This window comes from Alligator mississippiensis, chromosome 7, assembly GCF_030867095.1.
Source record: "Alligator mississippiensis isolate rAllMis1 chromosome 7, rAllMis1, whole genome shotgun sequence".
NCBI lineage: Eukaryota > Metazoa > Chordata > Crocodylia > Alligatoridae > Alligator > Alligator mississippiensis.
The window spans coordinates 1,901,431-2,020,660 of NC_081830.1; the positions used below are offsets into that span (position 1 = coordinate 1,901,431).

Consider the following 119,230-nt stretch of genomic DNA (forward strand, 5'->3'; position numbering starts at 1 on the left):
GCGCCGGGGCAAAATTTGCTGCTGGGATTTGTCGTGGAAACACACGCAGCATACTTTTGGGTCAGGTCAGCAGAAGCTTTTATTCAAATGAAACTACAGCTGTAATGGGGACCCCAAAGTGACATGGATTGCCCAAGCACTTGGAAGGGGTTCCCTCCAAGAGCAAAATCAGGAGGCTTATATACTTTTTAACAGTCGCTTATACCTCATGTGATCATATAGTGGAGTTTGCTAGGAAAAGCAGCTACAAACACTAGCTCATTACTGCTTTGCTGTTATCAGGATGGGAATTATGGGGGAGACAAGGTTACTTTACAAAGCGAAACACAAACACTCCCTTCTTGCCCCTGGAAATCACAGTTTGTACATACTGTGGAGTCAGAAAAAAAAATGCCTTAAACTTTGATCATACGAGTTATAAGATGACGTAACCGCTGGCCCTGTGTAGTAGAGCAGATAAGGGAAAGTGTTTGTTCTTTGTAACTCCTCTGCAACTGCTTCGCTCACCGCGGCCTTGAAGATACTTTTTTTTCTGCTATGTACAACTCTGATTTCCAGGTGCAAGAATTGTTATAATCCAACATGGGCTGACATTAATCAGCTCATGCGATCCATTTTGCCCAAGGAAACTATGCTGCGTCTGTACGCTGCCTGTACTTGGCCAGATCAAAACCCAGGGACTGGCCAAGACTTTATTGACAAGAGAAATGCTTTGGTTCGGGCAGTTCTCACAATTTGCCCGAAAAAGGCAGACTGGACCAAAATTAATACCTGTAAACAAAACAAAAATGAACACCCCAGTGATTATTTGGAACACCTCAAACAGGCATTCGAACGATATTTAGGAATGGATGACCCAGTCGGAAATGCTAAACAAGCAATAGTGGCAGCATTCGTCCAGGGACTTAACCCTAAAATTGCTGAGAAAATTAAAACAGTAATTATTGGCTGGGAAACTAAAGATTTGACTGAAGTCCTTGCTGCCGCTAACCATTTTCATAACAAACTGGAACGGTCCAAAGACAGTGCCGAGTTTAAGTTAATGGCTTTACAGATTTCTCAGTTGCAGGGTCCAGGTAGAGGAAGGGGACGAGGACGGGGAAGGGGAGGCCCGGGTAGATCCAGGGGAAGAGATAAATCCTCGGCCCCACAAAACCCAGGCTATGGGAACCAATGTCATTACTGCAAGCAAGAAGGACATTGGAAATGAGAATGCCCCAATCGCCCCGGCCAAGGACCCAGCCCCCAGCCCCCACCTCCTCTTCCTGTTGAATAGGACAGCCTGAGGGACAGTGACATCATCGCTCCTTTGCTTGCTACTGACCAATCTGGTCCCTTTGTTGAATGCCTTATTTCTGGTAAACCTGTCTCCTGTCTTGTCGATACCGGAGCGTCCCGCTCCACGCTAAATGCCACTGAATTTCCTTTCCTACCTCATTCTCCTGAAACTGTAAATGCTGTCAGTATAGGCGGGCACCCTATGCCACATCCTGTCTCTGAACCTGTCTCCATCTCTATTGGCCCTTTGTCTGAAAATCATGCCTTTCTTCTTAGCCCCTGTGCACCTGTCAACCTTCTTGGTAAGGATTTGCTGTGTAAACTGGGATGCGTGATTTATTGTAGCCCAGAGGGTGTTTACCTTGAGGGACCGGCACATAGGGAAACCGAGCTTGTGGCTTTGCTAACCCAGGAGTACTCTGATCCTGACACTTCCTACTTGCAAGAGGAACTGTTGGCACGGGTACCTCCACAGTTGTGGTCCACCCATGCAAATGAAGTGGGGCACGTGCTGAACCAGTGCGTATCACCCTGAACCCTGCCAAGCCACTTCCTCGTGTCCCACAGTACCCCATCTCAAAGGAAGCTAAGGAAGGGATCAAGCCTGCCGTTTCCTCACTCCTTGAGCAAGGGATTATTGTCCCAATACACTCCCCTTGCAACACACCTATCCTACCTGTCAAAAAACCTGGTAAAGATACGTATCGCTTTGTGCAAGATCTTCGAGCTGTAAATGCCGCTGTTTTACCCGCTTTCCCCGTGGTCCCTAACCCTGCCACTATTCTTTCCCGTACCCCTTCAGATGCTACATATTTCACAGTAGTGGACCTTTGTTCTGCTTTTTTCTCTATCCCCGTTCATGAGCATAGCCAGTATCTGTTTGCATTTACTTATCAAAGACTCCAATATACCTGAACAAGACTCCCTTAGGGATATACAGAGTCCCCCACCCTGTTTTCCCAGATCCTGAAGAAGGATTTGAATCCTATCATGTTCAAAGGGGGGTCCACCCTTGTTCAGTATATTGATGATCTGCTGTTAGCCTCACCCACTTTGGAGGCCTGCAAGCAAGATACTTTGACACTCCTCACAGCTTTAGCTCAGAAAGGCCACAAGGCCTCAAAATCTAAATTGCAGCTCTGTAAGTCTAAGGTACACTATTTAGGGCATGATATCTCAGCAGGAGAACACCACCTTTCCCCTAGTAGAGTTGAAGCTATCCTTGGCATTCCCAAACCTATGACTAGAAAACAGATAAGGGGATTCTTAGGTGCAACGGGTTATTGTAGACAGTGGATCCTGGGTTATGCTACTTTTGCAAAACCCTTGCAAGCATTTACTCATGATACCACCCCAAACCCCCACCTTGGACTCCTGAAGCTGAACAAGCGTTTGTGGCCCTTAAGCACGCCCTCACTGTTGCTCCCAGTCTTGGACTCCCTAATTATAAGAAACCCTTTACCTTGTTTTGTCATGAATGGGAAAGAATCGCTTTAGAGGAACTCACTCAGCTGCATGGTGAAAAGCATCGCCCAATTGCGTCTGACAGCTCTGCCTTTGATCCCGTGGCTGCGGGACTTCCTCTTTGCCTCCGTTCAGTTGCAGCTGCTGCCTTGTTGGTTAAAAAGTTTTGGGACACTCTTTAACCATTGCACTTCCACATGCTGTGATGGCCCTTCTTCTCAAGGGCAAAACTCAGCACATTTCCAATTCCTGTCTTACTAAATATGAGAAAGTTCTACTGTCAGCTGCAAATGTAACCTTAAATCGCTATTCAATTCTGAATCCTGCGTCACTTCTGCCTATTGCCTCTGATGGTGAGCCTCATGATTGCTGTCTGTCACAGCTCAATTGTTAACCCCTTGAACTGACCTCAAGGACATTCCTATCCCGAACTCTGACCTTGTTTTGTTTGTTAATGGTTCCTGTCTTAGAAATAATGCAGGCAAATTAGTTGCGGGATATGCAGTATGCACTCAGTATGCTGTTTTGGAAGCCTGTTCTTTACCCCAAGCTCGTTCTGCTCAAGTTGCTGAACTCATTGCTTTAACACGTGCTTGCATTCTTGCAAAAAATCAAACCACAACCATTTATACTGACTCTAAGTATGCTTTTGGTGTTGTTCATGATTTTGGACAAATCTGGAAACAAAGAGGGTTCCTCACTTCATCAGGGACCCAAATCAGTCATGGTTGTTATGTAAAAGCGCTCTTAGAAGCTGTTCAATTGCCTTCTGCTATTGCTATTGTTAAATGCAAAGCTCATGAGAAACCCTTTAATGATGTCACACGAAGAAATGATCTGGCAGACCGTTCTGCCAGAAACGTGGCCCTTTCTGGCCCACAGGCTCCTAACTGTGTTCTTGTTTGTTTTTCAGCAGACCATTCTCCTTTGGCTAGCCGTTCAAGTCTGGCCCTTCTTCAAAATCAGGCCCTAAAAAAAAAGGAAAAGGATGACTGGCTGCATGCAGGCTGTTCACTGCACCCTGACTCTCTCTGGCGCTCCCCGGACGGACGCCTGGTAGCACCTAGAGAGCTTTTGCCATATCTTGCTCATCTGACTCATTCAGTAGCCCATATGAGCATGAGGGGCATGGTTGCTGCAGTACAAAGAGATTGGTTTGCCCCAAATTTTCCTTCCATGGCACAACAGTACTGTAACTCCTGTCCCATCTGTTTAGCTCACAACATTGGGCAACGGGTAAAAACGATACCCGCAGCCCATTCCCCTTCATGGGGACCGTTTGTGAATCTGCAAATTGATTTCATGCAGAAGTGCTGTTCTTATCAGTACATTCTTGCTATTATTGATGTGTTCTCTGGATGGGTAGAAGCCTACCCATGCGTACATGCTGAATCCATCACTGTAGCAAAGAAATTGCTCAAAGAATTCACCCCTAGATTTGGATTGCCCCTCACAAAAGATAGCGACCGAGGCACCCATTTCACAGGACAGATAGTAAAAAACATCTGCCAAGCACTCAACATACAGCAACACCTACACTGTAGTTATCATCCACAATCAAGTGGTGCTGTAGAACATAAAAACTCTGATTTGAAAACTCGCATTTCAAAAATTTGCACTGAAACAGGCCTCAAATGGCCTGATGTGCTGCCCATTGCTCTTATGCACATTAGGAACACTGTTAACAGAAAACATGGCCTAACCCCTTATGAAATACTCATGGCACAACCCATGAGGATGCCAGCTACACCACCTGTTGCCCCTCACCAAACAGACTTACAATTGACTGATGAAACTGTACTAAATTATTGCAAGGCATTAATGAAGTATGCCAGGTCTGTCCATTCACAGGTCCAAGAAGCCTACCTCAACCACTGGATGTTCCCTGTCACAACCTCGAACCAGGAGATTGGATCTACGTAAAGGTCCATCAACGGAAAAACGCACTTCAACCCAGATGGAAGGGACCTTTCCAGGTACTTCTGACCACTAATACTGCTGTTTGATGCCAAGGTCACCAAACGTGGACTCACGCCTTGCACTGCAAGGTGTCACCTCCATCGGACCCCGAAGCAGCTGAACTCTAACCAAGGTTGGGACCTTTCCCTGAGGCCAAGGACAAAGACCCTCAGGACCTCACTCAGGCAAGTGAGGAGCATCAGGGTGCAAGTGCTAGTAACCTCTCCCTTGAACCCATCACCTCAGCCCAGCTGGATTCATCAGTTGAAGAATGAAGATATCATCTCCTGCCTCGAAGAAAGTGAATGCTCCCATTCAGAAGACCACCACCTCGATCAAGACCAAGAGCCGACATTATCAGTCCTTTAGGCAACCTGAGCCCAAGGATGAAGAAAGACTGGGTTTGGCTGGATAGCAGCCAAACGTGGTCCGTCCTATACGATGCATGTCAACCGAAAGTGCCGGATAAGGCACAACACCTGTCCAGATTTGAGTACCCTTTCCGCCCCAGGCCTTTACTGGCTCTGCAGAAACAGGGCTCATAAAATCTTGCTCTGGAATTAGGTGGGAGCATGCACTCTTGGACGTGTTATCTCTGGTTTCGAAATGCGTAGTGCAATATATCTGGAACAAGTAAAAAATGTCAACCTTCGCGTGAAAAGGGCGGTTAACCCCTTAGCTACCAGAAACACAGGGCTCCATTGATTTGTGAGAACCTTCATACCGTGAGCAGATTGAAAGGAAACATGAAAGGCTGCATGATAAAATAGAGGGACTCATGAGAATAAAAGTTTAAGGCTAAAGTGAGACTAAATAGTCTCAAAGGCAGGACTGTGGAATCAGAAAAAAATAAATGCCTTAAACTTTGATCATATGCGTTATAAAATGACATAACCGCTTTGTGGGGAATTGCTGGCCCTGCATGGTACAGGAGATATGGGAAAGTATTTGTTCTTTGTGACTCCCTGCAACTGCTTCGCTCACCGCGGCCTTGAACATAGCAGAAAAAAAGTATGAACAACTCTGATTTCTAGGTGCAAAAAGGGAGTTATTTCTTGCTTTGTGAACTAACCTCGTCTCCCCCATGGTTCTCATCCTGATAACAGCAAAGCAGTATGAGCTAATGTTTGTTTGTAGCTGCTTTTTTCTAGCAAACTCCACTATATGATCACGTGAGTTGTAAGCGACTGTTAAAAAGTATATAAGCCTCCTGATTTTGCTCTTGGGGGGGAACCCCTTCCAAGTGCTTGGGAAATCCATGTCACTTTGGGGTCCCCCCTACAGCTGTAGTTTCTTTTGAATAAAAACTTCTGCTGACCTGACCCAAAAGTATGCTGCGTGCGTTTCCAGGACAATTCTTTTTTCTGCTATCTTCAAGGCCACTGTGAGCAAAGCAGTTGCAGGGGAGTTACAGCGAACAAAAACTTTCCCTTATCTGCTATACCATGCAGGGCCAGCAATTCCCCACAAAGCGGTTATGTCATCTTATAAACTTGTATGATCAAAGTTTAAGGCATTTATTTTTTTTCTGTCTATTTCGCAAAGTTATTTGTCTCATTTTTTTTCATTTCTTTACTTATTTCACGGCACCCAATGGTAGTGGCATTGGCTATTTTTTCTAAGGATACTGCAACCTTCTGTATTTCACACAGCTAAGCCTGCCCTATAACTGGGGAATATTATACCCCCAAATCTTTGGTTTTCAGTAATTTTGCGAACATTGCAAATTTTTCCTTTTGGCAAATGTGATCTAATTGTGAAAGCGGGGTATGCGGCAGAAACATAGCATGTTCCTTCTCACCCGGAAGGAAGATTTTTATAAGCCTTGTTTCTGCATACAAAATAATGACCAGCCAGTGCAGTGAAGGTGGTGATACACTGAGGTTTCATCATGCATTGTGAATAGTACCCGGGAAATTTACTCTGGGGGGAGTAATTAGATATCTAGGAACCATTAGAAAGCCAAACACCATTTTTAATTTCTACTTTTTAAATTCTAAATTTTTAAATTCTACTTTGCATTTGCTAATTCCTACTGCCACACGTGATCCATTACTACAGGTTCAACAAAACTTTCCAGGAGTAGCATAGGCTAGTTGTATATAGTCAGACTGATTGCAGTTTATGTCTTGCCAAGTCTCATTTCCATGGACATCTGAATAATAAGAGGCCAGCATCTGAGTTGTATTCAAGGGTACAGGTATCATGGGTATTCCTCCGGTGGCATGGATAGGAACATGACTACATATCGAACAACTGGAGAATTTTAAATCTATTCTTATTTGATTAACTAAAAGGCAAAAATACATTTCCACAGGCTAAGCTCAAAAGTTCGGCATTAACAATCAAGATAGAAAAAAGCTTCATGTCCGAATATTATTCGACGGGGTCGGAGATGATATCTTTGTTCCACAACTGGTGAATCTGGCCGGGCTGAGGTGTTGAGTTCAAGGGAAAGGTTACTAGCATTTGCACCCTGATGCTCCTCACTTGCCTGAGTGAGGTCCTGAGGGTCTTTGTCCTTAGCCTCAGGGAAAGGTCCCAACCTTGGTTAGAGTTCAGCTGCTTCGGGGTCCGATGGAGGTGACACCTTGCATTGTGAGGCGTGAGTCCACGTTTGGTGACCTTGGCATCAAACAGCAGTATTAGTGGTCAGAAGTACCTGGAAAGGTCCCTTCCATCTGGGTTGAAGTGCGTTTTTCCGTTGATGGACCTTTATGTAGACCCAATCTCCTGGTTCAAGGTTGTGACAGGGAACATCCGGTGGATGAGGTAAGGCTTCTTGGACCATCAGAGGCGATTGGCAGAAGTGACGCCGGATTCAGAATTGAACAGCGATTTCAGGTTACATTTGCAGCTGACAGTAGAAGTTTCTCATATTTAGTAAGACGGGAATTGGAAACGTGCTGAGTTTTGCCCTTGAGGAGAAGGGCTATCACAGCATGTGGAACTGCAATGGTTAAATAGAGTCCCAAAACTTTTCAACCAACAAGGCAGCAGCTGCAACTGAAGGGAGGCAAGGAGGAAGTCCCGCCGCCACGGGATCAAGGGCAGAGCTGTCATATGCAATTGGGCGATGCTTTTCTGCTGGCTCCGGTGGTGGGGGCGCCCCGGGCAATGCTGGATACATCGGAGCGGTGGCTGGCGTGTAATCTGGGGGAGCAGCCAATTTCTCCCGAACAGCTTTTAATTTCCTGATAGCAAGAAAAACTCTGCAAAAAGGAGTGGCACAAAACACGCAAACGTGCTGCATACCTGGACAAACATGGCTGGCTCTGTGGCTGGCTGGGGTGCAGGGTGCCTCGAGACAGGGGCTCCAGGTGCCTCTGATGCACGCAGAGACAGAGGTGCCTGCTCTCTTGTCTTAAGGCACACTGGACCCTAGCCAGCCCCTACTGCAGCATGCGGAGCAGCGGGACAATGTGTCCTGGTGCAAACCACACGAACAGGGGCATGCGCAAAGTAGCGGCACAAATTTGTGCCGCTACTATTTGTGCTGCTGCAAACACGCACTCCTGCTCGTATGGATGCAGATCAGGAGTCCCAACTCCCTTAACCAAGGAAAGGAGCCTGTCAGATGAGACCTGGGTTGCATGCATGCAAGGACATGGCATACCCAGCCAACACCTAGAAATATAGTTCAAAGACCGCATTGAGATCCCACTGAAGACACTTGCGGGGCTTTAAAAAATTGCCCCTTGGTGGAATTCTGACTTGCGTTTTTTGTTGCTGTTCTGTTTGGTTTTCCCCTCTAAAAGTGGTAGGAAATTTCATCCCAACCCAACCAGCTGCTTAAACTGCATTAAATTGTGAAGCCAAAAACACAAGAAATGCCATAACTAAGGTTAAATGGCAACCTTCACACTTGCCACATAGGGAAAGACCATCAGCCATTAATGTTATAATTACTACCAGTATACAATTAATGGCTAGGGCAGATTAAGAAGGAAAAAAAGCAATTTCCATTTCAGTGAAAAACATCAATGTTTGAGATGGGCCCTTTTAAAAATTTCTTCTAATTTGTTTCTGACTTCATTCATTACAATCAAAAGCATCCTCGAAATGCATTCCAGGACACGGTGGAATAAAATGAACCTTTTTTTTTTCCTTCAAAAGTAAACTTAATGAACACTGAAAGACACAATGTTTTTCCCCAAAGAAGGAAAAAAATTAAATTGTGTCACCAATTTTTCACTTATGCTCATACATGCATGCACACACTGCGTACACAGTTTGCAAAAACAAAAGCCACTTTTTCTTCCAATAGAAAAGTTTTCCTCTTGAGACATTTTGGCCATTGCTCTCCTTACTAATTGTGGCTAATCCTGTGGGAGGAGGCCTCTTATCGGTAGGCACTGCACAGTTAGAGGAGTAATAGGCCTTCCCCGAAAGACCCTTCCCCCTGGAAGCACCCTCTGGCAGGGTGCGAGGCGGGATGGCAGCCAGAGTAGGCAGCCCTGCACCTGCTTTGCTTTAACTAGCAGGAAAGATGCAGCAACCTAGGCTTAAGCATGGGGGGGCAAGAAAGTAAGGGAGTCTCAGGGGCCAAGACCAACGAGAACCACTGTAAGCCCCTGTCCAGCCTGCTGCCTGACCCAGGCAAGGGATCCCTACACCCGGCTCAGCACCACCCGGCTCTGCAGGAGTGGGGCTCGTGGAAGGAGACACCCCACTGCCATTAGCAGATGCCAGGTGCTAGAGTAAGCTACCCCGCTTTCTGGGGGTGACCCCCTTCCTTGGGACAACACAGCAGCCTCGTTCCTCATCGTGAGACTGCCCTTGGTTTGCTTTCCAACCCATTGGCCTCATTCTGCTTTTCCCTGGGCTTGTGCAGAGAAAGGCTGTGTGGATGCCTAGTGGAGTTGAGAGCTGACCTCACGAGGGCACTGGAGGCATTTCCACGCCACCCCCCAAATGCTCCCACTCCCAATTACATGCACACACGGGCCTGAGAACACAACGGTCAATCTCGAGGCCTTGGTCTCTGGTGTCCTTGCAAGGGGTTGCAGGGGGCACCACGTAGCCCTCGTCTGAACAACCCTGGCCAAGCAAAGCCTGCGGTGGGGGGGCACACAGGCTGGCCAGGAGCAAGTACTGGCTGCGAATTAGCAGGAAATGTCTCACCATGGCAGCCAGAAGGGCCTCCCAGCAGGACTCTTGAGGGCACCAAAGCCAAATGGCTGCAACACAGAGTGCGGTTGGACCATGAACAGGATTGCATGTAATTGTCACCCGGGTGCACCCAAGGGTGTGCCCTATTCTCAACTGAATGGGATGGGTAGGCTGTGAGAAGGATGCCAGAATTTCATTTTCCTCTATAGAGCTAGCCCAAGCCCAAAGTTCTCAACTAAATACAATTTATTGAGTTATAATATATGATATTTAGTTTTATGTTTATGTGTATATATATATATATATATACACACACACACACACACATATACACACAGAGAAAACACTATCCTAAATCACAATACCACAATTCAATTACAAAATATAAGGGAACATGAGGTCTGGGACAAACATGAACAATCTTAATAACATCTGTTCCTTAATATAGTCCCTGACCCATGGCAAGAGATAGTCCCCTTTCCAATAGGTCCCTTGGGGGTGTACAGGAAACACCAGAGGCTCCTCCACTAAGGGCCTTGACTAGGTGGAGGGGCTGCTCACCCAGCCCCTTCTCTGGGTTTGCCCACCCCAAACGTCTTTCCCCCGTGGGACCCAAGGGCCCAATGACTCACGCTCCCTCAGGTAGCGGTGGTCAGGGCGCAGCTCGGTGGGGTCTCCTCTGCTGGAGCACCCTCCAGGCCTCTCCTGTACCGCTGGGCTCCTCTCCACCCAGTGCCCTGCTCTGGGCACCGAGGGCTCAGCTCCTCTCAGCTGCTGCACCACCGCCGCTGGCTCCTGGGCCTCGTGCTGCAGCACTACATTTCCCCGTGCCCTGGCTTGGCACTGAGGGCTCTCTTAGCACAGGTTGGGCTCTTCAGGCTCCGACCAGCCGGCCTCATGCCAGGTGGCTATCCCAAGCAGCCTCCACAGCTCCCTAGCTCCCACGGCTCGGGCCTGTGCGCCACCCTGCGCACCGCGGGACCTGGCTGCTTACTGGGAGATGGAGCCTGAGCCATCTCACTGCAGCCCCAAGGCCCTGCCGGGGTTGCAGACTCAAGCCGCCGCTAGCAGCTCCCAAAGCTTGGGCTCCATGCACCGAACTATGCACTGTGATGGGCCCGAGCAGTCTCACGCCACTCTCAGGGCTGGGTCTGTGTACCACCAACAGCTCACGCCACTCTCAGGGCTGGGTCTGTGTACCACCAACAGCTCGAGCGGTCTCGCACCCCTCCTAAGGCTGCTCCTCCAGTGGCAGCTTCAGGAGCCTTGGGCCGATTGGGCTTGGGCCCAGCTTTTCCCAGCTCTGCTCCTCAAGTCCCTCGCTGCATCTGCCCAAGCACTGTGCAGGCCGCTCCTTTTATATGCTCCAGGCTCCGCCCCCTCAAGTCTGCCAGACCTGACAGTGTTGCAGTCTCCAATCAGGTCTGGGGCAGAGGGAGCTCTTCTCCCCCTCCCCTCAGGAAAGGGGCGTGACTTTATTTCTCCTGCTGCCTCCTGATTGGTGGATGGGCTCCACCAATCAAAACAGCAGGACTCAACCCAAGCTCTGAATGGTGAGCCTGCTACACTAGCAAGAGTCATTTTGCTAATGGATTTGCACAGGAGAGTTGGGGTAGGGACGGGCTCACTTCAGGCAGGGGGTTGCACTAGTCGTGACTTCATAAGCATTGCAGAAAAATACAGGTGGGCCAGAGAAGCGCAACAAGGATGCTGATGGAGGGACTCCCATATGAGGAGACACTACATAGGCAAGGCCTATTCGGTTTAGAAAAGCGAGGCTCGAGGGGAGACACGATCAGGGTTGCAAAATACTAAATAGCGAAGACCAGCCGTCGTGGGCAGGTCTTGTCTCACCAACCTTATCTTGTTTGCAATCAGGTAACTTGCCACCTGGATAAGGGTGAGGAGGTTGACGTTGTATATACCTTGACTTCCAAAAGGCCTTTGATTTGGTATCCCACACTGTTCTCATGAGCAAATTGGAGGACTGTGGGCTCAACCCTGAGACAGTCAGGTGGGTAGGGAGCTGGTTGCAGGGCAGGACCCAGGGAGTGCTATTGAATGGATCTACGTGGTCCTGGCGAGAGGTGGGCAGTGGTGTCCCGCAGGGGTCAGTGCTTGGTCCAGTGCTTTTCAACATCTTTATCAATGATTTGGATGTGGGGGTGAAGAGCTCGCTGGCCAAGTTCACGGGCGACACCAAGCTATGGGGAAGTGTGGTCATGCTTGAAGATAGGCTGCAGATACAGGTGTGATCACCTACCCTGGTAATCTTCAAGAGGAGACTGGACGGTCACCTTGCTGGGGTCACTTGTCTTTCCTGCTTGGTGCAGGGGGCTGGCCCCGATGATCTGCCAAGGTCCCCTCCAGCCTCACAAAGCTATGACTCGATAAGAGAAAGTGAACAGGAATGTATTATTGACTCTCTCCCAACACAAGAATAAGAGGTCACAAAATGAAGCTACTAGGTAGCAAGTTGAAAACTAACACAAGAAAGTTCTTTTTCACCCAGCGTGTCATTGAAGGCTGGGATTTTTGCCCTCAGATATGGTGTACATTGAGGGTCAGGCTAGATTAAAAAGAGATGGGACCTATCCTTGGAGGAAAGGGTTATCAGTAGGTAGTGAGCATGGGAGTGAAGGGCACGGTCTCCAAATCAGAACTTCCCAGGCCTGAAATGCAGGAGGCTGCAAGTGAGAGAGTGTGGAATCAGAAAAAATATATGCCTTAAACTTTGATTATTTTAGTTATAAGATGACATAACCGCTTTGTGGAGAATTGCTGGCTCTGTACAGTAGAAGAGATAAGGGTAAGTGTTTGTTCTTTGTAACTCCTCTGCAACTTCAAGTGTTTGTTCTTTGTAACTCCTCTGCAACTTCAAGTGTTTGTTCTTTGTAACTCCTCTGCAACTTCTTCGCTCACCGCGGCCTTGAAGGTAGCAAAAAAGCATATACAAATTTCATTTCCAGGTTCAAGAAGGAGGTTTGTGAACTAACCTCGCCTCCCCCATTAGTTCCCATCTTGATAACAGCAAAGAAATAATTAAGTAATATTATAGCCGCTTTTCATGCTAATTTCACTGTATGATCACGTGAGTTGTAAGCAACTGTTAAAAAGTATATAAGCCTCCTGATTTTGCTCTTGGGGGAGAACCCCTTCCAAGTGCTTGGGAAATCCATGTCACTTTGGAACTCCCCCTACAGCTGTAGTTTCTTTTAAATAAAAGCTTCTGCTGACCTGACCCAAAAGTATGTTGCGTGTGTTTCCACGACAAGAGGAAGAGCAGAGAAAACCCCGGTCAGACCCCGTTCACTCTCCCTTCCGGTGTCCGCTCTCTGCCGCTGCGTGACACGGAGGGGCTTTTGTGTTACGAATGTTTCCAAGTCTAGGTCCAAATTTGCACATATCTCACTTGCCCTTGGCCTACAGGGCCCAGGAAAACCTAGACTTAGCCTTAGCCCGGACCTTGTCTCTCTGCTGGCCATGGCCAGACGTGATTTTGTTCTTACGGTCTACTGGCCCTCTGCAGAAAGAAAAGGAGACTGGGCAAGACGGACCTAGGGTCTGACCCAGTAAATGGCAGTTCTTATATTCTTAGATGTCCTTCCAGCCTGGCTTCTCTATGCTTCTACCAGTAGGGCTCGAGAGGTCCTCAGGAGTTCAAACCTGGGGTGGCTAGCCCATGCTAAAATCCATCCCACCCATCCCTCCTCATGGCTATTTGTTAGCCTTGCTGGTTTGATGAGATGGGCCTGTAATGGCATGGGTGGGAGGTCGCTCCCACATGTTGCAAGCTCAGCGCATGGCTTTAGTGCCTACCTGCGGAGTTTTTTTAGCCAGCGAGTAATTAAGGTGCTGAGAGCTGAGTAATTAAGGTGCAGAGAGCTGTGCTGGGAATTGCTGTTGCTGTCACAGTCCCAGGGAGGGGCAAAGTTGGTTTCTATGAGGAAATGAACCCCCAGCTACAGGGGTGTGGCATGAAAGTGGGGTTGACTAGGAAAAGGGGGATCAGCTTTACTGGCCCACGCACTGGGGAGGAGGAAGCGGGTAAGAAGAGCGTGCCCCTTCAGCCTCCAGCAAAGCGGGTTGTGACCTGCGGGAGCCCAGTTCGTCTTTAAGGCAGCGATTCTCAACCGGGGCTCCACAAAATGCCGCAGGGTGCCACCGAATATTAGGCATGCAAGCTTGCACATGCTTCGGAAGATGAATGCAGATCTCAACTAGAAAGCCTGTACCTTTAAAAAAACATCTGGATGCTTATCTCGCTGGGGCGATCTGACCTGAGCCCAGTTCCTGCCCCTTGGGGCGGGGGGCTGGACCCGAAGGTCTCCAGAGGTGCCTTCCAGCCCGAATGCCTACCAAATCTAGGAAGGGTTGGTAGCAACGTGGAGGGGCTCCTATAAAATACTGCAACGTTGCAACCTCCACATCAACGTCCAATGCCTCAAAACCCGGTCTTGTCCCTGTTTTCATTATTATTTGTTCCCAAATCATTTGTAACGTGTCACTAGCAGCCCCCGGTACTGCAGGGGCTTATTGTTTCTGTGGCAGGTCTGACCCGGGATATCCCCAGACTCGTCCGCGGCACCCCAATAAGTGGGCTAACCATTGCTTCGTGGGACTCGAGCCCCCATGGCCCTATATGTCAAATAGGCCGGTGCCACACAGAGCCGGAGGCCTGCGAGGAAAAGTGCCCAGACAAGGCTCGTTAGATGTGGTATCTTTTATTAGGCCAACTAAATAGGTGGAAAAAAAAATGTTCTTTGCAAACTTTGTGGCACAAGCACCCTTCTTCAGGCCTGTGGGGTCATTTGGAGGGGCTGATATGGTTCCCCTCCTGTCTTGCAGGGGCAAAACCTCGCTCTTGCAGCAGGGTGAGGGTGAGGGTAGGGGCGCGCAGGGCTGGGAAACCCCCGCGCCGGTCCCGCTTGGCACGGAGCTGCCACCCGGGCAGGAAGGGGAAGGGAAGGGGAAGGAAGGGGTGGGGGCTGAGCCGGTGGCCTGAGCCGGGGGAGGAGCGTGCCCGCCCGGCACACGCATGCACACACGCACCGCGCGGCCTCCCAGCTTTGTCCCCGGATTTTAACCCCTGCCGCGCTGCAGCGGGACAAAGGCGGAGGGAGGGGAGGGGAGGGGAGGGGAGGGGGCGCTCGCTAGCTCGCAGCCGGGGGTGGAGTCAGCGGGGGGCGATGGAGGAGGTGAGTGCTGCGGCCGCGGCCGGGAGCGGGAGGCCCGGCCCGGGGTGCGGGCAGCACAAAGGGCCCGAGCGCGGGCGGCGCCCGCACAGCACCGCACCGCGCAGCGCCGCGCCGCGCCGCACCGGGGCTGGGGGGGGGACGGGACGGGACGGGACACGACACGTGTGCTCTGCTCTGCTCTGCAGTTTATCCCCCCCCCCCCCGCATGGGTGTGTGTGTAAGTTACCCCGCTTGTGTATATGCATGCGTGTGTGCGCATGTGAGGTCCACCCCCGTTGTGTATATGCATGTGTGTGTGTGTGTGCGCACGCACATGTGTTTGGAGTGTGTGTGTGTGAGATCCACCCCCGTTGTGTATATGCATGTGTGCGTGCACGCACGTGTGTTTGGAGTGTGTGTGTATATATGTATGTGAGATTTACCCTGGGGGGGTGTGTGTGTGTGAAATTGACTTTAGATGTGTGTATCTGTGATGTGCACATGTGTTTGGAGTGTGTGTATGTGAGATTTACCCTGCTTGTGTATATGCATGTGTGTGTGCGCACATGTGTTTGGAGTGTGTGTGTATATGTGTGTGTGTGTATGTGAGATTTACCCTGGGGGGTGTGTGTGTGTGTGTGTGTGTGTGTGAAATTGACTTTAGATGTGTGTATCTGTGATGTGCACGTGTGTTTGGAGTGTGTGTGTGTGTGTGTGTATGTGAGATTTACCCTGGGGGGGTGTGTGTGTGTGTGTGTGTGTGTGAAATTGACTTTAGACGTGTATCTGTGATGTGCACGTGTGTTTGGAGTGTGTGTGTATGTGAGATTTACCCTGCTTGTGTATATGCATGTGTGTGTGCGCACATGTGTTTGGAGTGTGTGTGTATATGTGTGTGTGTGTATGTGAGATTTACCCTGGGGGGTGTGTGTGTGTGTGTGTGAAATTGACTTTAGACTTGTATCTGTGATGTGCACGTGTGTTTGGAGTGTGTGTGTATGTGAGATTTACCCTGGTTGTGTGTGTGTGTGAAATTGACTTCAGGTGTGTGTATCTGTGTTGTGCACATGTGTTTGGAGAGCGTGTGTAACATTTCCCCCCAGGTGTATGCGTGCGTGTTTGTGTGTGTAATTTACCCTGGCTGTGTATATGTGTATGTATGCACATGTGTTTGGAGTCTGTAATGAAATTTACCCCAGTTGTGTGTGTGTGTATGTGTGTGTGAAATATACTTTAAATATGTGTATCTGTGTTGTGCACATGTTTGGAGAGTGTATGTAACATTTCCCCTCAGGTGCTTGCATGCGCGCGCGCGTGTGTGTGCAATTTACCTTGGCTGTGTATATGTGTATGTATACACACGTGTTTGGAGTCTGTAATGAAATTTACCCCAGTTGTGTGTGTGAAATATACTTTAGACGTGTGTATCTGTGTTGTGCACATGTGTTTGGAGAGTGTGTGTAACATTTCCCCCAGGTGCGTGCGTGCACGTGTGTTTCTATAATTTACCCTGCTTGTGTATATGTGTATATATGCACGTGTGTTTGGAGTCTGTATGAAATTTACCCCAGTTGCACGCATGTGTGAAATATACTTCAGACGTGTATCTGTGTCGTGCACATGTGTTTGGAGAGTGTGTAACATTTCCCCTGGGTGTGTGTGTGTGTGAGTGTGCGTGAAATTTACCCCCTGGTTGTGTATATGTGTTTGTGAAATTTGCTTCAGAATTGTGTGTCTGTGCTGTTGTGCACACATGTTTGGAGAGAGAGAGAGAGAGAAAGAGCGTGTTAAATTTGCCTTGGTTGTGTTATATATGTGTGCATGCACATGTGTTTGGAGTGTGTATGATATTTACCCTGGTTGTGTGTGTGCACGTATGTGAAATATACTTCAGACGTGTGTATCTGTGTTGTGTACATGTGTTTCTCAAGTGTGTGTGCAGTTTACCCCAGTTGTGTTAGGAGTGTGTGTGTGTGTGTGTGTGCAAAATTTGCTTCAGATGTGTGTGTTTGTTGTATACATGCTTGGAAAGGGACAGACAGACAGTGTACATGTGAAATTTCCCACAGATGCCTGTTTATGTGGAATTTACTATGGTTGTGTGTGTGTGAAATTGATTCCAGATGTGTGTTGTGTATCTGTGTGCATGTTAGGAGAATGCGTGTAAAATTTCCCCCAGGTCTGTGTCCATGCTCACGTGTGTGTGTAATTTACCCCGGCTGTGTATATGTGTATGCGTGCATGTGTGTTTGGAATGTGTATGAAATTTACCCTGGTTGTGTGTGTGTGTTGGTGAAATTTGCTTCAGCTGTGTGTGCGTCTGTGTTGTGCACATGTGCTTGGAGAGAGAGTGTCTGTCCGTGTATGCAATTTACCTCAGCTCTGTATACGTGTGTGTGTGCGTGAAATTTGCTTCAGATGTGTTTGTTGTACTTGTGCTTGGAAAGAGAGAGCGTGTGTGTGAAATTTTTCTCAGATGCATGTGTGTGTGGAATTTACTCTGGGTGTGTGTGTGTGTGTGTGTGTGTGTGTGTATGAAATGTGCTTCAGGTGTGTGTATCTGGGTTGTGCACATGGGTCTGGAGAAAGTGTGTGTGTGGAATTTATCTGAGTTGTGAATATGTTTGTGCATAAATATGTGTTTAGGGTGTGTGAAATTTACCCTGGTTGTCTATGCGTGTGCACGTGCATGTGTGAAATTTACTTCAGATGCGTGTGTGTTGTTGTGCACGTTTGGAGAAAGAGAGAGAACGTGTGTGAAATTTCCCACAGATGCATGTGTGTGTGGAATTTACCCGTTATATATATATGTGTGTGTGTGCACGTTTGGAGTGTGTGTGTGAAATTTCCCCTCTTGTATATGTGTGCGTGTCAAATTTACTTCAGATGTGTGTGTCTGTGTTGTTGTGCACATGTGTTTGGAGAGTGTGTGTGTGTTGGGGGGGTTACCCTTGGGTAACTTGTGTGTAGGTGTGCAGGAGAGAGGGTGTCTGGTGCACACGTCTGGAATGTGTGTGCATGTGAAATTTACCCCGATGTGTTTGGGAGGAGGTGGAGGGATTACCTGTGGGTACCGTGTGTGTGTGTGTGTGTGTGTGTGTGTGTGTGTGTGTGTGTGTGAAGGGAATGGATGTGCACATGTGTTTGGAGTGTGTGTGTGTGTGTGTGTGTGTGAATTTTACTCCATATACGTATGTGTGTCTGGGTTTTTTTGGTGGTGGTAGAGGGGGGTTACCCTTAGATAACTTGTGTGTGTGTTAGAGAGAGAGGGATGTATATGCCTGTGTGCATGTGTATTCGGAGTGCGCGTGTACGTGTGTGAATTTACCCCAGATATGTGTGTATTTTTTGGGTTTGCCCTGTGTCTGTGGGGGAGGGAGGGAGAGACAGAGTGTGTATGTCTGTGTGTGTGTGTGTGTGTGTGTGTGAGTGTGAAGTTTACCCTAGATATAATGGGGGGGGGGTGTTGCGGGGGGTGGATTACCCACAGGTAACTTGTGTATCAGAGGGAGAGGAGTGTGTGCGTGTGCACATGTTTGGAGCGTGTCCTCTCGTATGTGCACAGTTTACCCCAGATGCCTGTGTATGTTTAGGGTGGGTTACCCTTGCGTAACTTGTTTGTGTGTCAGAGGGAGAGGAGTGTGTGCACCTGTGCTTGCGGGGTGTGTGTGTGTGTGTGTGTGTGTGTGTGTGTGAATTTACCCCAAATGTGTATGCATGTGTGTGTTTTTGGGGAGGGGCTTACCCCCCTAGGTAATGTGTGTGTGTCAGAGAGTGGATGTCTGTGTGCACATATGTTTGGGATTTATGTGCATTTGTGTGTGAATGTGAAATTTACCCTTGGTATAAGTGTGTATGTGTAGAGGGAGTATGTTTTCCCTTAAGTACTTTGTGAGAGTGTGTAAGAGAGATTTACCTTGGGGGGTGCAGGTGTCTATATGCCCATGTGTTTGAGATTTATATGGGGGTGTGGGTATGTGAAATTTACCCCGGCGGGGGTGTGTGTGAGTGTGATAGAGTGCATGCAATGGGAGGTGTCTGTGTATAAACAATGTATTTGAATGTGTGTATGTGTTGGGAATGGAGGTGTTACCCTCAGGTACAATGTGTGTGTGTGTGAGGGACTTCATTTTTAGGACCACATTTTGTGCGACTTTTAAAACTTGGGCACACTCTGCCTGTGTGTGTGCGTGTGCTTGAAATGTCGTTTAGGGGTGTGGGTATCTGTGCTTACATGTGTGTGCATGCATGTGTACTTACATCTCAAAATTCATGCATGTGGCTCCGTCACATTTACCAAGAAGAGGGAGTGTGTGTGTGTACAGTTTACTTGAGGTCAGAAAGTGTGTGTGTGGACTTGGGGTGCAATTTATCCAGAATCTGTTTGTGTGTTTATAGATTCATAGATTCATAGATGCTAGGGTCGGAAGGGACCTCAATAGACCATCGAGTCCAACCCCCTGCATAAGCAGGAAAGAGTGCTGGGTCTAGACGACCCCAGCCAGATGCATATCCAACCTCCTCTGGAAGACCCCCAGGGTAGGGGAGAGCACCACCTCCCTTGGGAGCCCGTTCCAGACTTTGGCCGCTCGAACTGTGAAGAAGTTCTTCCTAATGTCCAGTCTAAATCTGCTCTCTGCTAGCTTGTGGCCATTATTTCCTGTAACAAGTGTACAAATGTACATCTTGTGCTTGTATACAAGTGTGCATGCTCCTCTGTTGGAGGAAGGATGTTGGTGTGATTGTTTGCCCTAACAGAGCGTGTGTGTGTGTGTGTGTGTACAGCTTACCTGAGTGCGGAAAGTGTGTGTGTGTGGGCTTGGGGTGAAATTTATCCAGGACCCATGTGTGCATTTGTGTACAAGCGTGCTGCTCTTATGTTGGAGGAAGGGCCTGTATGTTGGTGTGATTGTTTGCCCTACCCATATGTGTGTGTGTGTGTGTAGTTTACATGAGGGTAGAGTGTTTGTGGGCTTGGGGTGCAATTTATCCAGGACCTGTGTGTGTGTGTGTGCATTTGTGTACAAGTGTGCATGCTCCTCTGTTGGAGGAAGGGCCTGTATGTTGGTGTGATTGTTTGCCCTACCCACCTGTGTGTGTGACGTGTGTGTGTACGTGTGCTGAGCCCAGGCTCCGTGGCCCTGCTCCCCCCACAGCAGGGGGACAGTCTCCTTCCCCTCTCAGAGTCCAGGTCCCCAATCGGTGCCTCCGCGTGATGCTCTTCTTCCTCCTTCCCCGCCCCTAGGTTGAGCCCGCGACCTACCCGGACTTCCTGGTGGACAATGAGAGCAACGGCCCCTTCCCCCTGGTGGACCCCAGTGCTGAGAGGTAATGGGGTAGGGTCGCGTCCTTGCGGGGTCAGGGGCTGTCTGTCTGCCCCAAGGCTTGCGCAGCTCTGGGCCTGAAGGGACCAGGCAGGTGCTGCTGAGCGAGGTGCAGGGCTCCTTGGCGGGGAGCTCCTCCAGCCTGGGGGACGTCACCGTGGACCCTGTTAGTCTACGTTGCGCTTAGACAGCTCATTTCTAAACTTAGCGCTTTTAAGAACTGCCACAACGCTCGGTTGCTGAATAGCAGAAAGGCTTGCTTTAATAACTACCAACAAACTATAAAACGAAACAGCAGAAAAACACAGGTGCTTCCTCGGTCTGACGAAGGGTATTTATACCCGAAAGCTTGCAAAGAAGAATGTTTCCAACTATTTGACTTGGTCTGATAAAAGATATCAGATTTACTCAGGAAAAGCCAAAAAGACTTTTCCTTACTATTCAATAAACGAAGTGTTATTAGTCCTTGCATTATCTTAGTTGCAAGAGCAGGCAGGAAGCAATTCTTGTACAGCTTCACAGAGTGCGGGTCCTTTACTTGTGGGCTGGATGCAGGGTAGCTATTTTTTTTGGTGCAAAACTATTCGTTTCTCTCTATATAAATGAGTAGAGAATAAATAAATACATATATAAACTTTACCTCCAACACTGCCAAACAGCCCCCGTGGTTCACCTGGCAGATCAAAGCACACTTTGACAGTTAAACAATAAAAAACCCATTACACAGTTTGCGCTGTGTATCCGTGCACCCATCTCCGTACCCGTACCCTCCTCGGAGGGCCTGCCCCTGAAAAAGCCTATTCCAGACCCCTCTCCTCCATATGAGGCCTGCCATTTCTTTCCCCTCATCCTCTTCTCTCTTCCTGTAGTCCCAGCACATTTCACATAGTCCCATTTTAGGTGCAGGATGGCTTTCTGATCTTCCCTGGACCGCACACCTTGCTGGCAGGTCTGTCTTGCTTTTTGTACTGTGTGAATTGTGTAGCTTCAAAGCATTCCTCCTGGAGAGTTGATTAATCAAAGTCAGAACAAAGCAGGTGAGGGCAGCATTAACATATTACACTTGCATCTGGTCTGTGTGGTGTTTGCAAGCTTTTGTTCCGTTTGGGATCGACTGGGATTGGGTATTGATCGAATGAGGTCCCTTGAGGAAGCTGATTGCAGAAGTCTGTCTTTGGGTAGTTATTTTAACAATGGAGCTGCATCAAATGGCTTTTGGAGATCTTTGACAGACATCGAATGCCTGTTTTGAGAGAGGGAGAGACAAGGCTCTTTGGGTAAATCTGATCTCATATTAGACCAACTCACATAGTTGGACAAATTCTTCTGTGCAAGCTTGCAAAGACAATCAAACACGCTACCGGCTTGCAACCCATTAGATGTAAGAGAGAGTGGAGCTTGCAAAGAAGATTTTGTCCAACTACATGAGCTGGTCTAATACAAGAGATCCATAAATTCATAGATGTTAGGGTCGAAAGTGACCTCAATAGATCATCGAGTCCAACCCCCAAATCAGATGTACCCAAAGAGCCTTGTCTGCCTGTGTCCTTAGATCAACACGGCTACAACCTACACCCCCGTTTTGAGAGAGATCTTGATTAAGGGAAGATGTTACAAGTTTCTGGGATGCCTTTTCTTAGACCAAAGCAGGTTTGTTAAAATGTAAATGGATCAGAGGCTGTTGGGTACATTAGGTGCGATTTCAGGAAGATACACTGGTTTAGCATAATAAACATTTAGAGATTAACGGCCTGTTTTGAGGGAGATGCCTTAATGAATGCAAATGCCAGGCAGTGCGGATCAGACAATAGGTGTGAAGTAGGTTAGATGCAGTCACAGAGGCCGATTTAGCATAATAAGCATGGAGACACTGGTAAAACTTTAGACCGGGTATTGGATGTTTGCTTTGGGAAATAGGTCTTAATCAGAGGGGGAATGTGTTAACCAGGATATATTGACAGTCATGTTTTCAGTGCACCTTGGCTTTTCTCCTCTCTCTTACAGGCTTTACTTTGAAGTGGATATTTGAGTTCTTTTGTTTCCTTTAGTGACACTTAGCTCACTGCATCTCAGTTGAGATGCATATCCACATCCCTCCATTTCTCCCCAGGCCTTTTGGCTTTCTGGCTTGCTCTCTGAGTCATGTTATATGCATGTAATGAGTGCATCAGGTCTTTGCCCATCATTTGAACCAACACTTCGATTTGTTTTTGGCTCAGGTGTGGTGAAAGGTTGAGGACTGTTACCGTCTTATGGCAAGGGTCTGGTATTTGGTACCGTAAGCTCCACTCTCTTACACCTAATGGGCTGCAAGCCATCAGTGGAGTTTGATTTTCTTGGTGGCAGACTTGTTACCACAACCCAATCTTGCCCCAGCTGCTATCTTGCACTTTGGTGCAAGAGGCACCATTATTTTGTATTTCATGTACAAGCTTTTACAGCCATCAGTCTTGGCCTCTTACTCCCAGAGTTTCTTGCCCCCGTGACCGAAGCTGTCAGGTCTGGCCACTGACCCCGATCGTAGTCCCCGATGCCAACGATGTGCATCATCCCATCACTTTGACTGTAGGCGGGGAAAGGAAACTGCTAAAGACTTCAACCAAAATTAAAGAAAAAGGAACCCCAGGTTATCTATTACAATAGGGTTGATTTAAGGAGAGCAGTTGATGTATTGCCAGGACCTAATCGCTGGTCTTGGCAATAGCATGAGTCTGTTTGCTTCCCTGCAGAAGAGGTTTGTCCTTTCCAACTTTCTATCTGCATGCCCACAGATCCCAGCCCTGCAGCTGGTTTGTGTGTGGTTCCCACACATTCCCCGCTGCAGGCTTTCCAAGACCCGCTCCCTGTGACGGGGCCTGCAAGTCCCAAACTGTGTTGGGAATGGATTTATTTAGGTGTTTCCTATGCTGCCCTTCCCAATAATGGCAAGAGAGCAAAATGACTTATAGGACAAGCGTATCGGAGAACAAAGTAGGAGAAAAAGAATAACTTTAGAAAAGCCACCACAAAAAAACCCAACACATCAGCATTTTGGGATGTCGCTTGCAGATCCAGGGAAGTGGGTCTTTCTCTCTATTCAGCACTGGTGTGACCTCACCTGGAGTCCTGTGTCCAGTTTTGGGCCCCACACTTCCAGTAGGATGTGAATAGTTTGGAAGGATTTCAGCGCAGAGCAAAAAATAATAATTATTAAGCGCCTGGGAAGCATGATTTATGAGGAAAGGCAGAAAGTTAGGGCAATTTAATTTGGAGAAGGATATGATCCAAGTCTTTAAATACCTGAATAGAGAGGATGGAGATGGGCTTTCCTCTGTGGCCATAAGACTTGGAGCGGTGGCCTCAAGCTGTAGCAGGGGAGATGGAGGTTGGAGATGAAGAGGAGCTTTCTGACTACGAGGGTGGTCAAGCATTGGAAGAGGTTGCTTATGGATATTGTGGCATCTCCGTGCTTGGAAGTTGTCAAGAGCAGGTCAGCTGAGATGGTTTAGTCAGGGAGGATCTTGCCTTGAGCACGGGTCTGGATTAGATGTGGCTTTGGGAGGTCTCTTGAAGCCATCCTGATGTATGATCCTATGAGAAGACTGACCTCAGCCATTGTGACTGGATCTTGCATAACCAAGCTGGAGAGCTTCCCCTTGGCCTCCCTACTGCCAACTCTGGCCTGGGCTGGAGCGGGGCTTGTGCAGAGAGACCCCCACATGTCCATTGGTAGGATTCAGGTGCTGGAGAAAGCCGTGGTCCAGAAAGGAGCTTCCTGGGCCACCAAAATCCTGCTGAGTCCTGGTGTTTGCCCCAAAACCTCCACTTCAGACTCCCACTGCTGAGCTGTCCCTGTCACTCAGTGTCCTCTTTGTCATGATGCATTTGGAGGGTACCCCTGCAATTGCCCTGTAAATGCCCCATTTTTGGGGTAAGGAGCTGAGCTAACAGCCCTGCCCCTCTCCCTGCTACCCTACCCTCGAGGCTTATGTGTCCCTGGGGTGCCCAAGTGCCTTTCCATCGGTCTCTTGTGTGCACAGAAAGCAGCAGTGATGGGCTACCCACCTTTGAGTCATCCTGCTTTATTTGGCACTGGCGAGGTAAAACGTGTCCAGTTTTGGGCCCTGCGTTTCGAGGAAGATACAGGAAGTGTACGGAGAATCTGGGGGGAGAGAGACAAGAGGTCTGGAAAACTTGACATACAAGGAAGGGCTGAAGGACCTGGGATAATTTAGCTTGGTGAAGGGAAGTCTCAGAGGGATTTAATAGCAATATTTAGATAGCTGATGATTGCTCATAAAGAGGATGGAGCTCTACTGCTCGGTGGCGGCCGATGACAGAACAGGGAGTAATGGCTCCAGGTTGCAGCAAGGGAAGTTGGATATTAGGAACAACTTTTTCACTAGGAGGGTAGTAAAGTACCAGAACAGACTACCCAGAGAAGCTGGAGGTTTAAGACCTGCTAGACAAACCCCTGGCTGGGATCTAGTTGGGGCTGGTGCTGCTTTGAGCAGGGGTAGCACTAGATGGCCTCCCAAAGTCCCTTCCAGCCCTAATTTTGTATGATTCTGTAGAGATAGATTATTCTGTGCGGCTACAGGAGACAACAGGGAGCAAGTCTTACATTGCAGCGAGGGGAGATTGAGGTTGGGTATTAGGAAGGACTTTCTTACCGGGAGGGTGGTTCAGCACTGGAACAAGCTGCCCAGAGAGATGGTGGGATCTGCACCCCTGAGTGTTTTCAAGGTCAGGTTGGACAGACACTCGACTGGGATGGTTTAGTGGGGGATGACCATGTCTTGAGCTGGGGGTTGAGGCTATATGTGACCTCCCGGGGGCTCTGTCAGTCCTGCTACTCTCTGACATTTTTTAAATTACGGGCACTTCATGGAAAACCAGAGGCTCCCCATTATGTGTCTGTTTCCTGCTTGCCCCTGGGGGACTGGCATCTTTCTGAGCAATGCCGGGGTCCCCACACCAGCTAACAGCCACCTCCTTTCTTCTCTCTGCCTGGGCCAGGTTCCCGATGGCACCCTCAGCCACTTTTTCCTGGATGGAGCCGGGGGAGGAGACGTGTGACCCGGACTCGGACGAGAGGGAGACCGTCCGGGTGGTCCTGACAGGTGAGGAATAGGTGGAGCAGACTGGGGGGGATCCTGGATCATCTCGGGTGGGAGAGGGGAAGGCTGAGCAACGTGGACTTGCCTGATCAAATCAATACGTGGTGTCCTGTCCCACAGTGGGAGCTGTGAGAACGCTCCGGCAGGTTGATGTGGGTTAATCTCACTGCCTTGTCGGGTCTCCAATTGCCATGGAGGAGCTGCTTCCAACCCAAGGAGGGCCATGTGGTTAGAATTAGCTCTTCCAGCCATCAGAGCTTCAGTTATCTGGTCCCGGGTCTGAGCTTTGGGCCTCATGGTGAGTTCTGCAGGCCAGGAAAGGTTAGGAAGGTGCTAAACTACGCTCCCGTGGCCTGGCGCTTTGCAGCGGCTCTGAAGATGCCTTGCTTTTTTAGCATGCTCCATGCCTAGAAATGCATCAGCGAGGCCACTGCAGAGGCACTGTCCACTCCCATGAATTACATGTGCTGTAGTGATAGACTAGGCCCTTGTGGCACTCAGGGCCATACAGACAAGCCAGCAAGGTCCCCCCCCAGTCGCAGAGTGCAAGGGGTCCCCAAAGACGGTCATTATGTGCCTTGAAGTTCAGGACTCAGTGGCTTTTTAAAATTCATGGCTAGAATTTCTATTAGGTTCATTGTAGACCCTTTCCCAGGGGTGGGCATGACAGCTGCACACCTGACCCAAGTGAGAATGGGCCATGGGCACTGCCCTTCAACCAGCCAGAAGATCTCTAACTTCCAGTGGCCTGCTGGTAGCCATATGTTTGCTACCTCTGGTCTGAATAGATAAAAGGGTGGGGAGAATGAGCTGCCTTCTACAGAGCCACCCATGCCTAGGCTCCCAGAGAGGCACAGGTAGGGGTCACTTGCCAAAGGCCAAGGACAGGGCTGGGATGTGGCTCAGACCCTGCACTATAAGTCAGGCAGGTTGCCATTCTGTCTTGTGTCAGGGTTGATGGTAGTTTTATGCAGACCTCAGATTATGGAGTTGTATGGGACATTTGGGAGAGGGATGATCCTGCCTCAAGCAGGGGTTGGACTAGGTGACCTCTGGAGATCCCTTCCAGCTCTAATTCTCTATGATTTCTATGGACAAAACATTGTAGGGTGCCCCGCTGTCTGCAGCTCAAAGGCAGTGGGTTTGCCTGGGCCGTAGCTATATCTCCTTGGGTGTTTTGTTTTATTTTACTGTGGTTAGTAAAACAGTGACTGTAAAATAACAGTCTACTTTGGGGCATTTGTAGTTGGTATTTTAATTGTTTTTGGCTTGATGATTGGGTTGGACTGGAATATTAATTCTGAAATATTAAAACCCCCTGCTAGTCTAGTTGGCACCGAGCGAGTCCACTGAATCTTTTTTTTTTCCCATTAGAAAGTGTCTGACCCTGTGAACAACAAGCATAAGATAAGCAGCCCATACTAACTAGACCAGCCACTGCTTTTAATATCCAGGCTCACACAATTACCGAGACAGTTACAAACGACCCGAGTGGATTGTTACTCCCTGCCGTCATCAGTGTGATAGCAAAGAAAATATATAGTTTTTATAAAAATGAAATAGGGGTGCGCTAATAGGGATTTTGGGGGCCGATACCCATAGCCGATATTTAAGGAGGCATATCTCCATGTTTAAGGAGGGAGGGAGTGAGGCAGGGCCAGGGGCTGGGGCAAGGGACAGGAGCAGCAGCAGGTACCGGCAAATGAGCAGCATGTGGCAGCGGGAGCTGCCTTCTGTCCCTCCCATGCACCCCAGGCGAGCTGTGGCTTCATCCCCTGTCCACCCTGCCCCGAATGGGCAGCACTTGCCCCAGCCTCACTCTCCCCCATGGTGGAGGCCTACATCGGCCCCCACAAGCCCCATCCCCTTCTCTCCTATTGCACCAGACTTACCTGCTGCAAGCAGCTGTCCATGCTGCCAGCTGTGCTCTTTGCTGCCCATGTGCTGCGCTGCAGCTGCGCACGTGCATTTATCAGCCAAATTATCAGCCACTTAAGCACGATTTCTGATGTAGGTAATTTTCTTTATATCGGTGCCAGTTCAATGTTAGACCGATGTATCGGTGCACCCCTATGAAATAAAAATACCCAGAAGCGTCGGTGAGCCTCAGGCCTGCCTCCTTGGCCAGCTGCCTCCCTTATCCCACCAGGCAAGTCATCCAGGTGGCAGAGAGCTGTGACTTTTTTTTCAAAATAGTTTTTTTTCCCCCAAATGGAAATTTTCTGTCAAAATAGAAAGGTTCCTGCTCAAAATTTTCAGTTTGGGGCAGGAACCAAACTTTCCATGGGAAAATCGTTGCAATGGGAAATCCCGACCAGCTCATCCAGGGGCAATGGGCAGGGATCCTTGGGGGAGATTCCCCAGGCAGGCCAAGAGGTGCCGGGCCCTCCCTCTCCTGAGCATGGCTGACAGAGCTTTACCTTCCTTCCCTTTTCCTTCTTGCAGACGATGGGGTCCTGAGCGACAATGAAGAGGAGGAAGAAGAAACTGGGGACGTGGCAGACGAAGAGGAGGAGGAGGAAGAGGAGGAGGAGGAAGAGGAGGAAACGGATGAGTCTTTCCCAGCTCGGTCCAAAGGGGACAACAGCACCCGAGGGGGCACGGGACAGCGGCGGCCAGGGGAGCGGCCAGCGCAGGCCGAGGACAAACCGTTCCGGTGCTCGGAGTGCGGGAAAGGTTTTGCGCAGAGCTCCAACCTCATTAAGCACCAGCGGGTGCACACTGGCGAGCGTCCGTACCGCTGCATCCAGTGCGGCAAGGCCTTCACCTGGAGCTCCTCCCTGCTGGAGCATCAGAAGGCGCACGCCGGCGAGAAGCCCCACAGCTGCCCTGAGTGCGGCAAGAGCTTCAGCCGCGGCTCCACCCTCCTGGAGCACCAGCGCATCCACACAGGTGAGAAGCCCTTCCGGTGCCATCAGTGCGGAGCCCGTTTCAGCCAGAGCTCTACCCTGGTGCATCACCAGCGCACCCACACCGGAGAGAAGCCATACCGGTGTGAGGAGTGCGGCCGCGCCTTCGGGCGCAAGTCCACGCTGGTCACCCATCGCCGCACGCACACTGGGGAGAAGCCATACCGCTGCGGGGAGTGTGGCCGTGCCTTCGTGGTCAGCTCGGACCTGGCCAAGCACCAGCGCACCCATGCAGCCAGCGGGGGGCCCTACTGCTGCGGAGAGTGCGGGGAGCGCTTTGGCTGGAGCGCTGCCCTGGCGGCTCACCGCAAGAGTCAGCATGGGGCGGAGAAGCCGTACCGGTGCCCGGAGTGCGGGGAGGCTTTCCACCAGCGGGCCACGCTGCAGGTGCACCAGCGCACCCACGCTGGCGATGAGGCGTTCACCTGCCCCGACTGCGGGGAGCGCTTCCCCGAGAGCACCAAGCTGGCGCGGCACCAGCGGCTGCGGCACAGTGCCGACGGCGAGGGTAAGCCCTTCCGGTGCTCGGCCTGCGGCAAGGGCTATGCTCAGAGCGCGGGGCTGCGGCACCATCAGCGCGAGCAGCCCTTCCGGTGCCCGCAGTGCGGCCTCAGCTTCCTGTGGAGCTGCCGGATGGCCGAGCATCGGCGTGCCTGTCGCCTCGCCGAGAAACCCTACAAGTGCCCCGAGTGTGGGAAGAGCTTTGGGCAAAGCTCCAAGCTGCTGAGGCACCAGGTCACGCACACGGGCGAGAAGCCCTACAAGTGCCCCGACTGCGGGAAGATCTTCAGCCAGAGCTCCAACCTGGCTGAGCACCGGCGCACGCACGCCGGGGAGAAGCGGCACCGCTGTGCCACCTGCGGCAAGAGCTTCGCCTTGGGCTCCTACTTGGCGAAGCACCAGATCACGCACACCGGCGAGCGGCCCTACCGCTGCACGCAGTGTGGCAAGGGCTTCCGGCAGAGCTCCAACCTCATCCAGCACCAGCGCACCCACACGGGCGAGCGCCCCTACACCTGCCCGCAGTGTGGCAAGAGCTTCTGCCAGAACTCCCACCTCATCAAGCACCGGCGCACCCACACCGGCGAGCGCCCCTACCGCTGCCCGCAGTGCGGCAAGAGCTTCCGGCAGAGCGCCAACCTCCTTGAGCACCAGAACACCCACACCGGCGAGCGTCCCTACCGCTGCGGCCAGTGTGGCAAGAGCTTCTGCTGGAGCTCTGCTTTCAGCAAACACCAGCGTACCCACCTCACCTAGGGGCCCCCTGCCCTTCTGGCCCCCTTCACCACCCCACCCCTGCTCCCAGCCAGCCTCAAGGCAAGGGGGCATTGTGTGGACCCACCTCAGCTAGGGGCCTGGCACATGCCACCCTCACCAGCCCCAGGGCAGGGGATCAGTATCCAGATCCACCTCAGCTAGGGGCCCAGCACACCCTACCCCGACTGTGCCAGCCTCAGGGCAGGAGAGCATTGCCTGGACCCACCTCAGCTAGGGGCCTGGCATGCTTCAACAAAGACTGGCCCCGGGGCGGGGTGCAATGCACCCCCCGGCGGCGACCCAGCCCCTGTTTCACCCTGTCTTTTAAGCATCCTGCCCTTTTGCTCGCCAGCCATGCCTTGATGTAAACTTGTATTTAGAAACGGGAGGCTGCCCCAGGGATCCCTGAGCAAGATCTCATCTGCTCACTGCCTTAAGGGCTGATTTTGTGGCCGCCTCCTCGCCCCACATCCAAGCCTCACAGATGTTACTAGTCAATCAACTATTGCTAATCAGTCTCAATCAATCTAATGGGCCCTTGGCCCCAGTCCACAGCACTCTCTTGGCCTCTCCCTGGGCCGTGGGCTCTCTAGCTTTGCTCCTGGGCCTATTGGGACCACCTCCGCATAGTCCCTCTTAACCACCAATTGCTGGGACTTTCACCTCTTAGTCCCACCTTAAACTGCCATTGTTACCTGTATTACCTGCAGGTGTTCTGGGCGTCCTTCGGTGGTCTCTGTCTAGTCTGCTCAGGAGCTCTTCTCATGTTGGCTTCCAGGACCAGACTGCCGACCCAGCTCAGGATCTGGGCTTATTTACACCCTAAGCTTGGCCCTTTCCAGTCAGGCATCTCCCTCGAATGCTGATTGAGCCCTCCTTGCAGCCTTTTTCCCCTTAAAGCAGGGGTTCCCAACCTTTTTATGCTGAGGACCAACAAAGCGCGGACTGGCAAACTGCGGACCAGCAGCGACTGGCATACTGCAGGGTTGGCTGCTGGTCCGCAGCATGCCAGTCACTTCCAGTCCACGGTTTGCTGGTCCTCGGGCACTTTGGGTCTGGCAGCCAACCCTTTGTGGCCCGGGGTTGGGAACCCCTGCCTTAAAGTAGCTGGAGCATTCAGCTCCCTGTTACACATGTCCCTCACCCCGTCAGCCCCAGGGCAGGGAAACGCTGCCCAGACCCACCTCAGCTAGGGGCCGGGCACGCACAACCCTGCTCCCACCAATGCCAGGGCAAAGGGAGCAGTGCATGGAGCCACCTCACTTAAGGGTCTGCTCCCCCTTCGCTCACCCCCACCAACCCCCAAGGCAGGGGGAGCACTGCCTGGACCCACCTGAGCCAGGGACACTCTTGTGACCGCCTTTTGCTCCGCACCCCATACCAGCGCACCTGGACCTACCAGAGAGACGGTCCCTGGGATGGAGGCAGCGTGTGGGGCTTCCCCAGTCCAGCAGCCCCAGGCACCCTGCTGCGCTGCAGAGTCTGATGGATCCTGGGATTCCCTCCTTCCCCAGCCCGGGAGCTGGAGGCACCCTAGCAGAGTGCACTCGCCCTCGTCTGCCTTAGCAAAGGATCCCCAGGCCAGCCTGGATGAGGAGCCTGGCAAGGGTGGTAGGGAGATCCTCATAGGGGATGCCAGGAGTCACCTGTGCAAAGGACACTGCCCACCATGGACAGACCCACGCCTGTCTTCCGTCAGCCCAGGGCAGATGTAGGATCCAGAGCTGCTACGCTCGTCCTGTGCAGAGTTGGGTGGAGACTGTGGCCTGCAGGAGTGAGGCGTCGCATGGATCCTGTCACCGAGAGCCTGGTGTGCACTGACCCCCATCATACCCACCCATTACAGGACCAACCCTGATGCCACGTTGCTTCCTTCTGCTTCGCATCTCCCACGTGGCCAAGAAATCACCACATTTGCTGGATGGCTGTGGTGCAGCCCTTGCCCTCCACTTCCCTGGCGCTGCTAGGACTCCATTTTCCCTTTTGCTGATTCCTCTGTTTTGTCCCTCATTATGAAAGGGGGGTGGCAAAGCCAGGGGGCCAGGCTCTAGGGGTGTTGACTTGACTGAGACAGCTGGAGGCTGCTGACAAAGCCATGTGGCCGCTGGCTGGTGTCTTGAGGCAGAAGTCCAACGGTGGGAGGAAACAGATAGTCCCTGCCTTTCACTTTTGCAGCTTCTGGCTCCCCTGACCTTCCCTGGCTGGGAGCTTGCCCCTGTGTCGTTCCAGGAGATGCAGGGTGGGGTGGGGCAGCTGCACACATGAGAGTCAGGGTATATTTTGCAAACCCATCAAGGTCCTGAACTTGGTGCATTGCCTCATTACACTGTTCCTTCCCCCTGCAGGTCTCTCAGCTCTTGCTGCTGGCCCCAAGGCCCTCTAGTTAACCAGGGGTCCCATCTTTCACTGATTCCTTAGGGCTGTTTGGTCCAACATGCGGTTGGACTGTTGGATTCACTGCTGCAGGTTGCTGCTGAGGCAGGGGACTGGGCCACACTCAGAGGGCCTGAGCAGGGGAGCGCAGAACAAGACTATCCAGTTTTGCTAGCAAAGAAGGGGAGGGTGAACAGGGACGCAGAAGCCCCACGCTCCTGAGTTTAAGCCACTTTCTAACTATCTCTGTTTTGTGCTAGGAGAAGCAGATGGGTGTCCTCCTTTCCCTGACAACATCAGTACTGGACACCATCTCGGGCTGGTAGGTCTCTGTGTGCACTCCAGCTGGCCCAGCCATCTCAGGCTTGGAAGTACTCCCGTCACTCATGTGCCATCGTCATGAGTCACCCCTCAGTTGGACGGGATCCCAGAAATGAGGTGAATGAGCCGGCCTGGGGGAGCAAGCCAGGCAATGAGCCCTGTTCCTTCAGCCCTCAGAAAGATGCACACCAAAAGCCTCGCTGTCAGCCAGCGTAGCTCCCGAGGAACGTTTGTTCCTTTTCAGAAGGTTTGTCTAGGCAGCAGCTTTGGGGGTTAGATGGGAAACCGGCAGCCCGGACACCGCGGTTCTCTCCTGCAACCTCCCATCCATTTCCTTCTCAGAAAAGAGCAAAGAGCTTTTTTGCTCCGCAGCGGGAGATCCCGACACAGATGCCGAATGTTATGGCCGAAGAGCCTCTGTTTGGATGTGCGTGTCTCGCAGCTTTGTGACTGACTAATTTTACCAAAGGCGTTAGGGTTAATCCCAGAACCACGGACCAGGGAGCTCCATCTCCCCGGAGCCAACACACCTGGTTGCAACGATGATGGAAATATAGAGTTACCAAACATCTAGAAGAAGACGATATATGCTAGGGTCTAACCAGCACGGCTCCCGCAAAGGAAACTCGTGCCTCACTAATCTATTAGAGTTCTTTTGAGCGTGTCAATAAACTAGCGGATAAAGGAGAAGCTGTGGGCATCGTCTGTGCGTACGTTCAAGCGGACGTCCCTTGGGACAGGTTTTGGAGAAGGCATGGAGGGATGCGGTGAAGTGTGGTTTGGGAAGACATCTCCCAGAAACACAGGAGATTAAAGTGAGTGTTTAGGCCATCCATAGGTGAGGGGTGGAAGGTTTCAGGGTACAATTTTGGCCCCTTGGAAGGCAAGCGAGCTTGGCTCTCAGTCTCGGTGAAGCCCAAGGTGTCTTCCTTGCCTCTCCAATGCGTTCATGAATGATCCGGTAAAGGGACAGTGCAGGCAGTCATTGTCTGGGACTGTGAAGACCTCATGTAGGACCTGACCAAGCTGAGGCTACCTAACGCCAGGTGGGAAGCAGCCCTGATGCATCCATGAGGGTGAGCATGGGAGAAAATTGCACAGCTTGTTGGTCCCTCACTTTCTGGGCATCTTACACACCCAGGCATGCCTAAAGGTATTACAGGGAAAGCGCTGCCGGGGGATTGGCAGCGGCAAGGGGTGATATGGGGGGTGTTACTGCTGGAGAAAGGCCAGTGCCAGGGTAGGAATCACTGGGCACATCTACATGTTCCTTAATGCCCCTTAGTTACTGCGCATTTAGTTAAGTACTTGCCTGATGTAGTACTAACTACATGTGCAGTAACTACAGTTACTGCTCAATAGTGCCAGCGCAGTTTTGTGACACTTACTACACAGTAGCCTGATAACGCTGCACAGGAGTGTGTTAGTGTGGTTTTTGACTGGCACGCTACTGCGCGGCAAGCATCTTGTGTAGCACGCCTGCTGTCTTGCTGTAGTTAGGCCTAGCTGGCAGCGGTCTAACTACCGCATCTGGTCCCAGTTGCTGAGTCTGGCTGCGCTTGCTTTTGAAGTAGCAGCACTGGCAGGCTACTCAAGGGTCCTTGCTACACTACGTATATTATGCCACGAGCTGGGAAGTGGTACAATGGATTTACACCAGGCACATGTGCAAAGTAGTTATCACACGAAAACAAAGGGCATCTACTTCTGAAGTTAGTGCTTGAAAATGTGGAACAACTCTATGACTGGTTTCTACCCAGCTTTCATTTGGATGTGGAGCCCTATAATATATACCTACACAGATATATACACACCAGTTATCATTTAAACTACAGATGAACAATAGAACAAACCAGACCAAAGGATATTGATTGGGCAACCTTATAACTCCATTCATATACAGACTATTACTTCAAACTATTCATATAAACTGGAAGGCACAGTCCACAAATATAATCAGCAGCCCTTAGACTACCTGGGTGCCCTCCAGGGCAGGGGCCCCACTCCCAAGGTACCACTACAGGAAAGGAGGTGGGGGGAAAGAAAAAAGGAGAGGAAGACCCCAAAGACTCCTAAGCTCCCCTGCTATCACCCAGAAGCAGCCCACGTGGTGCCCCTTTGCAATCCTTGGGGGGTCCCTCCCCTGTGGGGACCCTCTCTCCAGGGTAACTTACTATTCCACAGTCCTGGAGGGTTGCCTCTTGTTCTCCAGGTCAGGCTCTGTTGCCCATTGGGTTTTCCTGCCACTGTCCTGGCTTAGGGCCACGTGCACCGCTGTGTGTAGTGGGTGCTTTGCCTTGTGCTAGAGGTTGGAGACCTGGACAGCCTTATGCAGCACCGGGGCTCGGTCTGTTCCCGGACCATCTGGGCACCATCGTCTGCACTGAGCTGCTGCCCCGTGTCAGCAGCTGTAGACCTGAGCCACCTCAAGCGGCTCCCAGCGCCTCCTGCACTGAGCTCCCAGCCTTGTTCTGGGGGTTGAGGACCTGAGCTGTCCTGGGGTCTCCAAAGATCCTGCTCTGTACACCGGCCTGTGCACCATGTCTCTGGCTGCATGCCAGAGGTTGCAGACCCGAGCCGCTTCACACAGCTCCCAGGGTCTGGACGCCGTGCATGGTGCTGTGTACTGAGAGCCTAATTGCTGGAGCCGTCCCCAGCTCCACGCTGATTGAAGTCTTCAGGGGCTCTTCCTGGGCTACTGCTTCACCTTGCTGAGCAGCTCTCCTCCACTCTCCTAAGCCTTGCTCTTCTCTCTTCTCAGTCTCAACACATCTCCTTTGTGCTGGGCACACAAGCTCCTTTTATACTCTCCAGGCTCCGCCTCTGAGCTCTTCCGGACCTGCCAGTTTGCAGTCTTCAATCAGGTCCAGGAGAGCTCCTCCCCCCCCTCCCCTCAGGAAAGGGGCATAATATTATTTCCGTTGCTGCCTCCTGATTGGTGGATGGCTTCCACCAATCAAAACAGCAGGATCTCCAGCCTGGGACTCAACCCCAGCTCTGAAAGCTAAGCCTGCTACATTAGTAATAGGTTAGACAATCACTTGTCTGGGATGGTTTGGCTAAGGATCCTGCCTCTGGCATGGGGTTGGATGAGATGTGATCTCCAGAGGCCCCTTCCAGCCTGACTTCTATATGTTTCTGCAATTCTACAAGAGCACCGTAGAGAAATCAGATTGGCAGGGCTTTTGGGAAAACATCTGCCCCAACCCGTGCCCCAGGCAGCCTCCTTTCTTGCTGGACCTGCCCAGCCTGCTCTCTGTTCCCTGAGGAGGTGCTGATCTCAATCACTACCTGTGCAGCACACACTACATGTCAGGACATGTTCCTCACCTCGCTGAGACAACGAACATCAATTTGAAACACATTACACTTCCTGACAGCTTTTGGCTCACCCTCCTGGTGTGTATTAGCTCAGCTTCCACATCGCCCTGACCAGGTCCCTAGCTGCTTCTTGTCTACTTGAGAAACCTTCTGACTGCCAGTTATACTGGCATAACTCTCCATGTGGATACTCTTATTCCAGAATGAGGGCACGTCTACACGTGACGCTTGACTGTGCTTTAGCCCAAGTTAAAGTGCATTAAGGGTGCACATTTGCATGTGTGCGTCCTTCATGTGCATTAAAAATGCCTAATTTAGGATATTCACACCTAAATTTGATACCTGTAAATGCAGGTATTAAATTTAGGTGTGAATAGTTAAAATGCATTAATGAATTTATAGATGTGTTAAAGTGCATTAACACCATGTGTATGGACTGATTTGGGATTAACTTTAGTCCTAAATCAATCCACACACAGCATTAATGAGCTTTAATGTCTGCACATGTAGATGCCTGCTTAAACTCATTTAATGCACGTTAAGCTAATGCACATTAAATTTAGGTGCACTTAAATGCATGTGTAGACACAGCCTAAAAGTAGCTTTTCTGTCCTGTCCTGTCCTGTCCTGTCCTGTCCTGTCCTGTCCTGTCCTAGTGTCACTTAAAAGGGCCCCTTTGTTGGTTTAATTTATGACATTTTTGCAAGAAGTTTATTTCACTAAACAGCAGCCACAGCAGGGTCTGTACAAGGGCTCTGCAAAATGGCACTGTTCCATTTCGACTTTGAGAAAAAGATGTTAAAGATGGTCACATGTGAAGCATTGGTGGTTCAATGGCAGAATTCCTGCTTGCCATGCAGGAGACCTGGGTCCAATTCCCAGCCAATGCTGGAGTGACAGGTGAATATTTTGGGTCACCCCACCCTCCAGTAGTCATTCCCGCTTGGTGCAGGGGGCTGGGTCAGATGATCTTCCAAGCTCCCTTCTGGCCTTACAGTCTAGGGTCAGCATATATTTTAACAGCAGGGTCACGCACAGGGATCAGTTGCAGACTCATGGCAAAGTCTGGCTGGAAGGGACCTCTGGAGGTCACATCCAGGCCAACCCCTGCTTAAGGCAGAATCAGTCTTAACCAGACCATCCCACCAAAATGTAATAGTCATAAATATAAATGAAAGTAGATTTTAATGTCAAATTTCATAATGAAATACAGATAAGATCTAAATGACCAAATGGTACAGATCAGGCACGTCAAACAAATGATTGTAATGTATAAAAATGCATATTCTTCTAAAGAAATAACAATCTTATTAACAGTTGGGAGACTTTTCAGTCCTACAGTTTGAAAAAGTCTCCAATATGTGGCCAGCATATTCAGGAAAAAAGACTTCTTCCATAGGTTTCAAATTAAGTTTTAAAACAGCACTTAGCATCTGCAGATGGGCTGTTCAGCAAGAACCATAGGTCAGGACTGAAGAGTGAAGATTGTGAGGTGAACTCGGGTTTTTATTACTCTATTGCCTGGTTTAATATCACAGAGCTTACTAAATAAGGCTATTAAAAATGTTCCCAATAGGGGATAAAAATAGGTGCTACTCTATTTAGGATTAATGCGCCTTTCCCAGCAATATCTTGTCCTAAGCCAGATGTAACATCTATAAAACATTTAAATAACATTTACCTTATTTTTTTACCTGTCTTTCTTATGCTTTTTAAAATTTTTTTCCCACCTCTGACATTGTGGGTGCCTACAGGTTCAGGGCCCTGCTCTAACTCACGGTGCTTTCATTAAAGTGCCATGAGTTAGAGCCGCCCTCCCCATGTCCACCCAAGATGTTCGCTTGTTGGGCTGCCGGGGGCTGAAGCCTTCCTGCACCAGCTCTGGCCATCAGGCGAAGGTGCTCCAGCAGCCTCCAAACCAGCCCTCTTCCCAGCCCCTGCCCCCCTCCAAGCTATGGGGCTGTCAGCAGCAGAAGGAGGGGGTCGGGAAGCAGTATCACAGAGCTTCTGGATGCTTTGAATGGCCTGGGCTGGGGCGGGGTGGATCACTGGAATGGAGCAAACTCAGGTGACTTCTACACAAGTTCCCTGTTACTGCAGTCATTAGTCATTAGTAAGGTAAAAGGGGTTGGATAAACGTGTGGGCTGGATAAACATGTGACAACAGTTTAGTAAGTGCCCCATCCCAGGTTAGGCAAGGGGTTAGAACTAGAGAGCAGGAAAGCAGAGAGCTCCTTAATCATTTGGTGCATATGTGAAATGGCTTTACAGGGATTTGATAAGGCCCCCATGGTCTCAATGTGCTTTACTCAGCCAAAATCTACACCCCCTGAGACCTCTCTCTCTACCCAGACTTCTATCTAGGAGGTCCCTCATTTCCAGGGCTGCTAAAAGCCTTTTTCTGGACTTGCAGGGACAGGGGGGTTCACTTACTTTCTGTTGCTGGGAGAATAGGTGCTCCGTATCTGAATATCCCTGCCGATCACAATTTTGTGTGCATAGAATGGCTGCAAATCTTGCTATATTCTTTATTTCGTGACCAATCAAAGCACAGAAACTGCAGCTTTGAACATAAGTGCAGGACTAAGGATGAATGCCACAATGGCCCCTCCTGCCACTACCACTCCCACGGTGCCTAACACCACTGTAGTACGCGTGTCTTTGGCATTCTGCAATAGCTCATTACATTTTCTTCTGAAGTTCCTCTCCTCCTCTGCCAGCTTTTGCTTTAGCTTCTCTGTGGAGGCATTTTTCTCCCGCTCCTCACCCTGCAGCTGCTTCAAATAGCTGTGCAGCAACTCCTGGTGTTTCTTCTTCCCAAGCTCCTGGTTTTTCTTGACTGACCACAAGAAGATACTGAATTTGGGCGTAATGTCTTGTAACTGATGGATATGCCGGGTAAGGAGGGAAATTAGGATGGGTCATAAGTAAGGGCAGAGTTGCGGTGGCCAGAAAAACAAACTCTTGCTACCAATCAGCAGGGCTCTGCCCCCTAGCCTTAGGCTCTCCCACATGGATGGTGTTCCTCACTCCAAAACCATGGACCCTGCTATCGAAGCCAGGGGCTATCCCCAGCCCCGAATGTATCCTGCAATTCCAACCCACAGACATGCCAGACGTACCTGCTCCTGTAGAAAGTGTTCATATTCTCTCTTCGCCTTTTCAATTATCTTCCCATTGACAGAGAAGACAGTCCCCTGTGGGCAGAAGAGGGGATGAGGATGTTGGGTGTTCATGGGACCACCATGAAGTTGGAACCACCTCCCATCTCCTCCTCCCCCCCAGCAAAAAAATTCCCCCACCCCCTCCATGAAAACTAAGTCTTTGGCTGATACCTCTCCAGGGACCCCATGATGCCCACTGTTATGTATGTCCTCTATGACCAGTCTCCTCTCTTGCCCTTTCCCTCCCCCACACATAGCAGCCACACTCCCACCAGCCAAGTGGAGGGGCTCGGGTTTTGCCTGGTCTTCTCTCGGACCCCTTTGTCTTCTGGGGAAGGACAACGGGAGATGTGGGAGACAAGGGGGTGACCCTCCCTGGTCCTCTTGAGTTTTTCCTTTGATCTGAGAACAAGGCTTTAGGGTTCATAAAACCAGCCACACACTTTCTTCTTTCCCACCTTTTATCCTATCTGTGCAGACGGCGAGCTAGGAGGGGTGATACAGAAGTGGATGATCTTGAGTGAGCCCTGCCAGCCTATACATACTTCTCCATGTATCCATCCAGCCCTCTGTGCATCCATTCAAGGAACAAAAACAAGGGACACATCTGGATGTTAAACATAAGGGATCCAGTGTTGTTGTCCCAGAGACATTTGATGAATGGGGCTGGCTTTCCAGCCCCTCAGAGTCATAGAGAAGTAGGGCTGGAAGGGAACTCCAGAGGTCATCTCATCCAACCCCCTGCCTGAGAAAGGACCATCCCTATCCAAACCATCCCATACAACCATAATCTAACTCTACATGAGACGACCCTCTAGCAAGCTGCCCCCTGAGCGGAGGGCAAGACCCTCTAGCCAAGGACCTCTGGCATTGCTCCTAGCAGGAGAATCACCACAGCCCAGTCAAGTTCCCAGCCTTGGCTGTAGCTAACACCCAGTGGGAGCGTCTACACGAGATGCTGTGGTGCAGTAGCAATGAGCTACTACTCCGTAGCCTGTGCTGTGATGGTGTAGCATTGCTGGGTATGAACCGTGACAGCGATGCTACTGCACAGTAGAAATGGCCGTGGTAGAAAATAGGTGTAGTTAGAGGCTGTCCAGTTGCTGCTCATTGACTGACTTCTCCCAGGCCACGTACTGCCAGGTAAACTGTTCTGGTCAGAGACACAATGTCTTTGCAATACATCTTTTCTCATGGTGCTGTTGACCCACATTTCTCTCCCCATCACCCAACAGAGTTGTCCTTCCCCAGCCAGAACCTCTGACTCTACACAAAAGAAAATGTAAAGCATCCAAATTAGCATCACTTCTCCCCATGTTCCTGTCCTCATCACTGCCTTGATGCCTATAGACCCTCTGCTTCCTTGGGCCTGCCACTCCTTCTCTCAGGGCCACTGCCACAGAGGCCGTGGGGTAGCAAACCAGACAGACCTTGTATACGTTCCGGTAGGCATCCATAAAGACCTCCTCCTTCCTCAACAACTTCTGTGTCAGGTTTTCCAGTTCAGACCGTTGGCTGGCCTTATCTCCGCACAGCTTCCCTCGGCAGTCATGCAACAGTTTTTGGCGTTTCTTCTCCAGGCCTTGCTGCATGTCATAGGGTGTCACCATCAGGCTCTGGGCCGGCGGCTGGTTGGCCAAGTCAAGATGGCATTGACAGATGCACAGACAGAGAAAGAGAGAGCACAGGAGCCATCACTCAGGACAGGAATCTGCGGTCAAGGGGGAAATCTATAAGCCTCTTTAGAAACCCAGCTCTTCCCTTCCCTTTCACTCCCGACCGAGGCTACCTCCTAACCCTGCACGCCAACACCTCCTACACAGATGATGTTCCCTACTCCAAAATCATGGACCCCTGCCATCGCAGCCCTGAATGTTTCCCTCAATTCCAGCCCACAGACCTGGCAAACATACCTGCTTCTGCATAAATTGTTCGTATTGATTGACGGCCTTTTTAGTGATCTTCCTGTTGGCAGAGGAGACAGCATTCTGTGGGCAGAAGAGGGATAAGGGTGATGGGTATTGATGGGACCACCATGGAGTTGGAACCCCTTCCCACTCTTCCCATGACCCACTTTGCTTCACCCTTTCCATGAAAATTAAGCCCTTGACTGACACCTCTCCAGGGACATCACCCCTTCCTCTTCCCCCATGCATGGCAGCCACACTCCAACCAGCAAAATAGGGGGATCATCCTGTCTGCACTTTGCTGGGGCCCATTTGGGTGCTGGAGCTGGAGAATAGATTTGGTCTCATCTGAAAATGTTGGGGATGGAGAGGTGACTGCCCCCAACTACTCCTGAGTTCTCCCTTTACTCTGAGAACAAAGGTTCATAGGACCAACCTCACTTTGTTCTTCTTCATCATTTATCCTATTGTGGGGAACGGGGAGTGGTGATTGTAGGGTCAGCCCCTTCCCAGCCTCTTTATGTCTCCCTGTCTGTCCATCCATCCCTCCATGCATCCGTTCAAGGAATACAGACAATGGGACACATCTAGGTGGTAAATACCCAGCTGACTTCTCCTAGGCCACCTGTTTCCAGATGAACTGCTCTGCTCAGATGCAGGATGGTTTTACAACACATTGCTTCCCCTGGTGCTTTGGACACAGCTCAGTGCTACACCCCAGGGCCAACCATAGGCTCAGCATTTAGATGAGCAGATGGCACCAGTTCAGTGCACACTCTCCAGTCCCTTCTCAGGCATTGGCAATGAAGGCCAAATGAACAGGGTTGGGACTGGAGAGCCATGGAGCAAGGAGCGCTGTTCAGTGAGGGACATCACTGGGGTCAGGGTGGCGTTGAAGTCTCAGTGACCCTGGTGTAAGTGCACAATCACCCCATTGATCCTGGGTGCTGACTGAATCAGCCCTGGGGGTAAATTCACCCATCAGTCTCCATGCCCCATTTCCACTTCTCTTCCCATCCACCTCTTTAGTATTTCACCCCTCTGAACATTTCTTCCCACACCACTGCCATCTCTCTGGCTGCTCGCAAACAGCGGACAAGTCTACACATGGATTTACATGTGCCTAAACTTAAAGCGCTTTTGCTTAAGGTGCACTAAGGCAATTTGGGTGTCTCTACATGTAGACATGCCAATGTGCTTTATGACACAGTAAATTTAGGCACAAATAGCTAGGTTGCATTAGCTCATGTGTAGATGCACTCATGCGCACTATCACGGCATGAGTTCACTGATGAATACTGCGTTAATGCAGTAGGCTTGTGTGACTTAGCTAGTCATGCCTAAATTTTTTACCTGCTTTATGCAGGTATCAAATTTAGGTGTGATTAGCCTAACATCACCATTTTAAAGGTGCTTTAAGGGTATAGACCTGCACCCTTTATGCACCTTAAAACAGCTAAAGCGCCTTAAATCGGCGCATTTAGATGTACCCAGAGTCCCCAGCACTCAGGACTGAGAGAGGCTCTGCCCCAGTGAGTGCAGGGCAGTCAGCCTCAGCGCTTGGTCTGTGAATACCAGCAGATGCTGACCCAAATGCACCTCTCCATCACCCAACTGCTTTTCAGCCTCAAAATTTTTTCAGCTCCACACAAATGGACATGAAAAACACATCTGGGCCTTAGCCCTTGGACCATCTCACATGAAACCTGAAGCCTCAGCTTCATTCTTGCTGCGCTGCTATGTTGGATGCCTCTCACTTCCCTGGTAAAGGGCATCCCCTCCCTCCCACAAGCCCTGTGGGGCAGCAAATCAACCAGACCTTGTATTTCTTCTTGTACTTGTCCACAAAGGCCTTCTCCTTCTCCATCAACCTCTGCTCCAGCTCCTGCAGGAAGGGCTGTTTCTGGCGCTCCTCTCCCCGCAGCTCCGCTGCGCAATCCTGCAACAACTGCTGCTGTTTCTCTTCCAGGCGCTGCTGCATCTTACTGGGGGGCACTTGCAGGCACTGGGCTTCAATCTGGGTGTAGCAGTCCTGATTGCAATAAGGGGGTTGGGGGAAGAGAGAGAGACATAGAGAAGTCTTTGGGGTCAGGCAACCTGAAGGGAAGGCTCAGAAGCCTCCCGTAGATGCACATACCCTTGTCAGTGCCCCTCACTCCTGGCTCACAGCCCCTGCACTCACCTGCTCCAGGATACAGTTTTCATATTCCATGATGATGTTTTTTATTGTTTTCTTATTTAGATCTTCTCTGATTTGAGCAAAAGCTTCAGTCATCTGTGGGTAGATAAGTAGATGGGATGGTGGGCATCCATTGGATGAACCTGGAGTTAAGAGCCCTCGCTATCCATCTTGCCCCAATGTTCCCCAAAAATAGACTTATTCACTTATTCAGATGTCCCTCCCATTTCTTCTCCGGCTGCCTTTCCACCCTTTTTGTCACCTCCTGCTCACTGCGGCTATGCTACAAGTCCAATGAAGAGGGTTCCTTCCCAGCCAGTGCTTTCTTGGGATGCCCCTGTGTGCCGGGGATGGAGGACCAGACGGCGGGTGGCATTTTTGGTCTCTTAAGTGATGATTTGCCTTGAGAACCTGGGACCAGTTTTCACTTTCCTTTCCCTCATCATTAATGAACTTCTACCCAGCACCCTCCTGCCCAATCTTGCATAGGAAGGTTTTTTTTTGTTTTTTGGGGGGAGAAGGAGTGAGGTCCAATACCTTTGTGAGAGAAGAGAAGTGATAGTTCTTGTCCCTCAGGTATTTGGAGATGTCCTAAGGAGAGATCAATGCCTGGATCAATCCCTGCTCCCTGAGTTGAAGCTCCTCGTGGTGGAGGGTGGTTGGGAGGGCAGTTGCACGGCAATGCTGCACGACAGCTACTCACCTCGGATGGCATTATCATGCCAGTGCTCCCAACCAGGGTCTCTGCTCTGCTCCCTGCATCCCCCTGCCCCAAGGGGGGCTGAGATCCTGCTCCCCGGAGCACGGCTCCTCCCAGCCCAGCACAGGGTCAGCGAGGCCAGTCATAGTACACCACTCCATACCCCAAGCCCTTCTCTGACCCTCCTGCCTAGCAAGCTGGTCCCTCACCCGGATCTTGCTTGCCAGCTGCTTCCCTGTGAGGGCTTGTCCTTTCTGGTCCAACCGCACACAGGTCCCAGCTTCGCTCGCCAGCCCAGCGACATAGTCTCTCAGACTGTCCCTGAAAACCTCATCCATGTCTGCAAGGGGAGAAGGACCATGGTTTGTGGAGGGATCAACACCAGACTGTCCCAGTTGGGGGCAGGAATGGGGCAAGTTGGTCGATGAAACTGTAACGGGGAGGAGCAACGTTATCCATCGTCTATATTAGCTATCCCTCAGGGCCATCACCCCTGTGGCCACCTGGTCCCTCAGGGCAGGTCCATCATCTGTGGAAGGGGCGTCAGAGTTCGTCTTCACCCTGGAGGCAGGCTTGTGGCAGGGGAGCACGAGTTGGAGAGATGCAGGGAGGGGCGGAGGGAGGCGCGGAGCAAAGCCAGGGTCTCTTACCAGCTAGCGTCCCATTGCTGCTGTTTGTGAACTTGTTGCCAGGGTGGGGCATGAGATAACAGCGGGCTTTCCTCAGTGTCTCCAGGGCCAGGGAGCCGTCAGAAGCAGCCTCCAGCTCCTGCGGAAGAAGGGAAAACGCTCTTTCTTCTTCAATGAAGGAAGGAGGGAGGCAGGAAGGATGGAAATGACTCCTGCTGTGAAAGCTTCATATGAAAAATTGGAAGACTAAGGGCTGGTTCATGTGACTCGGTGAAGACAAGTGGCCCACGCTCCTGGTTACCTGAATGACATAGCTGAGATACCTCTTCCCTCCCTCCAGTCCACAGTTAGAAGAGGTTGGATAGTCACGGACCAGCAGGTCCAGCTTCTACAAAAGAGACGGGAAGAGAGTGGGGTCACGGTGGGGGTGAGGACGCATGCCAGTAGCTTGGCACGGTACGGGGGGGCTCAGTAGGAAACAGAGTCCTGGTGAAAAGGTGAGAGTTAAAAAACACAACTCAAGTTGTCACACTGACACTGAGGCACAGTGAGTGCAGAGACCAGGTGTGACGTGGGTCAGGGCGCGGCATTATCATGATCCGGGGGAGATGGGGAGGGCTCACCTGAACTGGGTGCAGATTGCAGGTTTTTCCAGCTTCTTTTGCAACATGAAGGAACACCTGTAAAGGGGAGAGCAGCAAGGATGAGGTTCCTGGGCCCCCCTGTAGAAACCATTGGCCTCAGGGCCTCAAGGCACATACTAGGACCCACCAGAGCCAGTATACTGAGTGGCACTTGGCAATAAAGCCCACTCCAGAAGTACATATCTGGATACCATGTATATCTAAGGCAGAGCTACAGGGAGTCCCCTTCCTCAACATGCTTTGCTCTGAAGCTAGACACCAAGGGTGGCTATACACATGCTGGTTGACTTTCTAATTAGGACATATCAGAGCAGACTTGATTAATTGAGTCTGCTCTGCCTTTCAGTTAGAGCGCTCCAGTGTGGCCTCATCGTCATGTTTATAAGCCCCAACAGATATAAAAATGGCTGCTGGGGTGATTTATCTAAACCTCATTCAACAAGATTTAGATACAGCACCCCTGTAGCCATTTTTAAATCTGTTGGGGTTTATACACTTGACAGTGAGGTGTTTTAACTAGAGCAGCTCTCCAGGAACCACTTGAATTAAAATGTGCCCCCACCCCCACCAAACATGTGTACAGGCAGCCCATGTCTGTAGGCCCCAAAAGCCCATGTCTGAGTGACTGTGGTGTATATTTTTCCAGATGCAACAACTAGCTTGTTCAGCAAAGAAAAAAAAAAAGCCATCAACATGTTTAACAAAATATAATTAAACAAGGGACAAGGCCTGGGAACAAAACAAGACATCATAAAAAGATGATGGGGAGCACTGGGATTGGAAATGACCTCGGGGACAGTTGGCAGACACTGGCCAGCTACAAATGTCAGTCTGTCCCCGCAACTTCCCTCTCCCTCTCCTTACTTTCTCTTTCCCTGCAAGCCCAGCTTTGAAACATCTTCGAAACACCGAAACATTTTCGAGACGTTTCGACTTGTTTCGTTTCGAATGTTTTGATATGTCTCCCATTTCATTTCAGATTCAGAGTTTTGAGTGTTGAAATGGTTGAAACACCGCCGAACTGCAATGGCGGTTGAAATTTTGCACGGTCCTAATACCCAGCATCTCTGAAATGACCTCAGCCAGTTCCTTCGGTATCCTCGGGTGCATCACATCTGCCCCTCCCGACTTGAAAGCATCCAGCTTCTCTAAGTGACCCCTAACTTGCTTTTCCACTACTCTGCGCTGTTCGTCTCCTTCCCTAGCTCTGCCCTATACTAATAAATGGGGCAGTGATGCACCCAGAGCAAGCACAATTCCTTCTATAATTTTCCCGGCGTACCTGGGATTTACCTGATCTTGGCAGTCAGTTTGTCCATCCAGGAAAATAAGATTTACCTATGGCAGGGGGGCTCACCTCCAAATAATCCTGATCTGTCCGTTTCAACTTTGAAGAAATGTTAAAAATCTAGAACAGAACCAGAACAAGGAATAAATCACCCCTCCCTAATCCCTACTCGCCTCCCTGTTGCATCGCACCCTGTGTTGGCAGTCCCATCATGCCCTATACCTGCAGCACAGCACCCCATGCCAAGCCCCTTGGAGTTTGATATTCCCCCCACCCTACGTGAGCCTTGCAGAACAGCAAGCCCTACCGTGTCCCTCCACCCGCACCTGCACCCACACCTGATAGGAGCTGAACAAGATGCTGAACACACAGAGCTTGATGCTGATCTCTATGTGACGCTGCAGGTCCAGGGAGCCCTCGGTGTCCACCAGGAACACGGCCACCTGCAGGGACAGACAGACACGTGGATGGTTCTCTGGCACGATTGTGGAGAGGAGCTCTGAACCAATGTGCCTTCTGTGGCCTAATGGTAAGATCAGCCATGGTTGCTGGTCTTTGCCATAGATATTCTGCTATGGCAGGGGGAGCATCTAGGGGCAGATCTGACTGCCAGGAAGGAAGGGAGGGACATACTATGGCAGTTGGGAAATAAGCCAGCTTCCTAGAGAAGGAGTGCAGCAACGGTTAGAGACCCAAGGAGGCGTTTGTGTCTGAATTGCAACTAAGTGGTTTGTGTTTTGCCTACTGGAGTCTGGGCACATCGACGCATGAATTTAAGCATGCCCAAATTTAATGCATATTAACTTAATGTTCATTAAGCAGGTTTAGGTAGGTGTCTACATTAAAGTGCATTCATGCTGTGTGTGTGTGAATGCGCTTTAATGCAACTACATGTGTGTTAATGCATTTTAACTAATCATGCCTCAGTTTGATACTTGTATTTGCAGGTATCAAATTTAGGTGTGATTAGCTCCAAATCACCATTTAAAAAGTGAATTAAGGGCATGCACATGTAGATGTGCACTCTAATTCACTTTAATTTAGGCTAATGCAGCTTAAAGCATCTCATGTAAACATACCCTTTAGGTTGGGCCTATGGGGCAGCTGGAGACCCCAGGTGGTGCCTGGGAGACACCCAGTACTTTCAGCCTGGTGAGGGTCAGAGGATGGGTAGGCTGTGAAGAGGAGAAGCAACCCTGCCAGGATTAGGAACCCAGAGGGCTGTGAGAATGAGGGAACCATCCTGCAAAGGCCAGGGCCTGGAGGCTGGTGAGCTGCTGTAAAGACAGCGAGTGAATGAAAGCTAATACCTGCAGTATGTGGGTCTGGTTATGGGGCAGCTGGAACCCATGATTATAGCCCCCTAGGTGTGAAATGGCAGTGTGGGGACTACAAGTGATGGATAACGCAGGGAAGCCCCGAGGACTGTGTTCAAAGGGACGTACACCCTAGATAGGCATGGAGGGAGGCAAGGCTAGCGAGAAACCTGAGCACTGAGTTTCAGGGTGAAGAAGCCCCAAGGACTGAGCCAAGGGGGAGGACAGTGAAGAAGATACACTAACCTTTAATGGCAGCCTCCCCAGGTGAATCACATTAACACTAAGGTGTGCCAGGGGAAAGGCAGCAGGTTAGAGAAAGCTGGAGGTCGAAAAAAGATAAGTGGGAGCGCTAGAAGGTGGCACAGCTGGGCTTGAGGTCAGGACCTGCTTCCCACCACTTGGCCATTTTCCCAGTATTCCCAGTTCCACTAAGATCATTAGTGATGAGTAGGGGGTGCATGTGGATACACGAGCACCCCTGAGATTGGTGGTGCACCTCCTATGAAAAGCACCTCTGATGCTTCTGGTGGCACCTGTGGATGGTCACCGCTCGCCACCTCTCACCCTCACTGCTGAAACCACTGGCAGCATCCCAGCGGTCCCTGATGGCTGCTGGGCATTGCCGACACTGCTGGTGGTGTCTGCGGGTGGTCATCGACCACCAGTTGGTGCTCGCCACTTCCTCCCTCCCACCACTGACACCGCTGCAACCGCCTGTGGAAACTCCCCGCTTGGCCCACCCTCGGTGCAGACACCACCGAGGCTGCCTGTGGGAGCTCCTTGCTTGCCGCTACCAAGCCCCCACTGCTGACACCACCACTGCTGCCTGCAGGTGGTCGCCATGACCCCCCAGCCTCCGGATGCACGAGTTGTTCATGACTAAGACTTTCCATAAGAGAGTCCCAACCACAGGCTCCCCCACATTCAGCCCCCATTCCTGATCATGGCTTACCTTACCATGCTGGCCCTCGACCCAGAAGGGCTCATCCCATATCCACACTCCTTTGGTCACAGTCTTGTCCCCTCCTTGCCACTGGAACCCCTCCAGAGACTGGTCCTCCTGGCCCATCCATGATGCATCCTGGATTTCCTAAAGGGGTTGAGTTGGATGGGGTCACTAGGGGAGATTCCCATGATCCAAGGACTAGTTCTTGTAGGGAGGGACCATACTCAAGGGGTGAAAAGGGTGGAGCCTGCTGTGAGGAGGCATCCCTAAGATGCTGAATCAGACCCTGGCTGCCGTGGTAATGGAGCTGAGGGGTGGGCGCTGGAAAGGGACAGGGGCAAGTGCCTGGTTGCTGTCTGGGACATAGGGTGACTATGGCTTGCATTGCAGCGGTTTCATCTCTGTGCCAGTAGTTGTGATCAGCAGCATAACCAGAGGGTGTTTTCTTGGCTCAAGTGCAGATTATGGGAGGATCTGGAATGGTCTTTGGAGCTGGGTGGGGTGGGCATGAATGGCATGTGCCCCCTGATGCTGCGGAGAGGAGTGGGGGGGCACGGCAAACAGCCACAGGTAATGGTGTTGGTGGTGGCCATTCTTAGCGGGGGGCACATGCCCCCCCTATGTGTCGCCTAGGAGGGTGGGCTTCCTTTATAGGCCAGAGCTCAGGGTGGAGGGTGGGAGGGGGCCCTAACTCATGTTGTAGGATGGGTGGGGCCTGGGATGTCGGGGGAGTTCTCAGGCTTTAGGGGCTTGTGTCTTCACTCACCTGGTTCTGCAGCCGGCGCAGCAGGTAGTTCATGAGGAAGGATTTGCCCTGGCGCTGCTCCCCAATGATGGAGACAAGGCAGACGGGGGCATCACCCATGCCTCCCTGCTCCAGGCAGTGGTGCAGGACCCCCTCATCCAGGGCCAGGTGCCCCTCCTCATCCACTCTCACAATCGGCACTGGAGCCATGGTTTCTAGGGGAGGCCCTGACACCACCTGAGGGAGTAAGACAAATCCCCACCACCCAGCTCAGTTCTCCTCCCCAGCCCTGCGATGGAGCTGGGGAAGGGAACTCAGCCCTGGGGAGGGGAACTGAGCTGGGCTGAGTTCCCTTCCCCAGCCTGATTGCAGCCCTGGCTCTCCCCTGTCTCCTACCACCTGGCTGGCTGCTTTGCAACTCGAATAGTTTTGAACTTTCGAAAGGTGTCAACTGCCCTCATTTCGTTCCATGGCTGTTTCACAACCCTTCATTTCATTTCATTTCAATTTTGCTGTTTCGAGCTCGAAATGAGCCGAAACAGTGTCGAAACAAAACAGCCGGTGAAATTTCGCACAGCCTTACAATCCATGTGGTCTCACTGACTCTGTCACCTCCCTTAGGGGTCTCTCAGCTTTCTTGCACTGTATTCCTGAGCCACATGTCAAACATACCCCAGTCCCAGGTGCACAAATGTTGGTATAGGAGTTCTGGTCATGCTAGGCCATAGATTCATAGATTCATAGATGCTAGGGTCGGAAGGGACCTCAATAGATCATCAAGTCCGACCCCCTGCATAGGCAGGAAAGAGTGCTGGGTCTAGATGACCCCAGCTAGATACTCGTCTAACCTCCTCTTGAAGACAGAGTTACCCTGAGCTATAGTAAGTTATGGTGGTGAAAAGCAGTATGGGAGAAAGTGTCCTAATAACTGCTGGGCAACCCAGTAAGGAAGAAAAATATCAAACACGCAAAGGAACAGAAAGACATTGAAGGGAGCAGGGAGGGGGAATCTAGATCTCACGGCAGCCCATCTAGCACCATGGAAGGACATAGGCTAGGGTCGGACCTGAGCACTTACACATCTTCAGTGCTCCCCAGGATGCCCCAGGTCATGGGCCTGGCCAAGCAGAGCCCAGTCTCTCCTCCTGTAGGTGCTACACCAAAGGGAGATCACAGGGCATTGCTGCGTGTCTCGCCCCTACTCACCCTCAAACTCTGCATGCATACACGGGATCGATACAGTACTAGAGAGACACACACTCATGCAAGCATGCAGATACACCACGCAGTAAGTCCAGCAGTACAGCCCTAGGCACATTCACACAAGCCAGCCAGCATGGAGCATCACTGGACATAGAGAAGCACATGTATGTAGGATCCTAGCCCCCTATCCTAGTGCAAAACACCACACTCACTGTCCAGAGGTGGGGAAGAACTGGGTGTCCTGGCTCCCAGCTCACCTTGCTTTAACCGCTCCGCTCTCGCTCACCTCCCAGAGCTGGGAGAGGACCCAGGCATCCTGCCCCGCTGCTCCCACATCTCTGCTCTGATAGGGCTGATTATTCCAGGTCTGAGAAGAAAAGTCCACCCATGCAGGCTCCCAACAGTACCCTACTCCCACACAGACGCTGGATTTATGGCACATTATAACTTGCCTGCCCTCTGATAACCCCAGGTAACCTGTCTGCATTTTACCAGCTGCATAGTATTGCCTTCTCCCCCTTCCCCCCTCCCCTAAACTATCTTTTCACACCTATTCTCTCCCGTTTCCTTTGACTCTTACTGCCACACATTTGCATCTTCAGAGACCTTGATGCTACATTGTGTGCTTTCCCGGGGAGAATAGAAACAGAAAACACCAACAGACTTTGTCTCTGGCTGGAGAAGGCTGTTTGTGCCTGAAAGCTGGCAAAGAACAACTTCATCCGGCTATTCAGTTGGTCTAATAAAAGATATCACATCTACCCTAAGAGCCTAGTCTGCCTATGTCTTTAGACCACCACAGCAACAACCAGCACCCTACCCTCTCATTTGATCCGTTACCTGTCCCCGAGCTCTGCTTTGCTTTCTTTGAAGGGAAATCTTTGCCTGGGAAATGAAAATGAAAGTATACCCTATTACTTACTGCATCTCCACCCAGCCAAGGGCGGGGGAGAGCGGGGCAGGAAGAGGCTGGACGTCGTCAGTGTGGTTGGGAGATTTCTGATCAACGAAGAGTCACTGTTAAGTTAGGAAGGTGGGATGCTCAGACTGCATGGTCGAGGACCGGAAAAAACACATGCGATGCAGGAAGGGCGGGGGATGGAAGAGACAGAAAGCAGGCTGGAGACAAGGCAGACGGGGGCATCACCCACACCCCCCTGCTCCAGGCAGTGGTGCAGGACCCCCTCATCCAGGGCCAGGTGCCCCTCCTCATCCACACTCACAATCGGCACTGGAGCCATGGTTTCTAGGGGAGGCCCTGACACCACCTGAGGGAGTAAGACTGGGATCAGAGCTACAATTCCCCACCACTCTAAGGCAGCCAGCCCCTACCCCCAGCCCCCAAACTATATGTCAGGGGCATGGCCTCCTAGAGAAGGAAAGTTCCTGCCCCCTTCCATAGACCAACCCATTAGGGCTGTGCGATGCAGCAGCGCTCTGATTCAACATCCGTTTCAACATTTTGACGGAACGGTATTTTTTTTTGAGTTTTGTTTCATTTTGAAAACAAAGTTTCATCAAATTGGTTTAGCTGTTTCAATGCTGTTTCGACATTTCAGTCGGGCTGGGGAAGGGAACTCAGCCTGGCTCGCTTCCCTTCCTTAGCACAATCACAGCAGTGGAGAGGGAAACTTAACCACGCAAAGCACTCAACCTTCCTTGCAAAAGAACTGGAAGACATTGAAGGGAGCAGGGAGGGGGAATCGAGATCTCACGGCAGCCCATCTAGCACCATGGAAGGACATTGGGCTAGGGTCCGACCTGAGCGCTTATTACACATCTTCAGTGCTCCCCAGGATGCCCCAGGTCGCGGGCCTGGCCACGCAGAGCCCAATCTCTCCTCCTGTAGGCACTACGCCAAAGGGAGATCACAGGGCTTTGCTGCTCAAACTCCGCACGCATACACGGGATCCATACAGTACTAGAGAGACACACACTCATGCAAGCATGCAGATACACCACGCAGTAAGTCCAGCAGTACAGCCCTAGGCACATGCACACAAGCCAGCCAGCATGGAGCATCACTGGACATAGAGAAGCACATGTATGTAGGATCCCAGCCCCCTATCCTAGTCCAAAACACCTCACTCACTGTCCAGAGGTGGGGAAGAACTGGGTGTCCTGGCTCCCAGCTCACCTTGCTTTAACTGCTCTGCTCTCGCTCACCTCCCAGAGCTGGGAGAGGACCCGGGCATCCTGCCCCGCTGCTCTGCTAGGGCTGGCTCTATTCCAGGTCTGAGAAGAAAAGTCCACCCGTGCAGGGTCCCAACAGTACTGTACTCCCACACAGACGCTGGATTTACGGCACATTATAACTTGCCTGCCCTCTGATAACCCCAGGTAACCTGTCTGCATTTTACCAGCTGCATAGCATTGCCTTCTCCCCCTTTCCCCCTCCCCCAAACTACCTTTTCACACCTATTCTCTCCCGTTTCCTTTGACTCTTACTGCAACACATTTGCATCTTCATAGACCTTTATGCTACATTTCTGTTTCTATTCTCCCCGGGAAAGCACACAAACACCAACAGACTTTGTCTCTGGCTGGAGAAGGCTGTTTGTGCCTGAAAGCTGGCAAAGAACAACTTCATCAGGCTATTCAGTTAGTCTAATAAAAGATATCACATCTACCCTAAGAGCCTAGTCTGCCTATGTCCTTAGACCAACGCAGCAACAACCAGCACCCTACCCTCTCATTTGATCCATTACCTGTCCCCGAGCTCTGCTTTGCTTTCTTCGAAGGGAAACCTTTGCTGGAGAAATGAAACTGAAACTATATGCTGTCACTGAATGTGTCTCCACTCAGCCAAGGGGGCGGGGAGAGGCTGCGCACGGTCAGTACAGTTTGGGTGATTCTTGATCGAGGACGAGTCACTGACTGAGTGGAAGTTAGGAAGGTGGGATACTTAGACTGGATGGTTGGAGACAGGAAAAAACACATGCGATGCAGGAAGGGCGGGGGATGGAAGAGACAGAAAGCAGGCTGGAGACAGAAGTCGGCTTCGGAGCACCATCAGCTGTGCTGCAATGTGTCATAGCACAACTGATCCACTTCATGGAGGTGTACCAGATGTCCCTGGGGCTGTTGGCCCTCAGGGTCAGTTCCATGCCCATCTCAGGGCCCTGATCCTGGGAAAAAAGGGCCCCAGGTGCCCCTCTTTGATTTGGGACACGCATCTGTAAGACTTCCAGACATGTCCCCTTGTTGGGATGTGGGGGATCCCCCACCATGGGATTCAAGCATGGAGCGGGGAGCTCCCCTAGAAGCTCCCCTCTGCTTGCACGTGGCACCTACCCAGTTCCTGAGGCGGCAGAGGGAAAAGCACACAGGGTGAAGGAGTTTTCACTCCCTGTTTTTTGTCCTGCTAACATTACTTCTCATTTGGTGCTTCTCGGTCTCTGCATCCCTGACCCAGTCTAGGATGTCATATGTAGGGATCCAGTCTTGCTCTATCAGCATCTCACATGCCAGGTGGGGAGCAACCCCGACTTGAAGAATGCCCTGTTGTGCCATAATTCATACGCAGACCCGTCTTCGCTCCACTTGCTCAGACTTGCCATGGAGGCAAGACATTCTCACTGGGGAGACCTGATGGCCCCCTCATGAGGGTACTAGGTCAGCCTGGACCAATGACTGGGCGCACCCGAAGTCTAGGGTTGCCTGGACCAGGCGGCCCTCTACCCAAGCTGTCACAATGGGACAACTCCATATGGCATTATCTCCACTGACTGCACAACTGCAGTCCATAGCATTTGCAGGTTCGGGTTCCTTCCTTTTGTTTCCAAGACCCCAAACTAGGACATCAGGCCTCCATCATCCCACCATCCTTCCTCGACAATCCTTAGAAAGGTGGCCCATCTTCCCACACTGGAAGCATACCATTTGTTTTGCCCTGCCCTTCCTGGGTGGCCTGGGTATATCAAGGGTGTACACTGGGGCCTGGGGGAGCATCTGGTCATCAAGGCCCTCCAGGAGGTACAAGAAATAATGGGCACAAGAAGATTGAGGATCGCTTCAGGCTAGACATAAGGAAACACTTTTTTTTACGAGAGTGCTAAGGTTTTCGAATGGACCCCCCACCAGAGGTGGTACAGTCACCCAACCTGGCCATCTTCAAAAAGCGTCTTGACCCCCATCTTGCTGGGGTCATCTGATCCCAGCAGTCTTTCCTGCCCAAGTGCAGGGGGCTGGACCTGATGATCTGTTTCAGTAAACTCCTTTCTATAATATCCTTTAATAAAGTGTACATAGTTGGTATTAGTTACAATTCAAGTTGTGCACAGGACAGCTTTATTTTCACAAGATATTTCATTTTAGAGTTTGATTAAGTGCTTAAGTGATTGAATAAAGTGTATATAGTTGGAATTATTTAATAAAGTATTACTTGAAATTCATGTTGTCCATTGTTTTATATTAGTAAGGCATTTCACTTTACAGATTAATTCGGTGTTTATACTGCTTAATAATAATAATAATAATGTGACAAGTAATGGCTTCTGCTCATCAAGCCCCAGGAAGCCAATAACTGCCATGTTATTATTAAGCGGTCTCAGATGCAGGCAAGCCATTAATTGCATCCTAGATTTCTTGCTAAACTGATAACGGCTTCCCTAGGCTTGATTAGGGGTTTGCTTCATTAGCAAGCAATCTAGGACCCAGGTGATGGTTTCCCTGGGACTGATCCCCTCATCACGCCCAGGGAAGCCATTAATTACTGTATTATTTTTAAGCAGTCTAGGACATGGTTAATGGCTTTCCTGGGCTTGTTCAGGGGCTCAAGCCCAGGAAAGCCATTAATCATGCCCAAGACTGCTTGATAACATGGCAATACCCTGGATCAAGCCTTGGGAAGCCATTAATTGCCACATTAGAAAGCAGTCTTGGATCCAGTTAATGGATTTCCCAAGCTCGATCCCCTGATCAAGCCCAGGGAACCTATTCACTGCATCCTAGACGGCTTAACGTGGCAATTAATGGCTTCTGTGGGCTTAATCCCCTGATCAAACCAAGGGGAAGCCATTAATTACATTAGCATTAATAAGCAAGCCCTGGTTTGGGGTCACTTGTCAATCTTCAGGGAGGGGCAGGAGTTCCAGTACCGTTTGGCCAATTGGGGGGTGGAGGGGAGGGGAGGGGTGGGTGCCCAAAGCTGTGCCGGGACTGCAAAATTGGGAGGCAGCCACCCTGAGTTAGGGAGTTCCCTACTAATGTCCCTTGTCAGCTGCATTTTAAATCATGCCTTGGACTTGCTAATGTTCTCCCTGCACATACTTTTATACTTATCCCTAGTTCTGTGATCAAATTTCCACTTTTTTCTGGGTTTATTTTTCAGTTTCAGCTCACTGAAGTGATCACTGCCTGGTCAGGGTGGTCCCCTGTTGCACTTCCTATTCTTCTATCTCATTGAGATAACTCGCTTCCCTTTAGGATCTTGAACGCAATCATACTGTGGGCACTGTCACCCACATTACCTTCCACCTGCACTTCCTTAACCAATTCCTCCCTGTTTGTCCGTGGTGGGTCAAGAAGAGCTCCCCGCCTCGCTGGACTCTCTACTATCTGAATGAACAAGTTTTCCCCAGCACACTCCAGGAATTGCCTGGGCTGTGTGTGCACTGCTGTGTTTCCCCCCCCAAGCAGATGTCTCAAGAATTAATGTCCTCCATCCCTCCCCCTCAGATCGCTCTCTGCATCTCTCCCTTCGTATATAATAAGTCCCAGTGGTCAGGGCTACAAAAGGCTCCTTCCTGGAGTTCATCCGTGGGGGGCGTTTACCCCATTATTCCTCTCTGGAAAGGAGAGGAATCTCATCTGAAGGGGTCCCATCAGTGTCCCTCCTGCCCTGGTGTTCAGAACTTGTGGATTTCCTGTTAGGGTTTTTTGGATGCCGGGATCCTATAATAGATCCTATGACACCACCAATGATGGAGAGGCCTCCAGCTCCTACTGGTACCCCAATGCCTATGGCGTGTGCTCCAGCCACAGCTGCAGCCACACCTGCACCAATGCCTGCACCAATTGGGAGGGAGGCAATTGCACCTATGCTCACACACATCATGAAGAACTTCTTTTTGTAGTGCTCCTCATAGAGTAAGAAGAAATCCTCCATCATATTTTTCAAATCCGTTTCCAGCATCTCTCTTGCGGCTGAAACCTGGGACTTTTCGTCCGACAGCTCCCTTGAGCAGCTCTGCAGCAATGAATCGCGTTTCTTCTCCAGGTGCTGCCACATCTTGGTGGGATTCATCTTCAGGCACTTGAACATGGATTCAGAGTCTTGCTTCTAAAGAGGGAGGAGAGAGAGAGAGAGAGAGAGAGGGATCTGGCATTAATGGTACAGCATGGGGAATCACGAAGCTCTAACAGAAACACAGCCCAGGTAAACCCCACACCTCAAATTGCACCCTCTGTTGTCCCAGATTTGGGCCCTTCCCAAAACTAACTTCCCATCACCCCTTACCAACAGGCTGCTGTCCATGCCTCCTGCTTGGGACCCTCATGCCCCATCCTGAGCTCCTGTCTGCCCTGTCCTCGATTCCCCCAGCTCTGCCAGCCTGCCGATCTTCTGGCCTATCCCTAGCCACCCCTTCTGCTTTCCCATGGACCCTACAGCTGAACCGGCAGCCCTACACGCTCACCTGCTCCCCAATAAATTCTTCAAATTGCTTCTTGATTCTTTCCTTTGCTTCAATCTGTGGAGAAAAATGGGGAGGTGGATGGGTGTGGATAATTCCTGGAGCCTCACAGGTACATTTGGTGCTTTGGTGGTCTACCAAAATCAAGGTCTGGGTGGACCTGTGTGGCCAGAATATATGTGACCACCCCACCCTAAGAAGTAGAGCTGGCTTCCCAGGCTCAGTGAGAAGGGCCTGGCTAGAAGGGTCTTCTATCAGACAACTTAAAATGGCTTGTAGCACTCTTTCCACATTGTGCACACATGCACACACACACTTATCCAAATCCTTTCTGTATTGGGAGGGCCTTAAAGTGGGCACAGGACTCCAGATGTGGCCTCACCAGCACTGAATAGAGGGGAACAATCACTTCCCTTGACCTACTGGCAACACCCCTACCAACGCAGCCCAGGATGCCGTTAGCCTTCTTGGCACCAAGGGCACACTGCTGGCTCATATTCAGCTTATTGTCCCCTGTCCCCACAGGTCCTTTTCTGCTGAGCTGCTGCCCAGCCAGTCACCTCCAGTCTGTACTGGTGCATGGGATTGCTCCGTCCTAAGTGCAGGACTTTGCCCTTGTCCTTGTTGAACCTCATGACATCCCTTTTGGCCTAATCCTCCAGTTTGACTCGGTCACTATGAATCCTAACACTGCAGGACAGGACATCTACTACTGCCTCCAGCTTCGTGTCATCTGCAGACTTGCTGAGGGTGTACTCTATGCCATCTTCCAAGTTGTTGATGGAGACATTGAACATAACTAGCCCCAGGACAAACCCCTGGGGCTCTCCACTTGATACCGGCTGCCAACTAGACATGGAGCCATTGATTACTACCCTCTGAGCCTGATGCTCCAGCCAGTTTTCTATCCACCTTGCAGTGCATTCATCCAACCAATATTTTCTCAGATTGCCTGCAAGAATGCTGTGGATGATTGCATCAAAACCCTTGCTGAAGTCAAGGTACACCACATCCACAGAGCCAGTCACTGCATCATAGAAGGCAATCAAGTTGGTCAGGCAGGACACTCTCTCCTTCTCCACTCCACAGCTCCCAAAGCATGAGTAGGACAGACGGTGCATGCACATGCACCCTCCCTGCTGCCCACCCCTGAGCCCTGACCCTGGGGCTACCAGGTTCCCACCAATCCAGATCTTAAAAAAAAAAAATTCTCCAATGGCCAAGATATTGCTACAGCCAATGCAATCTGGGACAGTCTTGGGCAATTTGGGACATATGGTCACCCTGTGGATATCCATTGAGCAACTGAAACAGTACATCTTTAAGCATTTCCAAAATAGTTACACCTGGAACTCTGTTCCAGCCACCCCACGCAGGGAATCTGTAGGCTTGAGGATCCCTGTCCTAGCAGCACTGGGAATTGGATCAGGCCCCTGAAGCCTGGGGGGAACCTGTCTCACCTTCCCTATTTACACACATCCCAAGGATATCTGGGGCTGTGTCTTGGTAAGCAGGGAGAACTGGAGTTTCCTGCTGAGCCAGCCATATTCCAGGGTCTCTTTGGGCGCATCTACACAAGATGCTTTAAGACTCTTTAGCTTAAACATAAGGCACATTAGGGTATATGTCTACACATGCATGCTATGAATGCACATTAAAAATGGTGATATAGGGCTAATCGTGCCTAAATTTGATACTTGCAAATGTAGGTAGCAAATGTAGGTTCAAATAGGTAAAGCACATTAAGGAAAACGTAGATGTGTTAAAGCTCACAAACACTGTGTGTTGATGGACGTGGGATTAACTTTAGTCCCAAGTCAGTTGACACAGAGCGTTAATGGACTTTAATGCCTATACATATAGACGTGTGTCTAAGCTCACTTAATGCACATGACGCTAATGCGCAGTAAATTTAGGCACGTTTAAAATGTACGTCTAGACACACCTGCTGTGTTGGAGTACAGAAGTGATACACTTACTGGGGGAAATCTGTCCACAGGAATGAATTTAGATGAATCTGACAGATGATCTAAAGTCCTCCTGTATATGAATTTGCACAAATCCTCTTCCATATTGGCAATACCTGCAACTTAGCACTGATGGTGCATTTTGGAAGGACACATTTCCAGCACCAAGGTTGCTAATAAAAATGTTAGAGCAAATGCCTGAAGACCAGCCCCCTTGCAGGCAGAACCTGTCCTGCCGAAATACTCTGACCCCACCGTTTGTCCGGTCTGCTCTTAGACACTTCCAAGGATGGAGACCCTGCTCCCTCTCTAAGCAATCCCCTCCAGGTCTACATAACTTTCATAGTCAGAAAGTTCTTCCTAATCACCAGCCTACATTTCCTCTGCTACAATTTGAGACCATTACTCTTTGTTCAGTCCCCTGTGGCCATGCAAAACAGTCCATTTCTATCCTCCTTATTACCATGCTTCAGGTATTTGAAGACTGCTATCCAATTGCCCTCAACCATTTCTTCTGCAGACTCATTAATTTAATTTCTTTCAGCCTTTTCTAATAAATTATGTTTCCTAAGTTTCCCTAATATAAAGTAATAATTAACTGTTTATTCCCCACGAGCTGCTTTCCCCCATATTCAGGGGAAGCTGAATCTAGGGGTGGAGATAAATGCAACCGTTGAAGCATTTTGAAGGGCATATACACTTTGAAGCTCTTCAGAAAAGGAGTGTTTCAGGGTGGAGAGACACCTACCCCCTGTCACCTCTCCAGTGGGAGCATTTCAAATAGTATCACCAAGCTGCATAGCTTCTTGGAGGCAGCAGGATGTGGGGCAGAAGAAGTGAGCAGTAAAGCTCTTTTGCCCCTAGTTGCTCCACACTCCCCTGCCAAGGTAAGGGGGCAGAAACCATGTCAATAGGGGCTCTCCTGTCCCATAGCACCCATACCAGAAATATCAAATCTCTGCACACACCCTTGATCTACCTCTGTACATGTCCATTTATCTCTTGCTATCTGTGCACCTAGATCCAGGGCTGGAAGAGGGCCGGGAGCCTGCTTGGCTTTGTGGGGACTGCTCCACACCTTCTTCCTCTGGCTATCAAGAGTTTGTGCACTGAACCAACTTTCCCATGCCTCTCCTCCCCTGGGCTGATGGGTGTCTTCATGTCAAGACAAACATCCACATACAGAATGGCAATCCCGAGCACCCCACAATGTCCAAGCATCTTTCCTCCTCCACACGCTCCAGTGCCCATGGCTCTGACCCTGCAGATACTGCTGCCATGGCTCTGGAAACCCTGCCCCCTTGTCCCTTGAGGTTTGGAAGAGTGAGACCTGTCTGAATCGCTGGTTGTAAATGAGCAGGAATTCATTCATCCTCTCTCTCAGCTCCTCCTCCAGTTCCCTCAGGATATCCTCTTTCTGGGGCTCTTCTCCCATCAGTCTCCCCTTCAAGCGCTGCAGCAAGTCCTGGTATTTTTCCTCCAGCTGCTTCCACATCCCACTCGGCTTCAGCTGCAGGCACCGTTCTTCAGTCTGGGTGTCATGGTCCTGGGTGGAGGGGAGACAGAAATTAGCTTTTGGTGCTCAGGAGATGGTCACCTCCGACAGACACACCGCCCTGCCACTGTCCCCCACTCCTAACGGGCACCCACTGCTGTCCCAGGCCTGGGCCCCACAGACCTGTCCTTTACCCTGCCACTTCCCACAGGCGCCTGCCTCCCTGCCCTCCCGTCCTGGATTACACCTCCAGCCTTGCCACATCTCCCATCTCCGGCACTCCACTCCCTGCTCCTCTAGCTCAGGGCATGCGCCCTTCACTGCCCCAGGGCCCTGCAGCTTGACCTGCAGTCCCACACACTCACCTGCTCCTGAATAAATTCTTCAAACTGCTGCTTGATTCTTCCCTTTGCTTTCAGGTTGGTAGAGTTCTCCATCTGTGCAGGGAAACGGGGAGGGAGGTGGTTATGGGACCACTCCTGGAACCCCCTGCATGCCCCTTCCACAGCAACGTGGGTGACTGGTGCCTCCCAAGTCTGGGGGAGCACCAGTGGGGCATGACCGGGGGGTTTCCCCAGTGGCCAGCCAGTGATGGAGGTGGGGGGGGCACTAGCGCTCTCCGTGCCCCACTACCAGATGGCGTGCTCGCTATCAGGGGGGCACCAGCGCTCTGGGGGGTACACATACCCCCCCGGCGTTTCCCTCCTACACGTCACCTATGCGCAGCAGCAAAGGGGGTATCTTGCCTGGGCTAACTCATTCCATTCTTCTCCCCCTCCCCAACATTTCCCTAGGGGCACTGCACTCCCCTCTTCCGCCTGTGCCCAAGAGACACAGACTATCCAGCCACATAGGGGGAGATCAGGAGGCCTGTTCCTGGACAGGGCATTTTGGGGGCATCTAGTTAAAAGAGTGGGTACAAAATGGGATGCTACTGTGCAATTGGAGTCTCCAACCTGAAGATCGCTAAGGTACTGTTGGATACCACTCTTATCAGAGCTTGAAATTCCTGATTAGCTATTGCTTAAGTAATTGCATTGGTAATGATGGTTTCTTATTCTTTGACTTTACCAGACCCATATAGAATAGGGTAGAAACCTTAGCATTAAACCTTCTTTACTAAAGATTGTCCAGAAGTTATTTTCAGACTCTGGAAACCCTCCAGAGTGGCAAGGCAGATACTTAAAAGTGCAAGTAGCAGTTGTGCCAGTCCTGCCCCTGTCAAACAACTTCATTTGTATACGAAGGAAAAGACCTGAATGGGCAACGCCTGTCTGCTTACACTTCTGTCTCTGCCTCACTGTCCCTTTGCTTGCATCCAGGCCTGGGAGGGGCACTTGCCTGGACTGTGGGGAGGGCATGCCCCAATCTCTCCCTTTCCACCACCAGCTCCTTTTTGGTCCTGAAGAGCATCTTGATTTCTAAACAGACATCCATGTATGGAATGGCAATCCTTAGCACCCCACTATGTCCAAGCATTCATCCTGCTCCACATACCCTAGTGCCCATGGCTCTGACCCTGAAGATGCTGCTTCAATGGTTCTGGTCACCTCTACCCCTTTGACCCAGCCTGCCATGGCCTGAGTGCATCACTCCTGAGGGTTGGCAAAGACACAGACCTGCCTGAATCGTTGTCTGTAGGTGTGCAAGAATTCCTCACTGCTCTCTCTCAGCTCCTGCTCTAGCTTCCCCAGGGTGTCCTCTTTCTGGGGCTCCTCTCCCATCATCTTGCCCTGGCAGTGCTGCAGCAAGTCATGGTATTTTCTCTCCAGGCGGTGCTGCAGCTCATTGGGCTCCACCTGGAGGCACTGCTCCTCAGTCTGTGTGTCATGGTCCTGGTTGCAGGTGGGGAGACAAAGATTAGTCTTGGAGTCTGGGCAGCTTGAGGGGCTGTTGAAGCCTTTCATGGAGGTATAAGGGTCTTTCAGCATCCCTGAACCACAGCCCACTACCCATTGCGCCATTACCACTCATCCCTGATACTCCCTGGGTGCATCTACACATGCATTAATGTGCTTTTCCTAAAGCACATTAAAATTTAGTACATCCAATGTGAGGGACTAAATGAATGCACATTAGGTTGTGCTAATGCGCAGTAGTGCAAGGACACACTTTTTAGGTGATGCATTAATGTGTAGACATTTATTCTACGGTGTATTTGGGGCGCTTGTGCATGTGATGACTTGTGCATGTACACATGATGAACATCACCATGGCTAGCATAAGGGTGTAACCATGTACACGTGCACAAGGTTTTGTTGTCTCAAACTGTCCCACATTGCTGCAATTTTCAGACTACCTCCCAATGTATTTTAGTTGGATCATGGCAAATTGTCCCACTGTGGACAAAAACATCTGTCCGGTGTACATGTCATGTGCAGGTCAACTCACCAAATTATGTGTCCTGAGCCCCCTTGCCCACCAGGTGTCACTACAATTCACAGGTTATATCAGGGGTGTAGGTGTAGGGTCGGGTTATATTGGGTCATTTGCAGGTAGTCAGTATAATGAATGTTTTGGCCCACCAGGTGTAGCTGCTGAGCCCGACATGGATCAATCTTCTGCTGACCTCCTTTTTTCAGTTCATTAATTAAATAAATTAAGGGCGACAGACTGAGACGCCGTGCAAAAAAACCCCTGTTGCATATACAAGCGCCCCATTGCTGAACAACAGAAATAGGGAAAGACACAAAATCACTGATACGGTTAACTAAAACACACAAGTTAGATTTTCTGCTGGACGACTTGTTCCCCACAAAGGGATGAACTAACTCTACCAGAAGTCTTACAAGTGTAGCTTGCATTTTGTCCCTGCTGGGAAGTGACACCTTTCGTCCAGGCTGCAGTTTAATGAGCATCTTAAGGAATTAGACAATCTTCTACCTACATTGACATTCCCCGATACTTACTGGGCACATCCACATGAGATGCTAGATGCAGAGTTGATTAATTCTATGGCACATTAGCGTGTCACAGTAAAAGCTGTGCTACTGTGCTAATGTGCAGTAGAATTAGTCTACTGCACATTAGTGTCACTTAAAAGGCACGTGCTGGTGCTACTGGGTAGTAGTACCGGTTACTACTCATTTTGTTAGTTCCTACTATTACAGGTACTCAACTTAATGTGCAGTAAGCAAGGTGCATTAATGCACACGTGGGTGTGCCCACTGGCTTACAAATTTAGGTGACTTTTTGCACAAACTTGGCATTTCAACCCAGGGAGAGACAGTATTTGCTACATAGCTAGATATACATGAACCATCAATTTTAGCAAATGACCTCACTCCTCCCAAAATTTCCCCAGTAGTTGGCAAGCAAAGCAAAATGAAAAGAGCGGCGACTGCACAGCAGGAGAAGAGAGTTAGTGATTTACCTGGTGCAAATCTGGCATGACTTCACAAGTGTCAATGGCTTCAATATCTAATTTGTACTCAGAAATCTATATTTCCTTACAAACTGTATATCTATCGAGGCCTTCAGCCCCACATAGCATGAGTACGTGCTGGGGGCCAGCTGGCTAAGCAACAGCTCTACTGAAAAGGAGCTATGGGTTACAGTGGACAAGAAGCTGAATATAAGCTCTTGTTGCAAAGAAGGCTAACGGTGTACTAGGCAGCATTAGTAGGATCATTGCCAGCAGATCAAGGGATTCAGCCCCAGTGAGGCCCTGTCTAGAGTACTGTGTCTACTTTTGCACCCCCAGCATGGAAGGGATGTAGACAAATGGGAGACTATGCAGCAGAGGGCAATGAAAATGGTTCAGAGGCTGGAACACATGATTTGTGAGGAGAGGCTGAGGGACCTGGGCTGATTTAGTCCAGAGAAAAGAAAACTGTGGAGGGATTTAATAGCAGCCTTCAACTCCCTGACGGTGGTCCCAAAGAGGATGGAGATGAGCTGTTCTCAGTGGTGGCAGATGACAGAACAAGGAGCAATGGGCTCAAGTTGCAGCAAAGAAAGTTTGATATTAGGCAAAACTCTCACTGGGAAGGTAGTTATACACTGGAACAGGTTACCAAGAGAAATAGTGGAATTTCCAACCTTTGAGGTTTTTAAGACCCAGGTAGTCAAAGCCTTGCTTGGGATGATCTAGTTGAGGACAGTCCTGCTTGGAGCATGGGGTGGACTAGATGATCTCCTGAGGTCCCTTCCAACCCTCATTTTCTATGCTTCTACATTTTGGGGTGCTACAAGGCCTATCTTAGAGTTGGCAGGGTGGTAGGAAATTCATCCTATTCTCTTTTTTCTGGGTAACTGTTCCTTGTATTTCAGTGCCCCTTTGGGTTTTTTTGAAACCGATGACCTAACTTTGGCAAGCAAGCCAGCACAACCCAGGCCCAGCCCCACTACCCCTACGTCCATTGCCATTCCTTTTGTGACTGCCACACAAATAAAAATGCCCACACTTGGCAATGACACGCAGTCTAGCCCAAAGGCCACACCAATAGTTTTGAACTTCGCATCAATGATTTTAAGAAATTCCTTCTCCATAGCTTCTAGCACTTGATCTAGCTCTCTTATGGAGGACTATTTCTCAGACTCTTCTCCAGTCATGTCCAGTAGCATTTCCACAACTGCAAGTATTTATACTTCATGAGCTGCTGTATTTTACTGGGTGTCAAAACCATCACCATAGCATGGACTGGATTTCACATTAAAAAAGGGATAGACCACAGAAAGGAAAGGAAGTGGGATGGAAGGCAAGGAAGGCCAGTCTGAGAGCAGATTAAGCATGGCCAGAACAAGACCATGTGCCAGTACCCTTATTTCTGACCTGCAGCTCTTTGCCTCCCACCCTCTGCTCTCCCCCAGGCCTGATGGTGACCCTCGATCATGGTGATCTAGAAACATGGGCCCCTGCTAACCCAGCCATGGGCTCATTCACACCTCTGACATGGCCCCTGAGCCCAAACATGCACAACCTCCAAACTTACCTGTGCATTAAGAAATTCAGCAAATTCTTTCTTGGCCCCTTTAGTCAACACCCTGTTGGCAGAGAAGACAGCATCCTGTGGGCAGAAGAGTGGGTCTACCATGTTGCTGGAGCCCCAGGAACACCCTCCCACTCTCCCCAATGCAGCCAGCTCCATCATTTCATGAAAACCATCCCCTGCCCGACCACTCTCCAGCTGCCCATCCCTCTCCTCCCCCTTCCCAAGGCATGCAAGCCACATTCCCAACACCCAAATTAAGGGTTCCTGTCTCTACCTGCACTTTCCTGGAGTCCACATCAGCTACTAATGAAAAACAGGCCCCCCAAACACAAGATGTAGGAGGCAGAGGGTGACCCCACCTTCTGCACTGGGTTTCCCTTTGGTCTGAGAACAAGGGTTTAGAGAATAAGTCTGCATCACTTCTCCTCCCCCATGTGTCTGCATGTCTCCTTTTCTTACTGCCAGTTCACCAAGATGCAACCACCACCCAAAGGCCTGGAAACGAGGGGCTCATATACTAACCTCCCTGGCAGTGACTAGGTCTGTGCAACTGCTTTTTTTTGAGTGACTGCTCCGCGGCCACCTCTTTCCACCTAAACTGAATAGCGTCTCAACACAATGGCTTTACAGACCTGTTTCCCCTCCTACATTGTCCTTGTTTGTAGCAGCAAATTTGTGTCCAAAATGAGAGCCCCTCATGCAAGATTTTATGGACACTAGACTACACATGCACCAGCATTTTTGCATGCAATCTCAATTTCTTCCTTGGGTTTTGGAAAGCAAGGCCAAGAGAACAGAAGCGGCACAGGAGAGACCGAATGGCAGGAGGGCCATATTCAGAGTGGAATTATTGCGTTAAGGGAAGTATTTGGTTCCCAGGGACCTTGGGGCACTACATAGTGACCCCACCGATTCTGAATTCACTCCTCCTGGGCAAAATCAAACCAAAACCCAACAAGGTGCATGACCCTGAGCACATCCCTGTTCTGATGCCAATCGTGCCTACACTCATGACATCCTTGGGGGTGGCCTTCACTTCCCACAGAGCCATGAGCAGTGTGTGCAGACCTTCAGGGTAGCAAAGCAGCCAGACCTTATACTTTTCCCTATAGAGCACCAGGGAAGCCTCTTGCTTCCTTGCAGACTCCTGCTCCAGCTCCTCCAGGATGGCCTGTTTTTGGGAGTCATCACCCAGCAGCTCCTTCCGGCAGCCCTGCAACAGCTCCTGGTGTTTCTTCTTCAGTTGCTGCTGCATCTCGCCGGGTGTCACCTGCAGGCACTCGACCTCAGCCTAGGAACCACAGTCCAGATGACCATGTGTGAGAGAGAGACACACAGAGAAGGGGGTGGCAAATAGGGATGATGATCAGCATGCTGGGGGACCTGGGAGTCCCCTCACATACACACAGGGCATGGGTTAGGGGTTGGTCCAAGCTGGGGGTGGGGGTGCTGGGCTGCAGGGCCCCCCAGTGAATCTCCATCCACTTCTGCTCACACCTGCTCCAACACTGCCTCTCATTTCCAACCCACACCTAACTTACCTGCCCGAGGACAAACTTTTCCAGTTCCTTCATGGTGTTTCCAGCTGCCTTCCTGTTGGCAGACAACACGGCCTCCTGTGGGCAGAGGAGGGGATAATGGTGGAGGGTGCTCATGGGACCACCGTGCACCTGCTGCTTCCACGATTGACATTGCCCCCATATGATGAAAACGAAACACCTGCCTGACACCTCAATGGTGCCCCACCTCTACAACTATCCCCCCACCCCATATATCCTTTGGGACAAGCCTCCTCCCCTCCCATCCCCTGATGCACTGCAGCCACACTCCCACCACCCAAATGAAGGGAACCTGTAGCTTGCCCAGGACTCCCTGCGGCCCCTGGGTCCTGCAGCATGGTGTCTATACATATTTATCCACCTCAGAGACAGCTGATGAAAGGAGATGGTTTTCCAGCCTCCCACACACTGACTGGGTCTGTGCAATTGCTCTTCATTGAGTGACTGCTCTATGGCCACCTCTTGGCATCTAAATTGCACTGCTCCTCGACACAATGGCTTTAAAAACTGTTTTCCCTTATAACGTGGGTGCAAACTTGCTGCTCCAAACAAGGGCAATATGAAAACTACTCATGCAAGGTTTCATATGTATTAGACTACACATACATTTGTACATGCAATCCCCATTTCTTCTTTGGGTTTTGGAAACCGAGGCCCAGTGAATAGGACTATCATAGGAGAGCTGGAGAGCAAGCAGGTCTGTATTCTGAGGGACTTCATAGGGGTCAAGGAAGTATTTAGTACCCAGTGACTTTGGGTGATGCCCCAGAACCCAAATTCATTCATCCTGGGACAAATCAAACCAAAACATAAGCAGGCAAACACCTGACCCCATCTCTGCTCTGATGGCAATTATGCCTGTACTCATGCCATCCTTGGGGTGGCCGCTCCTTCTCACAGGGCCATGCACAATGCACAGAGCCCTTCAAGGTAGCAAAGGAACCAGACCTTATACTTGTTCCTATAGAGCAGCAGGGAAGCCTCCTGCATCTTAGCAGACTCCTGCTCCAGCTCCTCCAGGGCCACTTTTTTCTGGAAGTCGTCACCCAGCAGCTCCTCCCGGCAGCCCTGCAACAACTCTTGGTGTTTCTCCTTCAGCTGTTGCTGCATCTCGCCGGGTGTCACCTGCAGGCACTTGACCTCAGCCTGGGAATCACAGCCAGATGAGCATGAGAGAGAGAAAGGAAGACCGAGAAGGGGATGGCAAACAGGGAGGGTCAGCATACAACCAAATGCCCCCCTGAGTCCCTGCACTGTCCTGTCCCGATGCTGCCCCCACTCTACGTTTGCTATCCCAGCTGGTGGCTCCTACCAGCTCTGACACTCCCCTCCGTCCCAACCCACCCAGCTTACCTGCTCGAGGAAAAATTGTTCCATTTTTTTTATGGCATTTCCAGATGCCTTCCTGTTGGCAGACAACACGGCCTTCTGTGGGCAGAGGAGGGGATAATGACGGTGGGTGTTCATGGGACCACCGTGCAGTCGGGGGCCCCAGGAGCACCCTGCTGCTTCCACCATGATTTATGTTGCCCCACAATGAAAACCATGCACCTGCCTGACACCTCCTGCTGCCCCCCAGGATCCTTCAAGTGCCTCCCACCCCATATATCCTTCAGGACAAGGCCCCTCTCCTGCTCGTCTCATCCCCCCATGCGCTGCAGCCACTCTCCCTCCACCCAAATGAAGGGGATCTGTTGCTTGCCTAGGCGTTGCTGTAGCCCCTAGTCCCTGCAGCATGGCACATGTACGTATTTATGCACCTCAGAGGCAAGTGAGGAAAGGAGATGCTTTTCCATCCTCCCAAACAGTGACTTGAGCTCTGTTGAGGCCTTGCAACTGCTTTATTGAGTTAGTGCTGCATGGCCACCTCTTCCCATCTAAGTTGCAGGGCTTCTCAACACAATGGCATTACAAAACTGCATTGCCTCATAACTTTGCTGCAATGCTGCTGCTATAAAGAAGGGGAAAATGGGAGCCCCCCATGCAAGGTTTTATAGGTACTAGACTGTACACACACCAGCACTTTTACATGCAATCCCCATTTCTTTCCTGGCTTTTGGAAACCACTGCCCAGTGAACCAGACTGGCATTGGAGAGATGGAGAGCAAGGAAGGCTGTATCCTGAAGGACATTATTGGGGTGAGGGAGGTACTTGATTCCCAGTGACCTTGGGTTACTACATAGCAGGGTAGGTACAAATCAAGATTAATTTTTTTTTTAAATCAGATTTTTTAATTCAAATGAGATTTTTTGATTTATCATTTTTTAATTTTTTTGGTAAGATGCCTTTAAAAAAAACCCTATATAAAGATACTTTTCATTTCAGATATGTTAAAGCTCAATGGAATAAGGATGATAAATTCTTGTTATATACTATTTCAGACAATATAGTCAGGAAACCTTTTCAGAAAAGTTTTCTAAATATGTCACATATTCACTCATCCTGGGTGAAATCAAACCAGAGCACAAGCAGCTGCAAACCCTGACCCATCCCTGCTCTGATGCTAATCGGGGTTGCAGTATGACATCCGTGGGGTGGGCACCCCTTCCCACAGTGCCATGCACAGTGAGCAGAGCCCTTAAAGGTAGCAAAGAAGCCAGACCTTATACTTTTCTCCATAGACCAGCAAGAAAGCCTCCTGCATCCTTGCAGACTCCTGCTCCAGCTCCTCCAGGATGGCCTGTTTTTGGGAGTCGTCACCCAGCAGCCCCTCCCGGCAGCCCTGCAACAGCTCTTGGCGTTTCTTCTTCAGCTGTCGCTGCATCTCGCTGGGCATCACCTGCAGGCACTCGACCTCAGCCTGGGAACCACAGTGCAGATGACCATGAGAGAGAGACAGAGAAGGAGGAGGCAAATAGGGATGATGCTCAGCATGCCGGGGGACCTGGGAGTCCCTTCACATACACACCTCTTCCAGTGCCCCTCTCTTCCCTCCCCTCTAGTTCACCCCTGCCTCCTTGCACCTTCCTGGCTTGATGCTGCCCCCACTCCATGCTTGGTCCCTGCTATCCCAGCCGCTGGCTCCTACCAGCTCTGGCACGGCCCCTCATTCCCGACCCGCTCCCAGCTTACTTGCTCTAGAAGAAATTGTTCCATTTTCTTGATGGCATCTTTGGATGCCTTCCTGTTGGCAGACAACACGGCCTCCTGTGGGCAGAGGAGGGGATAACGAGGGTGGGTGTTCATGGGACCACCGTGCAGTCGGGGGCCCAGGAGCACCCTGCTGCTTCCACCATGATTTATGGTGCCCCCACAATGAAAACCATGCACCTGCCTGACACCTCCTGCTGCCCCCCAGGATCCTTCAACTGCCTCCCACCCCATATATCCTTTGGGACAAGCCTCCTCTACTCCATGGCCACCTCTTTTCATCTAACTTGCATGGCTCCTTAACACAGTGAGTTTTCTTAACTTTGGTACAAACTTGCTGCTATAAGCATGGGCAGAATAGGAGCCCCGCATGCAAGGTTTTATAGGCACTGGACTACGCATGAGAGGAGGGCTGTATGTTGAAAGACATTATTGGGGTCAGGGAGGTATAGAAGCATAACATCCTAGCAAGAAAGAGTTGGAAAGGACCTCAAGATATCATTGAGTCCAACCTCCTGCTCTGGGCATGAATATCACTGAGATCAAATGATCCCAGCTAGGTGTCTGTCCAATTTCCTTTTGAAGACTTCCAAGGCTGGGGACTGCACCACCTTCTTGGGGAGGCTAGTCCAGAGTCTGGTCAGCCTTACCAGAAAGGAGTTCTTCCTTGCATTAAACCTGAAACCATCCTCTAACATTTATGGCCCTTGCTCCTTGTCCTCCCCTGGGGGTCAATACACAGTGACCCCTCTAGTCCTGAATTCAGTCATCCTGGGCTAAATCAAGTCAAAATATAAGGAGATGCACAAGCTTAAACTCATCACTGCTCTCATGGCAATCGTGGCTGCACTCATTGCAACCTTGGGGGTGGCCACCCCTTCCAACAGGGACATGCACAGAGCACAGAGCCCTTCAAGATAGCAAAGCAGAAAGACCTTATACTTGTTCCTATAGAGCAGCAGGGAAGCCTCCTGCATCCTTGCAGACTCCTGCTCCAGCTCCTCCAGGATGGCCTGTTTCTGGGAGTCGTCACCCAGCAGCTCCTCCCGGCTGCCCTGCAACAGCTCTTGGTGTTTCTTCTTCAGTCGCTGCTGCATCTCGCCGGGTGTCACCTGCAGGCACTCGACCTCAGCCTGGGAACCACAGTGCAGGTGACCATGAGAGAGAGCGAGAAAGAAAGACGGAGAAGGGGATGGCAAAGAGGGAGGATGGCATGCGGGGGAACCTGGGTGTCCTTGCACATCTCTTCCCAAGCCTCTCACTGCCCTCCCACCTTGTCCACCCCTGACTCCCTGCACCTTCCTGTCCTGCTAATGGCCTCCACTCCAGGTTTGCTCCTCACTATCCCAGCCAGCTGCTCCCATCAGCTCTGGCGCGGCCCCTCATTCCCAACCCCCCGCTGACCTGCTCCAGGAGAAATTGTTCCATTTTCTTGATGGCATCTCCCAATGCCTTCCTGTTGGCAGACAACATGGCCTCCTGTGGGCAGAGAAGGGGATAATGATGGTGGGTGTTCATCGGACCACCGTGCATTGGGGGGGGACCCAGGAGCACTTGGTTGTTTCCGCCATGATTTACATTGCCCCACTACCGTGAAAACCACGCACCTGCCTGAGACCTCACTGGTGTCCTGAACCTCCAACATCTCCCTCTCACTTCATATATCCTTTGGGACAAGCCCCCTTGCATGCATCTCCCTTCCCCCCATGCACTGCAGACACATGCCCACCACCTTAAGGAAGGGAATCTGTTGCTTCCTTAGGATTTCCTGTAGCCCCCCTAGTCCCTGCAACATGGTGCATAGACGCATAGTTATCCACCTCCGAGCTAACTGAAGAAAGAAGATGGTTTTTGCAGCCTCCCAGGTAGTGACCAGGCCAGTGCAACTGCTCTTTATTGAGCGAGTGCTCCACAGCCACCTCTTGCCACTTAAATTGAAAGGCTCCTCCAAACAATGCATACAAAACTGGTTTTGCTTTGGTGCACACTCACTGCTGCAAGGAAGCACAAACTGAGAGCCCTTCATGCAAGGCTTTATAAGCCCTATAATATGCTTGCAAGTGGACTTTTACATGCAATCCCCGTTTCTTGCTTGGGATTTGGAAACCAACACCCAGTGAATCAGACAGTAATAGGAAAGATGGAGTGCAAGGAGGGCTCCATCCTGAGGGACATTATTGAGGTTGTGCAGGGAGGTATTTGGCCTAGGGTTGCTACATAGTGACCCCACTGATACTGAAATCACTCATCCTGGGGTAGATCAGGCCTGACCAGAAGCAGGCGTACTCCAGCCTTGCTCTGATGGCAACCATGGTTGGACTCATGACATCCTTGGGGTAGCCACCCCTTCCTACAGGGCCAGGAAAACTGCACAGAGACCTTCAAGATAGTAAAGGAACCAGACCTTATACTTTTTTCCATAGACCAGCAAGGCAGCCTCCTTCTTCCTTGCAGTCTCCTGCTCCAGCTCCTCCAGGATGGCCTGTTTTTGGGAGTCATCACCCATCAGCTCCTTCCGGCAGCCCTGCAACAGCTCTTGGCTTTTCTCCTTCAGTCGCTGCTGCATCTCGCCGGGCGTCACCTGCAGGCACTCGACCTCAGCCTGGGAACCACAGTGCAGATGACCATGAGAGACAGAGAAGAGGGTGGCAAATAGGGATGATGCTCATCATGCTGGGGGACCTGGGAGTCCCTTCACATACACACCTCTTCCAGTGCCCCTCTCTTCCCTCCCCTCTAGTTCACCCCTGCCTCCTTGCACCTTCCTGGCTTGATGCTGCCCCCACTCCATGCTTGGTCCCTGCTATCCCAGCCGCTGGCTCCTACCAGCTCTGGCACAGCCCCTCATTCCCGACCCGCTCCCAGCTTACTTGCTCTAGAAGAAATTGTTCCATTTTCTTGATGGCATCTTTGGATGCCTTCCTGTTGGCAGACAACACGGCCTCCTGTGGGCAGAGGAGGGGATAACGAGGGTGGGTGTTCATGGGACCACCGTGCAGTCGGGGGCCCAGGAGCACCCTGCTGCTTCCACCATGATTTATGGTGCCCCCACAATGAAAACCATGCACCTGCCTGAAACCTCCTGCTGCCCCGCAGGATCCTTCAAGTGCCTCCCACCCCATATATCCTTTGGGACAAGCCTCCTCTCCTCCATGGCCACCTCTTTTCATCTAAATTGCATGGCTCCTTAACACAGTGGGTTTTCATAACTTTGGTGCAAACTTGCTGCTATAGACATGGGCAGACTAGGAGCCCCGCATGCAAGGTTTTATAGGCACTGGACTACGCATGAGAGGAGGGCTGTATGTTGAAAGACATTACTGGGGTCAGGGAGGTATAGAAGCATAACATCCTAGCAAGAAAGGGTTGGAAAGGACCTCAAGATATCATTGAGTCCAACCTCCTGCTCTGGGCATGAACATCACTGAGATCAAATGATCCCAGCTAGGTGTCTGTCCAATTTCCTTTTGAAGACTTCCAAGGCTGGGGACTGCACCACCTTCTTGGGGAGGCTAGTCCAGAGTCTGGTCAGCCTTACCAGAAAGGAGTTCTTCCTTGCATTAAACCTGAAACCATCCTCTAACATTTATGGCCCTTGCTCCTTGTCCTCCCCTGGGGGTCAATACACAGTGACCCCTCTAGTCCTGAATTCAGTCATCCTGGGCTAAATCAAGTCAAAATTTAAGGAGATGCACAAGATTAAACTCATCGCTGCTCTCATGGCAATCGTGGCTGCACTCATTGCAACCTTGGGGGTGGCCACCCCTTCCAACAGGGACATGCACAGGGCACAGAGCCCTTCAAGATAGCAAAGCAGAAAGACCTTATACTTGTTCCTATAGAGCAGCAGGGAAGCCTCCTGCATCCTTGCAGACTCCTGCTCCAGCTCCTCCAGGATGGCCTGTTTTTGGGAGTCGTCACCCATCAGCTCCTTCCAGCAGCCCTGCAACAGCTCTTGGCGTTTCTCCTTCAGTCGCTGCTGCATCTCGCTGGGCGTCACCTGCAGGCACTCGACCTCAGCCTGGGAACCACAGTGCAGGTGACCATGAGAGAGAGACAGAGAAGGAGGAGGCAAATAGGGATGATGCTCAGCATGCCGGGGGACCTGGGAGTCCCTTCACATACACACCTCTTCCAGTGCCCCTCTCTTCCCTCCCCTCTAGTTCACCCCTGCCTCCTTGCACCTTCCTGGCTTGATGCTGCCCCCACTCCATGCTTGGTCCCTGCTATCCCAGCCGCTGGCTCCTACCAGCTCTGGCACAGCCCCTCATTCCCGACCCGCTCCCAGCTTACTTGCTCTAGAAGAAATTGTTCCATTTTCTTGATGGCATCTTTGGATGCCTTCCTGTTGGCAGACGACACGGCCTCCTGTGGGCAGAGGAGGGGATAACGAGGGTGGGTGTTCATGGGACCACCGTGCAGTCGGGGGCCCAGGAGCACCCTGCTGCTTCCACCATGATTTATGGTGCCCCCACAATGAAAACCATGCACCTGCCTGACACCTCCTGCTGCCCCCCAGGATCCTTCAGCTGCCTCCCATCCCATATACCCTTTGGGACAAGCCTCCTCTCCTGTTTCTCCCCTTCCCCCCATGCACTGCAGCCACACTACCCCCACCCACCCACCCAAATGAAGGGAATCTGTTGCTTGCTTTGGATTTCCTGTAGCCACCTAGTTCATGAAAAATGACATGTTTTGATCCACTTGAGAGGCAACTTTAGGAAAGAGATGGTTTTCCAGCCTCCCCGGCAGCGACTAGGCCTGTGAAATTGCTTTTTAGTGGGTGACCATCCCATGGCCACCTCTTAATATTATAAGGTTGGGTGGGATCTGCCTCTTGATGCCTGGATGGTGCCCACCATATTTTTTTGCCTACCCGAGTGTGCAGCACTCCTTGAGGAAGCAACGCATTGATACCTTGTAGTTCTCCTCATAGGTCACCATAAACTCCTCCTTCTTCTTCGTCAGGTCCTTGTCTAGCTGCTCAAGGGCGCCCTGTTTTTGTGTGTTTTTTTTACCCTGCAACTCCTCCTGGCAAAGCTGCACTAAGTCCTGGCATTTTCTTCTCAGACGCAGCTCTATCACACTGGGTGCTATAGGAAGGCACTGGGAGTCAGCCTGGGATTTGCAGTGAAGATGACAATAAGAGAGACAGAAGGTGTGTCTACTTGTGGTTCGACATGCACCTAAACTTAACGCGCATTTGCCCAATGAGCATTAAGGCGATCTAGGTGCGCGTCTACATGTGCACCCATAAAGTGGGTGTCAAATTTATGTACAAGCTCGTTAACTACCCGTCAAGAATGACATTCTCCACCCCACCTGCTTTACCTCCCCCTGCCTAGCTCCCCTCCCTCCCTGCCTGCTGCCACCCCCTCCCTGCTGGCTGTCCTGGCGGGTGGTGGGGACAGGTGGTGGTGGGGTACTGCCACCCTAAACGCCCCCACCCTTCACCCTCAAGCAGGGCGGCATGGGGAAGCCTCACGTTTGCCACTGCCACAAAACTTCCCCAGTGGCGGCTCCAACTTGGGCCCGTGCAACCTGAGCTGTGCAGCCAATCACCACCTGCCCTCTTGGTGCTGCATGCACAGTTGGCCAAAAGCATTACGGACAGACAGACAGACACAGACGGACAGCCTAAGCCCTTTATATAGAGAGAATACCTAATCACATCAGCGAATGTGTAGATGTGCTAATGCATGTTAACACGGGTGAGCAGACTGACTGAAGTTAGCCCCAAGTCCATGACCACACACTGCGCTCGTGTGCATTAGTGCTCCTACATATTCACCAATGTGATTTAGCTACTTGCACATAAATCTGATACCTTTGATAAATTTGCTTTATGGAAATGTGATACATTTGATTTATGGAGGTATCAAATTTAGGCTCAAATAGCCTTAAACCAACTATTTTAAGGCAGATTAAGGGCAAGTGCATGTAGACACATGCCCTTAATGCCCCTTATATCAGGCTGACGCGCACTCAAAGCACATGTGTAGCTGCGCCCAGAGGGACCAGTTACTAGAGACAGGCAGCCTCGATACCTGCTGCTCTGTTCACGACCGTCATGCACACTTGAGGATCCCACCTAGCTGAGGCCGAATCCCCCCCAGCCATGATGGTGTCCTCCACTCCAAAAAAATTGTCCCCTGCTATCAAAGCCATGAGATTTCCCTAGTTCCAAAACTGTCCTTTAACCCCAAACTCACAGATCTTCCAAACTTACCTGCTCCTCCAAAAATTGTTCAAATTCTGTCTTGGCCTTCTGAGTTGCTCTCTTGTTAGCCCAAAAAACAGCTGTCTGTGTACGGAAGAGGAAATGATATCTGTGAGCGATTGCACATCTTCTTTACTGTTGGACTCATTGTAATACACTCCTTTTTCTACCCCAATGCACCCTGTGACTCACCCCAACATGAAAATTAAGTCCCTGTCTGAAAATTAGCAGTGCCATATTTGCTTTTCAACTTCTATAGCTCCTTTTCTTGCCCCTTGCTCATGGCTCACAACCATACTCTCAGCAACCACATAGAGCAGGAGAGGGCTATTATTTTGGCTGGAAGGCAGCTTAACGAGTTTTGGTGAGCTGTTGTGGGCTGCAAGGGTAGCTCCACCCCTTGATAGGTGCCTTGCTCCCTGATTGCCATCTTGGGAATGCAAGGCTTGCCCCTAACCACTGCCCTGTGCCACTGGAAGTACTCCTTTTGGGAAAGGGGTTGCCATCTTAGAATGGGGAAAAACAAATTATGTACTAAAACTGAAATATCTACAATAGCATATTTTACTTTATTTCAAAAAAGATTGTTGTCCTGATTTGTGTGCGTTTGCTCCATGTATATATAGATGATTGCATAATAAATAGCTCAAAATGAAGTCTTACTCTTGTATATTGTGAGGGATATGGGTGGGTGGGGGCCCGTGGTGTATATGTGTGGGTGCTTGTGTATGTGAGGTATGGAGGAGGGTGTGGGTATGTGTATGGATGTGTGTGTGGGGTTTGTGAGGGGCTGTGGGTGAGTGTGTATGTACATGGTGTGTGGGTAGGTATGTTCTTTGTGGAGCAGTAAGCCCCCGTCTCTGTCCATTGCCAACAGTGAGTGCGTCTACGTGTTAATTAATGCACTTTTGCTGCTGTGCATTAAGTCTAGCATTAGTACCTCTAATATGAGTTACTACACAAAGGTACATTCGGCTGCCCTAATGCACAGTAGCAAAGGTAAATTTTTTAGTAATGTTTAATGTCCAGTAGACTAATTTTCCTGTGCATTAGCGTATAATGCACTCTTTTCTTCTGTGACGCTTTAATGCACAGTAGAATAAAATACTGCACATTAAAGTGCATGTGTAGATGCTTCCAGTGATGCCTAACACGCCTCTTCTCCTAAAACTGTCCCTTAGTACCTGACCATCTTGAGTCCTAGATACATAGGGCCCTGCTACATGTTCAGATTAAAGCTGGATAGAAACTAGCTCTAGAGTTGTTATACGAAGCTGCACATGGAGGAGCTGAGCATGGTCGGGTCAAGTTCCATGCGCAGCCATACAGGCACTCTGTGTCTTTCTTTCCCCAACACCTCCCTCATCCCTCAGCCCCCTGCAAGCCCCCCTGACCTTACAGGTTCCAGAAGGAAAGCAATCCTGACCCAACCCTTAGGAATGACTAAAAGCATCAGTGCCGATTTCCCCCTCTCCCTCCCTGGGCCCCTCCGGGCAGGGTTGGGGCTTTCCCACCCTCTTTGCAATTGGCTCTTGCAGGCTGGGACTCTGCCCGCCTGCAAGAGCTCTTTACAAAAGCAGGCAATCTGTGGGTTTGTCTGCTAAAATGGAAAGTCTGCATTTTCTCTGATAAAAAGGGGAAATCCATGGTTACTCTATTTTTCCCCCTGTAGGAAATGGAAAATCCAGATTCCTGGTCATGAGCAGTGCACAGAGCCCTTAAGAGTCATAAAGCAGCAAGACCTTATACTTTTCCCTATAGAGCTTCAGGAAAGCCTCCTCCTTCCTTATGCACCACTGTTCCAGCTCCTCTAGGATGGCTAGTGGCTTGGACTCGTCATGCAGTAGCTTCTCCTGGCAGGCCTGCAACAACTTCTGGCGTTTTGCCTTCAGCTTTTCATTCATCTCACTGGGAGGGACTTGCAGGCACTTGACCTTAGCCTGAAAATCAAAATCCAGATGACCATGTGAGAGAGAGGGAGAAAGAGAGAAAAGGGGGTGGCAAAGAGGGAGGGTCAGCATGCTGGGGGACCCAGGAGTCCCCTCACGTACACACCTCTTCCAGTGACCTTCGCTCCTTTCCCACCTAGTCCACCCCTGACTGCCCGTACCTTCCCATCCTGGTGATGGCCTCCCTCCATGTTTGGTCCCCCAATGCACACCCAGCTTACCTGCTCCTGGAGAAATTGTTCCATTTCCTTCATGGCATTTTCAGATGCCTTATTGGCAGAAACCACAACTTCCTGTAGGGAGAGGAGGGGATAATGATGGTTGGTTTTCATGGGATCACCTTGCTGTTGGGGGACCTAGGAGCACTCTGCTGCTTCCACCATGATCTACATTGCCCCTCCCCGCCCGCCCCCACCATGAAAACCAAGCACCTGCATGATACCTCACTGGCGCACCACACTCCTACAACTCCCCGTGACCCCATATATCCTTTGGGATAAGCCCCCTCTCCTGGTCCCTGATGCACTGCAGCCACAATCCCACCTCTCACTTGCCTAGGAGTTCCTGTAGCCCCTTAATCCCTGCAAGAAAACACATACATATTTATCCACCTCCAAGACAACCGAATAATGGAGATGGTTTTCCAGCCTCCCCAACACTGACTTGGCCTCTACTATTGCTTTTTATTCAGTGACTGCTCTATGGCCACCTCCTAGTATCACAGCGGTGGGAGGGACCTGAAGGGTCATCTAGTCCCAAACTCCTGTAGAAACACAACCGTGCTTTTCCCCCACTCCCTGCCCTCACCCAATCATCCTGTGCAGTGCTTCTCCAGCTACTTCTTGAGAGTTCCCAGTGCAAGAGTTTCCACAGCTTCCTATGCAGTCTGTTGCACTGCCTTACTCTTCTGACAGCTCTGTTTCCCCGCATGACTTCCATGCAAAAAGCCCCAGTATTTGACACCATCCACCCGTGGCTGCTGATTTTAACACTCCTTCTTACCTGCCCCTGGCTTCCCTGCTCTGTTTGTGCTTCTTGCCTTCTAGAGGAAGGACATTCACAAAATGGCCCGGCCTTATCACCTAGACTATTGCCAAGGTGACCCACAGCCCTGACTCCATCCGTGCTTTGCCTACACACAGAGCCTGTCTATACCCTTGTAGTGGCTATCTCTTCACACCGGGATGTGCCCACCATGCCCAGCATGCAGAGCCTTCATGGTAATCAAATTTGAAGACCTTGTACTTGTTCTCAGAGGCATCTAGAAAATCCTTCTCTTTTCTTGACCACTCTTTCTTCAGTTCCCCCAAGACAGCCTGTTTCTCGGGCTCCTCTCCCAGAAGCTGCTCCTGGCAATCCTGCAACAAATCTTTGCATTTTGTCTCCAGCTGCTGCTTCATCTCATTTAGTGTCACCTTCAGGCTCTGGTCCATGGTCTGGGTATCAAGGCCCTGATGCTAATGAGAGAGAGAGGGAGTCAGAAAGCACAGGCACAGAGGATTAGATGGCTTCAGAGGGACCTTGGATCCCCTCCGAGGCATCTAGTATGTCCAGTTCCCCTTACTCCTACACAGTAGGTCTTTGCTATCCCAGCTACAGATTAATCATGATCCCTGATGGCGCCCTTATTCCCAACATGCAACTCACTGCACCTTCCACACTTGGCCCTTCACTCTGAGCCAAATAACCCTACAAATGTATCTTTGGACTCCTGTACCTAGCACCTCCCTTGTATCCCAGCCCCTCACCTCTGTTTTCTACTTCCCTGCTAGCCCGGTCCTTGTTTCCCCATGACAGCTCTTCATCCCCTTTGTGTGTCAAGGCCATTCTCCTTACCATGATTAGTTGGTGCACTTCACACCTGACCTGAAACATCATTTACTTACTTGTTCGAGCAGATATTCCTCATATTTTGTCTTGGCACTTTTTATTGTTCTTGTATTTAACTCCTTCTGCATTTCTGCAAAGGCCTTTACCATCTGTGTGGATAAGAGCAGATGGGGTGCTAGGTATCCATCAGATGACCATGGAGTTAGGGTCCCCTCCTGTCCATCAATATCCATCTTGTCTACCATCCCAAACAAAGATCCCGCTTGGCCCCAACTCACATTTCCCCCCTCTTCTCTTGGGGTGGATTCCCCGTCCTTTAACCACCCCTCTCAGTCACTCCAGCTATTTTTTTCAATTTGTTTTTTTTTTTTTTTTGTAGGAATACTTCCTGGCCTACACTTCCTTGAAGTCCCTTGTCTGCTAGAGATGGAGGATGCGAGAGCCCCGATCAAGAAGTTGGTGGCTGTAGACAAGCCTGTTAGGCCCTGTAGGTTTTGACTTTCACTTGGAAACCTGGAGAACTTCTCAACTTTCATTTCATGCATCTTTTATGAACTCCCACACAGCAACTTATTGGCTCTTTCATAGAATCATAGAAAATCCTGGGATCCTATGACCACAGCTGACTTCCTGCCCTTTGGGCAGGCGGCTGGACTCGATGATCTTCCGAGGTCCCTTCCAGCCCTAATGTCTATGAAATCTATGAAAATGAGGGCTGGAAGGGACCTCAGGAGGTCACATCTAGTGCAACCCCTGCTCCAAGCAGGACCATCCCCAGCTAGATCATTCCAGCCAAGGCTTTGTCTAGCCAGGTCTTAGCCTCGACGGATGAAAAACAATCCCCCCACAGCAAATGAAGGAAGGAGGAACGAATACCTTTAGAGGAGCAGAAAAGTCATAGTGCTTGTCCTTCAGGCATTTGGATATAGTCTGCAGGGAGATAAATCCCCATGTGAACCAAGTCAGAATTTGCTGTCCTGAGAGAGAGCTACCCAGAGCAAACTTTAGCTGGGGAGTAGCTGCAATGGGACGTGGTCCAGCATCACTCACCTAGTACTGAAACGCTGCTTCCTAGAGAACAAGGTTCCCATCCAAGATTTTACTCCCATACCCTACACCACAGTGCCCTCAAAGGGGGACACTATCCTGCTGCACAGTTTCCCTCACCTCAGCACTACATGACAAGGACATGTAATGAGTGTAAGGTAAAATCATCTCCTCCTGAGCCTCCTGTACTACTTCCTGAAAGGTCTTCATTGGTCTCCCACCCATGTCCCAAGTTCTGTCCCACCTGCCTATCAAGATGATCTCTCACCCTGATCTTCTCTGCCAGCTTCCTCCCCGTGAGCACTTGTCCATTCTGGTCCTTCCAGATGTGTGTCCCTGCTGAGCTCGTCAGGGAAGCGATGTAGTCCCTCAGGTGTTCCCTGAAGTCTTTGTCCGTGTCTGCAACCAGAAAAAGGACCCAGGTGTCTGGATGGACCTAACCAGGGTCCTACACTCCAACAACAGGGAGAAATGTGAAAGGATGCATAAAGGAGTCATCAGCCAGGGGAGAGGGAACAGTTTTATCGAAATGACAGAGTCAGTATGTATTACCTGGGGACCCCAGACTACCCTGAAAGCAGTATGCTGCAAAGGGATAGGACTTCCATAGCCATCCCATGCTTGGGCAAGTCCATACATTGTGGACAGAGCAGCAGAGTTAATTCTCTACCCTAAACCTGGAGACTGTGGCACAGGGACAGCACGAGGAGGAGCACTGTGGCAGGGCTAAGTGGGGGAAGGGGATGCAACACGCTGGGAAGCAGAGCCAAGGTCTTTTACCAGGAAGCATCCCATTCCTGCAACTTATGAACTTGCCAGGGTGGGGCATGAGGTAACAGCGGGTGCCTGCTGCCTTCAGGGCTTCCAGAGTCAACATGTGATTGGGAGAAGCCTCCAGCTCCTGTGGACCAGAAGGAAAAACACATTTTTTTTTTCAAGAGGAAGGCAATGACACTCACCAAGGAAGTTCCCTTTGAAAATGTTACTTTCATGTCCAAGGGCTGGTTTGTGTGATTTGGGGTATGTCTACACATGCTAATGTGCTGCAAGCTTTCCCTGGGAGCACATCTGCATGTGCATCCATCGGGAACAAATTTGCTCCTCATGGGAGCAGTTCAGGACAGGGCTACTCCTGTCCTGCTCTGCTCCCATACAGAAGCCAGAGGAATCTCTACACTCCCCATGGTGCCAGCCCTGGGCTGGCAGGGGGCACTGGGGCCAGGCTTGGGCTCCAGGGGGTGGGGGGAGCTGTGCTGCCTCCCAACCTGCACCCCTGCCCCGGGAAGATGCCTGCTGTGCAACCCCCACTGCAAGATCAGAGCCAGGGCAGGGTTATTTCCAAGATCAAGCCGGGGAGCTCCCATCCCAATTTTGGAGCCAGGGCCCAGCAGGGGCCAGTTCTTGTCCCCCTGCTGCCTGGGCTGACCAGGAGTAATTTGCTCCTGGTTAGTGGTATCTCAGTGCACTACTGCACAGTAAATTTACTACCTGCATTTACAAGTTGTAGAAAACTGCACATTAGCTTATATTACTGTGCAGTAGCTGCTCCGTGCAGTTACTTAGTGATGCTTTACTGCACAGTAGATTAGTCTACTGTGCAGTAAAGTGCCTCACATAGATGTACTCTCAGCGAAGAAAAGTGGTCCATCCTGCTGGTTACCTGGATTACGTGGCTCAGATATTTCTTTCCTCCCTCTACTCCACAGTCAAATGATGTTGGATAGTCATGGACCAGCAGGTCCAAATTCTGCAAGAGACCAGAGGACAGCGAGATTATTTAGGGTTAGGGGATATCAGTAGCTGGTGGGTGGCTGAGTTCTGTATGGAATGGGGTCCATGGTGAGGCAACCTCCAACTTGACCACTGGCACCCCAGGCAAAATGAGTACGAGGACCAGGATTCAGGGAGTGGTATTTTCATTGCCTAGGGGCCAAAGGGCAATTGGGAAGGAAGCTTACCTGAGCTGAGTGGAGACTGCAGGTTTTCCCAGCTTCCTTTGCAACATGAACAAACATCTGTGATGGAAAGACATTTTTCCACCTGCAAACCACTGGCTGCAGGACTTCAATCCACGGATTAAGGGACCCCAGAATGGGATCCACATAATCCAAAACACTGAGAAGAGCTTGATAGTAGAAAACACTTTGGGAGGATGAGTATGGACTCTAGGGAAGCCAGCCATCTGAGACAGGCCTCCATCAAGGTCTGGCTAGAAACCTGGCCGTGCTACTAGAGTCAATCTCTTCTTACAAAAAAGAGGACTGGAGGACTTGACATGTGGGTGTGTATTATAATGTGCTAGTCCAGTAAGAAACTTCAGGAACCCAGTTAGTCAAGAAGAGGACAAAACATTAGCAGACTTTGGGCATATTTACACATGCGTTTAAGCACACCTACATTTACCGTGCATTGGCTTAATGCGCATTAAGTGGTTTTAGGCAAACATGCAGACATTAAAGTGCATTAACACTGCATGTGTGGAGTAACTTGGGTGTAAAGTTAGTCCCAAGTCAGTCCACACACACAGTATTAATGTGCTTTAATATATCTATGCCAAGCCCTACGAGGAGAGACTAAGGGACCTGGACCTCTTCAGCCTCCACAAGAGAAGGCTGAGAGGGGATCTGGTGGCTGCCTACAAATTAATTGGGGGGGCAGCAAGGGATTGGAGATGCTCTGTTCACCAGGGCACCTCTTGGGGTAACAAGGACGTGCCCTTTGAAATGCCAAGCCAAGAGATGAAACACTGGTAATAAAAGCCAGAAAACAAAGACTTCAGAGAGAAGGCCAGAGCCCAATTCTGAAAATCAAGAACAAGAGACAAAAAACTTAGTTTCAAGATCAGAAAAATCAGCAATGGAGTTCAGAAACTAGATAATCCATAGCCAAGTCTGAAAAGCAGCAATATCCCTCAAAACACAAATCATTACAGTAGGAACCTGGCATAGGGATAGGAGACATATAGCACATGCGGGCCCAGGATGAATAGGGACATGGGTGCAATACGCCCCTAACGTTCTGGAGAGGAAGCGCGCTGATAATGGTATAGAAGGAATGGGTGTATTCAAGTTAGGCCAAGGAGATGGTGGGATGTAGGGTTATGGGCAGAACTGCTTGGGTTTTCTTTGGAGCTGTTTCACTACGGGCTCAAACTGCGCTTGACCTGGCACCAGGCAGGTGGGCACATCACCAGGATGACCTGGCCTGAGAGGAACTCATTTTAGGGGAGCCACAAAGTTAAAAAGAAGTCAAGAAACTGAAGATTTCTAGTAGCAGTGACTAACAAACATCTGCAAGCTGGGAAGGGATTGGGACTAAAGAGCCTGGGATTGCTGGGAGCTTCTTGCAGTAAGAACTGCCATTTACTGGGTCAGACCACAGGTTCATATTGCCCAGTCTCCTGTGTCCCACAGCAGCAGAGAATGGGTGCTGGAGGGAGAGTGAACTGGGTCTGAGCCAGGTTTATCCCCCTACTCCTCTCCCACCATGAACAGCTGTGGCTGATGCCAATTGATCATTCTGCATCAGATCCGGCATGGTTCATACCAAGTTACTTGTCATCACTTTAGGTCCAGCCCCCCATTCTTGGGCAGGAAAGTCTTCTGGGGTCAGATGATTCCAGCAAGGTGGGCGACCAGACACTTTTTGAATATTTCCAGAGTAGGTACTTGTATCATCTCTGGGGGAAGTCTGTTCCAGACCCTGGATACTTGAACCATAAAGAAGTTCTTCCTTGGGTCCAATCTAAAGCGATCCTCCAGCAATTTATGACCGTTATTCCTCATCTTCCCCTGGGGGGCCTTGGTGAACAGATGCTCCCCCAGGCCTTGATGTGCACCCCTTATGTACTTATAGGCTGCCACCAAACCCCCTCTAAGTCTTGTCTTCTTCAGGCTGAACAGTCACATTTCCTCAGCCTCTCCTCCATACGGCTTTCACTTTTCTTTATAATTGTGCGTGTAAATGCTATGCTGTAGAGGAGTGAACTGCCCATATTGCCACTACATACCCTCTCTAGAGGCTTGACATCCCAGACCAAAACTATTGCACTCCCCTGGCCATCCACAGTCTTTCTAGGCCCCAAAACAAATGTTGAGAGTTCAGAAGTGTGTGGGGTGTCCTGAGAGAGCAACCTCAACACAAAATGCTATTTCACAACAGCTGGTAGCAGCTGTGGGGCCCCATTAACTCTAAGGAAGGGCAGAGTAAATAGGATCACCCTCGGGAGATGCATAGATGTCTCCCCACTTACAGTTGGGGCACTCGTGCAGCCCTGGGGAAGTGTAGTTGCTACTACATTTTGCTGATCTACCTGGAATTGACCCAGTTTCTACATTTGAGTCATCCAGACAGTAAACCAGATTCTGCCTTCAGTGGGGAGTTGCTGCTCTGGGATGGGGCCTCGCACAGATGAACCATTGCTAAGGGCCCAAAGCCACAAAACTGTTCTTCTCTCCAATTTTTCCTCCTCCGGGATTCTCAGGTTCTCCCCCACGTAGCAATGTGCACCCCATGCTATTGCAATGCTGGGAAGCCTCTTGGGACTCACCTCCAAATAATCCTGAACTGTCTGGTTTAGCATTGAAGAAATGTTCAGAATCTACAATGTAATCAGAAGAAACAATGAGCAACCCTTCTCTAGTCCCCCATGCTGCTCCCTGAAGTACAATGCCACCATGATGGCAAGACCATTTTGCCTCCTACAGCACAGCATCCCATGCTGAACATACTGCACCTCCCGTATCCTTCAGCATAGCTCATTACTGACCCCTGCCTTCTCCGGTCCCTACAGCATGGCACCCCTACCATCCCCGCTCCTTGAAGCTCATCTGAGTCTCTTAATACTATATCATGAAGCTTAGTACACTGACCTGGTAGGAGCCGAGTAAGATGCTGAACACACAGAGCTTGATGCTGGTTTCCAATTGGTGATGCAGATCCATGGAGCCCTCCGTGTCTACTAGGAACACAGCCACCTGTGGGGATGGAAAGAGAGAAGGACAAGCACATCCCACGATGGCAGTGGGCTCTGAGCTAATGCCTTGCTTAGATCTTTCTTTGTAGCTGGCCCATGGGGAGACACATACTGAAGGAAGCCTGGGCAGACTTGGGGAAGCATTGGATAGGGCACCACCAAGCTGTGGCAGCAACTGGCAGCTAGCAGCTCACCCAGGCCTCCAATGCTCCATGCACAGTCCCCACTGCCTTCTCTGGCTGCCAGCAAACCCAGATGCCCTCCTGCCACCTTCCTGTACTGCCCCAGGGGCAAGCCAGCCCATTCCCAGGTGGCCCCAGACATCCTACTGGGCACAGGAGCCTGCTGAAGGCAGAAGCAGTGAGGGACCTGATCCTTTTTTTCTGTGGAGCCTGCCCACCTCTCCCCTGGCCAGGGAGCAAGCTGACAGTTGCATCGTTGCAATTTGCAACATTGCAAACTAAATTACATCTAGATATTATTTAATTTGCAATGACGCAAAGTCATTTAAAACTGCCAAAAATATTGCACATGTACACTGTGATGCCGTTAAGCCACACAAAATGACATTTTTGTCATGTGTACATGTTAAAGGTGTCACCTGTACAAGCAGCCCATATTATGCTGTCGGTCCAGGGAGCCCTCAGTGTCCACTAGAAACCCAACCACCTAAAAGGACAGATGGATAGTTGCATGGTTTAATTGTGTGGATGTGCTTTGAATTAATGAAGCATTTCCCCTCCAATGGCCTGTGTAACACCTCATGGACTTCTTCATCACCCTTACCATCCATTTCACTCCTTCCTGTCCATTTTTCCCACTGCCCTCACTACTGCCAAGGCTGTCCTTGCCTTTACCAACCATTGGCATTGCCAGGGCAACAGAATCACTAACTGGATAACCCACCTGAAGAAACTGGGTCAATCTCAGGTAGACTCACAAAGTATAGGAGCAACTATACTTCCTTGGGGCTGTATGACTGCCCCCACTGTGAGTCTTGGGCAACATCTATGCATCCCCAAAGAGTGATGCAATTTCAGCCATTGGAGGAGAGGTGCATCAGTGGATACTGAACGTGGGATGTAGGATGCAGCCTCTGAACTTACTAGACCTTAAATGTTGGAGGCTGCAAATGGAAGAGGAAAAAGGTGGGGGGAGAGGTGGGGAAGGGGAACCTGGTCATCCCCTGTTTACTCCCCTTTTCAGCATCTGGTGTGACAGAAGAGACAGGGCAAGATGGACCTATGTCTGACAGTCAGTGACAGTTATTATAACTCCTCATCTCCCCCATTCCACGTTACTGCTTACCTTACCATGTGGGCCCTGGACCCAGAAGGGCTCACCCCAGATCCACACCCCTTTGCGCATGGTTTGGTACCCTCCTTGCCAATCAGATCCCTCTACAGGCTGGTCCTTCTGGCCCATCCAAGCAGCATCCTGTAGGGGTGAGCAGAGTTGGGTCACAAGAGAAAGTACAGGGGCCAGTCCTTGGCTGGATTGGGCCATGCTCAGAGGGTGCAAAGAGGCATCCTTTGGCAAGCAAACTCAGTTCCTACTTAGCATGGTAATGAAGCTGGGGTGGGATGGGGGCGGGTGAAGGTGCCTGGGGATACCAAGGGGGGACATGGGGGTAGATGCCTTCATGTTACTCTCAGATGAAGGTGGGCATAGTTTTAGGTGCTGGGTGCAGATACATTTTCAGACAGCTGTATCCTGGGGCATTACTTGAGGCTCTTTCCTTGGGATAAACATGGTTTATGAGAGGAGTGGGTGCACATTTTAGGATGGGCATGCATTTCTTCATAGATTGGGGCTCAGGATGAAGTAAATGCTGATAGAAGGATTGGGGGGAGGGATCCCAAGGAAACTTCTGGGGCAGATGGTGCCCAAAATATCAGGGGTAGTACTCAAGTTTCAGGGTCTCCTGCCCACACTCACCTGGTTCTGCAGCTGGTGTATCAGGCAATTCATAAGGATGGATTTCTCCTGGTGCTGCTCCCCAACGATGGAGATCAGGCAGATGGGGGCATCACCCACCTTCCCCTGCTCCAGGCAATGGCTTAGGGTTCCCTCGTCCAGGGCCAGCTGGCCCTTCTCATCCACACGTACAAGATGCAGTGGGCCCATGGTAGCTGGATGATGACTTCACTGCATCTACAAGAGATTGTCTTGCATCAGACCCAGAAATACCCAAGCTAGCCAATGCCCCTGCCCTGTGACTAGACTGGGGCTGCTAGAGGGGAAAGGCCCCTGGTTACTTCCTGGTCTGGTTCATATGTTCTCATTGGATCCATCTCTTCTTTAGGGGTCTCTGTGTGGTCCAGCACTATTTGGTCCCTGGGAAATAGGTCTGGCATTTAGAGCACCTGAGCCTCTTGGCCAGAACTCCACTCCAGGGCTGGGCAAGGCAACTCTGGCAGAAGCTGTGCCTGTGTTTGATGGACAGAAGGTCAGCCAGGAAGTCCAGGCAAATGGGACAGGTTGCTCCATTTCCCTGGATTCTGCAGGCTTGGAGGAAGGGGCAAACAAAAGGAGCATAAGGGCTGTTAAAGGGGAAGTGGAACCTAGACCTCAGCACTTGGGCGGGACCAGTTCACAGGGGTGGGCTCTGAACACTCACTGCTGATTATTCCCAGTGTGCAGCAAAGTTAGGGGCTGGTCTTTGTTTCACTAGTTTCATGTCCTGTCAGAGGTATGCCTAAGGGAGATCCCGGAGTATTAATGAACGCCCTACACCCACACAGAATCAGGACAGAGCTAGGCAGACAGGCATATACGCAATAAGCTAGCTTCTTTGGGGGATGGGGCTGCCAAGTTCAGGACGAGATTGGATAGGACAAGCCATGAACCATACACTGGAAATGATCAGGTAAGGACTAAGAGGTCCACCAAGCATAGGGGAATACTAAGGGCATCTATCAGGGGGCTTAAGTGTCTCTATACTAATGCTAGAAGTATGGGAAACAAGCAGGAAGAACTTGCAGTCCTGCTTGCAGACAAAGATCTCAACCTGGTCAGTCTACCAGAAACCTGGTGGGACCCTACCCATGACTGGGCAGTGGGCATTGAAGGCTACAAGCTATACAGGCAGGATAGATTGGGGAAAACAGTAGGATGGGGGGCATTGCTCTATGTGTTAGGGAACATTATACATCCTCTGTAATAAAGATGGGGACAGAAGACAGGCAAATTGAAGTCCTATGGGTCAGATTACAAGGGGTTAGGGGTGAAAGGGAGTTGGTAGTGGGGGTCTACTACAGACCCCCACACCAGGGGGAAGAGTTAGACCTACAATTCTTAAAACAGCTCTCAAAGGCAGTAAGCTCAAAAGACCTAGTTGTCATGGGTGACCTAAATTATCCGGACATCTGCTGGGAGGAGAGGTCGGCCAGGTCTGCCCATTCATGTAGGGTCTTAGCCTGCATACAGGACCTGCATCTAACACAGGAGGTATACAGTCCCACTAGGGGAGATGCCTTACTTGACTTGGTGTTGGCCTCAGGGGAGGACTTGGTGGGGGAGCTACAGGTACAAAGTAACTCAGGGGATAGTGACCACCAGTTATTCACTATCCGGCGTAAGGGGGGGAAGACAAATAGTAGGGCAGTAGTGCTAGACTTCTGGAAGACCAACTTCAACGAGCTCAGGAGATTGGTTAGGGTGGGACTGAGGGGTAACCACATCTGTGAGATGGGGGTCCAAGAAGGATGGGAGTTCCTCAAGGGACTGATCCTGCAGGCACAGAGGGTCACCATCCCAGTACATGCAAAGGGCGGCAAAAGAACCAAAAAACCTTCTCGTCTGAGCAAGAAAATCCAGGAGAGCCTTCAGAGGAAAAAAGAAGCCTACAGGCTGTGGAAGCAGGGGGCAGCACCAAGGAGGAGTATACCTACTTGGCTCATGCGTGCAGGGAAGCAGTGGGGAAGGCCAAAGCAGATACAGAACTCAAGTTGGCAACAAAGATTAAGGATAACAAGTCCTTCTTTCAGTACATGGGGAGCAGGAAGAAGGCACAGGGTCACATAGGGCCACTACAGAATGGACTAGAGCCAGCATGGTCCCTATTTTCAAGAAGGGGAGGACCCGGGTAATTATAGGCCAGTTAGCCTTACCTCTATTCTTGGCAAGACCTTAGAAAAAATCATGAATGATCACATTTGCAGGTAACAGTGTTAAGGGGCAACCAGCATGGGTTTATAGCAGGCCAATCCTGCCCAGCTAACCTGGGCTTTTTTTATGACTAGGTCAAAGTGCTTAGATGCAGGGGTGGAAGTAGATATTATTAACCTGGATTTTAAAAAGGCTTTTGACACAGTGTCACACCCAATTCTTATGAGCAAGCTGAGTAGCTGTGATGTGGATTTTTTCACAGTAAGGTGGGAGAAAAACTGGCTTATGGGATGCACCCAGAGAGTGGTGGTGGATGGGTCGGTTTCTCCCTGGAGGGATGTGGGCAGTGGTGTCCCCCAAGGCTCTTGTCCTTGGACCAGCTTCCTAGGGAAGCTGTGCTTGCCCCTACCCTGGGGATCTTCAAAAGGAGGCTAGACAATCACCTAGCTGGGGTCGTTTGAATAGTGCACTAAAGAGCACCCCAGCGCTCTTTCCTGCCTGGAGCAGGGGGTCGGACCCGATGATCTACCAGGTCTCTTCCGACTCTAGAAGTCGATGAAATCTATGAATAAGCCAGTTGGACAGCTTGCACACAGAAAGGCACACATTTAAGCTCTCTAGGAGCCTCTCTAATTAAAGTGCTGCCTTCTTCACCCTCAGAGCACATGTATAGACACCCTAGCAGTCCTTTCTTGATTGCAGCACCTTCCCTCAGCGGCCTCCATCCACCCCTTCGGCCACCCCCATGCCTCACAGCTCAAAAGCAGCAATGAGTGAAACTCCACCACAATTCATTTGCAGATGTGGGAGCCTGTCCAAAAACCTCCCCAGGATCCTACCAGCTCTGGTGGTCTTGGGCCTGCTCACAGTTCCCTTGGTCTCTGGTGCTGCTTCCCAGCTTTAATACACAAAGTGCCTTCTGGTGACACAGTTTGAGCCAGACTCCAATGCGCAGAACTGCTTTTCTCAGATCCCACTTTCAACTCTGTCTCTGGTGTAGGATTTATATAGCTCTTGGCTCCCTCTCCACCTAAACCAGTTCTCTCAGTCACCCATTGTCTGCTAGCTGCCAGTTGTTTATTGCCTGTGGCTCTGCATTTTTATAACTCTACTGATAGCCCAACCTTTAATTACAGGGCTTGGCCCTGGTTATAGTCACTGATAGCAAGTGGCAAGGGTTTCCCTTAGCTCATAAGTATTCACATAACCTCAGCAAGTAGGGCAGGGGCGGGCAATTATTTCGGGCAGAGGGCCGCTCCCTGAGTTTTGGCAAGCCATCGAGGGCCACAGCCAGGGGTTTGAGAGGGGAGGTGGAAGCCCTCCCAAAGAAGCCTGGACCCCCAACCAACACGCCCTGGCACTTACCTTAGGAGCTGGGATGAGCAGCAGCTGGGAGGAAATGCAAGCACAGGCTTGGCAGTTCCGCAGCACCTGAGCCTGCGCATTGGTGAAGGCTGGGGGCGTAGCTTCTGAGCAGTGCGGGATGCTCAAAAGGCAGAGGGGAAATGACTGTGGCTGGGCTGGGAAGCCGGGAGTGGAACGCCAGCCGAGGAGCTGGTGGGCTCCAACTCCAGCTGCCTTGGCAAGGAGCTGGGCACCTGCCAGAGGACCTCGACCACGGAGGAATAAGGTGGCCTTGGGGACTGGCAGGAGCAAGGGAGAGCCTCCTCCAGCTTGCAGGCATCCATGGACAGTTCCACAGCAGGCAGAGCATGGGGGATCATGAGCCCCCAGAAGGAGGAAGGAGGGGACGCTGACCGGAAGGACTAGGGCAACTGGATCACAGGTCAGCTGGGCCCCAAGAAGGTGACACCAAGGAAATGGGCACAGGACTATTGCCTGTACCTATGCCTACTAGGAGGAAAGGGGACAGATGAGTATCCCAAGAGGATCAAGGGCCCAAGAGAGGGAATCTTGGGAGCCCTGCCAGCATGAGCCAGATGTTCAGTTTAAGTTATAGTTGGCCCCGGATGGGGCAGGTTTAGTTCTCCAAAAGAGGAGAAGCTGACCCAAAGACAAGGGGCAGGACCCTGAAGATTGACGAGCAGTGCGGGAGACCTCCAGGGAACAGCGTCTACCCAGGCCAAGGACGTGGTAAGGATGGGGTAAAGGGGAGGTTTGGAGCCCCACGAAGACACCCAAGGGATGAGACCCCTCCCTCAGGTCGCTGACAGGGAACTGCCTCCCCAGCAACAACATCAAAGCCGCGGCAGGTGAGAAAAGGCAGTGCCTGGACCATCTAGGCAGCGCCGAGACTGGGTCTCACCCTGATGTCGCTGGGGGGTGAGGTACCCACAAAGAGGGCACCAAGACCCTACAATGCCTACCAGCGACACAGGGGCAGATAAATATTAATTTTCTAAATTTTTTAGGGGCCCTGTGGGCTGGATAGAATGGCCTGGCAGGCCGCATCTGGCCCATGGGCTGCATTTTGCCCACCCCTGGAGTAGGGGATAGCATGGAAACAGAGAAGAGACACTTGTAATGAAAGAACTATTTTGAATTAGAAACCATTTCACAAGTTTCAGAGGTGTTCTCATGTACACTGCACTGCTGTTCCAGGTCTGATAGTCACCTTTTAGGTACTGAATTACTGTGACTGATACCAGGGGGTGGGACTGAGCTCCCAGCCCAGCCCATCTCACAGTGGGCAAGTAGGGGACAGTGGGTGCATCTACATGCTCATTAATGCTGTATAGTTACTGCGCATTATGTTTAGTATTCGGATAACCAAGTTTTAATTCAATGTGCAGTGACTCAGACTACTGTGCAGTAGTGCCAGCACTCAGGTTTTTAGTGATGCTTACTGCACAGTAAACAAATAACAGCACCGTATATTAGCATGTGTTTTGCCTAGCATACTTCTGCAGTGTTATTAGGCTACTGCACAGTAAGTGTCTCGTGTAGCTGCACCCAATGAATATATTCATTTTTTGACCTGTGGTGGAGCTGGTGGTGGAACAATGAGGGAACATGGTAGAGCAGGTGGTGAGGATATGGCTTGTTTAGAGAGGAAACTTTTATTGAACAAGCAGTGCGAGGGAGCTCAGGGATAACAATTGCCAATAAAAAAAAAAAAAAAGTAGGAGGCAGTAGTTTATATTGGGGGTGGATGGGGGTTGTGGAGTGTGGGATCAGACCATATGATGAACAGTATGGTATCCACACATAATTCTGAAAAAGTGCATTGTGAACCAGTTCAAAAGAGTACCTAATAGTTGAGGTACACTTTTGAATAATTCCAAGTGGATTTAAACAAGTTTAATGGGTCAATATGTGTATCCATTGCATGCTTAAACAATGTTTTAAATGGTCTAAGTGTTATGTGTGTCCATGCCCAGAAACAGGCATAGAGTTAAGATCCTAGCTGGTAAGGGGCAGTACTAGTTATACCAAGACATGCATGCATGCACACACGTATACAGTTTCTTTTCCACCTGGGAGAACTTTTACAATCTTTGAACTCTCCTCCACCTGATAAAGAGTCCTTGGACCCAAAAGCTTGCAAAGAAGGATTTTTTTTTTTGCTACAATGTAGTTGGTTTAATAAGAGATACTGCCTTTAGCCCAAAAGTTTTGTCTGCCTTTGCTTTTTAGATCAACATGATAAGTGACATCCCTGAAACATGGAAGATATCATAATTAGCCATCTAGAAATATAAACTTCATTGCTAAACAGGAAATACACACAATTCAGCTCTCTGCTGGACATCTAACACCTTCAGGGAACAAAACTGCTGGAGCTTTAGCTGCCTAATTTGCATGTTCACAGAGCAACTGTTTCACAAATGAACTTTGAAACCCACAGGAACCACACCATCCTTTACTTCCTTTGTGCAAGATAAAGTTTCTTTCCTACCTGGAGAACTTTTACAATTTTTGAACTCTCCTCCACCTGACAAAGGTTGCTTAGACCCACAAGCTTGCCAAGAAACATTTTTTGTTGCTACTATTTATTTGGTCTAATAAAATACACAAGTGGAGGAGGCAGTATGGGATAACCCTGGGCAGTTGCATGCACCTAATCTTTTAGAGAGCAATATGGCAAACTGCGATTGGGTGGGTCCGCTTGTTTTCCTTTCATCATGTTGTAATCACTGGATCCTCTGCTTCATCTTCTCTCCCTCTTGCCTGCTACAGCTTGATGTTACACAGTTCTTTGGGACTATGGATGGTGCCTAGAGTGATGTTTGTACTGAGGAGGGTTGGTCTTCTGCAGGGCTCTACCACCCCTATACCCTACCCCTTTCCTCTCAGGTGATAAGCCATCCTTCTACGCTGACACTCAGTGGGAGTCACTGGGTCTTGGCTTCTCCCTGGCCCAATTCAGTGGCTGATACCGAGAAGGGTTGGTGGTCAACCTGTCTAGACTGAAACGTTCAAGAAAGTGACCCGTCTTCCTTCTCACAGGTATTGGAGGGGCCTGGGTGATGAGATGTCTACTTGCAAGCCTCCGCAGTTCTTGATCAGGCAACTCACCAGGTCCCAGGTGTACTTCTTAAAACCTAATTAACTATAACTCAGGTGCTCAGAGGAGTTAACTTTCCCCTGCTAGCTCTCCCTTGCCTGGGAGTGCTGAATTATAAATAAAAGGAAAACCAGACGCTTGCCTCCTTGTTTGTATTACTTTCTCAGGAAAGAAAACCTCAGAACCCAGGTTCGGAGGTCTAGCTCAGCTCCCTGTAGCTGGTTCAAACCCAGTGACCATTTATTCAGTTCCTTCATGCAAATCTGTCCTTAGCTATTGTGCTACCTATTGTCCCACATGACTAACACCACCTCTGGCATTCATTCATGTCCTGCCTTGAGAAAGGGGCTGGAGGAGATGTCCTCTTGAGGTTTCTTCCAGCCTTACTTTCCTATGATCCCATGATTAAGCAATAGCTAGATCTTCATAGTTTCATAGTAGCTAGGGTCAGGAGAGACCTGAACAGATCATCTAGCCTGACCCCCTGCCACAGGCAGGCATGAATGCTGGGTTCACAAGACCCCAGACAGGTGATCGTCCAACCTCCTCTTGACTTCGCCCAAGGTAGGGGCAAGGACCACTTCCTTGGGAAGTTGGTTCCAGATCTCTCTTCCTTTTAAGAGAACAACTGCTGAGATGGGATATCAGTTGCTCAAAGACCTTTTAAAAACCTTTCCCGAGTTAAACTTTAAAAATAAAAAGAGAAGAGGAATAAAGAGATTACCTCCTCCACCATCTCCATTCCCACCTCATGCTGCTAATGAGCATAACTAAGGCAAGCGGGCAAACTAACACCGGGAGGTTGAGAACATCCATCAAAATGAACAGAGTAGTGACATTTCCCAGAGCTCTGGTGGGGCACAGTTAAAAGTTCCTACACCCACATGGTAGAGAAATAAGCATTAGCCATTCCTTCCTTGTATAGTCTATGGACTTGGGACTGTTCAGCCTGGAGAAGAGGAGACTCAGAGCGGACTTGGTGGCAGCCTATATCAGGGGTGTACATCAGAGTCTGGGGGAGCATCTATTCACCAAGGCCCCCCAGGGGAGGACAAGAAACAACGGGGACAAACTGATTGAAGATTGCTTCAGGCTAGACATAAAGAAAAACTTCTTTACAAGCCAAGTGCCGAGTGTTTGGAACAGGCTCCCCATAAAGCTGGTACAGTCACCCACCCTGGCGATCTTCAAAAGGTGTCTTGATGCCCATCTGGCTGGGGTCATCTGATCCCAGCAGTTTTCCCTGCCCAAGTGCAGGGAGGCTGCACCTGATGATCTGTAAGGTCCCTTCCAGCCCCTAACATCTATGAAAGTATGAGTGCCTCCCCGGTGTGCTCACTCCTAGGAGATCTCAGGTACTCCCAGGGCTGAGAGAGCCAGTGAGCACAGGCTCAAGGGTGACCTGGCAGCAGCCTATAAGTACATAAGCGGGGTGCATCAGGATCTGGGGGAACATCTGTTCAGCAGAGCACCCCAAGGGATGACAAGGTCCAACGGTCACAAACTCCTCCAAGATGGTTTTAGGTTGGACATAAGGAAAAACTTCTTTACCGTCCGAGCCTCCAAGGCCTGGAATAGACTCCCTTCAGACATGGTCCAAGCACCTACTCTGGACTCTTAAGAAATGTTTGGATGTTTATCTTGCTGGGATCCTTTGACCCCAGCTGACTTCCTGCCCCTGGGGCAGGGGGCTGGACTCGATGATCTTCCAAAGTTGCTTCCAGCCTGAAAGTTTAAGAACTCTATGAGTGGGCAGGTGGCTTGGCAGTGGCATAATGACCCAGATGTGAGCTTTGAGTGTTTGCATTTAAAGTAGTTGCTTGCATTTTTGTTTTAGTTTTATATTAGAGGAGTGCTTGTGTCTGGTAGGGATGGAGGGAAGGCCACAGGGGTGCCTGAGGGGCATACTAGGTTCTGAGCCCCGCCAGAGACAGAAGCAGGTTGAGTCCAAGGGGGCCAGAGCCTGACCCTGAGAGACGGGCAACAAAGGCAGTCTGAGAAGGCCAGAGTCTGGGTCCAGAGTGGAGGACAGACAGGCAGGGGCCAAGAGGGCTGGAGCCTGAGACCAGTGGGGCAACATAGGTGACTGGAGAATGACTAAAAGCTGATACTGAAAGGCCAGGCTGGAGCTGGTGGACCTAGTCTACAACCAGAGTAACTTGCAGACAAGGTCCAAGAAGGCTGAAGCCTATACATGATGGTAAATAGCAACAGAGCGACACCCATGAAGCACAGGCATGGTTGTGGGGAGGCTGGAGGCCACGATTAAGAGCCCTAATAGAGCTAAAAGAGACTCGAGTGGTGACCACTGCCTTGGAGTAGTGCCAGCCAGGCACCCATAGACCTGCCAGAGCTTGAAAGACACCCGTGGAGGACTTCTGAGTTTTAAGAAGACCTAGAAACTCCTAAGAGGTTGGTTGCTTAGGTTGGTGGATGGCAGTGAAAGAGCTTGCTTTGCTCTCTTTTGTCCCTGTCCAATAAAGGACCCAGGTTGCTTGGGCTTAAAAGCAGCTGAATTCCTGAACAACGTCTGACAGTTCCCACATACTGAACCTGCCTTTCACTAATGTAAGTAAAAGTAAATGTATCATGTATAAATATGAAGTGGACTATCATCTTCGCTTTTATCATATTTGTCCTGCCCCACCCCAAATTACTCTGTGCTGTAAACCACCCTTGGGTTTATTTCCCTTTTCTTCTAAAGCAGCTTCTGGGAAATAGTAAGTGATTTGGAAATCTGCTAACGAATGTGCTCAGAGATCCTGCTGCACAGTAGTGTGGTGGACAAAAGCCATGCTAATAGCCTACTGCCCAGTGTTATTAGGCTAATGTGCAGTAAGAAGCACTAAAAAAAAACAACAACTGTGCACCAGCGCTACTGTGCAGTAACTCTAGTTACTGCACGTTTAGTTAGTATTTTATTAAGCAAATACTAAGCTAAATGTGCAATATCTAAGGCACATTTATGAATGTGTTTGACTCGGAGGTGGGGTGAGCTCTAAAGCCATTCCTGCCCCACTCCAGCTGGAGGTTGAGGTGCAGCTGCAGAGGTGCTGGCTCAGCCATGGAGAGCTACTGTGGGCACCTGTTCCCTGCCTGGCCCCCAGAGGTGTTCCTTGCTAGCAGGGAGCAAGCACTGGTAGCAGTATGCATGTACATCTGCAGTGTCCATCCTTCCAATCCTGTCCAAACCTAACACCCAGAATACCTGTTCCATGCAGCTGGAGCCCGAGAGATGGTAGGGGAAAACCAGGGAGAGTCCCATGTAACAGGGCCCTGCTCTGTTCCTAGGGGCTCGGGGGAGTCCAAACAGCCCCACACCCCAGAAGCACCTCTGCATGCCCACACCAGGCCTGGGACAACTCACTGAAGGCTGGGTAACCAGATCCTGGGATGTAGTGAGTCCCTCAGCAAGGGAGTTGACACAGGTATAGGGAGTGAGAGAGGGTTAGCCATGTGAGCCCAGAGGGTGAAGGATAAAAGACATTGAAAGCAGCCTGCACCAAGCCAAGGAGCAGGATTCTTGGAGCCTGGAGTTACCTGGGGTTAAGCAGCCACCTGGAGAGCCCAGAGCACGGCTTGTCTCCATTTGTTTGCTTGATCGTTTGCTGTGTTGCACGAGCCTGCAGGCTCTGCAACGCCTCTGAAAGATCAGAGGCAAGCAGAAGGTGAAGCCTGGAAGAACCACTGGAAGACAGATATGTGCTAGCTTACTTGTTTAACTTCTTTTGCATCGCTAACAAACCTGGGGTGGCCTCCAGGTATTGCCTACTAACCTGGCTGCAACAGAGGCAAGGCACCGGAGCCGTGGGTCCTTGGCCAAAGCCAGCAGCAAAAGTAAAACTGGTCAGCTCAACTAGCTTGACCAAACACCCTGCTGTGCTCTGCCCATAGCAGCCTACATCTTGTGAGCAGGGACCTATCCACTGCTGTGGCCAGTGAGCTCAGCTACCCATGGGGATGCTCCTGGCTGGAGTGGGGCAGGAGCAGCTCTGATGCTTCTCCCACCCACAGGTCGGCTGGAGACAGAAACAGCAGTAGGAGGTCCCTCCTACCTCCTTTGCTTCCTGCTTGGTCCCCCCAGGTGTCCCCCACCAGACCAGAGCTGCAGCTGAACCTCAATCTCCACAGGAGACATAGACATTTACCCATTACCTTTTCCAGTTACTTCTACCATCTAAGACATTTGTCTTTGGAAGATGAAGGTGCACTACTACTCAAATGAAAACATAAGAGAGTAGCAGGCCAAATCCTATTTTGCCTTTACATGCCTAAAAGCCAGGTATAGAGCTACAACATACACCTGTATAGCTGCATTATCAGAGGGGAGAAAAAACTACCTCTATTCTTGCCTATTCATTCTACACATGCATCTACTAAATTTAAATGCATATTAAGCTAATGCTCGTTAAGTTATTCTGGCAGGTGTCTACATGTTCAATGTTCTCCTGGCCTAGAAGTCAGGTTGTCTGCTCTCTGGGAAAGTGTACCATCCATTAGTCTATTGGACCTACAGGTGAGAGAACCCTATGCTGTTTTACTTCAGACAATTGCACCCATACCTGGGGGACCCTATTCTACTAAAACAGAACTTGAATCTAAAATACATGTAAGCTGCAAAAATGACATTTAAATTAATACATATGACAACTGGTCATGTAAAAGTGCAATAAAATTTCATCATTAATGTGCATTAAAGTGGACATTAATGTGCAGTAAAATCCTTCCATGTTTCTGGCTGTGTAAGCCAAGGCTTTGCTGGTAGCTACAAGAGAGATATTTAATGAGGGAAGCAGAACTTTGCCTTGAGTAAGCCGCTGTATTTCATGCATGTTAGCTCACTTTCTCTTTCACTAGGAGTTGATACTGCAAAGGGCATATTTGTACTTGCTTTTTGTTTTGTTCTTTTACTACTTGACTTATTGATAAAAATTTGATCTTTTTTTCCATTATACTAATTTGTTTGGCTAGTAGTGTCTGGGTGTTTTTTTGTCCCCCCCCCCAACTAAGAGTGGATATTTTTTTAAGAAAGGAACTAAGCCAGCAAGTTGCTGACTCTAGCATAATAAAGTTAATTTATCAGAACTCTTCACTGAGGTTAAGTGCAAAATCCAACATTACCATGAAGATTAAGAAGCCAACCATAGCTCCGATTAGTCAATGGATTCTGACTTCTTGGGGAAAGATATCGTCAGAAACCATTATTAAAGCTTTCAAAAAGTGCTTTGCAACCAGTGCCATGCATGTGAAAATTACCCTTCCTAAGCTGCAGGATCTAAAAAAGGTGTAGCACTAACTAAAGTACTGGACAGAACCTAGTATAGATCAAGTGGGAGTATCTACACGTTCATTAATGTGCTGTAGTTAGTGTGCATTAAGTTTAGTACTCAGATAACTAAGTACTCCCTCAATGCTCAGTAACTTGTGCTACTGTGCAGAAGCACTGACATATGGGTTATTAGTGACACCTACTGTGCCACTAACAGGCAAGTGTGTATTAGGCTACATGGGTTTTCCCCGACTTCCTACTGCACAATGGTATTAGGCTACTGCACAGTATGCATTTCATGTAGATGCATCCAGTTAAGATAATGTTTGAATTGAATTGAAGCTAATGTTAATTTATGATGTGCTGGTATTCAGGGATCCTGGTTTTCACTGTGTAAAAATAGCAAATTCTTCAATTAACCCCCCCCCCATCTGTTTTTTTCCACAATTCAAATGAAACACCAGTATATACATAGGTTTAAGTTGAACACAACGTTTTATTGATATATTTACAATGTTAAAGCAATTTGGAAGCCTGCCAGTGCCTCAATCACTATAATTGAATAAATGATAAGTACTTGTAAGTTGTGTTGCTTTTTTTATCATGGAAAATCTGATCTCTCCTGCCCCCTTTGCTCAGCAGGACGTGGGTCCAGCTGTGTCTGTCCCCCCTGCTGCTTTGTGGCAGTGAGGAGCCCTGATAGGCCAATGTCCTGTGTGGTGACACAGTAGGGGATGCTACTATGCTGACACACACCTCACTGTGCCAGGTCCAAACCCTTGCTTCTAGGGTCTCCCTCGGGGAACCTACAGCTGGCTGTCCTGTTTCCTGGAGAACCCCGTGAGCCTAGGGTAATGGTGCCACCACCCAGGCACTGGTCTCTGGCAGGGCTCTGCAAAGCCTGGGGCACGCAAACCTAGGAGGTGCTTTGCCCACAGTAATATTTCTGGGTGCTTCTTTCAGCCTGAAGCACCCCTAGATAGCATCAAGAAGAAGTGAGGGGAAAATAAAAAGAAAAACTTCACTGCCCAACAATGCAGGATGTAACCCAACCCCTTTATTGATCCGAGGGGGGAGGCCTGGGGGGTTGCACAAGCAAGTCAGAATAAACTTTGAGAAAACAAAAGCAACTTGAGTCTTTACAGGGACTGGATACAGTGACCCTTTTTAGATGCAACTTGTCTATACGTAATTCCTAACTCCTGGCAGGTTTCCACTTACAGAAATCGCCATAAGAACCAATGCAGCACTTAAGCAAAGGCTAACCAGGAATTTCATGCTGTGGTAAGACTGGTATCCAACAGTATCTCAGTACTACCCTCATGCTGGTGGACTCCGTACCCGGGGTAATTGGAGAGTGTGAACAGTTTTGAGGTGCTAGCACTCTCCTGACATAAGCAAACAAAGGAATAAAGTGGCTTAATTTATCATGACTGTCTGTCATGGCCACAAATTCAAGCTTTTGTGGTGTGATAGAAGGCAGGGATAGCAGCTTGCTTTTGCTTTGTGACACCAGTTTCTCTCACCCCGCTGGTATCTGCAATATCAGCTGGCCTTGCCTCTTGCAAGCAGCTTATGGCCTTGAATTTGCTTGCATGATGTTTCTTTCTTTTTCTATCGTTGTGAAAAATCTTTTCTATCACAACCAAGTAATAGTTTTGGTACTAGCTTAAATTAACTGAACTTGGCATTAACCAGTTGAATCAGAGGGATGAAATGATTGGATGTGTTAATGAAAGGTGATAAGGAAGACCAAGGACAATGCCCAGAGTAAGACACCAGAAAATTAATGTGTGCTTATGATGGGTCTGTTGAATAAAGGAATATGGTGACAAGTTGACTAGAAAGGATAAAATATGGACAACTGGTCTCTATCTGAAAGCAAGGAGTCAAAGGAGCAAAGTTAAAGAAAAGCATGAAAGGGGGCAGTAAGAAAGTTAAGTGTTGTCATCATCATCAGTGTCATTATAAATCAAGCTTTCAACACCTGTCTGGACCATCTCAGCCAATGACACACCCTCTGCTTCAAGAACAGAGAGGCTGTCTTTTCTGATAAGACAAGGAACATCTGGGATTGGGTGAAATCATTGTATGAAGTGTTTTTTCCTCTCTGAATATAGAAACTGCTAAGATAATGCTTGTTGTACTAAGCAAGTTAGACTTTGATTTTAGGACACAGAGTTGTCTGTGCTCATATTTCACGTTCCGTTTAAGGAGTAATTGTGCTTTAACAATCCCTAAGCACTGTCTGGTGGATGGTGGTGCTAACACAGTGAGATTTTTTTTAAAAGCTCCCAGGTGGCTTGGAGGATAAGTCCTGGGACCAGGCTCCAGAGTCCTAGGACTGTCATCAGAGTCAAGGTACATCTGGCCAAGATGCAATCTTCACTTCTGAGGCCATCTCTTAGGTGTCATTAGTTTGGAGGTGGGATGCCGAGGCCCACAACCCCCTCCAGTGGGGTACGTGAGACAGGCTGCTGGTGTGCCCTCTGCCCATGGCAGCCTTAGGAACCGTTCCCAGGGGATGGGGACAGGGACCCTCAAGTCTTTGCTTTCGTCTTCTGCATAACAGCTATCTGCAGAGCTTCAACAGACAGCTGACACTAAGGATTTTCCAACTGCTTAACCTGCTTCTCTAGATGCTAATAAATTCCTATACTTCATACAACCTTCTATTCAGATACCACTTCTGTTTCCACATTTCAAAGTCCACTTGCCTTAAGTTGCACAATATATCTTAAGATCCACAGTCACCAACCACACATGCCCTACATTTCCCCTTCTGACCCTCAGGGACAGCTACAGCCAAGAATTAGCGGTAGGAGAGGAGATCCTAAATTCCCTCTCTCGTTTCTCGGATAATCTACAGATGAGAGACGTCCATAAACTTGTTTCTAACTCATTCCTTCTTTCTCCTAAGCAAAAACATCTGTGAATCTCCTAATCGGTGAGAATCTAACTTCTTGCATAAGCTCAGGGAATTCTACAACCCTGAGGGTGCACACCAGAGGAACAATAAACACGAGCTTCCTCTATATCCCGCTTTTGCATTCTCCACCAATTAAATGAAGTAATACAAATAAAATGATAGGGATTATTAAGAAGGGAATTTATATTAAAACAGAAAGCATCATGATGCCTTTTTATATACCCATGATGCATCCGCACCTTTAATACAGCGCTCGGTTCTGGTCTCCACACCTCAAAAAGGTGATAGAAGAACTACAGAAGGTCTAGAGAAGGACAACAAGTATGATTAGCAGTATGGGGAGGGGAGGGACAAGGGGGAAGCTTTCATATGAGGAGAGAATAAATAGTCTAGGCCTGTTCAGTTTAGAAAATACACACTTGAAGAAGAGGGGTTGGAGAGTTTACAAAAGACTGATCAGGGACAATTGCCTGCCTGAAGCAGGATCATTGCTATCCAAATGACTGCAGGAACATCATTATCTAAGCTCTACATAAGACTGCCCTCAACCTTGACACAACACAAACCTAGTATCCTAACCTGCTGAGGTTAAGCAGGGGAACCACAGAAGTTTTCCTTCTTCTATGAAATGTTGCCAATATACATTCAAGAGGCCCTGGGTAGAAGGCCACTCACCCCACTACAGAGGAAAGCAACCCTCCTTCCCCCATCTGGACCAATCAGACAGCAGGATAAAAATTTTTTCTGATCCCAAATCTGGTGATCCATCTGATCCCGAGTGGAGGGGAAGACCCTCTAGCCACGAATCTCTGGTTATTATTGCAGTAGAAGCATTGGCACACCCCAGTAAAAGTCCCCGGCCTGGCTGTAGGCAACATCCAATCCCTCTGGAGAGGCTTAAAAACACTGACACATATAGCAGAAAAGAAGGGGGTTGTGGGGAGGGAGCAACCACCAAAGACCAGATGCATGGGAAACACCTATGATAGAGCATAGGCATAGCTACATCTATATCATCTCCACCCAGTGACTGTCCAACCTCTTCTTGAACACCTCCAGTCATGGAGAGTCTGCAGCTTCCCTAGGCAGCTGTTTCTCTGCCTCCCTGCTCTGACAGTGAAGATTTCCTGGGATCTGCTCAAAACATATATTCTTGCAACTTTTAGCCATTGGTCTGCATCCTGCTCTCTGTAGCAAGAGACAACAGGTGTGTTCCTTCTTTGTGGCAGCCTTTCAATTATTTGAAGATGGCTATCCTGACCCCTCTGAAGTGCCTCTTCTACAATCTAAACATGCAGAATTCCTTCAGCCTCTCCTTCGCAGCCCTTGATCATCTTTGTTGCCCACTTCTGGCCTCTAACTTATCCACTTCCTTTTTAAAATGTAGAGCCCAGAACTGCACACAGTAATCCAGATGAGGCCTAACCAGTGCCAAGTACAGAGGCGCTGTCACCTCCCATGCTGTCTTCTGTTGATACATCTCAAAACTGCATTTGCCTTGGAGCAGCTGCATTACACTGCAGGCTTATACCAAGTCTGTGGTCTCCCAAGATTCCCAAGTCCTTTTCCATAGCTCTGCCATCCAGCAAAGTGTCCCTCCCTCATTTGACGTTTGTGTTTTTGATTATTCCTCTGGAGTTGTAGCACCTTGCGTCTGTCTGCATTGAATTTCATCCTGTTAGCTCTAACCAGACTTTCCAATCTGTTGAGATCTTTCTGAATTGTGTTCACGTCCTCCAACATGTTTGCAATCCTTCCCAGTTTCGTGTCATCAGCATGTTTGCTCAAGTAGGCATTTCCCATTTACTTATGAAAAACAAGACCAAGAACAAGAACACTAACAAAAGGAAGTTCTTTTTCATGCAGCACATGATTAAACTGTGGAGCTCACCTTCATCAGGTGTTTTGGAAGCTGAGAATTTAGCCAGATTCACAAAGGGATTGGACAAATTCTTGCAAGGAAGGGACATCATCAGTTGTTGACTATGGGAGTCTGGGGTATGGCCGCTGAATCTCAGCTTCCTGGACCTGAAATGCTGGAGGTAGCAAGTAGGGGAGGAATAGTGGGAAAAAAACCCTGGTCATACCCTGCTCACTTCTGTTTTCAGCATCCACTCTCTGCCCCAGTGTGACACAGGAGACATGGAGCTATGGTCTGACCCAGTAAATGGCAGTTCTTATGCCCCTTCCAGCCTGACTTCTATGATTTCATCTGAAAATAGCCTTGATTCTATGGCTCTCCCTCATGGACTACTGCGTACTTCTCTCTTTGCCCCAGGTAGAAGGAGACCCATGACCTCTGCTTGCCTCAAGCTGGCAGACCAGGTCACAGAGCCATGCATCCTGCAGTGGTGATTCACCTTTTTACGAGGAAGCTGGAAGCTAAGAGCATTTGCATCACTTTTGAGAAGCCAGATTTCCCAGTGCAATGAGATACACAATGGAGCCTTCTTGAGTAGCTTTAAAAAGCTATGATCACATGCAAAGCCTGTGACCCTAGGGTAGTAGAGCTGGGACTGAATCATAGGATGGCCACCTGAAAGTGAAAGAGGTGAGAAGCAAAGCACTGTGGGCATGTCTACATAAGATACTTACTCTGCATTAGCCTAATAATACTGCACAGTAGTGTGGTGGGCAAAAGCCATGCTAACAGCCTACTGCCCAATGTTATTAGGCTAATGTGCAGTAAGAAGCACTAAAATCACTGTGCACCAGCACTACTGTGCAGTAACTCTAGTTACTGCACATTTAGTTAGTACTTTATTAAGCAAATACTAAACTAAATGTGCAATATCTAAGGCACATTTATGAATGTGTAGACATGCCCTGTGTGATGCTGCTGAGCTGACCAGCTTCTTATTGCACTTTGCTAGGTGTGAGGAAACATCACCTGAAGTGCTTCACGGTGAAGCACTTTTAGAGTTATCCTTGTTTCATCCAGGATCCATTTTGATTCAGATCACAAAGAGTGCTGTGTGATGTTTGTTCACCTTCTGTAGATGATGCATTAAGTTTAGTACCTGTTATAGCAGGTATTAAACTTAATGTGTTGTAATTCTGATGCCTTAGTGAATGTGTAGAAGCACCCAGTAACAGCTTCAGCCAGAGACCTTGGTGACCAGCAAGCAGACCGTACGTGGCCTAAGCAGAAATGCTGGGACCAGTGTTAGCTTCTAGATATTTCAAAAGGCCAACAGAGGGAAGAGAATGAATAAGAGGTGTACAAGACACCAAAACAGAGCCCAGAGTGTCCTAGTAACCAGGTCCTCCAATCTGGTGGGCAGGTAGCAATGTCTAGTGAAAACTGGATATGAATAATTTCATATAAACATATTTGGTGATTGGTGAGATCTAGTAGGTGGACGTTATAAACATAAAGTTGGCTTGATTGATGTATAAAAGGGGGCTGGGAACCATGAATACTTTTCACTGAGCTAGGCACCATGTGTTATTCTGGTGCCATGTTCAACAGATAAACCTGGCTAGTGCCATGCCTGAATAGGGCATGATGCAAGTGTCTAGTGTTACTTGTGAACAATAAACCTTCAATCTCTTTATTAGAACTGACAAGGCCATTAGGAAGATGAGGAGGAAGAGTATAGTATTGCTTAAAGTATCCTGACAGTGTGCACAGGCTATCCGAACAGAGGGAGCCTGATATGACCCTTGACAATGCCTCACAGTTTCTAACACCTGGGGCTCTGGGAGTCAAGCTAAGACTAACTGAATCCCATCCCCAACCCTAACTCTAACCTTATCCCTATCCCTAACTGCAGTCCCCCTTAGCTGTCCTATTGGTTGACAGTGGGAGAGGAGAAATACTGGGGAACGGAACTGGCAGTGGGGCTGAAAAGTGCCTGTTTCTCTCTTATTTCTGGCTCTTGGGCTCTCCTCTCTGCCTTCCTCTCTACTCCACCACCCCAATCTCTGTGAGGTCACTGCACCCTGTTTCAGACACCCTCACTGGAGCTGTGTGTGTCCCATGTCTCAAACATTTCCAAGTGAGTTACGTTTTCAGTTGTTGTCTATGTAACAGGAGGGACATCAGGGTCGTCGTGCTCTCCCCTGCTGCCTCCTTTACCGTGCCAAGCTGTCGGCTCGCACCCTCCTATTCTTGGCCTGCCACGACTTCGATTGTACATATTTTTATAGGGAGGCTGCCTTCCTTCTTGGCCACGGTTGTCCTGTTACTTCTAGTTCTTCTACGGTAACGTGTTTTCCGTACTCCTCAGCTCTATGGGCTATGCATGGCTCCTACCACCCCAATACCACGCCCCAAGCCTCACAGATGTAGTAGACATTGTTAGGCCCCTCTGTTCGCGCCCTGTCTAGCGCTTGGGCTCTCCAGTCCCGTCTCTCTCTCTCTTTCTGTGCCCCTCGCTCCAGGGGCCTTCTCAATAGTTGCCCCCTTTTCTGGGGCTCACCACGCCCGCACTGGGGCTTCTCAACAACGCCCCTTTCTCTGGGGCTTCTCAACTGCCCGTCTGGGGCTGGGGTCTACGTACCCCGTATGCAGCGCCCTCACTGACGCTGGGGTCCCCACACTATTGTGAGTCCCTTATGAGGCCTCCTCCATCCCCTAATAGCCTCGCCCAAACCACCGGTGTAACAATAGCAAACACAAACAGTAACATACACACCAGCCACTCGCTATAACGATGCTCAAGCCTACCGGGTTCTCTATCCTACCGCAGTGACCAACGCTGCTCTGGCATCCAGGCTCAGCTTCTCTTTTCTGGGAGGGAGCTCCTTCTCCCTTAGCTCCTGGTCGGGAACTACCCCTGGCCTCCTGCCTGTGCTTTATATAGGAGGCAGGCCCTGCCCCTTTCTTCAGCTGGCTAGGCTGGTGTGGGTCATTATCCCACTAGCTGCCTCCACAACCAGCACCTGAGGAGTCTTCCCTGCTCTCAGTAGCAGGTACCTTAGTGCCCTGCTACAGTCTACACCCAAACACTCATATAGGATGTTTTAGGCAGGCACAAACCAGCCTTGAGCAGGGGGTTGAACTAGACATGACCTTCCGAGGTCTGCTATGCACCCACTTTTCTACGGTACTACCCTGGTTCAAAATCAAGAATTGAACCGGGCCCCTCCCTGGCAGCTGCGGCAGGAAAGTGAGCAAATATTGTTTTGGCCAGAAAGCACTTTTTCATGAGAGCTTTCCATGTCCTCTGCCAGTTTACAAGACTTGCAACTTGTCATTTCCCTTTTTCTGTGGGTTTAGGAGCCTGAGTTGTAATGCATGGGAGCCATTCTGGGAAATCTGTTCTTCCAGGAAATCATGCACATGGCCTATTTTCTGCTGCCACTCTTGCTATTTCCAGGTCAAACAGGCTGTCAGAGAAGTGAAAGTCAAATGTCTTGCTATATCTGGTTCATCTTGAATTGCGTCTGGATAGCCGAGGGGAGGGGAGGAGTTGTCTAAGCCAAGTCAGTATAGTTGGAGGGGTCAGAGAGCAGCAGGGAGTCCCTTTAGGTGCTGAGGAAAGGTGGGACAACACACACGACCGCAACCACACAGACATAAGGGACAAGCAGAAAAAGTGTTTGATGCAGAAAGGATGAGAGATGGGCAGAGCAGGAGAGAACCAGAAAGATGGAAGGATGGCACAAGGTGGCTGGAGGCAGCAAGTATGAAGGGAAAAGGAGGGGGAAACACAAGGGAGAAATCAGCAATACGAAGACACATAAGACAACCAAGATGTCACCGACCCCGTTCTTCCATTTCAGATATAAATCCTCTCACTGAGCTGCAAACTCATTTAAGGATTGTCCCGGCAGTGGGTCATTATTACGGAACTTGTTCTGGAAACGATCCGGCCCCACCCTATAGCTTTCAAACGCTGCCTCGTTAAAGGCATTGTAGTCCTTCACTGACTTGGAGGGTTGGCTGTTCAGGATGGCAGACACGGTGCCAGTTACCTGCCCAGCAGTACACTTCATGGACTCCTCTTCTTCCAACTTCCATCGACGCGCTTGGTTTTCAAAATGCCCCAGAAACACCTCTGAATCATCCCCATCTCTGAACTGGGGAAAGGTCAGGGTTTTCAATTTGGGTGAGGTGAATCAATCCAGCTTCTGGTTTCATGCAGCTTTTGAAGTAGTTCAAGCACACACTTGTGCTTGAGCCTTGCCTCTTTGACCTCTGCTTTGCATTGGGCCTCCCTCTTTTCACACTGGCGCTGGGCCTTCTTCTTTGCCAACTCCAGCTCCATCCTCTTCAGCTTTAGCTCATACTTGAGCTTGCACTCCTCAACTTCCAGCTGCAGCTGGTATTTCCAGACATCCCACTCAGAGGATGACCCCTCGGTTCTGGATGGACGCGCGGAGGTGATCTTGCGGCCTGGTTGTAATCACACAGGATCTTAATCAGGTCTTCTCTCTTTTGCTCCTTCCTTATTGGAAGGACTTCCTCCCTTCCTCTTTCATTGCCTCTTTCAAGTTGGCCACAGTTATGTGGTCATACTTGTCAGGCATCCTAGTTGACCAGTTAACCTGATGCCAAATTCGAGATTGTTTGCTCAAGGGTTTTCAGTGACCCTATTCCCTTCCCCAAATTATGGCTTCAAGACAGCAGGCAGTCAGATCCCACGGCTGACACCATTGTTTCCAGTTGAACTTTCTTTTCTCACACTAATAGTGGCAAATTAACTGCCCATCTTTGTCCATTTTTGGTCCCAGGCCTCCAGTCCTCCAAGAAAGGCATATTGTCCCCAAGTGCTAGTGAGATTGAAGGACCCATAATGTAAATGGTGACCACACTCCCCAGTGGGAATGTCCTGTTCCCTCGGGACCCTTTCCCACACCAGCTCTGGGTGTGGGAGTAACCTAACTCTACTTCCTTGCAGTGAAAGACAAAGACAAGAGGACAGGACACATGTTCCCCAAGGGCTGTGGTCACCCTCACACAACAGCCAAAGACCAGGCTAAGCACTAGATACAAGTGCAAACTAGGACCATAGCAATATCGTGGTTGTGGGCATGGACCCAGGAGATGTCAGGAAGGGTCCATAGCTAGGCAGGAGCTGAGGGTTTCACAGGGCCATGGATGTGGCATTAGCTTGCTTCCTTCTTTCCTCCAGTTATTGCAGGCTGTTGCTCTATCCCCAGCTCCCTTAGGGATATTTTGGAGTTGAACCAAATCCTCTTGCATGGAGCGTGTTGTCAAGGGGGCAATTGGGCATGCTTGCCTGGGGGTACCAGTGCTTCATTTCTGCTTTGCCCTGTCCACCTTTCACGCTTTCTCCTGCATCCCTCCAGCATTTCAAATCTGTCTCAGGGATGACTTTCTGTTCCTTGGTCTCCTAACCCAACCTGCTAGGCCCAGCCAACTCTTTCACCTTCCTCAATGACGGCTAATTGGGAAACAAATGTGTGTGTTTGTGTGCATGCTGAGACACCCGAGGCACCTCTCTCCTGTGACATCTCTTGTGATCCTCTGTTTTAGGTCCCAAACCAAGGGTTGATGTGATGTGCAGGGGTTGTAGGGACTCAGTATTGTGTCTTGCTTCACCTGCAAGGAAGTCTATGACAGCCTTTCTCTATTATAACCATTCTGTTGCCACTGGATGACTGAGTCCCAGGGACTGCAGGATAATAGACCCAGGAGGGGGGAAGGTGATGCTGGTGAGCCCACATGGCTATAATTGAGGAATGAGGCACAGGGGCTTTTCCCCCTTGACAGTGCTAGGGTCTGATGATGGAGACACCAGTAGAGCCAGGGCAGTGGTCTTTGTCCTCCAGGGGTTGCTGGTCCCAATCTCCCCCCAGAACAGAGGAACCGTGGAGATCCTGGGTCTGACCCTGTTCCCTCTCCAAAAGGAGTTTCCAAACACGGTGAAGCTCAACCGTCCAGTGACGATCATGTCTTTGGATGAGCAGGGTGACCTTGTCCTTGCTGATGGGGCCCCGAGCCAATGCCTGGAGCAAGAAGATGTGGGGGATGCCCCTGTCTGCCTGCTCTCCATCATTGGGGAACAGCATTGGGGGAAATCCTTCCTGATGACCTGTCTGTTGTGCCAGCTCCAGAACCAGGTGAGTAGGCATAGAAAACCTTACCCTTTCCACACTGGGATAGAAAACAGGTGTCCTGGCTCCTAGCTCCTTCTGCTCTACTCCAGAGGACCTCACTCCCCCATTTCCCCCCGAGCAAAGAGAGATCCCAGACTTCTCCCCTATGATGACGGCCCACTGCAACAAATCAGGGGGAAAGATGTATGAGGGATTCTTCAAGCATGTGATAAGTATATCTCAAACTTTTGGGAGGGATTTCAACTCCCCTAGTATCTGCTGGAAGAATAATACAGAACAATACAAAAGGATCAGATTGTATTAAGCCAATGAATCCCTGAAAACCAGTTAATCCTAAAGGTTCAGGGGTGTTCCCTGTGTTCACTGCTTTTTTGTGTCCCTAAATTTCACTAGACTTGTGATGTCATGCAAGTAAATGGTTGGGGTCCATGTGTTTTTCCACGGAGGCAAGCCGGGTAGGATAGTATGATACGGAGCCACCTAAATCCACTTACATGCCTAACAGGTGAAGTGCAATAAAACTGAAATGTCCAAAAACTTCTTTATATATCTACAGATCACATTTCGTTTTCCAAAAATAGGTGATATATGTAACTGGGTACCACTCCAGGGCTGGCCATGAAGCCCCTGGAGCCCCCTTGGACTTTGCCCAAAAAACTGTGAAGTTGATAATCTCCCCTTCCACTCAACCTGCCTCACCAGGCTGGGCGGAGACCTGTTTGACATAATTGGAATAAGGCATCTTGCAGCTGTGTGAAGGGATTCACACTACATGGCCCTTGCTGTCCTTTCTATCACCACAATCCTATGATTTTCAGCCCCACCCCTCACCCCACATGCTGTAGCCCACCAGACCCTAGGCCTTTGCTGAAGCTGAATCTACAGCCCAGGAATCCTTGCAACAGAGATTGCAGGCCCTGCCAAAAGCTCCTTTCCCTTCTACCTACTTCCTTGCTGCCCTTTACAGGAAGACAAGGATGCATCCTGCACGGCCAGTGAGGATGTGCCTCTGCAAGGGTTTGAGTGGCAATGTGGGCCGGAGACTGTGACTAAAGGGGTGTGAATGTGGGGCGAGCCCCTATGGGTCCAGGTCCCACAAGGAAATGTAAGTGTGGTCCATGCTAGACATACCATGATGTAGAGAGCAGGATGGAGATCTTGGAAGGAGTCTCTGGCTTGCAATGAGTGCGCTGGGGAGGGCTCAGAAGGAGGTGTCCAGCTGCGCAGAGCAGGGTAGGGTCCGAGTAGTGGTTGCTCACCTTTTTCTTTCAATTCAAATCTCAGATTTTCAACTTTTCATTGGTGTTTAAGCTTGTGGAGCAGGGTTATTTGGAGGCGAGTTGGCCAGGAGATGCATAACACTTTGTGCGTGTAGGGGACGTTTTCACTGAAGTTGGCCCCGGGACTTCTGGACTGAGAATTAGTCAGGAGCTCAGACTGGTGTTTATGGAGCTATTTATGAGTATTAGGAAGTCTGCGGCTTCTCATTTGAGGGCGAATGTGGGGGCTGGGTTGTGCAGACATGGCCTATTGATACACAATTAGCAATGTAGTAAAATTAGCATTTCTAATCCTGTGATTAAGAGCAGCTACTTCTACTATTACTTAGTAAATACCATTACAGCTCAATTGTATACACTACCTCTGCTCAGTCTTTTAACCCTGCTGGCCAGCTGTGTGGCACAGGGCCAGTCCATAGGCTGGATGGGCCTTGGGGTCTGGCTTTGCCCCACCATGTCTCAGGATTGGGTCCCAAGGGCGTAAAAGTGCCTAGTCCTACCCCTCTGCATGCTGGGATTAGGGGTCTAGTATCACTCCTTCATGGCCCCCCAGCCACCACCCCTACCCAGCTCTGTATTCTGGGATCAGGCACCTGATCTGGTGGTTGCACAACCTGGGGCTCTCCATGAGTTTGGAAATTTGGCAGCAAGTAATCAGTGTTACTACTTTCCCATTACCAAGTTTCCAGACCCATGGGGAAGCCCCACAAACTATATGATATGGCGCGGTGTCCCAGATATGGCCTGAGGGATGAGCAATCCTGCACTAGAAGGTATTTTTTAATACCTACAAGTTTTTAGTGATTTTAAGCCCCAACACTGCAGCTCATTTAAAATTGTGAATGGAAAGCCACGCACTCTATAGGAACAGAAATCTCCGCTTGAGTCAAAAGGTTTTCCTTAGCATTGCTGTTGTCTCCAGATAGGTCTATTTGTTAATGTGGATTCCCAACTTTGTCATCTCTTTACTAGCTGTTGAAAATTGAGACTTGGCCTTTGATATTGAGGTTTTGTAGGCTTTAGCAGTCTGCAATTATTTGTGTATTCACTTGTTTGATGGTTTCTGCATTCCTTTATGGGATTTATGTGCTGCTCTTCCCAAGAAAGGCTTAGGGGAAGGTTACAAAGAGAGAACAGCATAATTTATACACCTGGAGAATGAACAAAGAAACAAGACAACTTGACAGGCAACTAGAATATCAGCATAAAGCAGAAACCCTTTAAACAATAGTCTGGGCTTCCCCACTTCTGGTAGCAGCAGGCCCCTTCTCCTGTATAAACTCAAAGATTTTATCCAGGCCATGGACAAGGTCTTTGGGGACCCACATTGGTGCTGCCCTTGCCTGAGGGTCTTGAGAGCCCACTTTCCAGAATGGACCCAGTGTCCAGCTATGCCACCAATTTAAATGGCTGGTCATGGTCAGAGGGCATGTCTACACATGTGCCCAACTGTACAGTAAGTACATGTACTGCACGGTCCCAGTGCTGCATGGGTCATTTCTGACCTTACTGCACAGTAGCAACAACTTACTGCGCAATAGCTTGTTGCTACTGCACAATACTGGTGGCATCGTAGTTCATGCCAGCCGATGCTATACATAGCGTCTCATGTAGTCATGCCCACTGAGTGGAACAAGGTGGCTTAACATTTCCACTTCAGCCATGTACTCCAGGCCCATGTTTAAAGACGGGCTAACATGGACAGCCTCAGTCCCCATATTGACGCTTGTCCATCTGAGCAGTAACAGGTATTTGAGGACACACCTAGGCCACTTGGGTGGGCTAGACCCCCAGAAGAGCCGTCGCCACTCCCAAAGAACACTGAGCAGATTGGCACGAAGAGAAAGAAAGAGACTTCTCCCAGAGGAGAAGGGTTGTTGTTCCCCAGACTTCTGCCTGTGTTGGGGGGCATCAGGGCATTTTGCCCCAACCTGTCTAAGGGAGGGGATACTTACCCCTCCCTCTCTGTGAAGGCACAGGGCCTGGGGCTGCAGCTGATTGTGCAAACTTCATCAAGCCCCAAGACTCACACTTGCTAGTCAGTCTTGGGTGAACGAATTTGCCCCAGCTTTCGTAGACACCGAGGCTTCTAGTAACTTAGTGGACATCACCTTTGTGTAACAACATCAGATACTGGTGATGCCAAAAAAGAACCCCAAAGCAAGGAAGAACATGGATGGATTCTGTACTTCCCTGGGTCCTGCTACCAGTGAGATGCCTCCACTGATAATGGATTACTTGGAGTCTCTTTTTCTTAACCAGTTATCCAAGGAATTCCTTGGAAAATACAGGTAAGGTTATCCCGTCATGATGCAGACAAAAATCATAGAAAAGTAGGGTTGCTACAGGCAACGAGCTGAGCCAGGGGAGCCACTTGCAGTGTTCCAGCTACCTGCGCAATGTGAACTACTGACACTCTTGAAGTAAACACAGAACAAAGTGGGGGTGGGTGGGAATCAATCAGTGTTTCTCTTTGTGTCTATAGTACATGAAGTTTTATAAATCATCACCAGATGCATATTTTTGGAATTTGCCATTTGCTATAAAAAACACTTATGATTAGCCATAACAATAAGCAGTGGATCCAGCCAAGTACCTCTTACCTTCCCCCTTTTTGTTTGCCTGGCATGCCAGCATCTTACAAGTAGACGTTGCAGGACTTACTCCTGGGGCTCTCCACTTGATAATGGCTGCCAACTAAATGTCCAGCCACTGATTACCACCCCATAACCCCAATGATCCAGCCAGTTCTTCCATCCACCTTACAGAAGATTCATCCAAACAATACTTCCATAGCTTACTTGCAAAAATGCTATGGGAGACCATATCAAAAGCCTTGCTAAAGTCAAAGTATATCACATCCACTGGTCTCCCAGCATCCACAGAGCCAGTCATCTCATCATAGAAGGCAATCAGGTTGGTCAAGCATGACTTGCCCCTGGTGAATCCATGCAGATGGTTTCTAATCATCTTGTGATCACCAAGTGCTTAGGAATGGATTCTTTGAGGGCATGCTTCGTGACTTTTCCAGGGAGTGAGGCGAGGCTGGCTCATCTGTAGTTCTGTGTATCCACCTTATTCCCTTTCTTAAAAGATGGAAAATGGCAAACATAGTGCTCAATCATTTTGGACCTTCCCCAAGCACCAGGAGTTTTTTGAAGTAAAAGGCCAATAGCTCTACAATCACATCAGACAACTCCCTCAGTGCCCTCTGGTGCACCACATGCAGTCTCATGGACTTGTACACGTCCAATTTTTCTAAATAGTCCCCAACCTGTGCTTTCACCATTGAGGGCTGCTCACCTCCCTCACACAACTTTGCTGCCTGGTGCGGTAACCTGGGAGCTGACCTTTCTTCTGAAGACTGACCCTTACTTGTGAAGGCTAATGCAACTGCCCCAGTTTTCTGTTTTGACTTTTTAAGTTACTTCTTTTTGCCTTCTGCTTGTGTATTATAGGCTTGCTTCCCTCAATTAAGATTTTTCTGGCTTCATCTTGGGGTTTCTAAATGTGCCTGCTGGTCTGTGATGTAGAAGAGATCAGTTGTATATTTTCTGCTTCGTTTTTCTTGTTTTTTGGATTCACAGCTATGTTTTACTTTGAATCTTTAATTATGGGTTACCCATCTTTGGCAATCTAGTTTTGGCTATTATTATTTGGGATCTCTTTGGAGGGATCGAGTTAATTTTTTTATTGTTGCCCCAAGCCATGGAGGTTGGAGTCAGTGTAGGTTAAAGTAATAATCATAATAAAAAAAAAATCCTGGCATTTCTCCCCATCTCAGATATTCATTACGGTTGCAGAAGAAGTTGGGAAGAACTTCCATCTCTACCCTGTTCAGGTGAGTTCCCCTCCCACCTCGCTTCCTAAGAGTGGCAACTCTACTCAGAGCAGTGGCTATCTTTGTGCTCCCCGTGTCCTGGCATCAGTGGGTTGAGGTGGATGGTGTCCCTCATCTCTGGCTTTTTACCCATGGACTCTATATTTGAATGCCCGAACGACCGAGGCCAGTCACCAACCCTGTCCCCAGCAACCCCACTCTCCTCCGGCCTCTGTTGCAGCATCTGGACTTGCTGGTCCATGACTGGCAGCACACTTCCAGCTATGGAGTGGAAGGAGGCCAGGAGCATCTGAAATGCGTCATAAAGGTAAAGAGACCTGCTGAGGCATGCTGTTCCATGCATTGAGACATGCTTTCAGGGGAAACCACTTTTAATGGAAAATTCATCCCCTATCTTGATGCACAGGATCTGGAGTCACTTCCAGGCAATGATTTGACCTTGAAAGTCCTGAAGGCAGCAGAAACCCAGTGTTACCTCATGCCCCATCCTGGATTTTGCTTTGTAAGAAGCAATCAGCTAAGAGGTAAGCAGCTTGAGACGACTCTTGTCCTCATAATCCATGTTCCCCTCCTTCCACCCTGGAACAAGCACCCCAACCCCTGATACTAAGAGTGAGACCATGGAGGGAAGCTGAAGGGATGCAGGGCTCCAAGCTGTAAAAGCAGCAGGCAGTTGACCTGCAAGCTGCAATAGGGAATAGGCTACGATGTGTAGGGCACCAGCTAGCTACTGAGATAACAGCTGCAGTAAAGTCCAGTGGGGCTCAAGATGCCAGTGATTATCCCCTATACCATGTTAAGAGGAGATACATTTTTAGGAACAGCAGGCACGGAGGCAAGCCAAGGATACAAACAGAGGTCTTGGCAGGGCTCAAGGCACTCACGTGCCTCTCGGGTACTAATGGGACCTCCAAAAATCTCCCCTACAGCCAAACCCAAAACACTGTTTTAAATTATATAAATGCTAAACCCCTGGGCTATAACAAAGAAGAAAAATAATAGAGGCAGCATGTCTGCTTACCCTATGGCTCTTCCTCTTTGGGTTGCTCTGCCCTGTAGAGCTAATTTCTTTTGGTCTCTGGGGTACTCAGAAGCCCACTCTCCACCATAGCAAGGGCTGACTACTCTCTGGATGGCTCAACCCAAGGCTTATATAGCTCTCTCCCAGTCATAGGACAGCCCCTAGTCAGCTAGCCCGCCTGCAGGGCCACCCTTTAACCCCTTCTCTGCTGGCCAGCTGTACTCTAAAGACTCTGTCCTTAAAGCGGCTGCCCCCCTTTCTAGTAACAGGGCTAGGGTTCCCTGTTACAAGCATCCAGAGTGACCGCCGGTCAGACAGCCTAATATAGACCAGAGGTACCTTGCTTGGGATTAGGAGCGAAGGAATGGGCAGGTCACGCAGTGGTGAGCAGAACAGAGTCAGGCACCTAAGTCCACACTGGTTTTTCTGAGGGCAGCCTCCCAAATGTATCTTAACTTTTACATCAAGGCACGGTAGTCGTGGGCAGGGCAGTAGCTGGATAAGCTGGGTTGGAGAATAGGCCTAGTGTGGCTTCTAGGACAGTCGTTCCCCTCAGTACCAAGCCAGGAGCCCTGGCTGCTTGTGCTATGAAGCAGCTTTCTTAGTCTTGGCCTTTCATGGATGCCTGGGTCGCTTCTCCCCTTGCAGACACTGCAGAGGATTTCCAGGGCTGCTTGAAGGCTTATGCCACCACCCTGGTGGCTTCATCTGCAAAATACATCCGTAAAGACTGGAAGGGGCAAGCACTCACTGGGAAAAAGCTGGCAATGAAGATTAGGGTGAGAGGGCTGCTTGCTAAGCAGGAGGGGCAGTGCATGGTGCGCAGATAGGACACCCAAACGGGCACTTCAGGGAGCAGAACAGGATACTTGATATAGGATGCTATTCTGCAGGGAGGGAGTTGGGAAGGTCTGGAGGAGAAACTCTTCCTGCATAGACCCTAGTGCCCTCAGGGCCTTCCTGATTTCATCCCAGCATGCCCATGCAAAAATGTTATACTTTGCCTTAGTTTCCACTTCTTGTAAGCTTTCTTTTTGTATTGTAGCTTACTGAAGAGTTTCCTGCTAAGCCGAGCTGGTCTTCTGCCATATTTGCTAGTGTGCCTGCATATCAGGATGGTTCGTTCCTGCACTCTCAAAGTTTTATTTTAAAGTACAGCCAACTATCCTGGCCTCCTCTCCCGCTCAGGAAACTCCAGTGGCATGGCCTCACAGGTGCATGAGCATGGTCGTGTCATCATGAGCATCGTTTTCAGACAGAGTGGCAAATACAAGACCACCTTGAGACACCCTCACTCGAAGCACTGGCACCTCCTTGACTATGTTATTCTTAGAGCCCATGATCGAATGCACATTTGTACCCCATGAGCCATGCAAGGAACCGATGAATGCTGGATAGTAACGGAGAGCCTGGGACTCTCTGCTACTTTAAAGGAGAAAGGGCCCGGGGAGAGCCCCAGGTGAGAGGAGACTATTTTTAGAAGGAGACTTTACTCGGGCCAGCTTTCCTGCAATTTCCTTCCCTTGAAGAAAATAGTAAACAGGATCTATGAGTGCTTATTGAGTAGCACAATAGGACGATGCTTGCATGAATGGTAGGAAGCCTACTGCAGTGTAGTAGGACTGCAGGCTGGAGCCCTGCGGGGGAGACTGGGCACTGCTACAGGCGGGCTGCCAGAAGACCATGACAGAAGTTACATTTTACAACCCAACAATGTGTTACAACCTGTAACATGATGCACACGCATGGGGTCATATCTCGTTTAGGGGCACGATCGTCACGTGATAACTAAAGCTCCATGGAGGTAGTTTAGCTGCAGTTCAACCAGGTTCTGCGACTGGTTTTGTAACATCTATCATGCAAATGTGATTTTGGGTCTGTCTTCATTCAGAGTTGCATAGTTTGTCCACCAGGTGTAGCTCCAGAGCCTGTTATTTCTTATCTCCATGCTTCCTTCCAATATAGACTAGCGTGTAGGTGATGTTAAATCGATAAAGCAGATTTTGTTGCTGGAATTGCAAAGTACTCAATTATCACCTTGGTATTTCCCAACATGAAAAGTCAAGCGGCCACTCGAGCTAGTAGGTTTAAGCAGTGGGATCCTGGAGAGTCCTAAAGCTATACACTTGAGCCTCTGTGCCCTGGTCTGGTTAGGTTATAGCCACTGCTCTTATCTACTGATAACAGTTCATACCAATGGTTTGGGCTGGGACTGCAAGAGGTAGTCTTTGGAGGTCTCCTTAGTGCCCTAGGGGCACCGA

At 49.8% G+C, this 119,230-nt stretch overlaps 5 protein-coding genes, 1 long non-coding RNA gene and 1 other non-coding gene across 10 annotated transcripts; 2 read left to right on the plus strand and 5 right to left on the minus strand.

Annotated features, from left to right (window-relative positions):
- The first annotated feature begins 14,823 nt into the window (after positions 1 to 14,823).
- Positions 14,824 to 32,963, plus strand: LOC132251579 (zinc finger protein 345-like). 2 transcript variants are annotated; one of them, XM_059731447.1, is made up of 4 exons: positions 14,824 to 15,011; positions 20,236 to 20,318; positions 25,313 to 25,416; positions 27,859 to 32,963. In XM_059731447.1, exons 1-4 carry the CDS (start codon positions 15,003 to 15,005, stop codon positions 29,577 to 29,579), a joined length of 1,917 nt encoding a protein of 638 aa, XP_059587430.1. In that variant the 5' UTR covers positions 14,824 to 15,002; the 3' UTR covers positions 29,580 to 32,963. The 2 variants fall into 2 exon arrangements, with proteins under 2 accessions (XP_059587430.1, XP_059587429.1); XM_059731446.1 differs by lacking the exon at positions 14,824 to 15,011 and adding an exon at positions 15,048 to 15,228.
- Positions 20,551 to 35,399, minus strand: LOC132251630 (uncharacterized). 2 transcript variants are annotated; one of them, XR_009463624.1, is made up of 4 exons: positions 34,448 to 35,399; positions 27,306 to 27,483; positions 23,594 to 24,455; positions 20,551 to 21,315 (listed from the first exon to the last, which is right to left on the minus strand). It is a non-coding gene; the product is annotated as an uncharacterized LOC132251630 (long non-coding RNA). The 2 variants fall into 2 exon arrangements; XR_009463623.1 differs by having other exon boundaries at positions 20,551 to 24,455.
- A 1,014-nt stretch (positions 35,400 to 36,413) lies between these two features.
- TRNAG-GCC (transfer RNA glycine (anticodon GCC)) lies at positions 36,414 to 36,484 on the plus strand. Its single transcript has one exon. It is a non-coding gene; the product is annotated as a tRNA-Gly (tRNA).
- A 278-nt stretch (positions 36,485 to 36,762) lies between these two features.
- Positions 36,763 to 53,135, minus strand: LOC102573238 (RING finger protein 112). Of its 2 annotated transcripts, XM_059731444.1 has the most exons (17): positions 53,027 to 53,134; positions 51,159 to 51,586; positions 49,137 to 49,352; positions 48,377 to 48,514; positions 46,444 to 46,548; positions 46,175 to 46,225; positions 44,797 to 44,853; positions 44,475 to 44,561; positions 44,195 to 44,312; positions 43,754 to 43,884; positions 43,382 to 43,435; positions 42,848 to 42,940; positions 42,485 to 42,697; positions 40,672 to 40,746; positions 40,189 to 40,386; positions 38,717 to 38,791; positions 36,763 to 38,476 (listed from the first exon to the last, which is right to left on the minus strand). In XM_059731444.1, exons 3-17 carry the CDS (start codon positions 49,323 to 49,325, stop codon positions 38,138 to 38,140), a joined length of 1,923 nt encoding a protein of 640 aa, XP_059587427.1. In that variant the 5' UTR covers positions 49,326 to 49,352; positions 51,159 to 51,586; positions 53,027 to 53,134; the 3' UTR covers positions 36,763 to 38,137. The 2 variants fall into 2 exon arrangements, with proteins under 2 accessions (XP_059587427.1, XP_059587428.1); XM_059731445.1 differs by lacking the exon at positions 44,475 to 44,561 and having other exon boundaries at positions 53,027 to 53,135.
- Positions 53,136 to 54,533: 1,398 nt separating this feature from the next.
- LOC132243206 (golgin subfamily A member 6-like protein 24) lies at positions 54,534 to 68,332 on the minus strand. The gene is made up of 10 exons (XM_059731462.1): positions 68,262 to 68,332; positions 67,857 to 68,054; positions 66,891 to 66,965; positions 66,443 to 66,640; positions 65,350 to 65,424; positions 62,035 to 62,250; positions 60,781 to 60,852; positions 60,251 to 60,466; positions 56,957 to 57,010; positions 54,534 to 56,601 (listed from the first exon to the last, which is right to left on the minus strand). Exons 1-10 carry the CDS (start codon positions 68,283 to 68,285, stop codon positions 56,098 to 56,100), a joined length of 1,632 nt encoding a protein of 543 aa, XP_059587445.1. The 5' UTR covers positions 68,286 to 68,332; the 3' UTR covers positions 54,534 to 56,097.
- Positions 68,333 to 69,487: 1,155 nt separating this feature from the next.
- Positions 69,488 to 74,406, minus strand: LOC132251474 (inner centromere protein-like). Its single transcript, XM_059731304.1, has 8 exons — positions 74,293 to 74,406; positions 73,823 to 74,020; positions 72,870 to 72,944; positions 72,404 to 72,601; positions 71,404 to 71,478; positions 70,935 to 71,132; positions 69,982 to 70,056; positions 69,488 to 69,709 (listed from the first exon to the last, which is right to left on the minus strand). Exons 1-8 carry the CDS (start codon positions 74,404 to 74,406, stop codon positions 69,488 to 69,490), a joined length of 1,155 nt encoding a protein of 384 aa, XP_059587287.1.
- A 3,531-nt stretch (positions 74,407 to 77,937) lies between these two features.
- LOC109285390 (RING finger protein 112) lies at positions 77,938 to 88,164 on the minus strand. The gene is made up of 11 exons (XM_059731305.1): positions 87,959 to 88,164; positions 87,329 to 87,457; positions 85,917 to 86,021; positions 82,706 to 82,792; positions 81,862 to 81,946; positions 81,314 to 81,444; positions 80,875 to 80,928; positions 80,055 to 80,147; positions 79,407 to 79,625; positions 78,390 to 78,461; positions 77,938 to 78,159 (listed from the first exon to the last, which is right to left on the minus strand). Exons 1-11 carry the CDS (start codon positions 88,145 to 88,147, stop codon positions 77,938 to 77,940), a joined length of 1,386 nt encoding a protein of 461 aa, XP_059587288.1. The 5' UTR covers positions 88,148 to 88,164.
- Between the last annotated feature and the right edge of the window lie 31,066 nt (positions 88,165 to 119,230).

Coding starts and splice junctions, on each gene's coding strand:
- LOC132243206 (XM_059731462.1), bottom strand. CDS start 68,285: ATGGAACAATTTTTCCTCGAGCAG. Junction 68,055..68,261: donor AACAATTTTTCCTCGAGCAG/GTAAGCTGGGTG, acceptor TGTGATTCCCAG/GCTGAGGTCAAGTGCCTGCA. Junction 60,467..60,780: donor AAGAATTTATTCAGGAGCAG/GTGAGTGTGTGG, acceptor CCCTCCACCCAG/GACCATGACACCCAGACTGA.
- LOC132251579 (XM_059731446.1), top strand. Junction 20,319..25,312: donor GTGGACCCCAGTGCTGAGAG/GTAATGGGGTAG, acceptor TGCCTGGGCCAG/GTTCCCGATGGCACCCTCAG. Junction 25,417..27,858: donor CGTCCGGGTGGTCCTGACAG/GTGAGGAATAGG, acceptor TCCTTCTTGCAG/ACGATGGGGTCCTGAGCGAC.
- LOC102573238 (XM_059731444.1), bottom strand. CDS start 49,325: ATGGCTCCAGTGCCGATTGTGAGAGTGGATGAGGAGGGGCACCTGGCC. Junction 43,885..44,194: donor CAGCAATGGGACGCTAGCTG/GTAAGAGACCCT, acceptor CTCCCCTTGCAG/ACATGGATGAGGTTTTCAGG. Junction 42,941..43,381: donor ACTTCTCTTCTCTCACAAAG/GTATTGGACCTC, acceptor ATCTACCCACAG/ATGACTGAAGCTTTTGCTCA.
- LOC132251474 (XM_059731304.1), bottom strand. CDS start 74,406: ATGAACACCCACCCTCGTTATCCCCTCCTCTGCCCACAGGAGGCCGTG. Junction 70,057..70,934: donor TCTATAGGAACAAGTATAAG/GTCTTTCTGCTT, acceptor CTCTGCCCACAG/GAGGCCGTGTTGTCTGCCAA. Junction 69,710..69,981: donor AACAATTTCTTCTAGAGCAA/GTAAGCTGGGAG, acceptor TGTGGTTCCCAG/GCTGAGGTCGAGTGCCTGCA.
- LOC109285390 (XM_059731305.1), bottom strand. CDS start 88,147: ATGGGCCCACTGCATCTTGTACGTGTGGATGAGAAGGGCCAGCTGGCC. Junction 87,458..87,958: donor TACACCAGCTGCAGAACCAG/GTGAGTGTGGGC, acceptor TCACCCCTACAG/GATGCTGCTTGGATGGGCCA. Junction 80,929..81,313: donor AGCTGGCAGAGAAGATCAGG/GTGAGAGATCAT, acceptor ATCTCCCTGCAG/ACTATATCCAAATGCCTGAA.